This window comes from Thalassophryne amazonica, chromosome 21 (assembly GCF_902500255.1).
Source record: "Thalassophryne amazonica chromosome 21, fThaAma1.1, whole genome shotgun sequence".
Classification (NCBI taxonomy): Eukaryota; Metazoa; Chordata; class Actinopteri; order Batrachoidiformes; family Batrachoididae; genus Thalassophryne; species Thalassophryne amazonica.
Window position 1 is genome coordinate 12,610,443 of NC_047123.1, and position 144,179 is coordinate 12,754,621.

Genomic DNA, 144,179 nt, shown 5'->3' on the forward strand with positions numbered 1-144,179 from the left:
TCCCACTTTCTCAATTAAGGCACTCTGAAAACCTCTACCCCAAAAGGAACTTGTGTTACTGCCACATAAAACACACAGGGTCCTTGTTCAAAGGATGAATAACTGCACTTAAATAAGCCTTTGTTTAAAATAATCTGTCTCAGTGCTTCAGAGGCCCAATGTGATTTACTTGTGTTGACACAGTAGCAAAGTGTGTTGATCCCAGAGTTAATCTACATGGGATTTTCATTGGTATTCGGAAGTCTTTTTGTCTTGCTTGATAAAACAGACTATAAAGATATTTCTGAAAATTTACTCTGCGTTCTTAAGAGATCCAAAACAAATTTTAGTCAAGCTTCATTGTAAACTGATTCTTTGATTGAGAATCTGCATTGGAAACAGCCTCAGGTTTGGGCAGCAAAAATGTAGAAGTGTTGGTGGACAGGTTCATCCATCCCAGGCATCTTGTGTAGACGTTAATCGCTAAAACAATAAATCATCTTGGAAGTCACCAAATTAAAATGAATCAATATTCAGAATGAACTGATACATGGTAAAATTTAATGCTTCAGATCAATCCCAAAAGCAACTTTAATTTGCCAACACAATATTCCAGAGGAGATAAGAAAGCAACTGCAGGGAGAACTTTGGTGCCCAGTACACAAAATACAATCTATCCAACACAATGGGAACCTAAATATGGAATTAAACAATAAATAGAATTTGTGGCTGAGGATGGCCCAAAAAAATTTTGTTGTTACTGCAAATTTCTGTCAAATAACTTGAAACTCTGCTTCAATGCATTTTGAAACCTTTGAAACACCCATTTTGAACAATGTTCTGGAGTCTGCATGAAAATAAAGATATCCCAGTAAAAGCTGAAATACACAATAGATGTGTAAATGTGCCTGAAGCCCGCCATTCAGGCAGGACGCCCTCTGGTGGTGGGCCAGCAGTACCTCCTCTTCAGCGGCCCACACAACAGGACCCCCCCCCCCCCCCAACGGGCGCCAGGAGGCGCCCGACCAGGCTTGTCGGGATGACGGTTGTAGAAGTTGGCCAGGAGGGCCGAGTCCAGGATGAAGCTCCTTTTCACCCAGGAGCGCTCTTCGGGTCCATAACCCTCCCAGTCCACCAGATACTGGAACCCCTGGCCCCGTCGACGGATGTCCAGGAGCCTGCTCACGGTCCAGGCAGGCTCTCCGTCGATGATCCGGGCAGGAGGCGGTGCCAGTCCGGGGGTGCAGAGTGGTGAGGAGTGGCAGGGTTTGATGTGTGACACGTGGAATACTGGATGAATCCGCAGTGAAGCTGAAGCTACCAGCTTCACTGCGGCCGGACTGAGGACTTTCAGGATGGAATATGGTCCAATGAAGCGGTCTTTCAGTTTCTCAGATTCAACGTTGAGTGGGATGTCCTTGGTGGATAGCCAAACCTCCTGCCCAGGGTGGTATGCAGGGGCCGGGGAACGCCAGCAGTCTGCATGGACCTTGGCCCTCGTCCGGGCTTTAAGCAGGGCAGAGCGGGCAGTACGCCACACCCGATGGCACCTTCTTAGGTGGGCCTGGACCGAGGGCACGCCGACCTCTCCCTCTGTGAGTGGGAACAATGGGGGCTGGTACCCCAAACATACCTCGAATGGGGAGAGGCCGGTGGCAGATGAGATTTGGCTGTTGTGAGTGTACTTGATCCAGGCCAGATGGTTGCTCCAGGCCGTCGGGTGCGCGGAGGTCACGCAGCGGATGGCTTGCTACAGTTCCTGGTTAGCGCGCTCTGCCTGTCCGTTCGTCTGGGGGTGGTACCCGGACGAGAGGCTTACGGTGGCCCCCAGTTCCCTACAGAAACTCCTCCAGACGAGGAGAAGTGGGGACCACGGTCGGAGACAATGTCAGATGGAATCCCATGCAGACGTACAACATGGTGGACCAGGAGGTCTGCTGTCTCCTGGGCTGTTGGGAGCTTCGGGAGGGCCACGAAGTGGGCCGCCTTGGTGAACTGGTCCACTATCGTGAGAATGGTGGTCATACCCTGGGACGGCGGGAGGCCCGTGACAAAGTCCAGGTCGATGTGGGACCAGGGGCGACGAGGCACGGGTAACGGCTGGAGGAGTCCCTGTGTTCTCTTGTGGTCTGCCTTGCCCCTGGTGCAGGTGGTACAGGCCTGGACATATTCCCGGATGTCAGCTTCCATAGATGCCCACCAGAAGCGCTGCTGGACCACTGCCACGGTTCTTCGCACCCAGGAGAGTTTAGAACCGTGACAGAAGCCCAGGGCAGCAGCTCTGGCCTCTGGTGGGACGTACAGTCTGTCTTTTGGGCCAGTCCCCGGGTCCGGGTTCCGTGCCAGGGCCTCCCGGACGGTCTTCTCCACGGGTTCATTGAACGACCACTGGAACGTTTGTATTCGGCACCAGGTCAGCAGGAGAAGGTGCTGCAGCCGTGCCCTGTGTGGGCGCTTCCATCTGCGCGGTGAGAGCCTCCATCCTACGATTGAGTATTACGCTCTGCTCGGTCACTAAGTCCAACCGAGCAGTGAAGGAGGTTAGGATGTGCTGCAACTCACCTAACACGCCTCCTGCTGGTGCCTGTGCACCTTGCTCTTCCATTGGCTGTTCACGCGATGGTTGACGCCCCTTGGAATCCATGATGCTGGCCGAGATATCCTGCTGGGAAAGTGTAGTGACACGGACCCACAACAGGGGGCATAAATGAACGGACAATGGATAAGCCAAAAATACAACAATTTAATGTTGTGGAATGGGCACAACGGAATATAGACAAATGCAGATTTGGAATAAAGTCAATAATACAAAGATGACGTGTGGGCAGGCTCAAGGATAGAAGACGTCTGTCCAGAGAAGAGCCGGGTCCCACATGATTTCCACTACCAACGGATCTGGAACAAACCGGAGCCGCTAAGTCCTGAGTCCCCAGGTGGCCACTGTCTCCAGCTGTCAGATCTGGTACTGCTGGCAGGAAGCAGAAACAGGTTACGGAAGGGTGTGTGCACATCCAGCAAACAGTCAGCAACTCACAGTTCCTTCTGGAGTGACACGTCCTCCACTCTCAGGTAGCAGGAAAACCAAGTTTGTGCAGTGCCTACTGAAACACTAAGAAATTTAGGAGCGCAATTGCCGACTCCTCCAAATCTCTAACACACCAGCTCCAAGCTGTCAGTTACAGCAGGTTACAACTGCAAACAATTTAGCATCCAATACGTGCGTACGGCACAGAGATAGGCTGAGAAAGTTACCTGGTTAGTAGACTGATATCTCTGCAGGGAGGTGGAGTTGCTGCCCGGCTTTTATGGATGGTGTTGATGAGGTGTTGATGAGTGACAGCTGTCACTCCCAGCTGCTTCTGTGAGGCAGTGGCGCCCTCTCATGCCTGAAGCCTGCCATTCATGCAGGACGCCCTCTGATGGTGGGCCAGCAGTACCTCCTCTTCAGCGGCCCACACAACAATCAGAGCTAAATTTATCGGAAGCTAATTGGTCCGCTGATGGTTTTTAAGGTTATCTGAAAAGCTAATCTGCTAATGAAAACATTAGCTTTGATAATTAGTGGTTAGCAGAACTGTGCCCACCACTGCCTTCAGATGCCTTTTGGCAAACTCCAAGCAGGCTGCCATGTGCCTTTTACTATGGAGTGGCTTCCTTCTGGCCACTCTACCATAGACCTGATTGGTGGATTGCTACAGAGATGATTGTCCTTCTGGAAGGTTCTCCTCTCTCCACAGAGGAATGCTGCAGCTGTGACAGAGTGAACATCAGGTTCTTAGTCACCTCCCTGAACTTCTGCCCTGATCGCTCAGTTCAGATAGGCTAGGAAGAGTCCTGGTGGATCTGAACCTCATCCATATACAGATGATGGAGGCCACTGTGCTCAACTTGACCTTCAAAGCAGCAGAAATGTTTCTGTATCCTTCCCCAGATTTGTGCCTTGAGACAATCTGCACCTGAGCTCAACTTTGAGCTTCATGGCAAAGACTGTGAATATTGATGTACATGTGATTTCTTAGTTTTAAATTTTTTTTTATTTTAATAAATTTGTAAAAATAAAAAAAAAGTAAAAAAGCTTTTTCACATTGTCATCATGGGGTGTTGTGTGTAGAATTTTTAGGGGGAAAAAAAAATTTACTCCATTTTGGAGAAAGGCTGTAACAACAAAATGTGAAAAAAAGTGAAGCGCTAAGAAAACTGTCTGGATGCACTGTATACGCTACTAAATATTAGACATTTGGAGTTCTTTTTTAAACACTTTTAACTTAAAATATGATAAAAACAAAACTGTGATATTTTGCCGACATGCTCACTGAACACTAGGGGTCACTCGTGGGGCTACCGGCAGTCCGTGGACCACTCTTTCAGAAAGGCTGCTCTAAGCAGTGAAGGTCAGGCTGTTGCATCGTGGTTCATTCCTTCAGTTATGTTATTGACTTTTTGCTAATCTTCACTATACCGATATTTTCAAACTCATACTGGCTGATACCAACGGTAACACGTGAGTCACAGTACTTCTGGTGTTAGTAATACTTCTCATTGTTCACTTAAAACTACAAAGATACCAAAAACTGATTTCTGTAGGACCCACAATCTGATTATTGGTGCATTTTTGTTGATCCACAAAAGGCACTGCAAGGCATTGTCAGGATTCCACTGTGCATACACTTTAATCAATCAATCAATTTTTTTTATATAGCGCCAAATCACAACAAACAGTTGCCCCAAGGCGCTTTATATTGTAAGGCAAGGCCATACAATAATTATGTAAAACCCCAACGGTCAAAACGACCCCCTGTGAGCAAGCACTTGGCTACAGTGGGAAGGAAAAACTCCCTTTTAACAGGAAGAAACCTCCAGCAGAACCAGGCTCAGGGAGGGGCAGTCTTCTGCTGGGACTGGTTGGGGCTGAGGGAGAGAACCAGGAAAAAGACATGCTGTGGAGGGGAGCAGAGATCGATCACTAATGATTAAATGCAGAGTGGTGCATACAGAGCAAAAAGAGAAAGAAACAGTGCATCATGGGAACCCCCAGCAGTCTACGTCTATAGCAGCATAACTAAGGGATGGTTCAGGGTCACCTGATCCAGCCCTAACTATAAGCTTTAGCAAAAAGGAAAGTTTTAAGCCTAATCTTAAAAGTAGAGAGGGTGTCTGTCTCCCTGATCTGAATTGGGAGCTGGTTCCACAGGAGAGGAGCCTGAAAGCTGAAGGCTCTGCCTCCCATTCTACTCTTACAAACCCTAGGAACTACAAGTAAGCCTGCAGTCTGAGAGCGAAGCGCTCTATTGGGGTGATATGGTACTACGAGGTCCCTAAGATAAGATGGGACCTGATTATTCAAAACCTTATAAGTAAGAAGAAGAATTTTAAATTCTATTCTAGAATTAACAGGAAGCCAGTGAAGAGAGGCCAATATGGGTGAGATATGCTCTCTCCTTCTAGACCCCGTCAGTACTCTAGCTGCAGCATTTTGAATTAACTGAAGGCTTTTTAGGGAACTTTTAGGACAACCTGATAATAATGAATTACAATAGTCCAGCCTAGAGGAAATAAATGCATGAATTAGTTTTTCAGCATCACTCTGAGACAAGACCTTTCTGATTTTAGAGATATTGCGTAAATGCAAAAAAGCAGTCCTACATATTTGTTTAATATGCGCTTTGAATGACATATCCTGATCAAAAATGACTCCAAGATTTCTCACAGTATTACTAGAGGTCAGGGTAATGCCATCCAGAGTAAGGATCTGGTTAGACACCATGTTTCTAAGATTTGTGGGGCCAAGTACAATAACTTCAGTTTTATCTGAGTTTAAAAGCAGGAAATTAGAGGTCATCCATGTCTTTATGTCTGTAAGACAATCCTGCAGTTTAGCTAATTGGTGTGTGTCCTCTGGCTTAATGGATAGATAAAGCTGGGTATCATCTGCGTAACAATGAAAATTTAAGCAATACCGTCTAATAATACTGCCTAAGGGAAGCATGTATAAAGTGAATAAAATTGGTCCTAGCACAGAACCTTGTGGAACTCCATAATTAACTTTAGTCTGTGAAGAAGATTCCCCATTTACATGAACAATTGTAATCTATTAGACAAATATGATTCAAACCACCGCAGCGCAGTGCCTTTAATACCTATGGCATGCTCTAATCTCTGTAATAAAATTTTATGGTCAACAGTATCAAAAGCAGCACTGAGGTCTAACAGAACAAGCACAGAGATGAGTCCACTGTCCGAGGCCATAAGAAGATCATTTGTAACCTTCACTAATGCTGTTTCTGTACTATGATGAATTCTAAAACCTGACTGAAACTCTTCAAATAGACCATTCCTCTGCAGATGATCAGTTAGCTGTTTTACAACTACCCTTTCAAGAATTTTTGAGAGAAAAGGAAGGTTGGAGATTGGCCTATAATTAGCTAAGATAGCTGGGTCAAGTGATGGCTTTTTAAGTAATGGTTTAATTACTGCCACCTTAAAAGCCTGTGGTACATAGCCAACTAACAAAGATAGATTGATCATATTTAAGATCGAAGCATTAAATAATGGTAGGGCTTCCTTGAGCAGCCTGGTAGGAATGGGGTCTAACAAACATGTTGATGGTTTGGATGAAGTAACTAATGAAAATAACTCAGACAGAACAATCGGAGAGAAAGAGTCTAACCAAATACCGGCATCACTGAAAGCAGCCAAAGATAACGATACGTCTTTGGGATGGTTATGAGTAATTTTTTCTCTAATAGTTAAAATTTTGTTAGCAAAGAAAGTCATGAAGTCATTACTAGTTAAAGTTAATGGAATACTCAGCTCAATAGAGCTCTGACTCTTTGTCAGCCTGGCTACAGTGCTGAAAAGAAACCTGGGGTTGTTCTTATTTTCTTCAATTAGTGATGAGTAGAAAGATGTCCTAGCTTTACGGAGGGCTTTTTTATAGAGCAACAGACTCTTTTTCCAGGCTAAGTGAAGATCTTCTAAATTAGTGAGACGCCATTTCCTCTCCAACTTACGGGTTATCTGCTTTAAGCTACGAGTTTGTGAGTTATACCACGGAGTCAGGCACTTCTGATTTAAAGCTCTCTTTTTCAGAGGAGCTACAGCATCCAAAGTTGTCTTCAATAAGGATGTAAAACTATTGACGAGATACTCTATCTCCCTTACAGAGTTTAGGTAGCTACTCTGCACTGTGTTGGTATATGGCATTAGAGAACATAAAGAAGGAATCATATCCTTAAACCTAGTTACAGCGCTTTCTGAAAGACTTCTAGTGTAATGAAACTTATTCCCCACTGCTGGGTAGTCCATCAGAGTAAATGTAAATGTTATTAAGAAATGATCAGACAGAAGGGAGTTTTCAGGGAATACTGTTAAGTCTTCTATTTCCATACCATAAGTCAGAACAAGATCTAAGATATGATTAAAGTGGTGGGTGGACTCATTTACTTTTTGAGCAAAGCCAATAGAGTCTAATAATAGATTAAATGCAGTGTTGAGGCTGTCATTCTCAGCATCTGTGTGGATGTTAAAATCGCCCACTATAATTATCTTATCTGAGCTAAGCACTAAGTCAGACAAAAGGTCTGAAAATTCACAGAGAAACTCACTGTAACGACCAGGTGGACGATAGATAATAACAAATAAAACTGGTTTTTGGGACTTCCAATTTGGATGGACAAGACTAAGAGACAAGCTTTCAAATGAATTAAAGCTCTGTCTGGGTTTTTGATTAATTAATAAGCTGGAATGGAAGATTGCTGCTAATCCTCCGCCCCGGCCCGTGCTATGAGCATTCTGACAGTTAGTGTGACTCGGGGGTGTTGACTCATTTAAACTAACATATTCATCCTGCTGTAACCAGGTTTCTGTAAGGCAGAATAAATCAATATGTTGATCAATTATTATATCATTTACTAACAGGGACTTAGAAGAGAGAGACCTAATGTTTAACAGACCACATTTAACTGTTTTAGTCTGTGGTGCAGTTGAAGGTGCTATATTATTTTTTCTTTTTGAATTTTTATGCTTAAATAGATTTTTGCTGGTTATCGGTAGTCTGGGAGCAGGCACCGTCTCTACGGGGATGGGGTAATGAGGGGATGGCAGGGGGAGAGAAGCTGCAGAGAGGTGTGTAAGACTACAACTCTGCTTCCTGGTCCCAACCCTGGATAGTCACGGTTTGGAGGATTTAAGAAAATTGGCCAGATTTCTAGAAATGAGAGCTGCTCCATCCAAAGTGGGATGGATGCCGTCTCTCCTAACAAGACCAGGTTTTCCCCAGAAGCTTTGCCAATTATCTATGAAGCCCACCTCATTTTTTGGACACCACTCAGACAGCCAGCAATTCAAGGAGAACATGCGGCTAAACATGTCACTCCCGGTCCGATTGGGGGGGGGCCCAGAGAAAACTACAGAGTCCGACATTGTTTTTGCAAAGTTACACACCGATTTAATGGTAATTTTAGTGACCTCCGATTGGCGTAACCGGGTGTCATTACTGCCGACGTGAATTACAATCTTACCAAATTTACGCTTAGCCTTAGCCAGCAGTTTCAAATTTCCTTCAATGTCGCCTGCTCTGGCCCCCGGAAGACAATTGACTATGGTTGCTGGTGTCGCTAACTTCACATTTCTCAAAACAGAGTCGCCAATAACCAGAGTTTGATCCTCGGCGGGTGTGTCGTCGAGTGGGGAAAAACGGTTAGAGATGTGAACGGGTTGGCGGTGTACACGGGGCTTCTGTTTAGGGCTACGCTTCCTCCTCACAGTCACCCAGTCGGCCTGCTTTCCCGGCTGCTCGGGATCTGCCAGGGGGGAACTAACGGCGGCTAAGCTACCTTGGTCCGCACCAACTACAGGGGCCTGGCTAGCTGTAGAATTTTCCACGGTGCGGAGCCGAGTCTCCAATTCGCCCAGCCTGGCCTCCAAAGCTACGAATAAGCTACACTTATTACAAGTACCATTACTGCTAAAGGAGGCCGAGGAATAACTAAACATTTCACACCCAGAGCAGAAAAGTGCGGGAGAGACAGGAGAAGCCGCCATGCTAAATCGGCTAAGAGCTAGTAGCTACGCTAAGCTAGCGGATTCCTAAAAACACGCAAAGTGAATAATGTGTAAATAATTTAGAGGTGATTCAGCAGAAGGAGTGCTTTAGTTAAGGCACGTAAAGATTACACTGGGAAACAAATCGTAATCTAGTTAACTAGATCAATCTAACTGCGCAGATTAAACAGCTAACAGATACAGAAAAACACCGCTGTGCTCCGGAACAGGAAGTGATACAATACCGCAGTGAGAGCCAACCACCAGTAGAGGCAAGCAAGAGGATAGTATCCACTCGGATATTCCTCACAGGTCCAGAAAAAATTTTGATAAAGCAACGCGCGCCGTCTGGAGCAGCGTGTGAAACAAAGGAATTCAGCCGAGAGGGCGGGACCACCTTGACCACCTTGTTTACATTTCCCATAATGCACATCTGCTTCCCAGCGAATCATATCACACTTTGTGGATCACCAGTTTTGAAAACGATGACAAGTTGCTGACGTTGCATCCACGGTTAGAGAGAATCATGTTGTGTGGGCCGCCAGAAGAGGAGGTACTGCTGGCCCACCACCAGAGGGCGCCCTGCCTGAAGTGCGGGCTTCAGGCACGAGAGGGCGCTGCCACCACGGACACAGCCGGGAGTGACAGCTGTCACTCATTATTTCCTGACAGCTGTCACTCATTCTTCATCATCTCACTCCATAAAACCCAGACGTCATCTCCACCTCATCACCGAGATATCGTACTTCTATGGAGGTAACTTTCTCTGCCAGCATTAAGTGATTCCAAGTGCTATTGTGTTGCAGCTGTCAACCAGAGGACCGGCGTGGGTCGCGACTGTTTCGTCCTACGTCCCGTCAGATAAGTGGTTAAACAGACGCTGCACGAGTGTGTGTTAAAGGTGGAGGTGGCATTCCCACCGTTGTTGTTACGGGGTGTACACACACCCACACTTGACTGTCTTTGCTCTTCGCCAGCAGTACCAGATCCGACAGTCGGGGACGGTGATCACCTGGGAATTCGGGACTTGGCGGCTCCAGTATTCACCAGGTTCGGTGGCGGCGGAAATCGTGTGGTTCTGGCTCTTCTTAGGACAGACGTCTTCTATCCTCGAGCCTGCCCACACGTCACCTTTGTGGATTGACTGTTATCAGATTTTGAGATTGTTTGTATATTCGTTGTGCACCTTCACAACATTAAATTGTTACTTTTTGGCTCATCTATTGACCGTTCATTTGCGCCCCCTGTTGTGGGTCCGTGTCACTACACTTTCACAACAAATCACACATGCTACATTCTATATGTGCATTCACACACAGAATACGTTTTGTAAGAATTTTATTTAATTCCAGTACTTTTACAAGGTGTCTCCAGAACGTTAGACAGATTTATGTTTTGATCACACTTCATATGCAGATGTTCACGTACATCATATGAAATACTTTTCACATGCTGTACTGAACAAAAACTTGGAGAACAGTACAAAAATATAACTGTGAAAAGTGTAAAAAAAAAAAAATTGTGTAATAGATATTTTTTATATTCACCTTTAATGTCAAGCTAAAGGTTCCCAAGTACTTCTAATGGACTTTTTTAAAGCCTCTTCTCACTTTCACCTGCCTCCCAGACCGACATGGTCTATAACCATGTGCGTGACTGGGAAGGTAAGGACAAGGTCTCAAATCATGAGTCTCTGATGCACATCTGTTAAGGTGAGAACAAGGCTGAAGTTATACAGTCTTTGCGATTTCAATATCTAAAATTGTCTATTTTTTTTATGGAAGAATGCGTTGCGTTTTTGGCTCATCTTCTTTCTATACTTTAATTCTCCATATCATGTATTGACCTGGCAACTAAGCTTTATTTTTATGCTTCTACAAAAAAGCCACTCAAAATGGATCAATGTGACCATGAAGACTCAGAGAGGAAGCGGTGGCCTGTGACTGCAGTGGACAGCCCTGGTGGAAATGTCAGTATGTTAGCGATGTCTATATTGACCTGTTTGACTATGAATGGACAAATGAAAGAATCAAAATGTGATGATGGCCGTCAGATATTTACTGACCATCATGCAAAACTCATAGAACTTGGGAGTATCAAAGCACAAGCACAATATTCTACATTGTTGCTGTGCGCCACTTCAGGAGCAGTGAAACCAGCAGGATGCACCTGTGTTGCAGAGGATGTCTTCAGTACTTAGTTGGCCCAAATTCTGTCAGCTGAATTGCAAAAATGAATGAACACTGTGTGTGTAAATGTGCTAACGGTCACTTTCTGATCACTGCGCTGAGATACAGCTGCAAATCTCTGCAAAATAAGGCAACAAAAACGCCCTAAGCCCCCTATGATGGCTGGTAGGTCACATAGCTAAGTCTGAATATTTGTCTGTGTAGACGTGATCTATTTTGTAACAACACATCTCAAGTGAAAATACAACGCGTGCAATAAATATTAAACTTTTAATACTTTAGTTTTCAATGAAAGCAGGAGTTAACTGAGCAATGACCTGAGTAATTATTTATGCTCCCCTACAAATAGGTGACCACATACATCATGGCTTCAGCGGGGGCCTGCATATGGTGTTTTCATACTTTACACATGCCTCTGTGGGTTCCATGTGGTTTCCTTCCATCGTTCAAAGATGTTTAGGTTAGACCTAAAAGGCTGCACTTCAGGCTCATATGTGGATTTTTTGTTTGCTTTTTCAGATTCATTCTGGTGTGGCGCCCATTTAAAATAACAAAAGGTATGGCTCTATCACTATTCAGAGACTGCATCCTTCAAAGGCTGTGTCCTACAAATGTCTACAAATCCTTCCAAGGCCGTGGAGGCAGAACCAGCAGTTCTGAAATTTGATGGTCTTGCACATGAACCATTTTGCTATTGGATCATTAGCTTTTCCAGCCACTACCACTTGCCGCCTTGCAACCTTGACAAGCTAGTGTCGTGGCTGTAGTTTAGTAATAGTAGTTAGTTCTCACTACTTTACTTATCAACATTTCTTAATTACAATTGTATAAGTGGAGCCAGAAACTGTCCTTTTCTGTTGTTGGTTTTTGTTTTTTTAAATTTACCAGCATTTAACCAACCAAAAAACCAAACGACATGGTTGTTCGGGCCATGAAGGATACACCTGTTGTATAGTTTGTTTTCCAAGGAGATGAGACAGCCTAGTTATGTCACTATTTTACACACACACACACACACATATATATATATATATATATATATATATATATATATATATATATATATATATATATATATATATATATATATATATAGTGAGTGACTCATCTTTGTTGATGATCTTTGCTGAAGCTGGCGTGTGAGAACGCTCCGCCTTCAAAATAAAGGTTTGAAATTTAATCCCCAAAGTTTTCATAATAAACGATACACATCATCGTGCCAGCAAGCCAGATCTGACAAACAGTCAGAGAGATATGCGAACCACATACATACAGAAGCATCTTGCTTTATAGGTAGATAATATGGTGTATGCATTTGAACAATGCAGCCTTAGAAGAAGAATGCGGCCCCTGAATTGGGACACAGACAGTGTTGAAATATTCTTGGACCTTGTTGTACATGCACAGTCATGTTCAGAATAATAGTAGTGCTATGTGAATAAAAGATTAATCCCGGATTTGAGTATATTTCTTATTGTTACATGGGAAACAAGGTACCAGTAGATTCAGTAGATTCTCACAAATCCAACAAGACCAAGCATTCATGATATGCACACTCTTAAGGCTATGAAATTGGGCTATTAGTAAAAAAAAAAGTAGAAAAGGGGGTGTTCACAATAACAGTAGTGTGGCATTCAGTCAGTGAGTTCGTCAATTTTGTGGAACAAACAGGTATGAATCAGGTGTCCCCTATTTAAGGATGAAGCCAGCACCTGTTGAACATGCTTTTCTCTTTGAAAGCCTGAGGAAAATGGGACGTTCAAGACATTGTTCAGAACAGTGTAGTTTGATTAAAAAGTTGATTGGAGAGGGGAAAACTTATACGCAGGTGCAAAAAATTATAGGCTGTTCATCTACAGTGATCTCCAATGCTTTAAAATGGACAAAAAAAAAGACATGAAATAAAACAGAAAACAACCATCAAAATGGATAGAAGAATAACCAGAATGGCAAAGGCTCACCCATTGATCAGCTCCAGGATGATCAAAGACAGTCTGGAGTTACCTGTAAGTGCTGTGACAGTTAGAAGACGCCTGTGAAGCTAATTTATTTGCAAGAATCCCCCGCAAAGTCCCTCTGTTAAATAAAAGACATGTTCTTTTGCCAAAGAACACATCAACTGACCTAAAGAGAAATGGAGGAATATTTTCTGGACTGATGAGAGTAAAATTGTTCTTTTTGTGTCCAAGGGCCACAGACAGTTTGTGAGACGACCCCCAAACTCTGAATTCAAGCCACAGTTCACAGTGAAGACAGTGAAGCATAGTGGTGCAAGCATCATGATATGAGCATGTTTCTCCTACTATGGTGTTGGGCCTATATATCACATACCAGGTATCATGGATCAGTTTGAATATGTCAAAATACTTGCAGAGGTCATGTTGCCTTATGCTGAAGAGGACATGCCCTTGAAATGGGTGTTTCAACAAGACAATGACCCCAAGCACACTAGTAAACCAGCAAAATCTTGGTTCCAAACCAACAAAATTAATGCCTCGCAGATGTGAAGAAATCATGAAAAACTGTAGTTATACAACTAAATACTAGTTTAGTGATTCACAGGATTGCTAAAAAAGCAGTTTGAGCATAATAGATGTGAGTTTGTAGCGTCAACAGCAGATGCTACCATTATTGTGAACACCCCCTTTTCTACTTTTTTTTTTACTAATAGCCCAATTTCATAGCCTTAAGAGTGTGCATATCATGAATGCTTGGTCTTGTTGAATTTGTGAGATTCTACTGAATCTACTGGTACCTTGTTTCCCATGTAACAATAAGAAATATACTCAAAACCTGGATTAATCTTTTTAGTCACATAGCACTACTATTATTCTGAACACTACTGTACCAAAAATCACATCATGTTCCTTTGACTAACTTAGTGACACCTGTTTTCTCGAGTCCCAAGACCTTGAAAAAAATATTCTTTATTAATGTAGCTGTGTTCATCCTTTAAGGCTGTGTGACTCAGAACTTATATTCTGGCAGATCGAGGAACAAAAAAGCATATTTCATGAGATGTTTCTTTGAGACAACCATCCAGAAAGTCGAGTTGAAAGGCACACAGCATGAAGGACAGAGAGAGAGTCTACAGATACCTGTGGGGAGCTGTTCCTGCACAAACATGAATGAGGTCTTTAAGAGCACAAGAAAGCAAGGAAAGCTGGGAATGCACAGAGATGTGTCTGTACGGGCAAATCTAACAGCATGTTTACTTTTTCCCCAGCGCTCCTTGGCCTCACGGATCCCGAGTGTGAAGGAGCTGTCTGATCCCCGACTGGCACTCGGCTGGTTGGCGCACTGCCTGAACCAGGGTGGTTACGCTGGGGTTGACCACATGCCCGTCACACCCGTCTGAGTGTGCGTTAAGAAAGAGCTGTGCAGATAACTTGATCCCTGGACTTTGAAAAAGTGAATATATGTTTAGAGTTCATTCAAAAAGGTGCGTTTGGAAGACAGGCTTTGCACAGTTGGATTTATGTATCTGTTAAAAGAGAGGAACAAAAGAGAAAACAGAATTAGTTTTTTGTGAAAAATATCTAAATGGATTAGTACACTTTCACAGGTGAATCTCACAATATAACATATGTTTGTCATCAAACTCATCTTTTTACATAAAATCCATGGTGATCTACAAGCACTATCATTTAATACATTAATCAACAGTTTTCTGATTTCAAAGAAACTTTTAACAAACTCGCCACAACAGCACATTGAGAATTGACTTTGCAGATTTAGGGGCCTATTTTACACGAGGCACATTCCAGGGCATTTTCATGCCAGACACTCATCTTGCTGAAATACCAAATGTACTTTAGTTTATCTAGTGCATGAAACTGCAGAAAGCAACTACACCATAGACCATCAACCACTTTCTTCTGCAGTTCTTCTGCTATTATGCGGAACAATATTCAAACAAGTAACATGATCTTAGTGACCACCAAAAGCCTGCAATTAGCAAAAAGTGATTCATAAGAAATTTGACAGGCCTGTCTTTATTTTATATTACAGTCATTATGCATGTAAAAGATGCCAAGTCCCAACCCCCGCCCTCGCCTGAAGATAGATCGGTCCACTGACATTCCAACCCAGTCTCACGAGATGTTGTGATTCAGCAGCACAAAACATAAATGAATCTATTCGTTTGTGATATTTTCATGAAAAGTACAAAATGTTCACAACGGGACCACAAATTTATTATAATACATTCTGTGATGGCTGCACGAAATTAAAAGTGAAGTGAGAGGTTATGATTAGGGTTAGGGGAAGGAGTAGGGTTGGGTTAGGGTTAAGGTTAGGGATGGGGGTAGGGTTAGTAATACCGTAACTTCTGGACTATAGTGCGCACCTGAATATTAGCCGCACCCATCAATTTTGAAAAGAAAAAAGAAATTGTACATAAATAAGCCGCACTTGTCTTTAAGCAGCGGGTCGTCCACGTTGTAACATGATACATTTACACAGAAAGATGTTAGAAAGATTTTTTAACTTTTAATTAAATGTGTACCGTCAATGCTTTTTTCCCTGAAGTGTTACAATGAAAAAGATTGATATTTACTTGAAAAAACCTAGGCAAGTTTTTCCACTCAGATATTCCAATTAAATTGAACAAGGAGAATTCTTAAGTAAATTTTACTTGCATATATATTAGTTTATCTAAAAGTGTAGAATTTGTGCCAATTTACTAGCAATTATCAACTGAATATTTTCATTGAATTTTACTCTGTCTTTATTCATATAAAGTAAAACTTTTCAGCTGTTCCCCTTGTTTTCACAGCAGATCCAGTTTGCATCTGCATGTTGATTTGGCACAAATTCTACGCTGGATGTCCTTCCTGATGGACCTCAACATTACATGGAGAAATGTGGCAGGGGTGGGGTTTGAACCGGGAACCTTTTGCACTGAAACCAAGTGCACTAACCACATGGCCACACCTCTGCCTGCTATGGAATATTAAAAATACCGTGGTCCCTCACTATAACGCGGTTCACCTTTCGTGGCCTCGCAGTTTCGCTGATTTTTTTTAGTGCAATTTTGCATGCTTTTTTTTCTTTTTTAAACAGCGCATTGTGTTCTGCGTCCTTATGAGGCGGGCCAGTCGCGGCACCGGTCGGCATCACCGCGATTGCTCTCACTGCCTCCTATGCGCGCAGCAGCGGGCCACTCACACCGCCCTCCTGTCTGCTGTGCGGAGCTGCGCAAAATCTGGCAACAGGTCCACAGACTACGCTCGCTGTTTTGATGCGGATGTTGACCGCAGCTGCAGAGCTCCGTGGCCACCGAGAGTGGACTTGGATATCCGTACCTCCGGAGGCAGTGAGCGAAGGGAGAGTTCTGCGCGTGTCTGTTTATAATCTTCTCACCCAGAAGAAAAAAGAGTGTGTTTACACAGGAGAGAAAAGTGAGAAAATGTTAATGCCTGTTTGAGAAAAGTGTATAAAGTATGCAGTGAGGGGTTTTACAGCCTTAAAACATCTATAATAATTGCAAAAAATAGCGCTGACTACTTCACGGATTTCGCTTATCGCGGGTTATTTTTAGAACATAACTCCCGCGATAAACGAGGGACCATTGTACTTAAATTTGTCAGACAATGAGACAAAAGAAATTCTGATTAGAAAAAAAGATGCATCAAGGCGCATCGATGGTTGTTTTATAATGAACACATTCATGAACTAATGATCCAAGATCTGCTGTGGCGACTCCAAGTGAAAACAAGTGCACTTGGTTTCAGTGCAAAACCCGGTTCAAACCCCACCCCTGCCACTTTTCTCCATGTAATGTGGAGGTGCATCAGGAAGGACATCCAGCGTAGAATTTGTGCCAAATCAACATGTAGATCCAAATTGGATCTGTAGTAGTGAGTTAAAAAAAAAAACCCATCATGAAAATTTGAATCATTTTGTAACCGGAGCACAAAAAAAGTGTGAGACTGGGTTGGACATTTACACCAGTTAATTTGGAGTCAGTAGTTCACCTAACCTCCATGTCTTTGGAGATGGATGTGGAAGGAAGCCAGAACATCTACAGGGAAGCCAAGCAAACATGAGAACATACAGTCTCTACACAGAAAGGACCACATCGGAAGCAAACTTTGTGGTCGGAACCTCTCTCTGTGAGGCAGGACGGTTAATCATGAAGCCACCACGCTGCCCTGAGTTATGCGCCATGTAAATAGCAAAAGTGGAGGTGCTCACGCCTTAAATCTTCTTGTCCTAAGGTGCATCTTAGACCATGCAAACAGTCAAAATATGGTCCTAAGAGCAGAACATCAACAGTTTGTTCATGGGAGGAGATATTTTACTTTCTGCTATGCAATTTCATTTAAATCCTTACCTCTGCATTCATACTTGAGGTCTGAGAAGTACACCATCTCTTGTGAAAAGACAAAAAGACCTAATCTGCCGCCTGCATACGTCTTGTCATAAATACTGCCTGAATCTGCCATAATCTTCTTGCCTTCATACATTACAACTCTGAAACAACAAAATATTTAAGTTGATTTGATGTTTCAACATTAAAAGCTTGTATAATGTAACCTAAAATTAAACATCTTCACTCACCTAATGTGTCCTGTTCTTGGTCTGTGGATCAGATGCCATCTGTAAGCAGTGAAATCCTTCCAGCCAACATTCAGTGGGTCGTGCCACAGAGTATGGACCTGCAACCAATACAATTACACAGCAGGAACATTCTTTGATTATACTGTACCCACTCACTGGAACGCCCCCTTTGAGCAGCTGCACTCCCCATTTTTTAATCAAAGTTGCTGAAACATCCACCCTAAATTTAATTAATTCTGTGACCCAAACACATCATAAAATGCAAAAAAAATAATGATTTTTCATGTAGTTTTTCTCCTTACTTCCGTGTCTTTGATGATATTGTCTTTCTGTTGAATACTAACACTTTCTATAATTGTATATTTAACTAACCATTTTTTTTTTACTGTTTCTGTACTCTGGCAAAATAATTTCCTTCTGGATAAATAAAGTTGATCTTTATCTTACCCAAATTCAATAATTATACCAGGTGAACGACAATAAGTTTTATTTGCATGGGGAATTATAAAAACCCCCCAAATTATTTTACACATGCATGCAGTGATTTCAATTTCAATTTATTTTCATTTATATAGCACCAAATCACAACCAGGTTGCCTCAAGGTGCTTCACACAAGTAAGGTCTAACTTTTCCAACCCCCAGAGCAAGCATACAGATGACAGTAGTAAGGAAAAACTCCCTCTGATGATTTCAGGAAGAAACCTCAAGCAGACCAGACTCAAAGGGGTGACCCTTTGCTTGGACCATGATACTGACACAATTAACAAAATGAGTAAACAGGAAATTTTGCCGGGCACAGGACATAAGGGTTGCAGAAACAGGCACCACATCCATCTTTGGATGGAGCCGCACCACAAACAGAGAGAGAGAAAAAAAAAACATAATTAGGCATCGGAAAGATAACAAGTACAGTATAATTAGTCACCATTAAGGACACCCTAGGGACACAAAGTAGTCCTGCATCTTGAGATTGCAAAGCACATAGGTAGGTACATAGGGTTTAATTAGATCGGCTAGATAGGGAGGTGCCAGTCCTTGAAGGTTAGTAGCAGAACCTTAAAATCTGATCTCACTGGGACAGGAAGCCAGTGAAGAGATGCCAAAATGACACTGCATGCATGAGAACCTGAAAACTTGCTGTAACAAATCTTCCAAATATTCCGTGTCTGCTACCTTCAATTTTATAAATGCAAACTGAATTTCAGACATATTACTCTGAAGACTTTCAAGTCCAGACTTAAGAAACAATTTCCCTTTCGTATGGCTAGCATACTGGCATAGCATGTTACTATGCTTTTTAATCTTTTAATTCATTTTATTCTGTTTTCTGAATTGTTTTGAGTGAAGCACCTTGAGGAGACTCTGTTGTGATTTGGCGCTATATAAAATTAATAAATTGAATTGAATTGTGTCATAAATGTTATGAAAGCCATAAAATGTACATTTTAGTTGAATAATTTTCATTTGCAATTGTTGTCATGTGGTTTCTCCATGTTGTTTTGATTGCAGCACCGCTCTGGTGCACAAGGGATTATGGGATATCTCACTTGGGTGACTTGGCTTAGTGTTCAAAGTCAGTAACGGACAGATTAAAACCTTTTTCTCCAGAGTGAAAAGTTGAACCACAAAACATCATAAAACAAGGTTCAGTTTGAAAAATTCTGGAGCGCCCCTTAAAATATCTGGGGTGAAACAATCATCTTGGAGCTTAGTACCTTACTACTGTTTTATGAAATGAGTATCATGATACCATAAAAAAGTCAACTATTGTACTGCATCGAAAAAATAATGATCTCTTGAAGAAGAATCAGAAATGATTTACAAAATATACAAATAGGAAATTATATAAATATACTGTAATATAACTTAAATTCCTCAAAATATTTAAAATGTTTATTTTCATCAATTTATTCAATTAAATTAATGAAGTATATAACATCTCCAAAATAATAGTTTTTATGAAATGTGAGTTGATGACTAAAATATACTTTATTATTATCAGCGTCAATACATTTGGCTATAGTCTGTTGGAACATTAGTCTTTCTAGCAATAATTTGGAAAATACTGAGAAATGTTAATCAGTTGCAGTTTCTTATTGGTAAATACTGTCAATGTAGTGCAGCACAGCACTACGTATTTCCTTACTTTAGTAAAGCTACAGTCTTTATTTAATATGTTGTATAATTGATTTGGTGCTTGTTTGGGGTTCGGTGTGATGTGAAGGTGCTGACATCACACCGAACATTAGCATTAGCTGAACACCTCCAATGTGTGCAACATGATTTATACTGTGCTTTAAAAATACAGACTTGAGGTGGCTGAGGACCTGAGTGAGGGGAGCACCTTAAACCAGTGATTCACGATGGATATACAACCCCAATTCCAATGAAGTTGGGATGTTGTGTAAAATGTAAATAAAAACAGAATCCAATGATTTGCAAATCCTCTTCAACCTATGTTCAATTGAATACACCACAAAGACAAGATATTTAATGTTCAAACTGATAAACTTTATTGTTTTTGTGCAAATATTTGCTCATTTTTGAAATTGATGACTGCAACACATTTCAAAAAAGCTGGGACAGTGGCAACAAAAGACTGGGAAAGTTGATGAATGTTCAAAGAACACCTGTTTGGAACATTCCACAGGTGAACAGGTTAATTGGAAACAGGTGAGTGTTATGATTGAGTATGAAAGGAACATCCCCAAAAGGCTCAGCTGTTCACAAGCAAAAATGGGGTGAGGATCACCACTTTGTGAACTGTGTGAAAAAATAGTTGAACAGTTTAAGAACAATCATTCATTTGCAAGGAATTTAGGGATTCCATCATCTACAGTCCATAATATAATCAGAAGATTCAGAGAATCTGGAGAATTTTCTACACGTAAGCGGCAAGGCCAAAAACCAACAGTGAATGCCCGTGACCTTTGATCCCTCAGGTGGGACTGCATTAAAAACCGACATCATTATGTAAAAGATCTTACCGTGTGGGCTCAGGAACAATTCAAAAAACCATTGTCAGTTAACACAGTTCATGCAAAACTCTACCATGCAAAGCAAAAGCCATACATCAACAACATCCAGAAACGCCGCCTTCTCTGGGCCCGAGCTCATTTGAAATGGACAGACGCAAAGTGGAAAAGTGTGCTGTGGTCTGACGAGTCCACAATTCAAATTGTTTTTGGAAATCACGGACGTCGTGTCCTCCAGACAAAAGAGGAAAAAGACCATCCAGATTGTTACCAGCGCAAAGTTCAAAAACCAGCGTCTGTGATGGTATGGGAGTGTGTTAGTGACATGGGCAACTTACACATCTGTGGTGGCACCATCAATGCTGAAAGGTACATCCAGGTTTTGGAGCAACACATGCTGCCATCTAAGCAATGTCTTTTTCAGGGACGTCCTTGCTTATTTCAGCAAGACAATGCCAAGCCACATTCTGCACATGTTACAACAGTGTGGCTTCATAGTAAAAGAGTGTGGGTTCTAGACTGGCCTGCAATCCAGACCTGTCGCCCACTGAAAATGTGTGGCGCATTATGAAGCGCAAAATACGACAACGGAGACCCTGGACTGTTGAACAACTGAAGTCATACATCAAGCAAGAATGGTAAAGAATTCCACCTACAAAGCCTCAACAATTAGTGTCCTCAGTTCCCAAACGCTTATTGAGTGTTGTTAGAAAAAAGGTGACACAGTGGTAAACATACCACTGTGTCACCTTTTTTGAAACATGTTGCAGGCATCCATTTTGAAATTAGCAAATATTTGCACAAAAATAAAAAATTCTAGCAGTTTGAACATTAAATATCTTGTCTTTGTGGTGTATTCAATTGAATATAGGTTGAAGAGGATTTGCAAATCATTGTACTCTGTTTTTATTTACATTTTACACAACATCCCAACTTCATTGGAATTGGGGTTGTCCTTGGTAGTGTGTTATAATGCTAATGTACCAATGTTAGCATGAGTGCCTCCACTATAAGCAACAGGATTTGAAATGCACTTACATAAACTTACAAAAGCTTCAATAAATCATACATCTTCAGGTAATTTTACATGTTGCCTGAAAAAAAAAATTACAATCTACCTGTGTGGTGTTTGAGTTTTTCACCAAACAGATTAACACATTACAGATCTCTTGCAGAAAAAAAAAATGATCTGGGGTGGTGATTAGTGTGCTTGTTTCCAGTGAGGAAGGTTTGCAGTTCAAGGCCATCCCCACCCAGTCTTCATATAATGTGGAGGTATGTCTGGAAGGGCATCTGGTGTAAAACTTGTGCCATATCAACATGCAGATCCACCTTGGATCTGCTGTGGTGAGACAAGGTTGAAAAAGGACAACATCAAAGATTACTCTTTTGTTTCCTTAAAATTAAACATTCACCACAGATTCCTTTTGACATAATTAATGTGGACAGTGATGTAATTACTATGTATTGTGATACGTATCAAATCGTGATAGGTGAATCGTGATATGTATCGTAACGTGGACTTTGTGTATCAATCCACTCTTACTGAAGACCGTCTCCGTCTCACCTGTCCTGGGGTGTTCCCTGTGTGCCAGAGAGCATTCCTGAGATGCTCTCCTGGGCCAGTGGTGGAATTCACAACTTTGATGGACAGGCCGGAGTAGCCTTGAGCCTTGGTTGGTTTTTTTGACCAGTAGGTCTGTGTGATCTGCTTCCACATGACCACGTAGAACCTGGAGCTGGACTGGTAGCCAAACACAAAGCCGGCATAATCATCGTCCCTGTCTGTGTTGATGAAGAACGTTCCACTGAAGTCCACTGCATTGAACTCATGGTAACCTGATGAAGGACAAACTCATTATCAGAGACATAGCTATGAAATTACAAGTGGCTTTGCCATTTAGCAAATTTTCAATCTGGAAACAGTCGAGACAGTGAGAACAAATTGTTTCCTTACCAACAGCAATGCCGGGGTCACAGTTCACAGTCTGAACGAGCTCCTTGCCTTGATGACGGACCACCCAGTTGGGATCAATCTGAGAGGTGCCTTTGGGGTCCAGAGGAACCATTTGGAACTTGCGGAAGTCTGTTTCACTGATGTCAAAATTCTCCGGACAAACATCATAGATGTCAGGCACATTGTCTTGGTCAAAATCATCTTTACAAGCATCTCCACGACCGTCTCCTGAAAAAATATTGTAAAGGCACCCCTGAATAGTAAGTACAGAATTTAAAACTTGAATGTAGAGCCAATTTTCAATAGTTATTGAATAAGAAAAACAAACAAAAAAAATGCTTCCACAAAAAAGAGAAAACAAAAACAAAAATAGAAAATGTACACGAGACTGGTATTTGCAGCTGGTCTGCTCTGTGTGAGCCTGATCACATCAGATCTCAGAAGCTAAGCAGGATCTGGTTAGTACTTGGATGGGAGACCTCTTTGGAACACTGTGTGTGTTCCTCCAGGTAAAACTGCAGTTGCGTCAGGAAGGGCATCCGGCAAAGAACTTGTGCCAAATACCAATGTGGATCTGACTGTATCCACCGTGGTGACAAAAACGGGAGCAACCGAATGAACAACAACAACATGAGACTGGTATTTTTAGACTTTGATGAGTTGACAGAAATCATCAGTTTCACAGCCACTTTTCATTAGACAAGTCAGGGAAAAGATACATAAACAAGTCTGCGTCACGAAATATGTCTTGATCTTCGTTTACATCAGTCGTTAGGAAAAACAAGCAGTATGGTAAATGTGAACCAGAAAATTTGGGACAATATGGGAAAATGAAATATGGGAAAAAAAATAATAACAAACAAAAAACAAAATGCACAGAAGTGATTATATTTATGTTGACTTCTATTTCATTGCAGTGTGAACACAAGATATTTCATGTTTTTCTGCTTAACTTCATTTGGTAATATACATGCAATCCTGAGGATAAACATTCCAAAAAACACACAAACAAAAAAGAAGTTGGGTCAAGGCAATTTATTCCAAATATGAACATTTCCAAGTCACTGAATAAGTCTTGGACTTCATTTACATCAATCATGAATAAATACAAACAGTAGGCAAGTATTTGCATTTTTTAGAGTATCCCAGAATCCTTTGCGTGCTGGGGGAGGGAGGCTTGATAATGGCTCAGCTTAATGCTAACTTTAACATTGAAAATGTCATAGACATGGTAATGCATTAGCATTGGTTCCATTTTTAAGTTATAAAATGCATCTATCAAATGTTTCAGAAGACCATAACAGGTCGGTTTAACATAAAAAAGGTAAATATTACTCACAGACATACGCTCTTTGGGGTTTTAGCAGGGAAAAATTAAGAAAAAGCAAAATAAAACAAAGAACCAACGAAGCAGCAGATCAAAGATCGAAGCACTGCTTCACTGGTTCAAGGTTCAAAGCAAAGCTGCGCTGCTGAAATGGTTGATTTTACAGACCCACTGCAGGGTCTGTCATCAATGTAGAGAAATTATCATTTTCCTGACCATACCCCCAAAACAACGGCCCCTCTTAAGGACCGATAAGGGAATTATCAAGCAGTAAGGCTATTGATGTCGAAGGATTGAATCATTTCTTAAGGATATCTGAAAAGGACCGGTTCCCAACATGCAACCCTAACAATTTTTTATAAAACTCACATTAAAGACAGGATAATCCTAGTTAAACACCTAAATACTTATTTTGGTTGAACTCACCTCCATAATGGCGCAATGTTGCAAACAAGTAGCTGCAAACACTTGTTTACACTGACAACAAAATCTTGGCCTCCCCAGCGAGAATGTGATTACGAGCGAGATTTGACACCATAAAGGCGTCTATACAGTTGTAAAAATTGAGTGACTGTGTTGGAAGTGAGGGTAGCCACCAAGACACCCAGCGTTAATAATTTTCCCACATTTATCATCATCCATTAACATTATAGCATGTGTCAGACACATCTTTCATGTATATTATGTATTATATTTTACATTACATAGGCAAACCAAAGTTGCTCATATGAGTAATCTGGTGACTCAAAGCTCTTTTATATGTTCTTTTAAGTTGGTGAGTTACAAAATCGTTATTGTCTACACAGTAAATTTTGCTGAGTAAAATTTACTCTGCTGGGATAGCATTTGGTGCCAGTCTAAATAGAGTGAAATATACTCTACCACAGGGTTAAATCAAGTCAACATAGTGTAAAATTAACTCTTATTGGAGTAGAACCACTTGCATTGACGAGACAGTGTCGCCGACCAAACAGTCTGTCTAAAACTCTGTCCGCCCTGTCTTCACTGTGCATGCGTCATCAGCCGCGGTTCACCGATTATCACCATGGGCGCAATTTGGTGGGGGATAGGGGGGACATGTCCCCCCCCACCTTTTCAACCAGGAGGGACAGAATATGGTATGTCCCCCCCACCTTCTGACATATATGTGTGTACTTGAAACATGCAATGCCAGTCTTATGTGCAAACCATGTCAGAATAGTATCTTTGTTTCTGCAAGTTTGTATTTTTAGCAGCATTGACTTGTTTACACCTGTTTCTTGTTTGTCACATTCAGAATTTTCTGGGACTGGACTGGACCCAGATTTGAAACCAAAAATAGTTGCCTCTAGGGACTAGTGTCTACACATAAGTATCAATGGACCATATGCTAATTTACTAAATTCTGAAAGTTAGAAAAGGAAATCAGAAAAGCTATCTGGGACCTCAGAAAGCCCATCTGCAATTATTGCTTGATCTCCAAAATCAGTCTATGCAAGCGAAATTATGTTCACTATGAGTGTTGTCATTAGTGCCACTTTGAAAATTAAATTCATGGTAAGTAATTTATCCTAAACTTGTGATCTGTTGTTTTTTCAAACGTATGCAAAAACAAATCTTGAGAAAAAAAAATACAGTATGCGATAGTTAATAATTATTAAGAGCCTGTTCTTTCATATTTATGAACAAATTTTACCACATTGCAGTTGTTTTTTAATGAGAACCCATCATTCTTTTTGAGTTCTACACATGTGGTGATACCTTATTTACACCAGGATGTTAATAAAATCAATGCTGGCTATTCTCAGAATAAAGTACTTTTATCCACAGTTTCAAATTGTATAAGTCAAATGGTGTCCACTTTATGGTCTTCTAAAAACATTAAAATTACTGTTCTGGATGCTCAGAATGCATCTGAGTTTATCTAGAAACTGTTGGCTTCTGGGGGCCTAAAGCGACCCCCAGACCCCCGGCCTATGGGCTTCGGCCCTGCAGGCCTCACACTTTGCCCCCCCCAATTTCTAGTTCTAAATTGAGCCCTTGATTATCACCTCGTTTCTGCTTCAAACTGCACTACAGTCATCATCTATCTCAGCGACAGATATCTGAAGCTTTTGTACAACAATCATTTCCACATAAAATTCAGCCTTATTTCATAATAAAAGGCAGAGGAAGTGATCAGAGCACCGCAGCTGGAGCGTCCGTCATTTCAAAGCATCACAAATCTTGCCTCATTTCTGCTTAAAACTGACTTTAGAATGATTTAATAAGTTTTACCTTGTCATCTGATGGTTAATAATCCCATTAATCCATTTGATCGCTTTGGGTGAAGAGAGTCCGTCCACAGGAGTTGCTGAGCTCGGAAATGACGCATGCGCAGTGGAGGCAAGGTGGACTAATTTTTAGTGGTGGACAACAGTAGAGCTGTTTTCACTCTACCATAGAGTGTTTTTTATTCTATTTAGACTGGGATCAAATGTTATCCCAACACAGTAAATTTTACTGTGTAGATGAGCTGGTGATGATGGACTAAGTCACTCACCCACTGGTCAACATTTTTGTTGTTGAAATCCTTTACAAGTGCAGCAAATTCAGAGTTGCCAGTAACTTTGATCAGGACAGTAAATATTCATTAATAGTATATTAGCCGTTAGGGAGACCTGCAGTCATGCAGTGATCTATGTCAGTGTGTTTCCTTATCAGAACCGTCAAGACTAAACTTTAGTGTTCTGAAGCACATGCTCACCATCAAAGTCCAGCTGGTCTGGATTGAAGGCCAGTCTGCAGTTGTCCTTGTCATCAGGGATGCTGTCATTATCATCGTCATAGTCGCAGGCGTCTCCCTTGCCGTCCTTGTCATGGTCAGCTTGGTTGGCGTTGGGGATATATGGACAGTTGTCTAAATTGTTCTGGTGTCCATCTTCATCAATGTCCTGATTGCTGTCACACTTGTCTCCAACACGGTCATTGTCTGAATCCACCTGTGATGATTCAATGTTATACATTTAACATGGCACATACTGTATGACTTCTGGTATGCTGTGAGTGGAAGTACATCTGAAATACATCTAAAAAAAAAATGGTCAGGTTGAGTCCAGGATCATGTGTTTGTGTTCCACATGGCTGGATTCACCAGGCTGAATGGCAAACAACAAGTCAATCCACACCTGTTTAATGTAAACATCCACCTTCTGCAGCAAGAAGAAATGTAGATCTTCTCCAGCTGTTGAGGGCCTCAACACTAGCCTGCACAGTGGATCATTCCCACAGAAATGTGCAACATGGCCAAAATATTGCAATGCAAGTGATACTCCTCATCACTGTCCCCTAACTTACCATTTCTTTGGCAAAAAGGCCTTCCAGTGGTACCCAAGGATGACAAAGACAAAATACCAAAAACATTGAGGTATCACCATCCAAGTCTCACAACCATACTGTAGGAAATGAAGCATGAGGACCTTTAAGACGTTTGCTTTTCAGCAATGTCAATATCACCTTTAGCTATAAGCTGATAAAACAAAGTGCTTTACAGTAAAAGAGGCACAACAATAAAAATAATAAAAAGCAATAAAAACAACAATAGTACAGTGTAACGGTTCTGCATCAGCACTGCCAAACTGAGTGTGACGAGGCCAGAACGAGTCACTGCGTAATACTAGTCAGTAAACCTCACTCCACAACAGGTAATAGGACTCTCTGGCCAGAGGGCCAGAGCTCGAGTTTCGGGCTTCTGATCAGAGAGTCCGCCTCCCATGCCAGAGATCGTGAGTTTGTGTCCATAGATTGGAGCAACAAGAAGTGAGCGTATATACACAACACAGAGGTTAAACCAAGATAAGCAGATAAGATAACAGTTTCATTGTGTACAGATACACTTCTGATAGCAGAGTGCAGGGTGTCTGTGAAAGCCTGGATCTTTGTCTTGATCCAGGGCAATCATAAACCCAGACACACAGGTGCTGCAATCATGGTATCCATTGATTCCACAAAGATTATACGAGGCATTAAGGGGAGTAAACCCTTCCTCACCAACAAAGACACACACACACACACACACACACACACACACACACACACACACACACACACACACACACACACACACACACACACACACACACACACACACACACACACACACACACACACACAAAATCAGTGACTCCGCAACCCTACCCAACACCCAGTCACTGCAGGAGCCAGAACACTTCCCTGACAAACACCACTATTTACTGGTAAAAATAAGAGATGCTGCCCTCTGCACAGCACTCAAAGTACCCGTATAAAGGCTTGTGATGATATTCAGCAGCTTCTTGGGGAGTCCATGTTTTCTCACGGTGTCCCAGAGAACTACTCACTAAACCAAATTAAAGTCTTTGTGAAAATCAAAAGCTCTGCTGATATTCATGCTTGCATCAAATGAGGAAAAACATAGGGTCACCTTATATTTAGGCTCTAGAACTGTGATGTCATAAACATCTGTAACTGTAGATGACATGTGAAAGAGTGTACCTTCCTGGAATGAGGTCAACTGAAAATTTGAGAAAATTAACCAGCAATCGAGGAGAAGCTATGATGCAAAATTTAACCTCTTGGTGATATTTGTAGCAGAGGCATCAAGCAACTCTGAAGCAGCCGAGCAATACAGTGTTAGAAGACAACAAGCCCCAAAAGACCAGCTTAAACATGGTAACAATCAAAACTAGAAGCACTCAGAGAGTGCAAACCTCTGCCAAGACCATGGGGTCACTGACGTCATAACGTCTACACGCCGTGGAATCACTGAACCTAAAAAAGTCTAACAATGATGTTTGCTCAGTAGTAAAAAAAAGTTTCATCTGCTGTGACTGGATAGCATGTATCCTTAGCGCTTGGCATCACAGTTTATTGCAACTTGCACCTTTCCCAGAAACTACTGTCATCTGAGCACTGATATTGATATTCCATGTGCTTATAGACAAAAACAAATAAGAGACAAAATTCAATTTATTATTCAACTAAACTGCAAATATATGAATTTTTTAACATTTATGAAACACTTCTCTAAATAAATAACAGTAAATTCTGAAATATATTTTTTAAGTGTTGCATGTGCTGCACAAGGCCATAGGGTCACTGATCCTAAAGAGATTCCCTCCTTGGCACAGTGATCTATTCAACAATTCAGTGTTACAACCAAAACTATGATACATACACTTTTCTTTCCTTTATATTTGACATCCTTGACCATGAAAACATACCACTAGAACTTGGAATCACTTTTATGTCTTTATTAGTTCAAAAGTTATTGTATAAAAACGATTTTTCGGTAATGGCGGTTTTCTTCTGGATCTAGCTCCATAACATTTGAAGCTACATCAAATCTGATGACACCTTACTGAATCAGTACAGATTCAGCTACAATTTGGTGTTAGTTGTGCATCTCTAGTTTCATTTGTCACCTCACACTGACACATTTTCTGTTTTCCCTATATTTTTGCATATTCTGGATCACCAGATCCGGAATCCAGATCCGATCATCACCAAACTTTGTTGTTTGATAGAACATTTGACTATGTTACACCCTAATTTTTTTCAAGCCTTTCTGCCTTGTTTTTGTGGAGTTAGAAACTAGAATGTCAAAATGCCCCCTATCTCGCAATGGTGAAGAATCCTTTAAAAAGTTCCTGGATCCGGATCATGATCCGGCTCACCACTAAAATTTAATCACTTGTTCCTCTTGTCATTTCCAACCACTCCACAAAATTTCATCAAAATCCATTCAAAACTTTTTGAGTTATCCTGCTGACAAACAGACAGACAAACAAACAAACGTGAGCGAAAACATAACAAGGTAAAATGGCAGAGGTAAAAATTGTCAGTGTCAGTACATGGTTAAATAAAGAAATGATACAATAAAGACACACACATCCAAAACACATAAAAAGGCATGCAGGACAAAATAATATACCAAAAATAAAAACCAAATGATCTGCACAGCCACAGCGCTCCAACACAAAAAAGGCTCCATTTAACAAAAAACAAATGTGATGTTTCGGGCACCAACCCTTCATCAGACAACCTGCTCTATTTGGCACACCTGTTGGGGGAGTAATCCTCCTCTGTCAGCTCAATATAGGCAGGAGTCAAAAAATGGAGTGCGGCATCAAAAAAATACAAATGATACAATAAAGCCACGCACATCCAAAACACACAAAAAGCTTTTTTGGTCCTGCATACCAGGTGTGCCACATTGAGCAGGTTGTCTGATGAAGGGCTGGTGCCCAAAACATCACATTTGTTTTTTGTTAAATGGAGCCTTTTTTGTGTTGGAGTGCTGTGGCTGTGCAGATCATTTGGTTTTTATTTTAAATAAAGAAATGAGTCACTGCACATACAATATGTTTTTGTTATTATTTTAAAATCAAAGCATTTTCATTGTATAAAAGAAGATTTGGTCTTCAGGATATCTTTTTCTACAAACACGTCAGTTTATAATCACGGTTCTCTTATAGTCAGAACAACACAGCACTGGACTAAAAAAAGACACTTTAATGAGGATTGTGATCAGTAATAAAGGTATTTTTCCTGTTGCTTGTTCTGAAAATTTACTGTTTTGTTTGTTTTGCTTTTCTGACTGATCTCAATGATGTCAAATCTATCATTTCGTTCTAAAATTCTGGATAAAGTAGTTTCACCTGCAGCTCGTGTACCACCTTGTTGGGAATGAGCTTTTAAGCCATCGCAGTCTGCTTTTAGAAAATATCACTCCTCACTATCTCACTACTTTAGTGAGACAGCGCTCAGTAAAGATGGACTCGGACACCACTACAGTTTTGGTACTGTTAGATCTTAGTGCTGCGTTTGATACTGTGGATCATCATATTTTGCTTGATAGGTTGGAGAATTTTTTGGGATTACTGCAAGTGCCCTTGCATGGTTGATGTCATATCTGTCCAGTCGTTCTCAATGTGTTTTGTATAATAACACTACCTCTAACCTTAGTGACATGAAATTCGGGGTTCCACAGGGATCCGTTTTAGGACCCCTGCTGTTCTCCCTTTATGTGTACCCCTTGTGCTTATACTGCAGCGTTTCGGAATTGCCTTTCATTGTTATGCTTATGATACTCAGTTGTACATGCTGATAACTGAGGGAAATCTCATTCCCATAAAATCTCTGGAAGACTGTCTTGTATCAGCGAGAAGATGGATGTCTAGTAACTTCCTACTTTGATAAGACTACTCTGATAAGACTGAAATGATGGTTCTTGGTCCATTGAGACATCGGCACCAATTTGACCATCTGGCGCTCAGGCTCAACCTGGGTTCGTATGTCATACATTATAAGGACAGAACGAGGAACCTTGGGGTAATTTTAGGGATCTTACCAGGACTGCTTTTTTTTCATCTGTGAAATACAGCGATGATTTTCCCCATCTTGTCTATGGCTGACGCTAAGACACTAAGATTCATGCTTTTGTTTCTTCCAGATTGGATTATTGTAATGTCCTATATTCAGGGTTACTGCAGTCCACCATTAGGGGGTCTCCAGCTGGTTCAGAATGCTGCTGCTAGACTTTTGACACGAAGCAGAAGGTTTGAACATATTACACCCATTCTGGCATCTTTGCACTGGGTTCTTGTCTCTGTAAGAGCAGATTTTAAGGTCTTGCTGCTAACCTATAAAATTGTTCACGGACTGGCACCTCATTACCTAGTGAAACCCTACGTACCGGCCCGGGTTCTGCAGCCGCAGGATGTGGGACTACTGTGTATTCCTATGGTGAGAAGAAGTCAGCGGGTCAAAGAGCCTTCTCTTATCATGCACCGATTCAGATTCTGTGGACATTTTTAAGTCAAGAATAAAAACATATTTTTACTCCCTTTCTTATGAATTGTTTTTATTTTATCTGTTTTATTTTTTTACTTGTGCCTTTTAATTGTGTATTTGATTTTTTTTTTTTTATTCACTCATTTCTTTTTAAATTTGATTTTGAAATGTTTTGTGTGAGGCACCTTGAGGCAGCTTTTGCTGTGATTTGGTGCATTATAAATTGATTAATTGATCTACCCATATAATGAAATTAGTTTTCTCAAGGTTTCAAAACTTGTCTCATTCATGGTTTCCACATTATGTGTGATCTTGCCATATTTGCATTAGTTAAAGATGCTACTTGTTAATGGAATTAAAGATTTTCCATGGCAAATTAAATAATCATCCTTTTACATAATGGTTAATTAATTTCACAATAAAGGTGCCTCCTTCCTCCACAGCATTTTTACCTCAAATTGCTATTGTAAAGACTCCTAAACGCCACCACACATTAATGAGCTGATGTGCCCTTGAGCTGCACAGGGTTATGATTGCACTGATGCCACATGACAAGGCTTAAACAACAACACGGGATCATCACTGTGGCTCTCTGACTGAATGACAGCTGAGCTGAAGAAGCAGAGAGACGGATGAAGATTATTGTTGGTGGGTGAAGTGGAAATGTGTGTGTATGTGTGTGCGCGCGTACGTGTGCACGTGTCTACATACTTGCTTAGGATTATGTTCAAGAGGGCAGTTATCGCACATGTCTCCCACCCCATCCAGGTCTGTGTCTCTCTGGTCTACGTTGTAGACATGGGGACAGTTGTCCTTTTCATTAGGGATACCTGCAGCAATGATTTCAAACTTTTAAATTTCAGTTTAGAACTTCAAAATGTGCTCCTCTTTATCATCTTCAGCACAAGGTGGGTAGGCCCTGTGTCCATATGGTTTTTCTTTTTTTTTTTCTCAACTCAAAGCACATTTAAAACAACAGTTGACCAAAGTGCTGTACACATTAAAACAAGATAATTAATAAAACACAGCAATACAATAAATATTAATACTAAAACACATAATGCAGTGCTGTCAAACAAATAAAATTAATTAAGATTAAATTTTAAAAAAATTGCCAAAAGTCCACTTAAGTTTTGTTAAAAACCAGAGAGAAGAGGTGAGTCTTTAAAGAAGATTTAAAAACCTCAGTAGATCCCGCAGAACATATATGCCAGGGCAGGTTGTTCCAGAGCCTAGGGGCCGCTGCCACAAAGACTGTGTCACCCTTAGTTTTAGGAAGAAAAACACTGTGAGGGAGCCCAAAAATGCCTTCAATGCATACTACTAGTTTAGAATGTATTGTGACAAAAGTTCTCAGTCTCAACAGGAGCATAGCATCTGTCCAATCTGTTATCACAGATGACTTTTATGTTTCTGTTGTGACAGATTTTGAGTGACGAATTAGCTGACTGTAGATAGAAACAGCGAAAACAATCTTCTCCTCCCGGTTGCATATAAAGGTGCTGCAGTGACGTTGCAGCATCTTTGGGAAAAGTTGAGGGATTTCCGATTTAAAAGCTCTTGAAATGGCCACATAAAAAAAGGAACGCTCTGGGGAAAAAAAAAATTACACTGGCTCCCAGAAAAAGCAAAAATGTCGTACAGACATGAGGTTTCTTTGTTTATTTGGATCCCCATTAGCATCTGCAGTGTAAATGCATCAGCTACTCTTCCTGGGGTTCATAAAGGTCTACAAAAGGGGTCTGGGCATCTGGGTCTGGTCTGAGGTCTGGACATGGGGCTTAACAGCACACATTAGATGTTTGAAGCATTAAGTGTCTTTAGTCCTCACCATCTCCATCAACATCCACAGCACATGCATCTCCCTCTCCATTGTTGTCCGTGTCGATCTGGTCTGGGTTACTGTTGTAAGGGCAGTTGTCACATCGGTCACCCACATCATCACGGTCATAGTCGTATTGCCTCGGGTTGAAGACAAATGGACAGTTGTCCTGTTTGTAAAAGAAGATGGGGGAAAGACCTCAGGGGAATGGATGGAATTTCAGGTGCAGTACTTGCTATTTATCATACTCTGAGTGGATCTATTTACAGGCAGTGAGTGATGCTGGAGGAAACACTTGTTTATTTTAAAGCCTTGTCCAAACTGTAATGTTGGGATTAGCAGCATACAGTGTGGCTCCTTCAGAGTCCTACCCTCAGTGATGGAATTTAAAGCTTTTCAATTAGGTCTGGGAAAATATTTTTCTTCCTGCTGTGCCCCTCCATCCACTTATCCCTCTCCACCTGGCTTCTCATGAATGATGAATGCAATCATCAAAATCAAGGATACCTCGCAAACCAGACTGAACACACATTCCCTTGTCTATAGTTCAGAGAAGAAGCTAAAAAGATTCCCTTCTTACTTACCGTGTCATCGGGGATACCATCATTATCATCATCATTGTCACAAGCATCTCCAATTCCATCTTTATCGTAATCTTCCTGTCCAGAGTTAGGGAGGTTGGGGCAGTTGTCCTGAATAACAGATGACACAGTTGGATAATAAGAATCCCATGTAGTGCTGGACACCAAGGTTTTGAAAACGTTCAAGGAACAAAACACACAACCAATTGCTATAATGCTGGGAATAAATACAATACTCTCAAGCATGTGTTGTGTGTTGGGGGGGGCGTGGCTGGATGTTTTGGTGTTCTTTTCTTTTCTTTGCTCTCCAGGTGGCATGAGCGCTGATTTGTCTGTGAAGAAGGTGCTGGCTGAAGAGTCTTCACCCTCATCAACATCATGGAAAGCACCTGTGCTTGGTGCTCACGTGCAACCTGGATGACTTGCAGCTGAAGCAGATAATTGGATGGCGTTCTGCATTTAAGTCATGTGTGATTCAAGCAGAACTGCCGGGAACTCGACCTTGTGACGTTCGTTTGAGAGACGCTGAGGACCGCGCCTGGGTTTTGACACATCGAGCCCGTGAAGCAGGGAGGGGTGAGGACACATGCTGTCAGCACACACGAAAGGTAATTAAGTGTTTAAGTACTTGTTGATAGTAACTTGGTGTTTTGTTACACAGTGTACTGGAATTGTAAAGAGAATTGCGTAGTTTGCTTCTCACTGCTGTGGCGTGAAGGATAAGTGATCCTCCACTTGTTGTGAGAGGCTGCTCATTTGCATAAAGTAAAAGAAAGGACCCTGACCTGAGTGTGTTGCTGGCAGCGTGTGTTTATTGGAAGATATAGTTGTATCTGTTGATTTACCTCACCGTCTCTTTGCTTCACAGAGAATCAGTTTGTCGTGTCCACCTGGGGGGTGTTTGGCGGTGGTAGGAAGTCCAGGAGCGCCGGCTTTAATCCTTGCGGGCGCTGGAGAGCGAGCCACGAATCACTCCACCAGAGGGACGTTGTTTTTTTATGTTTTTACACTTTTAAACACAGGTGTATAATAAATAGTTTTTGTTTGGAACCGTTTTCTGGTTATTTTTAGCGCTGGGTCCTGTCTGACGCAGGTTCGCTCCTCAATCCGCGTCGACACATAACAGCATGGTTGGGACCCCATCAACCCATGGTCACATTCGGTACAAGAGACAGAGGCACAGCGACTAGAATCAGTTCTACGGGAACACGATCACTGTGCCACCACTTAGCTGGGGCCTAAACAGAGAAGTCTATTTTATGCAAATACTGAGTTATGAGATGTTATTGACTGCCAATCCGTGCATTGAGGATGTGCAAAATCTTGCACGTGATCAAACATATGCAGATCCAAACCACACAAACACTAGGTGCTGGAAGGACTAACAAAATGATCTAAAGTGTCCGCACACCAGTAACACTCTATACTGACCAATAAAACAAGGTGGCTTAAAGTGCAATTAATTTAAAAATCTTCTGTCCCTTATCAACCACCACTATGTCTGGCTGGTTGGCCAACAGCTGCTTGTGTGTCTGGAATTTGAAGTCCCACAGCACCTGAGCCATGCTGTACTCAACCACCTTCGACAATGTCTCTCTCTTGGGGACTTCACATCCGCATGTGGTGCAGATGTTCCTGTACATGATTCCCGACACTCAGCTATGGTAGGCCTCTAGGGATCTGGTGTTTAGGGTTGTTCTTGTGCTGCCATTGATCAGAGCCTCTGTGCTGTCCTTTAGGTCAGCTTTTTCTAGCCACTGATTGGACTTTGGACTGGAATTTCAGCTGGTCCTCTGTGTGTTGATGGTACATCCCATGGGGGAGCTTGGTCTTTCTATCAGGAGGTACTCCTTAACACCATCTGTCTATAGCTGGGGCGGGGGGTGTATTTTTGTTGACTTAATGGATGCTGTTCATCTCATCCTGGATTGAGCTCTAAGGCACCCACTAACTATTGCTCTCCTTCTTTCCATTGCTCATGGAGCCTCAGGTTGCTGGATTTTGGGTGGAAACCTCTATGCATTGTGAGAACGTTTTCTGTCTTGACATCATTGGCACCTATCTCCTTGTGCGGCCAACATATTATTCCAGTTGTGTATCTGATGACTGGTAAGGCCTGTGTATTGATGGTTCGGATCTTTATTTCTATGATTGCCGCCTTCTCAGCACCTGTCTTACATTCTGGAGGTATTTAGCTATGGCCGACCTACTTGCATCTTCATCATGGTTCCCATTGACTTGTAGAATTTCCAGGTACTTGTAGCTATCCTGCCTTTTGGCCACTCCATCCACCTCAGCCTTCCCTCACTTTGCCACCATTGAGCTACACTTATCCAATCTTAATGAATCCCAATATGCTCACTGTAGATTCTGGTGAGATGGACCAGTGAGTCAATGTCTCACTCACTCTTGGCATACAGTTTTATGTCATCCATCCATAGGAGGTGGCTGAAGGATACTCCACTCCTGAATTAATATCCATATCCACTCTTTGTGATGAGTTGACTGAGGGAGTTGAGGCCTATGCAGAACAGCAGCTGGGACAGTGCATCACCTTGGTATATGCCGCACTTGATGGTGACTTGTGCGATTACCTTGGCATTGGCCTCCAGTGTTGTCTTCCACAGTTCCACTGAGTTCCTGATGAGAGTTATCAGTGCACGATTAGCCTTGTATAGTGCCAAGCACTCCAGTATCCATGTGTGGGGCATTGAGTTGTAGACTTTGTTGTAGTCAGTCCAGGCTGCACTCAGGTTGGTCTGCCTGGTCTTAGAATCCTGGAGCCTCATGTACAAAGTGTGCATATGCACAAAAATGTGATGTATGTCCATCTCCATGCCAGCGTTCAGATGTATCAAAAGTGAAATGACTGTGGAAAAACATCCTGGCTGACATATGCACGTTTCTACAGCTATTGTTCCACTGCTGACATGTACAGGTGATGCTGGGAGATTGTTAATAGTGTGAAAACAAGACATCATCAGAGTGATGTGCACATCAGTGACACGCTGAAGAACAATTAACACACCCATGTGTTTGCAAATATATGGGTGGATATAAAAGCAGTGTGAGAGGCATTAAATGGCATTAACAATGGCTGCATTAGTGCCATTAGAAGACCTTGCAAATGGTGCAATCTGACGTAAGCGTGTACTGGACGTAAATAAAAAATAAACAAAATCTGTAGTTTTTGTCAAAAGCATTTCCTTTCAGATATTAATGGCACAAATGCAACTCCATACATAGCCTCTGATCTGAGCTCAGCTGGCTCAATGTAATTCATAAAGAATGGATGACGTCTCATTTTGGGAAGAAAAAAGTTTTGGTCGGTTGTAGTTTGTTGTCTGTATTACAGTGTTTGGAAAAAGGTGTCATTTGATTTAAAATGGCAATTCGCTTTGAAGTTATTAATTTTGACCTGACTCTAACGTGACTCGGCAGAGAGCAGCGCAGCATTTGGAGCTGTGCGAACGGAACGGAGGTTGATTCTTGTTTCTTGCCTTCAACTAGACAAGAGTCCCTGTTAGTGACTTCAATCTGCACGAAAGTGACTCACGATTGAGATCTTTAAATGGCTTTGAGAGGGGTTAAGTGTTGTGTGGGCCGCCAGAAGAGGAGGTACTGCTGGCCCACCACCAGAGGGCGCCCTGTCTGGAGTGCGGGCTCCAGGCACCAGAGGGCGCAGCCGCCTCACAGGAGCAGCCAGGGCAACAGCTGTCACACATCACCGGCAACAGCTGTTACCAATCATCTGATCGGCAGGGGTATATCAGCAGGACGACGTCTCCACCTCTTTGCCGAGATATCGTTCTACCTGGAAGGTAACAATCTCAGCTGACTGCTTGACAGTAACTTTTGTGATTTTTGTGAGTGATTGCAGTGGCAGTGAGTGGCAGTGGCCACCTGGGCGTTCGGAACTTGGCGGCTCCAGTATTCCCGGGGTCCTGTGGCGGAGGAAACCGTATGGTTCCGGTTCTACTTTGGAGAGGCGTCTCCTATCTTCGAGCCTGCCCACACGACACCATTGTGAATTGAATTTTGTCCATTGTTGTAATTTGTTGTCTTTGTTGTGCACGTTCGCAACAGTAAAGTGTTGTTATTTGACCTATTCCATTGTCCGTTCATTTGCGCCCCCTGTTGTGGGTCCGTGTACTTACACTTTCCCAACATTAAGAAGCGGACTTGCTGCTTCTGAAAAGCAGCAAAGCAGAGAACCAACGAAGCAGCGGGTCGGAGCATTGCTTCGTTGCTTCAAGCTTCAGGGTCTGCAATCAAATGTAGACAAATGATCATTTACCTGATAAACACCCTCAGAAGCAACAGCCGCTCTGAGGATCCGATAAGGGAATCGTTAAGCAAAGAGATTGTTGACGTCGGTGGATCGAATCACTTCTTAACAATTCTCAAAAAGAACTGGTTTTTGATACCCAACCCTAGACAGGTGTGTGCCATTCAACCTTGAGCCGAGCCACGCCAGCTGTGTGGAATGCAATCATCCGAATGTTATCCAGGTACATCACATTCCACAACTTGCAGTGAGAGCCGGTTTCTCAGATGTATTCAGAGCAATTGACTACACACAGAAAGGCGACGTCACATGATGAATTTGTTTTTGTTAATATGAAACAACTTCATTCCATCAATGGGGTGGCACAGTGGCTTAGTGGTTAGCACTGGTGCCTCACACATTCGCGGCCTTTCTGTATGGAGTTCACATGTTCTCCCCGTGTCTGTGTGGGTTTCCTCCGGGCACTCTGATTTCCTCGCACAATCAAAACATGCTCATTTAGGGTCTGCTCCTTTCTCTGCCTCTGACCAAGGCAGCGGCTACATCTGGAGTTGGTCCCTGGGCGCTGGACTGTAACTGCCCACTGCTCCTAGTGGTTGGATTGTGTCTAACTGTAATTAGGATGGATTGAATGCAGAGGACAAGTTTCGTTGTATGTATGTATATTAGTATGTGCAATGACAATAAAGACTCTACTCTGTTCTATTCTATTGTTCACATCATATGTGATGTGCAGATGCACATCAGGCTGCAGACTGGGATGGTGGGTGGCTGCTTGATGTGCAAATGATTTATTTGTGTAATTGTTCTGAACGAAAACCAACACCTGCACATTTGGGCATGTGTGCATTCAAATATGTTGTTTGTTATTGTCAATGTGTTTTCTTTCTCTTGATGGTGAGACTGGAGCAGCAGAGCTTCTTAACCGATTATCTCTGTGTTCAGTATTTTTCAGTAAACACGTGTGAAGTTGTGAATGTCACACACTGTCAGTGGCGGCACACTTCACATTTTTTTACTTCAGTGTGTGTGTGTCCTATTCTGAGCTGACAGTGTTTGCGGCCTTGCACACACATACATGCTCCCACGAACATTTTTCCAGTTTCATGATTGTTCCATTTAACAGGGTACCAAATAAACTATCCCTGTGTGTCTCCACATAATCTCCAGTCATCTGTAGCACACACTCAGTGAAAATTCTTTTCTGTGGCCCCTGATGTACTGTTCTGTCAACAAGCAGGTAGTGCTTTGATCCTCTAGTGTTGTTTCTAATGGTCTTCTGAGTTATGCTCATGTGTTGACTAATGTGCCTACAATGCCTGAGAGGAGTTTCCATGTTGATGAGTGGTAGGTAATTGGCCACTAGTTGGAAGGCATCGATCAGGATTGTTCTGGTCTCTGTTAGCCAGTCTTGGTGAGTACCTGCTGATAGTATCCCACATATTTGCGCTGCCAGGTGCTCATGGAGTGCTGTTAGCTTCTTCAGACAGTAAGTGCGGATCATATCCTGAGACTCATTGTTGGATGTCTGTCTTCATGATGTTAAATGGTTCTTGTTCTGGGAGGTCACTGTGGTTGTGCCACTTGGCATTGGTGCTGTGTGACGCTTCTTTTCCCCAGATGTTCTTCCAGTATTGCTCAGTCTCAGCTCTGGACGGGTCTGTCCTTATGCTCCAGTTTTCCCCTTTGCCTTTGTTTGGCAGTTTCAAGGGCCTCAGTTCAGGACATCTTGTTGTGCATCTTATCTATCCATGTTTTGAATTACTGTGGCAGTTGCGTATAAGAGCTCTGTGGTTTCTGTAATGCTGGTACAATGCTGGCAGCTTCTTCCACACCTTTGCAAGCATTTCTTCTGAAGGGACTTTGTCAATGATCTGGGGGAGTCATATCCTTGGCACCGGGGAAAACCCAGGACATACTGGAGGAATTATAATTCCCCTCTGGTTTGAAAATTCATCAGGATCCCCCAGGAAGAGTTAGAGAACTTGGCCTAGAATGTGGAAGTGTAACATGTGAGGTCTGCTGCCACCGCAATCTGGATACGAGGCAGAAAAAATTAAATGAATGAACGAATGTATCCCCCCCCGGTATGAAACCCTGAAGGATACAGTTCATTTTTTGTAAAAATCAAAATCCATTTCCAAAGCAAACAGTATTTTTTTTAAATAATAAATCATTTCTCCCCTGGTTTTCTAGCCTTGCTGTTAGTGCATCACGACGTACCTTTTTACACTGATAGGTGGCGTTCTCCACACAAACCAAGTTGGTGTTGGGCCATCCATCAAGATCGGTGTCCTCTCCACAGATATGGCCATTCCCAGCATAGCCAGGCCTGCACTCACAACGGTACATGGGATCTGCAAACTGTCCAAGATAGCTACAGCGGGCGTTTTTGTTACAGTCATGACTTCCATCAAGACAGGGATTGCATGGATTACACACCTGGAGAGAGTGAGAATAAAGATGTAGAGCTCAGAAAGACCCTGAACAATTCAATTTCATTATTCATTGCTTTAAAAAGTTGATTATGCCCGACAGATGCTAGCCTTCCATCTATTGATCATCCATTAGTCAGACAGTAAAATCATTAATAAATCCAAGCCTTTACACTTCCTGCTCTGTAGGGTTCTGTCCTGTTCTGTAGTTTTGGGGCACTGGACTGGCAACGGCGAGTTGAACACTGTCCTCCATCCACTCTTCATCAGCCTGCATTACTTACATCAGAGGGAGACCTGTCCACAACTAGATAATGTCCTTCCAGCACTTCTTTTGTCTTCTTCATTGTCTCTCCTTCTAACAGGGCCTTGCAGGTTGGCTTTCACAAGAAGACATTAGTTCTTGAGATGACAGTCTACAACTCTGCCTGGATGAGGCGCTAATCTGATGCAGGCTACTTCCCCAGCCAAGACTAGTAACCATTTACAGCTGGGTGGAATGAGACAATGCAGATTAAAGTTTTGGTGTGGTTGGATGCATGTGAGACATGATGACTGTTCATGTCTCACATGCATCCAAGAAGACTGAAATGACTAAGGACTGAATGATCCTGATTTTTGAAACCCCAGTGAAATTCTTCAGCTTTGTCAGTATTATTCTTTGGAATATTTCTTGTTTGAAATGCCCCCAGATAAATGAAGCTGAAGAGAATTTAGAATTTATATTCATTTACTTTAATGAAAACTAGAGATGCACCAACACCACTTTTTTCCAGACTGAGTACAAGTACGAGTACATACCTTTTGGTACTCGTCAATACCGAGTACCAATACAAATACTTAATTACAGTTATGATGACTTTGAAAACATGTTTTATTTATCAGTTGTTCCTTACTTTTTGACTGTAACCACTACCAATATCATTAGCTTTGATTTTATTTACAAATATTTCACCCATTTATGAACATTAATACACATATATGGTGTATTAATGTTTGCATATGGCTACTGGTGGTTGGCTCTCACTGCGGTATTGTATCACTTCCTGTTCCGGAGCACAGCGGTGTTTTTCTGTATCTGTTAGCTGTTTAATCTGCGCAGTTAGATTGATCTAGTTATCTAGATTACGATTTGTTTCCCAGTGTAATCTTTACGTGCCTTAACTAAAGCACTCCTTCTGCTGAATCACGTCTAAATTATTTACACATTATTCACTTTGCGTGTTTTTAGGAATCCGCTAGCTTAGCGTAGCTACTAGCTCTTAGCCGATTTAGCATGGCGGCTTCTCCTGTCTCTCCTGCACTTTTCTGCTCTGGGTGTGAAATGTTTAGTTATTCCTCGGCCTCCTTTAGCAGTAATGGTACTTGTAATAAGTGTAGCTTATTCGTAGCTTTGGAGGCCAGGCTGGGCGAATTGGAGACTCGGCTCCGCACCGTGGAAAATTGTACAGCTAGCCAGGCCCCTGTAGTCGGTGCGGACCAAAGTATCTTAGCCGCCGTTAGTTACCCCCTGGCAGATCCCGAGCAGCCGGGAAAGCAGGCTGACTGGGTGACTGTGAGGAGGAAGCGTAGCCCTAAACAGAAGCCCTGTGTACACCGCCAACCCGTTCACATCTCTAACCGTTTTTCCCCACTCGACGACACACCCGCCGAGGATCAAACTCTGGTTATTGGCGACTCTGTTTTGCGAAATGTGAAGTTAGCGACACCAGCAACCATAGTCAATTGTCTTCCGGGGGCCAGAGCAGGCGACATTGAAGGAAATTTGAAACTGCTGGCTAAGGCTAAGCGTAAATTTGGTAAGATTGTAATTCACGTCGGCAGTAATGACACCCGGTTACGCCAATCGGAGGTCACTAAAATTAACATTAAATCGGTGTGTAACTTTGCAAAAACAATGTCGGACTCTGTAGTTTTCTCTGGGCCCCTCCCCAATCAGACCGGGAGTGACATGTTTAGCCGCATGTTCTCCTTGAATTGCTGGCTGTCTGAGTGGTGTCCAAAAAATGAGGTGGGCTTCATAGATAATTGGCAAAGCTTCTGGGGAAAACCTGGTCTTGTTAGGAGAGACGGCATCCATCCCACTTTGGATGGAGCAGCTCTCATTTCTAGAAATCTGGCCAATTTTCTTAAATCCTCCAAACCGTGACTATCCAGGGTTGGGACCAGGAAGCAGAGTTGTAGTCTTACACACCTCTCTGCAGCTTCTCTCCCCCTGCCATCCCCTCATTACCCCATCCCCGTAGAGACGGTGCCTGCTCCCAGACTACCAATAACCAGCAAAAATCTATTTAAGCATAAAAATTCAAAAAGAAAAAATAATATAGCACCTTCAACTGCACCACAGACTAAAACAGTTAAATGTGGTCTATTAAACATTAGGTCTCTCTCTTCTAAGTCCCCGTTGGTAAATTATATAATAATTGATCAACATATTGATTTATTCTGCCTTACAGAAACCTGGTTACAGCAGGATGAATATGTTAGTTTAAATGAGTCAACACCCCCGAGTCACACTAACTGTCAGAATGCTCGTAGCACGGGCCGGGGCGGAGGATTAGCAGCAATCTTCCATTCCAGCTTATTAATTAATCAAAAACCCAGACAGAGCTTTAATTCATTTGAAAGCTTGACTCTTAGTCTTGTCCATCCAAACTGGAAGTCCCAAAAACCAGTTTTATTTGTTATTATCTATCGTCCACCTGGTCGTTACTGTGAGTTTCTCTGTGAATTTTCAGACCTTTTGTCTGACTTAGTGCTTAGCTCAGATAAGATAATTATAGTGGGCGATTTTAACATCCACACAGATGCTGAGAATGACAGCCTCAACACTGCATTTAATCTATTATTAGACTATTGGCTTTGCTCAAAAAGTAAATGAGTCCACCCACCACTTTAATCATATCTTAGATCTTGTTCTGACTTATGGTATGGAAATAGAAGACTTAACAGTATTCCCTGAAAACTCCCTTCTGTCTGATCATTTCTTAATAACATTTACATTTACTCTGATGGACTACCCAGCAGTGGGGAATAAGTTTCATTACACTAGAAGTCTTTCAGAAAGCGCTGTAACTAGGTTTAAGGAAATGATTCCTTCTTTATGTTCTCTAATGCCATATACCAACACAGTGCAGAGTAGCTACCTAAACTCTGTAAGTGAGATAGAGTATCTCGTCAATAGTTTTACATCCTCATTGAAGACAACTTTGGATGCTGTAGCTCCTCTAAAAAAAGAGAGCTTTAAATCAGAAGTGCCTGACTCCGTGGTATAACTCACAAACTCGTAGCTTAAAGCAGATAACCCGTAAGTTGGAGAGGAAATGGCGTCTCACTAATTTAGAAGATCTTCACTTAGCCTGGAAAAAGAGTCTGTTGCTCTATAAAAAAGCCCTCCGTAAAGCTAGGACATCTTTCTACTCATCACTAATTGAAGAAAATAAGAACAACCCCAGGTTTCTTTTCAGCACTGTAGCCAGGCTGACAAAGAGTCAGAGCTCTATTGAGCTGAGTATTCCATTAACTTTAACTAGTAATGACTTCATGACTTTCTTTGCTAACAAAATTTTAACTATTAGAGAAAAAATTACTCATAACCATCCCAAAGACGTATCGTTATCTTTGGCTGCTTTCAGTGATGCCGGTATTTGGTTAGACTCTTTCTCTCCGATTGTTCTGTCTGAGTTATTTTCATTAGTTACTTCATCCAAACCATCAACATGTTTATTAGACCCCATTCCTACCAGGCTGCTCAAGGAAGCCCTACCATTATTTAATGCTTCGATCTTAAATATGATCAATCTATCTTTGTTAGTTGGCTATGTACCACAGGCTTTTAAGGTGGCAGTAATTAAACCATTACTTAAAAAGCCATCACTTGACCCAGCTATCTTAGCTAATTATAGGCCAATCTCCAACCTTCCTTTTCTCTCAAAAAATCTTGAAAGGGTAGTTGTAAAACAGCTAACTGATCATCTGCAGAGGAATGGTCTATTTGAAGAGTTTCAGTCAAGTTTTAGAATTCATCATAGTACAGAAACAGCATTAGTGAAGGTTACAAATGATCTTCTTATGGCCTCGGACAGTGGAGTCATCTCTGTGCTTGTTCTGTTAGACCTCAGTGCTGCTTTTGATACTGTTGACCATAAAATTTTATTACAGAGATTAGAGCATGCCATAGGTATTAAAGGCACTGCGCTGCGGTGGTTTGAATCATATTTGTCTAATAGATTACAATTTGTTCATGTAAATGGGGAATCTTCTTCACAGACTAAAGTTAATTATGGAGTTCCACAAGGTTCTGTGCTAGGACCAATTTTATTCACTTTATACATGCTTCCCTTAGGCAGTATTATTAGACGGTATTGCTTAAATTTTCATTGTTACGCAGATGATACCCAGCTTTATCTATCCATGAAGCCAGAGGACACACACCAATTAGCTAAACTGCAGGATTGTCTTACAGACATAAAGACATGGATGACCTCTAATTTCCTGCTTTTAAACTCAGATAAAACTGAAGTTATTGTACTTAGCCCCACAAATCTTAGAAACATGGTGTCTAACCAGATCCTTACTCTAGATGGCATTACCCTGACCTCTAGTAATACTGTGAGAAATCTTGGAGTCATTTTTGATCAGGATATGTCATTCAAAGCGCATATTAAACAAATATGTAGGACTGCTTTTTTGCATTTACGCAATATCTCTAAAATCAGAAAGGTCTTGTCTCAGAGTGATGCTGAAAAACTAATTCATGCATTTATTTCCTCTAGGCTGGACTATTGTAATTCATTATTATCAGGTTGTCCTAAAAGTTCCCTAAAAAGCCTTCAGTTAATTCAAAATGCTGCAGCTAGAGTACTGACGGGGACTAGGAGAGAGCATATCTCACCCATATTGGCCTCTCTTCATTGGCTTCCTGTTAATTCTAGGATAGAATTTAAAATTCTTCTTCTTACTTATAAGGTTTTGAATAATCAGGTCCCATCTTATCTTAGGGACCTCGTAGTACCATATCACCCCAATAGAGCGCTTCGCTCTCAGACTGCAGGCTTACTTGTAGTTCCTAGGGTTTGTAAGAGTAGAATGGGAGGCAGAGCCTTCAGCTTTCAGGCTCCTCTCCTGTGGAACCAGCTCCCAATTCAGATCAGGGAGACAGACACCCTCTCTACTTTTAAGATTAGGCTTAAAACTTTCCTTTTTGCTAAAGCTTATAGTTAGGGCTGGATCAGGTGACCCTGAACCATCCCTTAGTTATGCTGCTATAGACGTAGACTGCTGGGGGGTTCCCATGATGCACTGTTTCTTTCTCTTTTTGCTCTGTATGCACCACTCTGCATTTAATCATTAGTGATCGATCTCTGCTCCCCTCCACAGCATGTCTTTTTCCTGGTTCTCTCCCTCAGCCCCAACCAGTCCCAGCAGAAGACTGCCCCTCCCTGAGCCTGGTTCTGCTGGAGGTTTCTTCCTGTTAAAAGGGAGTTTTTCCTTCCCACTGTAGCCAAGTGCTTGCTCACAGGGGGTCGTTTTGACCGTTGGGGTTTTACATAATTATTGTATGGCCTTGCCTTACAATATAAAGTGCCTTGGGGCAACTGTTTGTTGTGATTTGGCGCTATATAAAAAAATTGATTGATTGATTGATTGATATATGCAATTTATTCTTGCAAGACAGAAGGTATGTGGTGCGTGAGTGAATGTGGTGTGTGTGTGTGACCCCCTTCCGCCATTCCCGATCAGCCTACAATATTCTACTCAAAGCCAACCGACAACTTCCATCAGGAAGGGCCGATGACCAAAACAACACAAAGACGGACAAGAATGAAAGACAAGTGGTGAAGACAATAACTGTGATGTGACGGAGCCCCAACCATACAACATACCATGACAAACAACCACACAAGAACAAATAGTGACAGCAACAGTCTGTTGTCTAATTAGTGAGCATTCATACCCTAATCTAGAACACCGTAGTGTTAATCCTCTTAAGAGCACTCTATATCCAGAGATTCTGTAAATGGATTACACCTGTAGCATGCCGAGCAGGTTTCTCATCAGCCAAGGGGTGAAACTCACCAACCTAATGGACAATCTCTGCCTCTGAAACCGTGATCTGAGTTCTGACAGAGAAACTGGTGCAAAGTGTGGTGTCACGGGGGAACTTTCTTCAGCCACACAAGGAATTAAAGTATTTTCAGATGTTGTTTTCCAAACTCAGGATGTCGATTATTTTTCTTCAAGATTGCATGATGATGAATTCCACTGAAATGAACAGGTAAGACTTTTTATTTACTATGTGTGTATGAATTTACTCCGCATGTGGACAGCATTGATGGACGTATTTTGACTTATGAGTAAATTACAGGAATGCCTGTAAAAATCCAGAAATTAGCCACATCATTGTTTAAGCCACAGTGTTCAAAATGTTAGAAAAAACTAGCGGTTTATAGTCTGGAAATTTCCGGAGCATGAGTGTGAAAATCCCACATTGAGTGGCTGACATCACACTGCTGTAAAGGGCTATTGGGTCTCAGAGTATCGGAGCCGTTTTATGATTACAAATACGAGTAAATGAATACAGGATCGGGCTGATACCTGATACTAGTATCTGGATCTGTGCATCCCTAATGAAAACAATGAACAAATTCTAAGGGCCCTGTCCCACTGGTGTTTAGGAGGATTTGCGCATGAAATGAGGAGACAAAAGCTGAGCATCCGCAACAAAGGTGGGCGGAAATGATAAATGTCCCGGGGTGGATCAGCGAATACATGAGTAAGAAAAGCGGATATAACAGGGAACAGAAGTGAAGGCGACCGCGGAGGCGCCCCCATGAGGGGCACAGCGGCCGTGATGCACTCGCTTCATCCGTGCCCACTCTGTCTGCATGTGCGACATACCATTTGCGACCGTGATGTGGCCGTGTTGGGCACGCGTCATATCTGTTTTGCACGCTGTCCCGGTCCGCCGCCAAGCCGCGCCAACCCGTCGGTTGCAGATATCAGCGGATGACAGGGGACATGCGGCGCGTTGTTTGTGTATGTCCTGCGTATGTCTTCAGTATGTGTTCAGGCAGTGATGCGGATCTCATCCGCAGCAGAATTTTTGAGCCGCTCTCAAATCCTGGCTGCGGACATGCGTGCCTCTGCGGATGATCACGGACGTGTTCGGATGGCGGGCGACTCATACAGGAATGTTACATGGTTATTGCGGTTGTTTGGCGGATGTGGGCCACTTTTGTGCGCATTCCATCCGCAAATCCTCCTAAACGCCAGTGGGACAGGGCCCTAAGTGAATGAGTGTCCTGTATAAAGTATAAAGTCAAGACTTTACTTGCCTGCTTGTTTGCAGCAGCTTCTTCCACACCTTTGCCAAATGGTTGGGAGCCTGTGTAGCGTGGTGGGCAGGGTAAGCAATTGTAACCAGGAGCTGTATTTTCACAGCGGTGAACGCCATTAAATTCAAAGCAAGCATCCTGGACTTCCTTGCACTGTTTAAAGAACAAACACAACAAACTTCAGTGTAGTTAGTCTGAAGTCTTGGTAGATACAGTGCAGGCCATAAGCTTTACATAGTGTACATCCAGAAAGTATCAACAGCGCTTCACTTTTTCCACATTTTGTTATGTTATACAGCCTTATACAGCCTTAGAGAAAATTTATTTTTTCCCTCTAAATTCTGTTTACAACTCCACATAATGGTAAATGGACTACAGTAATGCCTCATATTCACCCCGATGTCATGGTGCTGCCCTACAAGGTAATTACTACAAACTGGGAGCAACTAGGGGATTAAGGACCTTGCCCAAGGGCCCTTAGTGATTTTCTGGTCAGGCTGGGATTTGAACCAATGATCCTCTGGTCTCAAGACCATCACCTCCCCACTTATAATGAAAACATGAAAAAAGTTTTTTTAGAAAAAAAACTAAAGGTGTCTTCACACATAACACAAATGAGGGCGAATAAGGCCAATCCAGGCTGAAACAGGCCGAACGGGTGACACCCGAAAAAAAATCGAGCCGCATTTGGGAAGGATAGAAATTCGACCAGACACAACAGAATGGTGTCCGAATGACCACAATGTGGTTCGAAGCTGTCATGAATGGATCGCGCACAGTCGGCGCGCAGCAGCTCCAGAATCAAGGTAACGTGCGCTCGGAACATAGTATGAAACAGGGAAAAAAATTAAGAAGGAAAAAGAAGAACACAGCACGAATCCACACAATGCCATCAGAATACAACAAGAATATGCAGAGTGTACCCCCAATGCTGTATGTGCCACCCAATGTCTGGTTGGAAGAAAGGGGCTGCCAGGACGACCACTGTAGTCGAAAGACCTGTTGTGTCCCACATTACCTGTCAGGACATAGGTTGGCTGTCCAACCCCCCAAACACGCTCTCTCTCACCCTGTCTCTCCTTCTCCCTCTGGACATCAGCTTTTTACAGGTGCGTGGCACAGCATTGTTCACTCTCCCCCTGCAGGATCTCAAATGACATCCAAGCTATGACATGATCACATGTCAACCAGGGTCCCATGACAAACGCATAACTGCAATGGATGCAGCACATTACCAATGTACACAATCCACAGCCGTCATGAATGGTAATAGGCCTCTGGTGGTTCACATACATCTAGCCTATAAACAGGCTGCATTTATTTATACAGTGGATCAAAGACATAATCCAGAGGACAGGTAAAAGCAGATCCTGCCATCAAAACATCACACAGCCACCGCACCCCCTCCCCACGCACTCGCCCGCTCTCTGTGTTACTCCCACGCCCCCTCTTATCTTTGTTCTTCATCTTACCACATTTCTTCACTCCCTCTGTCATTCCCCTCTGTGTGCGGTGTGGGCACACTGCTGTCCGGTAATTCCACCTCCAGAGGGACATGCTGTATATGTCATGATAGGTGTTTCACAGCTGTCACATCCCGGTCAGCTGTGTTTGGTGGCAGCATGCTGAGCCTGTCACATGCATTGTCTCACCACGGGCAAGCAGCACACTGTGCACTCCTAAACGTCATATTACAGCTGTGATGATCATAATGTCTCATATACATTTAGTAAGACATGGGATTGAATGACAACGTATCTGTTAAATGACATGCATCATGTACATGACAGCGTGTCCAGATGTGCACACTGGACAGTGATTGCACTGCATTCTGGCCGCCCTGTGCGAATTGACATGCACATAAGTATTCACAACCTTTGCTCAATGTTTTATTGATGCACCTTTGGCAGTAATTACAGCCTCACATCTTCTTGAATATGATGCCACAAGCTTGGTGCACCTATGGACAGTTTGGACAGTTTTGCCCATATTTCTTTGCAGCACCTCTCAAGCTCCATCAGGTTGGATAGGGAGCGTGGGTGCACAGCCATTTTCAGAGATGGTCTGGGCTCTAGCTTGGACCACTCAAGGACATTCACAAAGTTTGTCCTGAAGGCACTCCTTTGATATCTTGGCTGTGTGCTTAGGGTAATTGTCCTGCTGAAAGATGAACTGTCACCCCAGTCTGAGATCAAAAGTGCTCTGGAGCAGGTTTTCATCCAGGATGTCTCTGTACATTGCTGCATTCATCTTTCCCTCAATCCTGACTAGTCTCCCAGTTCCTGCTGCTGAAAAACATCCCACAGCATGATGCCATCACCAGCATGCTTCACTGTAGGGATGGTGCCTGGTTTCCTCGAAACATGACACCTGGCATCCACACCGAAGAGTTCAATCTTGAAAATGAATGAATGAGTGCGTGAGTGTTTTGGAAAACAAATGTAGTTTTGCAAAAAATGAGTATCCCTTTTTTTTTTGGGTTTATGCCAAGCGATGGCCTCAACTGCAAATAGTATTCAATTAAATTCATAACTGACAGCACCACGATTAAAGCTCTAAGGATGTTTTGTACCTCATCAATATCTTTACATTTGATTCCATTGCCAGTGTAGCCAGCAGGGCACTGTCCACAGCTCCATGACCCACCAGTAAAACTGGTGCACTTCACGCCAGCAAAGCATGGACTCGAAAGGCAACCATCTGAAAAATAAAATAAAATAAGATGGTTCATTGAACACCATCTAAATGTGTCTTGTCTGGTTTTGAAACTGCAGTTCATCTGCTTTGCTTCTGGTTACATCACCAATGGGACAACTTTTCTTGTTGCATATGCGGTTGTCCTTTTCATCACCCACACATTCTTTGCCACCATATTTTGGTGTAGGGTCACTGCACAGGCGTTTACGAGTTTGGACACCACCTCCGCAGGTCGCACTGCAGGTATTCCATGGTGACCAGGGTCCCCAGTTGCCATTGACTGATGGTACAAGGAAGACATACATATTGCATAATTAATCTGGAGCTCTTCTATAGCAGGCAGTGAGCATCACATTTGGGCCTTACTGGGGCAGAGAGATTTTTGACATTTCTTGGTTTGCCGGCCTTTTCCTTCACAGTCCTTGCCTCCTAGCTGGGGGACAGGTGAGTTACACAAACGAATACGAGTGATGACACCAGCACCGCAGGTGGTGGAGCAGGATGACCATGGTGACCAGTGGCTCCAGCTGCCATCTTGTTTAACTTGAAGGCCAAGAAAACAATAAGTAAAAAGCAAACACATACTCCCTGGTATTTTATCATCAAATGAAGCAAACTGGCAGTATTCCAACTCAGAAAAACAACTGCAACAACACGAATCAGTCCGTCACGTTATCATGCTCAAGTTGCTCAATTGAGTGAGGTAGAAGAATGTGTAAATATGGTTGCAACTGACATCGCTTGTCACACTCCTGGAGGTAGCAGTCACGGGTCTGCACGGAGGTGCCCTCGCAGTTGTTGTTGATACGGTCACAGGAGCGGCCTCTCTGCTGTATGCCACGCCCACATGACACAGAACAATGGGTCCATTCAGACCACGGTGACCAGCCGTCCTCAGCGTAGTCACTTGCTGAGGAAGAGTGATAAAAAGAAAGTGACAGAAGGAAACAAGGAAACAACACAAGAGCAACTCCAGCTACGCAGTACCCTTCATGGAAACACAACCAGCACTAACTGCGGAAGGATCTCTCTTAAAGCAGTGCGATAAGTCAGGTAGTGTCACAGAGGGCTACTATTGTCACTATCACACCTGTTTGAGGCTGAAAATAGAGAAGGTGCATCTGATCTAATTTCTAATTGAACACCAACACTTCAACAGCTGGTGTCAACACGAAGCTCGTGCTGAAGGAAAATTCTCATTGGCTAACTGACTGTCTTCAATTCAATTCAATTTTATTTATATAGCGCCAAATCACAACAAACAGTTGCCCCAAGGCGCTTTATATTGTAAGGCGAGGCCATACAATAATTACGTAAAAACCCCAAAGGTCAAAACGACCCCCTGTGAGCAAGCACTTGGCGACAGTGGGAAGGAAAAACTCCCTTTTTAACAGGAAGAAACCTCCAGCAGAACCAGGCTCAGGGAGGGGCAGTCTTCTGCTGGGACTGGTTGGGGCTGAGGGAGAGAACCAGGAAAAAGACATGCTGTGGAGGGGAGCAGAGATCAATCACTAATCAATCAATCAATCAATTTTTTTTATATAGCGCCAAATCACAACAAACAGTTGCCCCAAGGCGCTTTATATTGTAAGGCAAGGCCATACAATAATTATGTAAAACCCCAACGGTCAAAACGACCCCCTGTGAGCAAGCACTTGGCTACAGTGGGAAGGAAAAACTCCCTTTTAACAGGAAGAAACCTCCAGCAGAACCAGGCTCAGGGAGGGGCAGTCTTCTGCTGGGACTGGTTGGGGCTGAGGGAGAGAACCAGGAAAAAAACATGCAGTGGAGGGGAGCAGAGATCGATCACTAATGATTAAATGCAGAGTGGTGCATACAGAGCAAAAAGAGAAAGAAACAGTGCATCATGGGAACCCCCCAGCAGTCTACGTCTATAGCAGCATAACTAAGGGATGGTTCAGGGTCACCTGATCCAGCCCTAACTATAAGCTTTAGCAAAAAGGAAAGTTTTAAGCCTAATCTTAAAAGTAGAGAGGGTGTCTGTCTCCCTGATCTGAATTGGGAGCTGGTTCCACAGGAGAGGAGCCTGAAAGCTGAAGGCTCTGCCTCCCATTCTAGTCTTACAAACCCTAGGAACTACAAGTAAGCCTGCAGTCTGAGAGCGAAGCGCTCTATTGGGGTGATATGGTACTACGAGGTCCCTAAGATAAGATGGGACCTGATTATTCAAAACCTTATAAGTAAGAAGAAGAATTTTAAATTCTATTCTAGAATTAACAGGAAGCCAATGAAGAGAGGCCAATATGGGTGAGATATGCTCTCTCCTTCTAGTCCCCGTCAGTACTCTAGCTGCAGCATTTTGAATTAACTGAAGGCTTTTTAGGGAACTTTTAGGACAACCTGATAATAATGAATTACAGTAGTCCAGCCTAGAGGAAATAAATGCATGAATTAGTTTTTCAGCATCACTCTGAGACAAGACCTTTCTGATTTTAGAGATATTGCATAAATGCAAAAAAGCAGTCCTACATATTTGTTTAATATGCGCTTTGAATGACATATCCTGATCAAAAATGACTCCAAGATTTCTCACAGTATTACTAGAGGTCAGGGTAATGCCATCCAGAGTAAGGATCTGGTTAGACACCATGTTTCTAAGATTTGTGGGGCCAAGTACAATAAGTTCAGTTTTATCTGAGTTTAAAAGCAGGAAATTAGAGGTCATCCATGTCTTTATGTCTGTAAGACAATCCTGCAGTTTAGCTAATTGGTGTGTGTTCTCTGGCTTCATGGATAGATAAAGCTGGGTATCATCTGCGTAACAATGAAAATTTAATCAATACCGTCTAATAATACTGCCTAAGGGAAGCATGTATAAAGTGAATAAAATTGGTCCTAGCACAGAACCTTGTGGAACTCCATAATTAACTTTAGTCTGTGAAGAAGATTCCCCATTTACATGAACAAATTGTAATCTATTAGACAAATATGATTCAAACCACCGCAGCGCAGTGCCTTTAATACCTATGGCATGCTCTAATCTCTGTAATAAAATTTCATGGTCAACAGTATCAAAAGCAGCACTGAGGTCTAACAGAACAGATGAGTCCACTGTCCGAGGCCATAAGAAGATCATTTGTAACCTTCACTAATGCTGTTTCTGTACTATGATGAATTCTAAAACCTGACTGAAACTCTTCAAATAGACCATTCCTCTGCAGATGATCAGTTAGCTGTTTTACAACTACCCTTTCAAGAATTTTTGAGAGAAAAGGAAGGTTGGAGATTGGCCTATAATTAGCTAAGATAGCTGGGTCAAGTGATGGCTTTTTAAGTAATGGTTTAATTACTGCCACCTTAAAAGCCTGTGGTACATAGCCAACTAACAAAGATAGATTGATCATATTTAAGATCGAAGCATTAAATAATGGTAGGGCTTCCTTGAGCAGCCTGGTAGGAATGGGGTCTAATAAACATGTTGATGGTTTGGATGAAGTAACTAATGAAAATAACTCAGACAGAACAATCGGAGAGAAAGAGTCTAACCAAATACCGGCATCACTGAAAGCAGCCAAAGATAACGATACGTCTTTGGGATGGTTATGAGTAATTTTCCTCTAATAGTTAAAATTTTGTTAGCAAAGAAAGTCATGAAGTCATTACTAGTTAAAGTTAATGGAATACTCAGCTCAATAGAGCTCTGACTCTTTGTCAGCCTGGCTACAGTGCTGAAAAGAAACCTGGGGTTGTTCTTATTTTCTTCAATTAGTGATGAGTAGAAAGATGTCCTAGCTTTACGGAGGGCTTTTTTATAGAGCAACAGACTCTTTTTCCAGGCTAAGTGAAGATCTTCTAAATTAGTGAGACGCCATTTCCTCTCCAACTTACGGGTTATCTGCTTTAAGCTACGAGTTTGTGAGTTATACCACGGAGTCAGGCACTTCTGATTTAAAGCTGTCTTTTTTAGAGGAGCTACAGCATCCAAAGTTGTCTTCAATGAAGATGTAAAACTATTGACGAGATACTCTATCTCACTTACAGAGTTTAGGTAGCTACTCTGCACTGTGTTGGTATATGGCATTAGAGAACATAAAGAAGGAATCATATCCTTAAACCTAGTTACAGCACTTTCTGAAAGACCTCTAGTGTAATGAAACTTATTCCCCACTGCTGGGTAGTCCATCAGAGTAAATGTAAATGTTATTAAGAAATGATCAGACAGAAGGGAGTTTTCAGGGAATACTGTTAAGTCTTCTATTTCCATACCATAAGTCAGAACAAGATCTAAGATATGATTAAAGTGGTGGGTGGACTCATTTACTTTTTGAGCAAAGCCAATAGAGTCTAATAATAGATTAAATGCAGTGTTGAGGCTGTCATTCTCAGCATCTGTGTGGATGTTAAAATCGCCCACTATAATTATCTTATCTGAGCTAAGCACTAAGTCAGACAAAAGGTCTGAAAATTCACAGAGAAACTCACAGTAACGACCAGGTGGACAATAGATAATAACAAATAAAACTGGTTTTTGGGACTTCCAATTTGGATGGACAAGACTAAGAGTCAAGCTTTCAAATGAATTAAAGCTCTGTCTGGGTTTTTGATTAATTAATAAGCTGGAATGGAAGATTGCTGCTAATCCTCCGCCCCGGCCCGTGCTACGAGCATTCTGACAGTTAGTGTGACTCGGGGGTGTTGACTCATTTAAACTAACATATTCATCCTGCTGTAACCAGGTTTCTGTAAGGCAGAATAAATCAATATGTTGATCAATTATTATATCATTTACCAACAGGGACTTAGAAGAGAGAGACCTAATGTTTAATAGACCACATTTAACTGTTTTAGACTGTGGTGCAGTTGAAGGTGCTATATTATTTTTTCTTTTTGAATTTTTATGCTTAAATAGATTTTTGCTGGTTATTGGTAGTCTGGGAGCAGGCACCGTCTCTACGGGGATGGGGTAATGAGGGGATGGCAGGGGGAGAGAAGCTGCAGAGAGGTGTGTAAGACTACAACTCTGCTTCCTGGTCCCAACCCTGGATAGTCACGGTTTGGAGGATTCAAGAAAATTGGCCAGATTTCTAGAAATGAGAGCTGCTCCATCCAAAGTGGGATGGATGCCGTCTCTCCTAACAAGACCAGGTTTTCCCCAGAAGCTTTGCCAATTATCTATGAAGCCCACCTCATTTTTTGGACACCACTCAGACAGCCAGCAATTCAAGGAGAACATGCGACTAAACATGTCACTCCCGGTCCGATTGGGGAGGGGCCCAGAGAAAACTACAGAGTCCGACATTGTTTTTGCAAAGTTACACACCGATTTAATGTTAATTTTAGTGACCTCCGATTGGCGTAACCGGGTGTCATTACTGCCGATGTGAATTACAATCTTACCAAATTTACGCTTAGCCTTAGCCAGCAGTTTCAAATTTCCTTCAATGTCGCCTGCTCTGGCCCCCGGAAGACAATTGACTATGGTTGCTGGTGTCGCTAACTTCACATTTCGCAAAACAGAGTCGCCAATAACCAGAGTTTGATCCTTGGCGGGTGTGTCGTCGAGTGGGGAAAAATGGTTAGAGATGTGAACGGGTTGGCGGTGTACACGGGGCTTCTGTTTAGGACTACGCTTCCTCCTCACAGTCACCCAGTCAGCCTGCTTTCCCGGCTGCTCGGGATTTGCCAGAGGGTAACTAACGGCGGCTAAGCTACCTTGGTCCGCACCGACTACAGGGGCCTGGCTAGCTGTAGAATTTTCCACGGTGCGGAGCCGAGTCTCCAATTCGCCCAGCCTGGCCTCCAAAGCTACGAATAAGCTACACTTATTACAAGTACCATTACTGCTAAAGGAGGCCGAGGAATAACTAAACATTTCACACCCAGAGCAGAAAAGTGCAGGAGAGACAGGAGAAGCCGCCATGCTAAACCGGCTAAGAGCTAGTAGCTACGCTAAGCTAGCGAATTCCTAAAAACACGCAAAGTGAATAATGTGTAAATAATTTAGAGGTGATTCAGCAGAAGGAGTGCTTTAGTTAAGGCACGTAAAGATTACACTGGAAAACAAATCGTAATCTAGATAACTAGATCAATCTAACTGCGCAGATTAAACAGCTAACAGATACAGAAAAACACCGCTGTGCTCAGGAACAGGAAGTGATACAATACCGCAGTGAGAGCCAACCACCACTAATGATTAAATGCAGAGTGGTGCATACAGAGCAAAAAGAGAAAGAAACACTCGGTGCATTATGGGAACCCCCCAGCAGTCTAAGTCTATAGCAGCATAACTAAGGGATGGTTCAGGGTCACCTGATCCAGCCCTAACTATAAGCTTTAGCAAAAAGGAAAGTTTTAAGCCTAATCTTAAAAGTAGAGAGGGTGTCTGTCTCCCTGATCCGAATTGGGAGCTGGTTCCACAGGAGAGGAGCCTGAAAGCTGAAGGCTCTGCCTCCCATTCTACTCTTACAAACCCTAGGAACTACAAGTAAGCCTGCAGTCTGAGAGCGAAGCGCTCTATTGGGGTGATATGGTACTATGAGGTCCCTAAGATAAGAAGGGACCTGATTATTCAAAACCTTATAAGTAAGAAGAAGAATTTTAAATTCTACTCTAGAATTAACAGGAAGCCAATGAAGAGAGGCCAATATGGGTGAGATATGCTCTCTCCTTCTAGTCCCCGTCAGTACTCTAGCTGCAGCATTTTGAATTAACTGAAGGCTTTTCAGGGAACTTTTAGGACAACCTGATAATAATGAATTACAATAGTCCAGCCTAGAGGAAATAAATGCATGAATTAGTTTTTCAGCATCACTCTGAGACAAGACCTTTCTAATTTTAGAGATATTGCGTAAATGCAAAAAAGCAGTCTTACATATTTGTTTAATATGCGCTATGAATGACATATCCTGATCAAAAATGACTCCAAGATTTCTCACAGTATTACTAGAGGTCAGGGTAATGCCATCCAGAGTAAGGATCTGGTTAGACACCATGTTTCTAAGATTTGTGGGGCCAAGTACAATAACTTCAGTTTTATCTGAGTTTAAAAGCAGGAAATTAGAGGTCATCCATGTCCTTATGTCTGTAAGACAATCCTGCAGTTTAGCTAATTGGTGTGTGTCCTCTGGCTTCATGGATAGATAAAGCTGGGTATCATCTGCGTAACAATGAAAATTTAAGCAATGCCGTCTAATAATACTGCCTAAGGGAAGCATGTATAAAGTGAATAAAATTGGTCCTAGCACAGAACCTTGTGGAACTCCATAATTAACTTTAGTCTGTGAAGAAGATTCCCCATTTACATGAACAAATTGTAATCTATTAGATAAATATGATTCAAACCACCGCAGCGCAGTGCCTTTAATACCTATGGCATGCTCTAATCTCTGTAATAAAATTTTATGGTCAACAGTATCAAAAGCAGCACTGGGGTCTAACAGAACAAGCACAGAGATGAGTCCACTGTCCGAGGCCATAAGAAGACCATTTGTAACCTTCATTAATGCTGTTTCTGTACTATGATGAATTCTAAAACCTGACTGAAACTCTTCAAATAGACCATTCCTCTGCAGATGATCAGTTAGCTGTTTTACAACTACCCTTTCAAGAATTTTTGAGAGAAAAGGAAGGTTGGAGATTGGCCTATAATTAACTAAGATAGCTGGATCAAGTGATGGCTTTTTAAGTAATGGTTTAATTACTGCCACCTTAAAAGCCTGTGGTACATAGCCAACTAATAAAGATAGATTGATCATATTTAAGATCGAAGCATTAAATAATGGTAGGGCTTCCTTGAGCAGCCTGCTAGGAATGGGTTCCAATAGACATGTTGATGGTTTGGATGAAGTAACTAATGAAAATAACTCAGACAGAACAATCTGAGAGAAAGAGTCTAACCAAATACCGGCATCACTGAAAGCAGCCAAAGATAACGATACGTCTTTGGGATGGTTATGAGTAATTTTTCTCTAATAGTTAAAATTTTATTAGCAAAGAAAGTCATGAAGTCATTACTAGTTAAAGTTAAAGGAATACTCGGCTCAATAGAGCTCTGACTCTGTCAGCCTGGCTACAGTGCTGAAAAGAAACCTGGGGTTGTTCTTATTTTCTTCAATTAGTGATGAGTAGAAAGATGTCCTAGCTTTACGGAGGGCTTTTTTATAGAGCAACAGACTCTTTTTCCAGGCTAAGTGAAGATCTTCTAAATTAGTGAGACGCCATTTCCTCTCCAACTTACGGGTTATCTGCTTTAAGCTGCGAGTTTGTGAGTTATACCACGGAGTCAGGCACTTCTGATTTAAAGCTCTCTTTTTCAGAGGAGCTACAGCATCCAAAGTTGTCTTCAATGAGGATGTAAAACTATTGACGAGATACTCTATCTCACTTACAGAGTTTAGGTAGCTACTCTGCACTGTGTTGGTATATGGCATTAGGGAACATAAAGAAAGAAACATATCCTTAAACCTAGTTACAGCGCTTTCTGAAAGACTTCTAGTGTAATGAAACTTATTCCCCACTGCTGGGTAGTCCATCAGAGTAAATGTAAATGTTATTAAGAAATGATCAGACAGAAGGGAGTTTTCGGGGAATACTGTTAAGTCTTCAATTTCCATACCATAAGTCAGAACAAGATCTAAGATATGATTAAAGTGGTGGGTGGACTCATTTACATTTTGAGCAAAGCCAATTGAGTCTAATAATAGATTAAATGCAGTGTTCAGGCTGTCATTCTCAGCATCTGTGTGGATGTTAAAATCACCCACTATAATTATCTTATCTGAGCTAAGCACTAAGTCAGACAAAAGTTCTGAAAATTCACAGAGAAACTCACAGTAACAACCAGGTGGACGATAGATAACAACAAATAAAACTGTTTTTTGGGACTTCCAATTTGGATGGACAAGACTAAGAGCCAAGCTTTCAAATGAATTAAAGCTCTGTCTGGGTTTTTGATTAATTAATAAGCTGGAATGGAAGATTGCTGCTAATCCTCCGCCTCGGCCCGTGCTACGAGCGTTCTGGCAGTTAGTGTGACTCGGGGGTGTTGACATTTAAACTAACATATTCATCCTGCTGTAACCAGGTTTCTGTAAGGCAGAATAAATCAATATGTTGATCAATTATTATATCATTTACTAACAGGGACTTAGAAGAGAAGAGACCTAATGTTTAATAGACCACATTTAACTGTTTTAGTCTGTGGTGCAGTTGAAGGTGCTATATTATTTTTTCTTTTTGAATTTTTATGCTTAAATAGATTTTTGCTGGTTATTGGTGGTCTGGGAGCAGGCACCGTCTCTACGGGGATGGGGTAATGAGGGGATGGCAGGGGGAGAGAAGCTGCAGAGAGGTGTGTAAGACTACAACTCTGCTTCCTGGTCCCAACCCTGGATAGTCACGGTTTGGAGGATTTAAGAAAATTGGCCAGATTTCTAGAAATGAGAGCTGCTCCATCCAAAGTGGGATGGATGCCGTCTCTCCTAACAAGACCAGGTTTTCCCCAGAAGCTTTGCCAATTATCTATGAAGCCCACCTCATTTTTTGGACACCACTCAGACAGCCAGCAATTCAAGGAGAACATGTGGCTAAACATGTCACTCCCGGTCTGATTGGGGAGGGGCCCAGAGAAAACTACAGAGTCCGACATTGTTTTTGCAAAGTTACACACCGATTCAATGTTAATTTTAGTCACCTCCGATTGGTGTAACCGGGTGTCATTACTGCCGACGTGAATTACAATCTTACCAAATTTACGCTTAGTCTTAGCCAGCAGTTTCAAATTTCCTTCAATGTCGCCTGCTCTGGCCCCCGGAAGACAATTGACTATGGTTGCTGGTGTCGCTAACTTCACATTTCTCAAAACAGAGTCGCCAATAACCAGAGTTTGATCCTCGGCGGGTGTGTCGTCGAGTGGGGAAAAACGGTTAGAAATGTGAACAGGTTGGTGGTGTACACGGGGCTTCCGTTTAGAACTACGCTTCCTCCTCACAGTCACCCAGTCGGCCTGCTTTCCCGGCTGCTCGGGATCTGCCAGAGGGGAACTAACGGCGGCTAAGCTACCTTGGTCCGCACCGACTACAGGGGCCTGGCTAGCTGTAGAATTTTCCATGGTGCGGAGCCGAGTCTCCAATTCGCCCAGCCTGGCCTCCAAAGCTACGAATAAGCTGCACTTATTACAAGTACCATTACTGCTAAAGGAGGCCGAGGAATAACTAAACATTTCACACCCAGAGCAGAAAAGTGCGGGAGAGACAGGAGAAGCCGCCATGCTAAACCGGCTAAGAGCTAGTAGCTGCACTAAGCTAGCGGATTCCTAAAAACACGCAAAGTGAATAACGTGTAAATAATTTAGAGGTGATTCAGCAGAGGGAGTGCTTTAGTTAAGGCACGTGAAGATTACACTGGGAAACAAATCGTTATCTAGATAACTAGATCAATCTAACTGCGCAGATTTAACAGATACAGAAAAACACCGCTGTGCTCCGGAACAGGAAGTGATACAATACCGCAGTGAGAGCCAACCACCCTCTTCACGCTCTGTGATTGGCCAGTCACACACAGCACCCGCCCCTCCCTACACAGACACATCTCCCTGCAGCTTCTCACTCACACACACACACACACACACACACACACACACACACACACACACACACACACACACACACACACACACACACACACACACACACACACACACACACACACACACACACAGACAGGATCTGATCTCTCTCTGTGCTTGGCTGCCTCACATTTCTCTCTCAGTATTCCTTAAGTTTTCTTCAGCTCGCCTCTTTTAAGTTACTTGGTGAACTTGTTTCGTATCGTACGCCGTGCTTTTGACATGACAGAGCTGAAAACGGCTTGTGTCGAGTCGTGCCTCCACTCCAGTAGGGTTTTATTTATTTATTTATTAACCGTTTGTTTGCTCTTTGGTTTGTTGGTGATATAAAGTCAGTTGCAAAACTTTGCTCGTACTGAATGCGGTGCTTTTGAGAAGAATACAGTGAACAAGGCTGACATATTTCCCTGTTTACCATCACTGGATGTTTGCATGAATCAACAAGTTCACACAGATCATTAAAAAAAAAGTCTTACAGATCACTTACACACGTACACACATATAGCTGAACACACATAGTAGCCTATATTAATATTTTTACTGAATATGGCTGCATGCAGTATCTGACACTTACTCACTGCAGTTCATAAAAATAAACTGGTCAGTCAAACAACCTCTCTCTCTCCCTCTCACACAGTCACTCAAGTCACACACACAGTCATGCACACACAGACACACACACACCTTAATCAATACTGTTTAACTTTGTGTGGAAATAATGCCAAGAACGTTAGGTAGTAAAAATAAATAAATAATAATAAAAAAAAAACCACAGTTTGGTCATAAAATTAAAAAAAAGAAAGTTGTGTTGAGTATGACAACTCTTGTTCATGCATACTTAGTAGTTCATATACTCAACAAAAATATAAACGCAACACTTTTGGTTTTGCTCCCATTTTGTATGAGATTAACTCAACGATCTAAAACTTTTTCCACATACACAATATCACCATTTCCCTCAAATACTGTGCACAAACCAGTCTAAATCTGTGATATTGAGCACTTCTCCTTTGCTGAGATAATCCATCCCACCTCACAGGTGTGCCATACCAAGATGCTGATTAGACACCATGATTAGTGCACAGGTGTGCCTTAGACTGCCCACAATAAAAGGCCACTCTGAAAGGTGCAGTTTTGTTTTATTGGGGGGGGGATACCAGTCAGTATCTGGTGTGACCACCATTTGCCTCATGCAGTGCAACACATCTCCTTCGCATCATCCGTGAAGAGAACACCTCTCCAACATGCCAAATGGCAGCAAATGTGAGCATTTGCCCACTCAAATCGGTTACAACGACGAACTGGAGTCAGGTCAAGACCCCGATGAGGACGACGAGCATGCAGATGAGCTTCCCTGAGACAGTTTCTGACAGTTTGTGCAGAAATTCTTTGGTTATGCAAACCGATTGTTCCAGCAGCTGTCCGAGTGGCTGGTCTCAGACGATCTTGGAGGTGAACATGCTGGATGTGGAGGTCCTGGGCTGGTGTGATTACACGTGGTCTGCGGTTGTGAGGCTGGTTGGATGTACTGCCAAATTCTCTGAAACGCCTTTGGAGACGGCTTATGGTAGAGAAATGAACATTCAATACACGAGCAACAGTTCTGGTTGACATTCCTGCTGTCAGCATGCCAATTGCACGCTCCCTCAAATCTTGCGACATCTGTGGCATTGTGCTGTGTGATAAAACTGCACCTTTCAGAGTGGCCTTTTATTGTGGGCAGTCTAAGGCACACCTGTGCACTAATCATGGTGTCTAATCAGCATCTTGATATGGCACACCTGTGAGGTGGGATGGATTATCTCAACAAAGGAGAAGTGCTCACTATCACAGATTCAGACTGGTTTGTGAACAATATTTGAGAGAAATGGTGATATTGTATATGTGGAAAAAGTTTTAGATCTTTGAGTTCATCTCATACAAAATGGGAGCAAAACCAAAAGTGTTGCGTTTATATTTTTGTTGAGTGTAGTTCTCTTACTTTTGTGATCTGTAAATAATTTCAAACAAACAATAAATATAGCAACTTCTGAACAATCCATATCAATTTCAGACTTAATAATGCACTGATTTAAGCCCCATCCATTTCGGGTTAATCCACGCCCACTTCCGGTTTAGGCCCCGCCCACTACAAGTACAGATATGGATACAGAAAATTTAGATGGTTGAACGGATACAGATACCGATAGTGGTGTACTCGCTCATCCCTAGTTCAAACTGATAAACTTTATTGTTTTTGTGCAAATATTTGCTCATTTGCTCAACACGTTTCAAAATGCTGGGACAGTGGTATGTTTACCACTGTGTTACATCACCTTTCCTTCTAACAGCATGAATAAGCATTTGGGAACTGAGGACACTAATTGTGAGTGTCATGATTGCCGATTGTGAACAGCTTTGTGAAAAACCAGTCCAACAGTTTAAGAACAATGTTTCTCAATGTTCAATTGCAAGGAATTTAGGGATTCCATCATCTACAGTCCATAATATAATGAGAAGATTCAGAGCATCTGGAAAACTTTCTACACGTAAGCGGCAAGGCCGAAAACGAACATTGACTTCGATCCCTCAGGCGGCACTGCATTAAAAACCAGCATCATTGTGTAAAGGATCTTACGCGTGGGCTCAGGAACACTTCAGAAAACCACTGTCAGTTAACACAGTTCGTCACTACATCTACAAGTGCAAGTTAAAACTCTACCATGCAAAGTGAAAGCCACACATTAGTAACATTCAGAAACACCACCACCTTCTCTGGGCCTGGGCTCATTCGAAATGGACAGACGCAAAGTGGAAAAGTGTCCTGTGGTCTGATGAGTCCACATTTCAAATTGTTTTTGGAAATCATGGACATTGTGTCCTCCGGACAAAAGAGGAAAATGACTATCCAGATTGTTACCAGTGCAAAGTTCAAAAACCAGCATCTGTGATGGTCTTGGAGGTGTGTTAGTGACTATGGCATGGACAACTTACACATCTGTGATGGCACCATGAATGCTGAAAGGTACATCCAGGCTCTGGAGCAACACATGCTGCCATCCAAGCAATGTCTTTTTCAGGGACATCCCTGCTTATTTCAGCAAGACAATGCCAAGCCACATTCTGCACGTGTTACAACAGCGTGGCTTCATAGTAAAAGAGTGTGAGTACTAGACTGGCCCGCCTGCAGTCCAGACCTGTCGCCCATTGAAAATGTGTGGCGCATTATGAAGCACAAAATACGACAACGGAGACCCCGTGTTATGTGTCGGACGCAGCCCGGAGAACCGACCAGCGTTTGAAGGACCCAGTATAAAATAAGCAGAGCTCGGTACAAAAGATAACAGGGTTTAATAAACATAACAGTGATGTGAAAAAATACAAACAAATAAGTGCGCGGTCTGGCGTGGCGGATTTGCGGTGTGCTCCCAGCAGCACAAAACGGTCCGGAGCCAGAACCAGTTCGGACCCAAGGACCCCGCCGACACCCCCCAGGTGGCTGCGACAAACCGAGTCTGTGAAAGAAGAAATCATCATGTGAGTCCACACTCTACACACAGAGGGACCGCTCAAAGGTGTACAAACAGCAAACACTTCCTGGCTTAATTACTAATCAGCTTCCCACCCTGCAGGCATAGAACACCCTGTTCACAAAACTCCACTGCAGTGGAAGCTGATTAAACGACTACATACAGCTCAATATAATAAGGTGTGAGGGACACCACATTTACTGACTGTATAAATGTTAGTCACAAAATCTAACGTACCTCAGGAAGTGTGCTGACCAGCGTGAGACCTCACCCCCTCCTCTTTCACAGACCATGCATCAAACCTGGACGTTCTCTGCATCCACTGATGATGAGATGGCTCTCGAGACGACCATCTCACCCATCTGGTCACAAGGTCGAGTCTCTGGCAAATACACACTGTGTACTCCAGTCTTAAATGCCAGCATGTTCCAATCCATGTAGATGCACCACAGCTGTGAGTCCTGACGAGCCGCAGGTGATCAGCCTCAGGTGATCAGGGTGAGGTCCTGATAAACTCAGCTACACAGCCACTCAGTCCCAAATGCGCACCACCTGGAAGGAAAAACAAAAGACAGGACAGAAAACAGAAACAAAAAGGCAGCCAGGCCCCCCAGCCACACAACAGCACCCCACCCTCACGGGAAGCCTCCCGGCGACCACACAAACCCGGCCCAGGAGAAACACCCCCCTCCAGGGGCCATGGCTGGAAACCGTATCTGCATTCGTCTTCCAACAGAATGGTTGATGTCTTCTCCTCTGGCTGCATCTTTGCCTTTGTTTCTGTCAGTCAATTAGCACAGGTGTGGCCAGGAGTTCTTAAACCTGTGCGGTCAGCCTTTGTCCAACCATGTTCACAGTCTGGTTAGTCATAAAACAAAAAAGACAAACACAAACAACCAAACCACCCCCCCCCCTCCTCAGGGGACCGTCCTATCAAACCCCGGGAGGAGGAGAACGGAAAAACAACCCGAACTTAAACTTGCAAATAAAAACGCTAACACCCCCCCCCCCCCCCAACGACATGTAGGGACCAACACCCCCCAGAGGACATTCCGCCAGCTCCAGGAGTAATAACCACAGCCGAGGTCCCTCTGGGATCCAACGTCACCCACGGGGACTCCCAGCGCCTCCCAGAGGACCATTCCATTAACCCCAGGAGACGCCTCCCCTCATGACCAACGGACCCAGCCCCGGCCGTCTATGGCTAGATGGACCCACAGCCCTTTCCCCCCCAGAGGACACCACAGTCACACCCTGAGGGTGGAAACTGGGGGGAAAAACAAAAGGAAAGAAAAAAAAACATACAAACAAAACAACCCCAACCCCACCCCCTTGGCGCAGTGGAAACTGGAAGCACGTCCAGCGTCACCAACCGTGACTATACCCCAGAAGCCAACCGGGAGGAGTGGAACAGCGGTTATGGCAGACGGCACAAAACGGCGCCACTCCTCCGACTCCCAAACCAGCCACCAGCTGCGGGTATATTCCACTGCCCCAAACCTCAGCCACGCCGATGGCAGACGGTGCAAAGGCGCGCTGAAGCCGGAGGTGGAACAGGGAATCAACAAACAAAAAAAAAAAACAACACCACCCCGAACCCCCCCCCCCCCAGGTGCAGAGGTTACCTGGGAAACGCCCAGCACAACCAAACTGCACCACTCCAGCAACGCCGACACTACGGCTCACACGGCTGGAGCCAGAGGAGAAGAGAGGGAACAATAAGAAAATACCCCAACCCCCCCCCGGGTGCAGAGGTTACCTGGGAAACGCCCAGCATAACCAAACTACACCACTCCAGCGACGCCGACACGTACGGCTCACCCGGCTGGAGTCAGAGGAGAAGAGAGGGCATAACAAAAAACAAACAAAAAAAAGAAAAAAGAAAAAACAACCCAATTACCACCCCATCACCCCCAGGGGACCGTCCCATCAAACCCTGGGGAGGTGAAACTAAAAGAAATAAAAAGAAAGACTAACAGACTAACATAAAGTTGCTTGGGTCCTTCTTTTTTTGTTTTGCTCCAAACAGACTGCAGGGACACGACCCCAGACACTAATAGTGTAAAAAAAAAATCCCACACAAAAACCAACTCAAAAAACACCCACACAAAATGAACTAACACAAAACAAATAAGTGACGTATACCGTTAAGCTCAAACAAATGGAACACACCTGTTCCAACTTAAGAGCTTAATGGTAATGTGACTCAGTCACCAACAGAGGGAGCCAGAGTGCTAAAAATGAAAAACCCCCTTTGGTGACAGAGAAAACAAACGAGCTGCTTTTCTGTGCGCAGCTGTGTGCAACACACAACCAAAAATGTGATTCAACTAAATAACACCGGAGCTGACACAACAGACGCAGTAGCTATCATTACCTGGGGAAACGGGGCTACGACTGTAACACAGGAAGCACCGCGACCCGTGCCACAGAGCTCCGCCGTGCGCGTTCACCCATTTCAGACCCACTCCTGCAGCTCCCGTTTAAACCTCTTATCCGGTCGAAGTGTGACGCGAAGCCGTCGCCAGTCACACTCCACCACGACCCACGGATAAGGCACAAACACAGGAAACACGGCTGCATGAGCGCTCAAATCAGTATTCAGTAATGGGTTCTCCAACGCGCACCATCCGGGCGGAGAGCACCCGCAACTGATCCGGATAACTTCTGAACGTCTGCTGCCGCCTTCCCGGCGCGTTACCGTCTCTGCTACCGCTGGGTCCGTGATGTTTGGCCAGAGACTACTGTTATGTGTCGGATGCAGCCCGGAGAACCAACCAGCGTTTGAAGGACCCAGTATAAAATAAGCAGAGCACGGTACAAAGGATAACAGGGTTTAATAAACATAACAGTGATGTGAAAAAATACAAACAAATAAGTGCGCGGTCTGGTGTTGCAGATTTGCGGTGTGCTCCCAGCAGCACAAAACGGTCCGGAGCCAGAACCAGTTTGGACCCAAGGACCCCGCCGACACCCCCCATGTGGCCGCGACAAACCGAGTCTGTGAAAGAAGAAATCATCATGTGAGTGCACACTCTACACACAGAGGGACCGCTCAAAGGTGTACAAACAGCAAACACTTCCTGGCTTAATTACTAATCAGCTTCCCACCCTGCAGGCATAGAACACCCTGTTCACAAAACTCCACTGCAGTGGAAGCTGATTAAACGACTACATACAGCTCAATATAATAAGGTGTGAGGGACACCACATTTACTGACTGTATAAATGTTAGTCACAAAATCTAATGTACCTCAGGAAGTGTGCTGACGAGCATGAGACCTCACCCCCTCCTCTTTCACAGACCATGCATCAAACCTGGACGTTCTCTGCATCCACTGATGATGAGATGGCTCTCGAGACGACCATCTCACCCGTCTGGTCACAAGGTCGAGTCTCTGGCAAATACACACTGTGTACTCCAGTCTTAAATGCCACCATGTTCCAATCCATGTAGATGCACCACAGCTGTGAGTCCTGACGAGCCGCAGGTGATCAGCCTCAGGTGATCAGGGTGAGGTCCTGATAAACTCAGCTACACAGCCACTCAGTCCCAAATGCAAGCCACCTGGAAGGAAAAACAAAAGACAGGACAAAAGACAGAAACAAAAAGGCAGCCAGGTCCCCCCAGCCACACAACACCCCGGACTGTTGAACAACTGAAGTTGTACATCTTATTGAGTGTTGTTAGAAGGGAAGGTGATTAACACAGTGGTAAACATACCACTGTCCCAGCTTTTTGAAATGTGCTACAGGCATCCATTTTAAAAGTTTTTGAGCAAATATTTGCACAAAAGCAATAAAGTTTGTCAGTTTGAACATTAAATATCTTGTCTTTGCGGTGTATTCAATTGAATATAGGTTGAAGAGGATTTGCAAATCGTATTCTGTTTTTATTTACATTTTACACAACGTCCCAATTTCACTGGAATTGGGATTGTACTTCACTGTGTGTGCGCTACTCTGAGTCCACAGCATTTACGGTCTCACAAACACGCTCCCACTCACTTGTTTTTCATTTCATGCTTATTCCAATTGCCAGGGTACCAAATAAAGTATCCCTGCGAGTCTCCACTTCATTTCCACTCATCTGTAGGTCACACTTGGTATAATTTCTTTTTTCTTCATGTGGAATGATCAGACAGAGAAGGGAATCCCAAGTCTCAGGGCCTATTTAAAGGAAGTTGCATATTTAAATTGGGGCATGGACAGGGAGGAGTGGTATGTACAAAAAGAATCTGCTTAGATCCAGGCGTACACATATTTTGACACAGCTGACATTTTTGCACGTACGACAGTTTCTGGGTTTTAGTATGTGTCATGTTTCAGTAGGAAGTTGACGCAAGTCTTTGTACATGATAATTTGTATCCTCAAAGCTACAGGGTCTGTAAGTGTGAAAAGGAATGACATAATTACGAAGTGGTAAATGCTTCAGTGTCCCAACCTTTTTTAGATTGTGTTGAAAGGGTAGAATACAGGAATAGATGTATAGTAACAAGTGAAATGAAGCTGATCAGACAAAACATGAAATATCTTGGGATTGTAGTGCCGGCAATGTCAACGAAAATGAAAAAAATCACTACGTAATTATTATTAATATGCATATGTCGCGGACATGAACGACCAAAGCTTGTCAGCACCTCACCGTGTCATTTAGGGTCTTCAGACTTTATTTTGAGTAAATGCTTCAGGGGAGCATTAGCATGGCAAAATCCTTTCAGCTTCTGGGGGGTTCCGCATTTTTCTTTATTTGCCTCTCACATACTTGGTAAAGCTCCTCGCCATCTAACCATGTCCTTTAGATCCTTCATACCTTTTTCAGCAAAATGGTTCTTGGGAGCATGAGCATGACTAAAACCTTTTAGCTTCTGGGGGAGGGGGCTCCCTCCCCCAGACCCCCTGCCTTTTTAAGAATTTACCTTATTTTGCCTTTCAGCTTCTGGAGGGGCTCTGCCCCCCCATAATCTCCATCTTTTTAAGCTTTTTTAATTTTTTGCTTTTCAGCTGACCCCCCTAATTACAGCCCTCTTAACCCCCTGCCACTTTAAGCATTTTTTTATGTAGATGTAAATTAATATTCAAAGTTTTCAGCTAGTTGACAGTAGGGATGTACAATATGGCCAAATTATCATATCTCAATATTGTCATATAAATTGTCATGTAAATGTCACTTATACCTGCTGTCCACATTCTTGAGCCACTTAGGTGGGGAGGGAGAGTTCCCATGGGATAAAAAAGCTTTTCGACCGACCAGACACCCAAGTGGCTTCTCTCTCTCTCTCTAAGATTTTTCAGTGTACCTTAGTAAACACTAGTAGAGTTCCACCTCAGAGTTGGAATGTATAATAGAAGATATACCTTACTGAATTTTCATATAAATATATGATATGACTATGATTTGACACAAAGTGCAGCAACAGTGAAAATTAAACATTCTTATACAAAACAGTAATAATATCACACTCATTTTGCACTCATCATAAGGTTAGGATACTGTGTCCTCCAAAAGTATTGGAACACTTGGACTTTCACACATTTTAATTTGTTTATGCCATTTTAAATACAACAAATACAACAAAATAAAGAATAAAAATTTCTAAAATGATCTTCCTCAAACTCAAACTGAAAGCAAATCTCTAAAACTTGATAAAACCTGTAAATAAGAATTAGTTTTATTGCCAGATTTCTTCAGACAAGTCAGGGGATGGAAACATGAACATTTCCAAGTCACTGAATATGTCTTGGACTTTATTTACATCAATGCAAAAGTTTATTTCACCAAAACATCAAATCTAGGCTTCCATCTCAAATCTACTTTCTGTCAAATTGTAGCTGAACTTTCAGTTCTTCTTTTTAAGAAAATCCTCTACACCACTTCATCAGGAAGCTGGCTTTTACATTTTTAATTCATCTATATCAAGTTGTAGAGATTTGCTTTCAGTTTGAGTTAAGGAAGATAATTTTAGAAAAAAAAAGTATTTGAAATGGAATAAAGAAATTAAAATGTGTGAAATACCAAGTGTTCCAATCCTTTTGAGGGCAACTGAGAAACACTGAGGAGCAGCATCTTACATCTCATATATAGTGCAGCAGATAAGAGAATATTTAGAGTGGAATCCTGCAAATGGTGATACAAGCATCAAATCTGGCACAAATAATCCATAGACATGAACTCTTTAAAAAACTGATTGGCCACTTGAATTTTCAATAGGCAGTCAGGTAGGGGTCAATTGAAGAATTACACAAGGGTCAAAATTAAGAGATGCTCCAATCATATAGAAAAATACACCACATTATTTGCCTGATCATAAAGATTCCAAAAAGGTATAGTTTGGACAATCGGTGACTGAATGTTATGGAGTTATGAGGTAAAAGCAGCAAGAATGGTGACAAAGGTCAGTTTCAGTTAGTACAGGGGTCTAAAGTTAAAGTTGCTCCATTGGGCTTGGGTGCCCATGGGTGCATGTATGTGGGTTAAAATTGTTATATTATCAAATCTCATTGAATGTAGTGTGTGTATTGGTGTATGCAAGGGTATTTATGTATAGAAGTAATGTATTTATGTAAATATATGTTGATATGTATAATGCAAGGTGTGTGTTTATATAGGTATGTATGATCTCAAATCATTTTATTTATTCTTGTCTGCACAGCCGAAAATAATACATGTGAAAGGGGGTAGAAAATATAAGTTTTACTTCATCCTACTCCCTTTGAGTAATGTACGGACTCTAAAAGATGAATATGCGCAATAGATAAATGTTTTTAACTTGCTCAAATAAATAATAATAATAATAATAATAATAATAATAATAAAAATGTGACTCACTGATTTCAAAATGCAGCTCTTTCAACCAGATGTGTGGTGCCGTGACATGTCAATCATCTGTGTCCAATCAGATTTCAGTGATGCTTTGTTTTAATTAAACAGTCGGATTCCCCTGGTCCGCACCAGTTCTAAGTCAGCTGCTAGGTGCCAGCCGAGGCGAGTGAAACCCCGGCCTCCTCCACCGATGCCAGGAAGTGTTTGACATTTGAACATTTACTGTTTCACTGTGAACTGATAAATTGGCACTTCCTGTTTGAGTGTGAGCTTGCCACTGAGTTCCCGCGGGAATCCATGGGATCTCATCTGTCAATCCAGGAAGTGTTAAACATTTCCTGTTTTACTGTGGATTTGAAAATTGGCACTTCCTGTTTAGGACACCCTGTACCATTTCCAATGGGTGAGTGAGATAGTCCATCCAAGCCAACGTGTGTAACAATATACTAATATCTTTGAAAATATAAGTGATGCCTTCATGGTGAATGCTCCGAAATGATGCATGCACAGTGTAGGCAAGGGGGCTCATTTTTAGGGGGGCATTCGGTCGGTGACACCGGACTTCACCTGGATCCAGTTTCCACAATACAGTGCAATAATTGCATACTGATCCAGAATGGTCCGACTGATCAAGATGTTGTAAGTGTTGGGAAAGTGTAGTGACACGGACCCACAACAGGGGGCGTAAATGAACGGACAATGGAAGGAGTTAAATTAGAACACTTTACTGTTGTGAATGCCACAACCAAACACAGCAGATTACAGAATGTACACAAGTCAATCAATAAAGGTGTCGTGTGGGCAGGCTCGATGATAGGAGACGCCCGTCTGGAGACGAACCGGAACCACACGATTTCCACCGCCACCGAACCCGAGGGATACTGGAGCCACCAAGTCCCGAAGTCCCCAGGTGGCCACGTCTCGGCGTGTCGGATCTGGTACTGCTGGCGGAAAACAAAAAAACAGTCAAGTGTGGGTGTGTGTACACCCAGTAACAATTATGGTGGGAATTCCACCTCTCACTCAATACGTGTTAGCAGCAATCCCTCAGAGGAAAAGAGTGCCGTCCTGCACTCACACAGCCTCCACAAACTAAGGACCGGTACTCCTGCAAACACTCACAATAGATAGATTTAGTAAATTACCACAAAGGCTGAGGATATTACCTCTTGATGAAGATGATATCACGGCAATGTGGTGGAGGTGTCTTCCTGCTTTTATTCCAGATGTGAAGTAGATGATCAGTGACAGCTGTCATGGTTGATGGGTGACAGCTGTCACCTCGGCAGTTCCTGGAGGCAGCAGCGCCCTCTCGTGCCTGAAGCCCGCACTTCAGGCAGGGCGCCCTCTGGTGGTGGGCCAGCAGTACCTCCTCTTCTGGCGGCCCACACAACAGGACCCCCCCCTCAACGGGCGCCTCCTGGCGCCCGACCAGGCTTGTTCGGGTGGCGACGGTAGAAATCGGCCAGGAGGGCCGGGTCCAGGATGAAGCTCCTCTTCACCCAGGAGCGTTCTTCGGGTCCATACCCTTCCCAGTCCACCAAATACTGAAAGCCCCGGCCCATTCGACGGACACCCAAGAGCCGGCGTACTGTCCAAGCCGGCTCCCCGTCGATAATACGGGCAGGAGGCGGCGCCGGACTGGGTGCACAGAGGGGTGAGGTGTGATGTGGTTTAATCCTGGAGACATGGAAGACCGGATGGATCCGCAGTGAGGCCAGGAGTCGGAGCCTCACTGCGGTAGGACTGAGGACCTTAAGGATGGTGAATGGTCCAATGAAGCGGTCTTTTAACTTAGGCGACTCGACCTGGAGTGGAATGTCCTTGGTGGATAGCCATACGTCCTGCCCGGGCTGGTATGCGGGGGCCGGGGACCATCGACGGTCTGCATGGGCTTTTGCCCTCGTCCGGGCCCTCAACAAGGCCGAACGGGCGGTGCGCCACACCCGACGGCATCTCCGCAGGTGGGCCTGGACCGAGGGCACACCGACCTCTCCCTCCACCAAAGGAAACAAAGGGGGTTGGTACCCCAGACACACCTCAAACGAGGAGAGGCCGGTGGCAGAGGACACTTGGCTGTTATGAGCGTACTCGATCCAGGCAAGATGTTCACTCCAAGCCGTCGGGTGTGCAGAGGTAGTACACCGAAGGGCTTGCTCCAACTCTTGATTGGCCCGTTTGGCCTGTCCGTTAGTCTGAGGGTGATACCCAGACGAGAGGCTCATGGTGGCCCCCAGTTCCCGGCAGAAACTTCTCCATACCTGCGAGGAGAACTGGGGACCGCAATCTGAAACGATGTCTGTAGGTATCCCATGCAGCCGGACGACATGGTGGACCAGGAGATCCGCCGTCTCCTGGGCCGACGGGAGCTTCGGGAGGGCCACAAAGTGGGCCACCTTGGAGAATCGGTCCACTATCGTGAGAATGGTGGTGTGTCCCCGGGACGGCGGGAGGCCCGTGACAAAATCCAGACCGATGTGGGACCAGGGGCGATGAGGCACAGGAAGTGGCTGTAGGAGTCCCTGTGCCTTCTGGTGGTCCGCCTTGCCCCTGGCGCAGGTGGTGCAGGCCTGGATGTAAGCCCGGACGTCAGTCTCCAGGGACGCCCACCAGAAGCGCTGCCGGACCACTGCCACGGTCCTACGCACCCCTGGGTGGCAGGAGAGCTTGGACCCGTGACAGAAGTCCAGGACGGCAGCCCTGGCTTCTGGTGGGACGTATAGTTTGTTTTTCGGTCCAGTTCCGGGATCCGGGCTCCGTGCCAGGGCCTCCCGGACGGTCTTCTCCATGTCCCAGGTTAGGGTAGCCACGATAGTGGACTCCGGTAAGATGGGTTCCGGTGGATCCGACAGCTCGGTCTTGACTTCCCGTTCGTGCACCCGGGACAGGGCATCCGATCTCTGGTTTTTGGTCCCGGGGCGGTAGGTGATCCGGAAGTCAAAACGGCCGAAAAACAGTGACCAGCGGGCTTGCCTGGGGTTCAGTCGCTTGGCGGTCCTGATATACTCCAGGTTCCGGTGGTCAGTAAAAACCGTGAAAGGCACTGACGCTCCCTCCAGCAGGTGTCTCCACTCCTCAAGAGCCTCTTTCACCGCAAGGAGCTCTCGATTGCCCACGTCATAGTTCCGCTCTGCTGGGGTCAACCTGCGGGAAAATAGGCACACGGGTGAAGAACCTTATCGGTCTCTCCGCTCTGGGATAGCACGGCTCCTATCCCTGAGTCAGAGGCGTCCACTTCAACCACAAACTGGCAACTAGGATCGGGCTGCACCAAGACAGGTGCAGTCGAGAAGCGCTGTTTCAACTCCCTGAACGCGGCATCGCACCGATCCAACCAGGTGAAGGGAACTTTTGGTGAGGTCAGGGCTGTCAGGGGGCTAACTACCTGACTATACCCCGTAATGAACCTCCTGTAAAAATTTGCGAAGCCGAGGAACTGTTGCAGCTTCCTACGGCTCGTAGGTTGGGGCCAGTCTCTCATCGCTGTGACCTTGGCCGGATCCGGGGCGACGGAGTTGGAGGAGATGATAAACCCCAGGAAGGACAAAGAGGTGCGGTGAAACTCACACTTCTCGCCCTTCACAAACAGCCGGTTCTCCAACAACCGCTGCAGGACCTGACGTACATGCCGTACATGGGTCTCAGGATCCGGAGAAAAGATGAGTATATCGTCCAGATATACGAAGACGAATTGGTGCAGGAAGTCCCGCAAGACGTCATTAACCAAAGCTTGGAACGTTGCGGGGGCGTTAGTGAGGCCGAACGGCATGACCAGGTACTCAAAATGACCTAACGGGGTGTTGAATGCCGTCTTCCATTCGTCTCCCTTCTGGATCCGAACTAGGTGGTATGCGTTCCTAAGATCCAACTTTGTGAAGATTTTGGCTCCATGCAGGGGGGTGAACACCGAATCCAACAAAGGCAACGGGTATCGGTTGCGAACCATGATCTCGTTCAGCCCCCGGTAATCAATGCATGGACGAAGACCGCCATCTTTTTTGCCCACAAAAAAGAAACCTGCTCCCATCGGAGAGGTGGAGTTACGGATCAGCCCGGCAGCTAAGGAGTCCCGGATGTAGGTCTCCATCGATTCACGCTCAGGTCGGGAGAGGTTGTACAGCCTGCTGGACGGAAACTCCACGCCTGGCAACAAATCGATGGCACAATCGTACGGACGGTGCGGGGGAAGGATGAGTGCCCGATCCTTGCTAAAAACATCTGCGAGATCGTGGTACTCAACCGGCACTGCCGATAGATTGGGGGGAACTTTGACCTGCTCCTTAGCCTGGGAACCGGGAGGAACCGAGGATCCCAAACACACCCGATGGCAGGTCTCGCTCCACTGTACCACCACCCCGGATGGCCAATCAATCCGGGGATTGTGTTTTAGCATCCAGGGGAACCCCAGAATCACACGGGAGGTAGAAGGAGTCACAAAAAACTCAATCTCCTCCCTATGATTCCCTGACACTACCAGAGTTACTGGTAGTGTCCTGTGTGTGATTAAAGGGAGTAGGGTGTCATCTAGTGCTCGCACCTGCAATGGTGAAGGAAGTGCCACCAGAGGAAGCCCGACCTCCCTGGCCCATCTGCTGTCTAGCAGATTCCCTTCTGACCCTGTGTCTACCAGTGCTGGGGCCTGAAGGGTTAAATCCCCACTAAGGATTGTAACTGGGAGCCGTGTGGAAATGTGTGTGTGTCCCACGTGAATTTCTCGGCCCACCCTAAGCCCAGTTTCTAGGGGCGGGCGTTGGTGTTTAACCGTTCGGGGGAATTGCTCAATTGGTGCTCCATTGAGCCACAAACAAAACACGCCCCGTGGGGAAGCCTCCTCTGTCTATTCGGTGGTCTGAATGTGGCCCTGCTCGTGTCCATAGCTTCGTCAGCAGGGGGAGCTGTCACCCCACGGGACGTAGAGGCCAGGGAGCGTGGGAAGGGCGGACCTTTCTCGGACCCGGAAGGAAGAGGGACGGCGCGCGCCTGGCCACGCCCTTCATCTCGTTCCCGACGGCGTTCTTCCAACCGATTGTCTAACCGTATAACAAGATCGATAAGCCCATCTAATTCCCGCGGTTCATCCTTGGCCACCAGGTGCTCCTTCAGGACCGATGACAGTCCGTTTATGAAGGCGGCGCGGAGCGCAGCGTTATTCCAGCTGGACCTCGCAGCCGTGATGCGGAAGTCGACTGCATAAGCGGCTGCGCTCCGGCGTCCCTGTCTCATTGACAGCAGCACAGTTGAAGCGGTCTCTCCCCTGTTAGGGTGATCAAACACTGTTCTGAACTCCCTCACAAACCCAGTGTACGTGTGAAGGAGCCCTGAATTTTGCTCCCAAAGCGCCGTAGCCCAGGCGCGTGCCTCTCCCCGAAGCAGAGTAATCACATAAGCTATTTTGCTAGCGTCTGATGCGTACATGACGGGACGTTGTGCGAAGACGAGCGAACACTGCATGAGAAAGTCCGCGCACGTCTCCACACAACCTCCGTACGGCTCTGGAGGGCTTATGTATGCTTCAGGGGATGGTGGGAGGGCTTGTTGAACCACCACAGGAACATTCATATCCTGCACAGGGTCGGCAGGAGGAGGAGCTGCAGCAGCGCCCTGAGCGCTCGCCGCCACTTGCGCGGAGAGAGCCTCCACCCTGCAGTTCAGGAGGATGTTTTGCTCGGTCATTTGATCCAACCGAGCCGTAAAGGCGGTGAGAATGTGCTGTAGCTCACCAATCACGCCTCCTGCAGACGCCTGCGCTCCCTGCTCTCCCATTGGTCGTTCAACAGCCGGGTGACGCCCTTCGGAGTCCATGACGCTGGCCGAGATATCCTGTTGGGAAAGTGTAGTGACACGGACCCACAACAGGGGGCGTAAATGAACGGACAATGGAAGGAGTTAAATTAGAACACTTTACTGTTGTGAATGCCACAACCAAACACAGCAGATTACAGAATGTACACAAGTCAATCAATAAAGGTGTCGTGTGGGCAGGCTCGACGACAGGAGACGCCCGTCTGGAGACGAACCGGAACCACACGATTTCCACCGCCACCGAACCCGAGGGATACTGGAGCCGCCAAGTCCCGAAGTCCCCAGGTGGCCACCGTCTCGGCGTGTCGGATCTGGTACTGCTGGCGGAAAACAAAAAAACAGTCAAGTGTGGGTGTGTATACACCCAGTAACAATTATGGTGGGAATTCCACCTCCACCTCTCACTCAATACGTGTTAGCAGCGATCCCTCAGAGGAAAAGAGTGCCGTCCTGCACTCACACAGCCTCCACAAACTAAGGACCGGTACTCCTGCAAACACTCACAATAGATAGATTTAGTAAATTACCACAAAGGCTGAGGATATTACCTCTTGATGAAGATGATATCACGGCAATGTGGTGGAGGTGTCTTCCTGCTTTTATTCCAGATGTGAAGTAGATGATCAGTGACAGCTGTCATGGTTGATGGGTGATAGCTGTCACCTCGGCAGTTCCTGGAGGCGGCAGCGCCCTCTCGTGCCTGAAGCCCACACTTCAGGCAGGGCGCCCTCTGGTGGTGGGCCAGCAGTACCTCCTCTTCTGGCGGCCCACACAACAGTAAGCTGATATTTAATTCACAAGCTGAAACAAAATAGTGTCTTCCTGATCTTGGTTTTATATTGTGATGTTGTATCTTTCTGCTGCAGAACCTACATATTGATCCAGATCATTCCCAACAAATTCTGAGCCAGAATCCAGATCTGGATTCGGATCACTTCCAAAATTCAGTGGAGTCTTCCATGCCCTAATATGTATCTGTGGTGCAAATTTGGTGAGAATCTGTGAAGTAGTTTTTTTTAATGTAATCCTTCAAAGCCTACATAAAGCGAAATCTGACATAATCCTAACAGACAGACAGACAAATAAATAAATGCTGATGATTTTATGAAGTCCTTGGTGGTGTTGTCCTTCAACTAATTTTGCTAAGTTACAAGCATTTCAACCTCAATCTTCAAAGAGCCTGGACCACACAAAGGTGCCAGTATTCAGAATATGTAAGCAGTCTTTCATATGGTTTGATGTTACTGAAGTTTAATCATCTCTAAACAGAAACCTTTACAGTTTGGGAAATATTTGTGGCTTTCATTTGATACGGGAAATTACAGTGGAATGACTGAGTAAATGGACCTGAATGCTCACTCTGTTTAAATGGTTTTATTGCACTTACATGGAATATCTACAGATCTTATGGTGTTTGCATGAAAGACACAAGTGTATGTGCAATTTATTTTCCTACTAGTTTTATCCGTGTCACGCACGAGGCTTGTTGTGTCATGGATTACAAAAGCCATGGTTTGGATTGGATCCAGTTTTAAAGACACAGACTAGATCAACTTTTGGGAACAGAACTAAAGACAAATATTACTTTGCTTTCCAAGAATAACTTAATGAACAATGAAAACAAGGTGTCCAATTTTACAGAATATTTTAAAGTAAAATACTTAATTGTTTAATTGCAACTTGAATGATATTAGTGAATAAAATAAATAACCTTTGTCAAAATCAAGAAATGTAAAAAAAGAAAGAAAAGAAATGGAGCAAGATTGGTCTGAGATTATAACTTCAAATTATTTTTTTTGTTATTCTATTTATTTTTTTTATTTTACAAGAGATGAGGATGTCTACATTGTCTGGTGAGAAGGAAACAATAATTTTATTGTAACCTTTTTGAGATAATACATTCATCTTGCTTACTGCTCAGAATTCATCAGATCAGTGATAATGGTAAGCAGACATGCAGAAACAGTCGGGAATACTCGTTATTTCGGGAGCTGTGGACTTTCAGCCACCTTGGCTGTGCATGTACTTTGAGAGTGATGCTTGGTTCAGTGAGCTCAGGTCTGCACAAGGAAGTGAGGACAGACACTTCATGCTCAACTACTTCAACATTAATGCAGATTATTTTTGTGGTTGGATCCAGAAGTGTGCTGAGCCTGCTGTCTGTAGCGGAGCACAACGCTGGAACCGGCCGCTTGAATGCGCAGCCACAGGGGGAGCAACAGTCTCTCAGAGAGACTGGTTTTGTTTTTGTAACAGGCTGCAGGAGTGTTCAGCAGCTGCATTTCTTCCACTTAGACTGTGATTTTACAGCAACAGTTACCTTTCTGGTGGCATGGTGTATTTAGTGGTTAGCACTGTTACCTCACAGCAAGAAGGTCCCAGGTTTGCTTCCCACCTGGTCCTGTCTGTGTGGCGTTTTCCTGGTCTCCCTCTGTTTGTGTGGGTTCACGCCAGGTGCTCAGCCTTCCTCCCACTTCCAAAGATATGCAGGTTCGGCGACTTGTGACTCTAACATGAAAGTGAGTGTGAATGTGTTTGTTTGTCTATTTATGGCTCTCGCTCAATGACTGCTGGATTAGACTCCAGCATGTCATTGGAGTAAGTGGCTATAGAAAATGAATGAATGACTGAATGAAAGAAACCTTTGTTTGTCTCCTTCATATGGGTTAAAATTTAGATGGTTTTCATACCAGTCAAAATATTGCAAGAAATAGGCATAACTGCATACTTGATGGCTCATGAGAGGATAATTAAGAATTAATCTTGGTTCCTGCCTCTGTGTTTGTGGTCATCATTCCAACATGGCCTGGCAGCTACTGTCCATGTTTGATGGACAACAAAACATTACCTCAAGATGGCTCTTTAGAACATTTTCATGTTGAATTACATGTTGCCTGATAGACAGACATGTATACAACATTATGAAACCAAGGAGGTGAGTTGACCAGTTCTTACTGAACATGGAACAGAGCATTCCTGACCAAATAGCAATTTATGTTTTTCTAAGCAATGCAGATTATAAATGCCATGCTTGAGCATTTGTTGAGAAAAATGTATGGCCAAAAAGGGCACTTACGTGTTCCACACTGTGGGCAGCAAGTTCCATCTGGAACAGTAGCATTGGCACAGGGGATGAGGGGGCATGAGACCTTGTGGCATATCGTAGCAGAGTTCTGCACAAGTTTAAACACAATGTTATTTTATATATACAGATACGTATATACATACACAAATATATATATATATATATATATATATATATATACATACACACACACACACACACACACACACACACACCACACACACACACACACACACACACACACACACCACACACACACACACACACACACATATATATACATATACAGTGGTGGACACAGCTAACCAAAAAGGTAGCTTCGATAACTGGTATCAGCTAGCTGAAAAGCTATCTTTTTTAACGCTAAACCAATAAAGTGTCTAAAAACTTATCAGAAGCTACAGATAAACGATAACTTTCAATTTTGCCTCAAATACGCTCTCAGCTACGATGAAGCTGATTTTGAGTTTTAACATTGCCAAAGCTTCTAATAGAACCAATGGTGATCACAAACGCAAACAGCCCCTGAGCCAGTGCTTCTGTCTTTCTGCACTCTGCCCCCTGCTGTTGGAAAGCATAATTTACCCTGACAGAATACAGAGGTCCCACGATGAGGCAGAGGTCTTCAAATGGAAAGTAGGTTTGAATTATGGTTTTGCTTTATAAACAAAATTATTCTGGTGCCTGTCGTTGTGGCAATCCCCAAACCCGGTGGTGGATGCCGGAAGTAAGCGATGCCATCAAGCTGAAGAAGGAGTCCTACTTGTCTTTGTTGGTGTGACGGTCCCCGCCGTCTTGTAGCGGGGCGGGCCCATAATCAGGGGCACCTGGGCCCGGTGTCCCTGTCTCTTATTTAAGTGGGCCCAACTAATTCATTTTGTTCTCTCCCTCTCTCTTTCTAGGACGTCTCGCTGCGCCGACCGGTAACAGAGCGCCTTTTTGCACAGCTGCATATCTTTGCACCTTTTAATTTATTGACTTAAACTATTGTAAATAAATACTTCTATTTTTCTAATCCTCTCGTTTGTGTCTCCTCCTTGTCACTGTCCTCTGAGCCACGGGCACATGACAAGAGGTGAGAGCACTCCAATCAAACAGCGGTTCTATAGGTGTGCTCCTCAGAAACGCAAGGTAATGGAGGCTGAGGTCCAGTATATGCTGGATAACGGCATAGCTGTTCCCTCATCCTCCAGTTGGGCCTCTCCAAGCCTGTTGGTTGATAAGTCAGACAAATCGCCACGTTTTTGTACGGACTATCGAAAAGTAAATAAAGTGACAAAATCAGATTCGTATCCGTTACCACGAATGGAAGATTGCATTGACCAAATTGGGTCTGCTAAATTTGTGAGCAAATTTGATTTATTAAAGGGATATTGGCAAGTTGGGTTGTCTGCCCGTGCAAGAGAGATTTCCGCTTTTGTTACTCCATTTGGTTTATTTGAATACACTGTGATGAGTTTTGGCCTGCGAAATGCACCAGCAACGTTTCAAAGGTTAATGAACATGGTGACTTCTGGTCTGGAAGGTTGTGCGGTCTATCTATCTTGACGATGTAGTAGTGTTTAGTGACACTTGGAATGACCATGTCCAGTGTATTCGTGCCTTATTTGATCGCCTTTCCTCTGTGCGCCTGACAGTCAATCTGGCGAAGTGTGAGTTCGCTCGTGCAACTGTTACTTATTTGGGGCGTGTAGTGGGGCAGGGGGAAGTGCGGCCAGTTGATGCAAAGGTACAAGCAATTTTGGATTATCCGCCTCCGACTACTAAGAAGGAGTTGATGCGTTTCTTAGGGTTGGCTATTATAGAAGTTTTTGTGCAAATTTTTCAACAGTTGTTGCTCCGCTTACAAATTTGTTGAAAAGTACTGTTGGTTTTCAGTGGTCTACCGCTTGTCAGACCGCTTTCAAGAATGTCAAGTTGCTGTTATGTGTTGAGCCAGTTCTTGTTGCTCCCATAATGGATCGGCCGTTCAAAATTCAGGTAGATGCTAGTCAAGTTGGAGCTGGTGCTGTTTTGCTCCAAGAGCACGATGGAATTGACAAACCACTTTGTTACTTTTCTAAAAAGTTTAATTCGTATCAATTAAATTATTCGACAATTGAGAAGGAAACTCTCACACTTATTTTGGCTCTTCAACATTTTGAGATTTATGTGACTTGCGGTGATGGTCCTTTAATCATCTATACTGACCATAATCCACTCACGTTGTTTAGTACTCTGAAAAGTCCAAATCAACGTCTAATTCGATGGGTGCTGTTTCTACAGGCATTCAGTTTAGACATTAGTCATATTAAAGGTTCTGATAACTTGTTGGCTGATGCTTTGTCATGTGCGCCAGTTTGAAAAAGGGAAAAGCAAAGTTGCCTTAATTTTTGTGCCTGTCTCTCTTCTGCCTCTCCCCAGTTTCAGGCGCCGGAACTCTGGAGGTGCAGCAGAGGACATGTGTGCTAAGCTTGTGACTTTACTAATTGGTGTCATCTTTAGCCTTGTATAGCTAAGTCTAATTTAATTCCTTGCAAATGGTAGAATTTCTCTTGTTTGTTAATGGAAAATAGAAGAAAAAACTTAGTCCTATCAGATTTTAAAGTAGTTTGTAAAGGGAAAAAATGTATAGCTGAATATAGGTAAGCTGTAAATGTAATTTTGGTGCAACAAAAAATATAATGTAGTACTACTAAAAACAAAAGAAAAAACTGCTGTCTGCAATTGGTTTGGAAAGTCCTTAGGTGGACTTCCCTTTTGAAGGGGGAGGGTGTGACGGTCCCCGCCGTCTTGTAGCGGGGCGGGCCCATAATCAGGGGCACCTGGGCCCGGTATCCCTGTCTCTTATTTAAGTGGGCCCAACTAATTCATTTTGTTCTCTCCCTCTCTCTTTCTAGGACGTCTTGCTGCGCCGACCGGTAACAGAGCACCTTTTTGCACAGCTGCATATCTTTGCACCTTTTAATTTATTGACTTAAACTATTGTAAATAAATACTTCTCTTTTTCTAATCCTCTCATTTGTGTCTCCTCCTTGTCATTGTCCTCTGAGCCACGGGCATGTGACAGTTGGTAAGTGGGACTCTGGAGGCAGCTGACAGGTACCGGCAGGCCAAGCGTGCTGCAGCCTGTGCGGCCACAGAGGCACAAACTCGGGTGTGGGAGGAGTTCGGGAAGGCCATGGAGGAGGACTATTGGTCGGCCTCGAAGAAATTCTGGCAAACCGTCCGACGCCTGCGGTGGCGGAAGCAGAGCTCCACCAACACTATCTACAGTGCGGGTGGGGAGCTGTTGACCCTGACTGGGCGGTCGGAGACAGTGCCTCTGGATTGGCAGACCAGGGTGGTGGTCCCTCTGTTTAAGAAGGGGGACCGGAGGGTGTGTTCCAACTACAGGGGGCTCACACTCCTCAGCCTCCATGGTAAGGTCTATTCAAGAGTACTGGAGATGAGAATTCAACTGATAATCGAACCTCGGATTCAGGAGGAGCAGTGTGGTTTTCGTCCTGTTCGTGGCACACTGGACCAGCTCTATACCCTCCATTGGGTGCTCGAGGGTTCATGGGAGTTCATCCAACCAGTCCACATGTGTTTTGTGGATGTGGAGAAGGCGTTTGACCGTGTCCCTCGAGGGGACACGGGAGGGTGGGGGGTGGGTGGTTGCTCCGGGAGTACGGGGTCCGGGGTCCTTTGTTCAGGGCTATCTGGTCCCTGTATGACTGCAGCAGGAGCTTGGTTCGCATTGCTGGTAGTAAGTCAAGCCTGTTTCCAGTGCACGTCGGCCTCCGCCAGGGCTGCCCTTTGTCACTGGTTCTGTTCATTGCCTTTATGGACAGAATTTCTAGGCGCAGTCAGGGTGCAGAGGGGGTCCAGTTTGGGAACCACAGAATCTCATCTCTGCTGTTTGCGGACGATGTGGTTCTGTTGGATTTGTCAAATCAGGACCTTCAGTGTGCACTGGAGTGGTTTGCAGCCAAGTGTGAAGCGTCTGGGATGAAAATCAGCACCTCCAAATCTGAGGCCATGGTTGTCAACCGGAAAAAGGTGTGTTGCCCTCTTCAGGTCGGTGGAGTATCCTTGCCTCAAGTGGAGGAGTTTAAGTATCTCAGGGTCTTGTTCACGAGAGAGGGACGGATGGAGCGTGAGATCGACAGACGGATCGGTGCAGCATCTGCAGTGATGCGGTCGCTGTATCAGACCGTCATGGTGAAGAGAGAGCTGAGCAGTGGGGCAAAGCTCTCGATTTACCGATGGATCTACGTTCCTACCCTCACCTATGGTCATGAGATTTGGCTCATGACCGAAAGAACAAGATCGCGAGTACAAGTGGCCAAGATGAGTTTCCTCCGCAGGGTGGCTAGGCGCTCCCTTAGAGATAGGGTGAGGAGCTCGGTCACTCGGGAGGAGCTCGGAGTCGAACCGCTGCTCCTCCACGTCGAAAGGAGCCAGCTGAGGTGGCTCGGGCATCTTTTTCAGATGCCCCCTGGTTGACTCGCCGGAGAGGTGTTCCGGGCACATCCCATCGGGAGGAAGCCCCAGGGAAGACCCAGGACACGCTGGAGGGACTACGTCTCGCAGCTGGCTTGGGAACACCTCGGGGTTCCCCCGGAGGAGCTGAGAGAGGTGTGTGTGGATCAGGAGGTCTGGGCGACTTTGCTTGAGGTGCTGCCCCCGCAACCCGACCTCGGATGAAGCGGAAGAAACTCTTTGTTCTCCCTTTTTTAAATATGGGGACCACCACCCCAGGTTGCCACTCCTTAGGCACTGTCCCAGACCTCAACGCAGTCTTGAAGAGACGTCTCATCCAAGACAATCCCTCCACACCCAGATCCTTCAGCATTTCTGGATGGATCTCATCAACCCCCAGGGCAAATTGACTGAGGACTGTGAATAAAAATGGCTGTACTTCACATATTGTTAATGCAACACTGAAACACAGAGGTAAAAGTCTTCAAATAGATTCCCATCTGTACCTGACTACATATGATGAGATTGAGAGACGGCTGCAGATTTTAAACCTTTATTAAACCGTATTTATATAAATTTTAAGTTAAACAGCAGATAAGCTGCTCTGTAGTGGATCTTAAGACACTTCAGCTCTTACTTGACAACTGCACTCGCTGCAGTCATCGACAGTCCAATGGTCTCTGTTCTTGTGTACAATTCCGTTATGGATGCAGACGCCGCTGTGAATACCAATACGGTTCTTCAGCAGCTTGTTCTCATCTGTCTGTGAAGGAGGTGTTGGAGAAACACAAAAAGCACAAATAAGAGCATGAATGTTGTTTAAATATCAATCAATCAATCAACTTTTTTCTTATATAGCGCCAAATCACAACAAACAGTTGCCCCAAGGCGCTCCATATTGTAAGGCAAGGCCATACAATAATTATAAAAAACCCCAACGGTCAAAACGACCTCCTATGAGCAAGCACTTGGCAACAGTGGGAAGGAAAAACTCCCTTTTAACAGGAAGAAACCTCCAGCAGAACCAGGCTCAGGGAGGGGCAGTCTTCTGCTGAGACTGGTTGGGGCTGAGGGAAAAAAACAGGAAAAAGATACAGAAACATTTCACAGCAAAGATGTGCAGGAGACACCTGGAAACTGCAACTGACCTTTGTCACCATTTTTGCTGTTTTTACTCTGTAAATCCTGAACATTCAGTCACAGATAGTCCAAACGATACCTTTTTGGAATCGTTATGATCAGACAAATAATGTAGTGTAGTTTTCAATTTTATTGGAGCATTTTTTATTTTGACCCCTGTGTAATTTTTCAATTGACCCCTACCTGGCCGCCTATTGAAAATTCAAGTGGCAAGTCGATTTTTTTTCAAAAGAGTAATGTCTAAGGAGCATTTGTGCCGACCTTGGTGTTTGTATCACCATTTACAGGATTGTTTCAGTTATCTGCTGCTCTCGAGTGCTTTTACAAAGTCCACTCACATCCTTGAGAACTGTAGCTTCTCATAGGATTTGAGAACTGCAGGTTCTCTATTACAGCTCCAAGTGTGTGCATGTAAGGTTCATACATCACGCGGTACCTGGGGGAGGGAATCATAGACTGTGTGTATACTGGACAAATGTACACCTATGGGTGTGTGACATCACCCACAGGTTTTCCACAGAGACACAGAATAATCCTTATGAAGGATTACCATGTCTGGGTGTTGCCATGTTCGCATGGGTGGCAGCTTTCTCTGCCTACGTCATGAAGAACCCATCAATAGATAAAGAGGTGGTGTTGGGTGGCTCAGCCTGTGATGAAAGAAGCATGAACTCGGGTTTGAAGATAGGGCCGTATCTTTGAGTGTTTATTAAATTATATTTTAAATGTTTCTTCTTCCAAGCCTTATCTGAGACTCATCTGAAGGTTTTAACACTGAAAAAAAATTGTGGCAACAAAGTGACACATAATATAATTGAACAGATTTTAAGTTCTACAATTTTGATTAAAAAAGTATTGAATACATTCACAAAACATAAAAAAAAATTAAGTACATGTTAATAAAAGCAACAGTTGAAATGTGTTGGATTTAGTAATGGCACACCCAGTGATGAGTTATATCGCTAAAAAATATTTTGCAGAAATGTGGCAGCGGTGGGGTTTGAACCTTCTGCACTGAAACCAAGTTCACTAACCACTTGTCCACTACTGCCCAACCAATATTCTAGCACATTGTTACTTAATTCAGCACATTTACACTGTTGTTCTTCTTTATCTGTACCTACAATAATTGTTTTTAATTTGACTTTAAATCTATTCAATAATATTGAATGTGACTTTGTTGCCATAATTGTTCTGTGTCTAATTTACCCAATATCCTGTGCAAACGTAAGTATAGGAAGATGTCACAAGATGTTGCAGGGGTGGTGGTCAAGTGGTTAGTGTGCTGTAGTCCACCGGGGCATGAAATATGTGTGCTGGCGAACCGCGGAAAATTCAGGCAAAGATGAATAGTGCACCCCCTACGGCGGTACATAAGTACCAGCGTGAAGGTAAGTACCTATATGAGGTAGTTACAAATAAAAAAAAAAAAACGTAGTGAGAATCAGTCAAATCTACCACAACACACTCCAGTGAGTGTCCTTACCAGTTGGCGGAGTTCATTGGACAGCTCCTTAACCACCACCCCAAGGTGCCTCATCTCCTTGAACAAACCAAGGAGGTCCTCACAGGAGAATCCACAGACTATCTGTAGATCTGAAAGGAAACTGTTTGTTTATTGGCAATGCAAAGACAATATTTTATTCTATTCTGCTGTAGGAACACATGTTGGAGTGAGAGTTTACCTTTAGTTTTATGTCCAGTGTACTCTGTTCTGATGGCAGATGTGCTTTTGAGATTCTTCAGGATGTTGGCACCAGTTGACATGGCTGATGGAGGAGAAGAACCATCAGTCAGATCACTAATGACAGCTTCTGTCAGGCTGTTACATATTTTATGCTATCATGAACAAGAAAACCTGCCATGGGTTAAAAAATGAAGTAATCATTCAAAGTAAAGCATGCGACGCGACATTTTAAATTTCATTCAGCAGATTATTGCTGGTGTCCACAATAACAATGGATGAAGTACTTCAAGAGTAATCTGATCAAATGGTAACACTTCACTTGAAGGTATTGTCATAATAGTGACATGACATTGTCATAGCTGTTTCATGACACAGTCATGAATTATGTCAATGTCATAATTGTGTATGACTGCTGTCATTATCTGTCATTCGGTTTTTGTCTTGACAACTTGACAAGTTGGCATACAACCAAAGACCTAAAAGGCCAAAGACAACTTCTGGTTATTTCTCTTTGATTAACATCAAGCTGTCATATTCAAGACAACCCAAAAAATGTCAACTTGTCAGCACAATTTAACAATGTCAAAAGGAAATGTTTAAGTTACCTAGTGAATAATTATGCTGTGATCTGTCGGTAGAACACAGAGAACTGTGTGCACAGCTTTCTGTTATTCACCAGTTTGTTTGAATACTATGTGTGGAACAGTAAGTAAATGTCTGAAATAAGAGATTATTATTATTATTATTATTATTATTATTATAATTTGCAAGCATATATAGAAGCTCATTTATGTGGCAGAGTTTGTGCATAATGAAGCACAAGGTGCAGCAAGCAGCTGAACGAATTTCATTTTGTGGTTATGGCCACATCATGCTACAACCCCTGGCAAAATTTATGGAATCACCGGCCTCGGAGGATGTTCATTCAGTGTTTAATTTTGTCGAAAAAAAGCAGATCACAGACATGACACAAAACTAAAGTCATTTCAAATGGCAACTTTCTGGCTTTAAGAAACACTATAAGAAATCAGGAAAAAAAATTGTGGCAGTCAGTAACGGTTACTTTTTTAGACCAAGCAGAGGGAAAAAAATATGGAATCACTCAATTCTGAGGAAAAAATTATGGAATCATGAAAAACAAAAGAACGCTCCAACACATCACTAGTATTTTGTTGCACCACCTCTGGCTTTTATAACAGCTTGCAGTCTCTGAGGCATGGACTTAATGAGTGACAAACAGTACTCTTCATCAATCTGGCTCCATCTTTCTCTGATTGCTGTTGCCAGATCAGCTTTGCAGGTTGGAGCCTTGTCATGGACCATTTTCTTCAACTTCCACCAAAGATTATCAATTGGATTAAGATCCGGACTATTTGCAGGCCATGACATTGACCCTATGTGTCTTTTTGCAAGGAATGTTGTCACAGTTTTTGCTCTATGGCAAGATGCATTATCATCTTGAAAAATGATTTCATCATCCCCAAACATCCTTTCAATTGATGGGATAAGAAAAGTGTCCAAAATATCAACATAAACTTGTGCATTTATTGATGATGTAATGACAGCCATCTCCCCAGTGCCTTTACCTGACACGCAGCCCCATATCATCAATGACTGTGGAAATTTACATGTTCTCTTCAGGCAGTCATCTTTATAAATCTCATTGGAACGGCACCAAACAAAAGTTCCAGCATCATCACCTTGCCCAATGCAGATTCGAGATTCATCACTGAATATGACTTTCATCCAGTCATCCACAGTCCACGATTGCTTTTCCTTAGCCCATTGTAACCTTGTTTTTTTTCTGTTTAGGTGTTAATGATGGCTTTCGTTTAGCTTTTCTGTATGTAAATCCCATTTCCTTTAGGTGGTTTCTTACAGTTCAGTCACAGACGTTGACTCCAGTTTCCTCCCATTCGTTCCTCATTTGTTTTGTTGTGCATTTTCGATTTTTGAGACATATTGCTTTAAGTTTTCTGTCTTGACGCTTTGATGTCTTCCTTGGTCTACCAGTATGTTTGCCTTTAACAACCTTCCCATGTTGTTTGTATTTGGTCCAGAGTTTAGACACAGCTGACTGTGAACAACCAACATCTTTTGCAACATTACGTGATGATTTACTCTCTTTTAAGAGTTTGATAATCCTCTCCTTTGTTTCATTTGACATCTCTCGTGTTGGAGCCATGATTCATTTCAGTGCACTTGGTGCAACAGTTCTCCAAGGTGTAATCACTCCTTTTTAGGGTTAGGGTTAGTCTGTCATGTCTGTGATCTGCTTTTTTTCTACAAAATTAAACATCTGAATGAACATCCTCCGAGGCCGGTGATTCCATAATTATTGCCAGGGGTTGTACCACCTACTATCAACTGCATATTTACTTTTAATAAATCACCTGCAAATCTTTCTCCTCCCCAGCATGCAAAGGTTTGCATTGCCCACACAATTCAGAACTCCCTTGTCATGCTCAGCCCCGGCTCATGGTTTAGGTCCTAGTCCTTGCATAATTTCCTCTGATTTTCTGGTTTTGCTTTTCATATGTTTATACTTTATCATGTTAGTCTCAGTTTGGTTCTTTTTATTGCTTTGCTTTGTTTACTATTTAGTCACTGGTTTCATTCTTTATCTTATCATTTTGTTTTGCATTCATTTATTCTATAGTTGGTTATTGTATTTATTCACTCATGGTCCTTTAAGTTACATTAGTCTTAGTTTTGTTCTGTTAATCACATTTGTTGTATTATGCTTAGTCACAGGTTTTGTTATTATTAATCTTCAGTGTTGCTCATCAGATTATGTTCCATTTATTGTTTATTGCATTATTCAGTAGTCACCGGTTTTGTTTTCTGTTCATCACTTCTCTGTTTGACCAGTAGTTTGTTTTGCCATTTTAATTGTATTCACTTTTCTGCACCGGCCAGTAACAGTTCCATTCTAGTTTTAGTTATAATCATTAGTTTTCTTGTTTTCCCCTTTTGACTTGTCACGTTAGTTCGTAGGTTTGCTCCTTTTGTTTTGCTCACGTTAATTATTTGTCTGTCTTGAACACGTCATGTTTCTCACAGTTAGTTTTTCTGTCACTCACTTCTCTTGCTTTGCACCATTTTGTTTTGCCCTCCCGCACTCTCTTGACTTTCTTCCCTCTTCTTTGTTCACTAAACCACACCTCTTTTGAGAACCTTCCACACACCTGCTTCACATCACCCTGATTAGTTTGCTCCTTATTTAAACCCTCACAGTTCCACAGCTCACTGCCCGATTGTTGACTTTGTTCACTTTCTCACCTTTAGTTCATGTCCTGTTTGATTCTCAGTGTTTTGACCTTGCTTGTTTGCTCCGACCTCCGCCTTGCCTTAATCCTGAACTCAGCTTGCATTTTGACTCTGCCTCGGTTTTTGCCTGAAATGCTGTTGTGAAAGTGTAGGAACACGGACCCACAACAGGGGGCGTAAATGAACGGGCAATGGATAAGCCAAACAGTAACAATTTAATGTTGTAAATTCTGCACAACGGAATACAGACAACAACAAGTTTGGAACTACAGTCAATTACACATTGGGTGACGTGTGGGCAGGCTTGAGGATAGGAGACGCCCATCCAGAACCGAGCCGGATCCCACACGGCCCTCACCGCCAACGGATCTGAAGAACACCGGAGCCGCCAAGTCCTGAGTCCCCAGATAGCCACCGTCTCCAGCTGTCAGACCTGGCACTGCTGGCAGAGAACAGAAACAGCACAGGTGAGTGTGAGTACGCACACTCAGTAATCCCACAGTCTGTGTTCTTTTGGGAGGGAGCACCTCCACCTCCAATCACACACTCGTGCAGCTCCTGTTTAACCACTTATCTGGTTGGGATGTGAGGCGAAGCCATCGCTGATCACACCAAACGCCAATCCCACAGATAAGGCAACACCACAGGAAAACGGCTGCAAAGAAGTTCAGACTATAAGTCAGCGTTAAATACAGCAGAGAAATTACCTCCAAGGTAGCTGATTTCTCAGTGGGGAGGTGTAGTTGCAGTCCGGCCTTTAATGTGGTGGTGATGTGGATGAGTGACAGCTAGTGCTGATGACGAGTGACAGCTGTCACTCCCGGTTGCTATGACGCCCTCTCGTGCTTGAAGCCCGCACTTCAAGCAGGGCCCCATCTGGTGGTGGTGGGCCAGCAGTACCTCCTCTTCAGCGGCCCACACAACAAATGCTCCTCGATGATGTTGATATGACCGCAGCTCGTATTATTGACCACGTCCCAGCCTGTACCCTGTCTGATACCTCTGCCTCGTTACTGAATCTCCTGCCTGGTCAGAAGATAAGGCCTTTTGTTCATCACAACCAGCCATGTCTGTGAGTCTGCTTTGGTCTCTTACTGCTTCCAGTGTCAAGTCCTGACATCACTATCTGGGATTTCAGTAAATCAGGCCCTTGATATCTCTAAATAACCTTCTGAAAAAGAAAAAAAAAGCCTGGTAATGTTTAAGTCTTAACTTAAAAATTAGCTCAACAGAAAAAAGACCAGGTTGGAGTCATACCTGGGACTTTATCCCTGTAGGCAGCAGTGCTAATCACTAAGCCACTGTGCTGTCTTTGTCATTTTATTTGCTCTGCTGCTCAGGAAACTATGAGTTATTAGCAGTTGCCCACAAAGTGTTCCAGTTGCGTTACCAAACCTGTAGAAGGGGACAGACCTGTCATAATGCAGGAAAAATGAATGCACAAAACCTTCCTCTTCAACCACTTGAGATTACAATTAGGGGAGGTGATGGTCAAGTGTTAAAGCATTGAGCTAGTGACCAGATGATCATTGGTTCAAATCCCATCCTGACTGGAAAATGAGGGCCCTTGGGCAAGGTCTTTAATCTCCTAGTTGCTCCTGGTGTGTAGTGAGCAGAGCACCTTGTATGGCAGCACCCTGACATTTGTAATTTCTCCTGGTTCTTTATGTAATATACTGCCCCCAATAAAGAACAAAATCAATATATTCCTCAGTTTGAATTTATTGAAAGTCACGCTGAAAACCAGACGGACTCCATCTTGTGAAAGACCTTGAACATAGCTGGCACAATACTTTTATACAAGTCAGTGTGGGTGGGTTTTACTCTCACAGTCTATTTGAAGACTTTCAGTCAGGTTTTAGAATTCATCATAGTACAGAAACAGCATTAGTGAAGGTTACAAATGATCTTCTTATGGCCTCGGACAGTGGACTCATCTCTGTGCTTGTTCTGTTAGACCTCAGTGCTGCTTTTGATACTGTTGACCATAAAATTTTATTACAGAGATTAGAGCATGCCATAGGTATTAAAGGCACTGCGCTGCGGTGGTTTGAATCATATTTGTCTAATAGATTACAATTTGTTCATGTAAATGGGGAATCTTCTTCACAGACTAAAGTTAATTATGGAGTTCCACAAGGTTCTGTGCTAGGACCAATTTTATTCACTTTATACATGCTTCCCTTAGGCAGTATTATTAGACGGTATTGATTAAATTTTCATTGTTACACAGATGATACCCAGCTTTATCTATCCATGAAGCCAGAGGACACACACCAATTAGCTAAACTGCAGGATTGTCTTACAGACATAAAGACATGGATGACCTCTAATTTCCTGCTTTTAAACTCAGATAAAACTGAAGTTATTGTACTTGGCCCCACAAATCTTAGAAACATGGTGTCTAACCAGATCCTTACTCTGGATGGCATTACCCTGAGCTCTAGTAATATTGTGAGAAATCTTGGAGTCATTTTTGATCAGGATATGTCATTCAAAGCGCATATTAAACAAATATGTAGGACTGCTTTTTTGCATTTACGCAATATCTCTAAAATCAGAATGGTCTTGTCTCAGAGTGATGCTGAAAAACTAATTCATGCATTTATTTCCTCTAGGCTGGACTATTGTAATTCATTATTATCAGGTTGTCCTAAAAGTTCCCTAAAAAGCCTTCAGTTAATTCAAAATGCTGCAGCTAGAGTACTGACGGGGACTAGAAGGAGAGAGCATATCTCACCCATATTGGCCTCTCTTCATTGGCTTCCTGTTAATTCTAGAATAGAATTTAAAATTCTTCTTCTTACTTATAAGGTTTTGAATAATCAGGTCCCATCTTATCTTAGGGACCTCGTAGTACCATATCACCCCAATAGAGCGCTTCGCTCTCAGACTGCAGGCTTACTTGTAGTTCCTAGGGTTTGTAAGAGTAGAATGGGAGGCAGAGCCTTCAGCTTTCAGGCTCCTCTCCTGTGGAACCAGCTCCCAATTCAGATCAGGGAGACAGACACCCTCTCTACTTTTAAGATTAGGCTTAAAACTTTCCTTTTTGCTAAAGCTTATAGTTAGGGCTGGATCAGGTGACCCTGAACCATCCCTTAGTTATGCTGCTATAGACGTAGACTGCTGGGGGGTTCCCATGATACATTGTTTCTTTCTCTTTTTGCTCTGTATGCACCACTCTGCATTTAATCATTAGTGATCGATCTCTGCTCCCCTCCACAGCATGTCTTTTTCCTGGTTCTCTCCCTCAGCCCCAAACAGTCCCAGCAGAAGACTGCCCCTCCCTGAGCCTGGTTCTGCTGGAGGTTTCTTCCTGTTAAAAGGGAGTTTTTCCTTCCCACTGTAGCCAAGTGCTTGCTCACAGGGGGTCGTTTTGACCGTTGGGGTTTTACATAATTATTGTATGGCCTTGCCTTACAATATAAAGCGCCTTGGGGCAACTGTTTGTTGTGATTTGGCGCTATATAAAAAAATTGATTGATTGACAGTCTGAATCTTACTGGTTCCCCACAGCCTGGGGGGAGCCCTCCCTTTATCTGAAACTTGCGCATACATGATGGAAGTGTAACTTAACTCTTATATGTTGAACCATTGAACCAGTTACAGCCAGGTTCCAGACACTCAAACAGATAACAACAGCAAATACTTGATAACTAACAATAAGGAATTAGCACAGATATTATCAAACAACTTTGAGCATCTGATGCAGATGGAAAAGCGCTATATAAATGCAGTCCATTTACCATTTTACAGTACAAGTGAGAAACTTAGCAAATTGAATCTAATTCTCCTGTGAACCTGATCAAACATCTGAGCCATGTAGATGCACTAAATAGTAATAATAATAATAATAATAAAATACTTGTAAATGAAGACGCCTCACATTTACGTCCCCGGGGACAGCCAGTACCCATTCTGCTTTAGAGCTGGGTGTGACTGCTGGGTTCTGTCATTCCAGCGAGGCTGTAAATCCAATAGTCATGGCAAAGAAACAGTAAGTTCCTCCAGATCAGTGGTCTCAGACTGATTCTAGAAAGGGCCACGAGTGTGCACCATCCTGTCCACCAGGTGATTTCACTGATTAACTGATTCCACCTGCTCAAAGTGATGTTAATCAGTGAGATCACCTGGTGGAGTTGGTGGTTGGAAAGACAATCTACACCCTCTTGTCCCTTTCTGGAATCAGTTTGAGACCTCTGCTCTAAATATTTACCATTTCATTGTCTTTTAATTCAATAATGCCACCACGTCATCTCTTATTTTTAATAAGAGTGCCATCTCTTCTTCTGTCCATATGTACTCTCTGGTATATATTTTAGATTCTAATCCAATTACTTTTTTTCTGCAAATCTGATTGGGTAATTGTGTGAAATTTCAGACCATATAATGTCGTGGTAACGGTGGCAAAATATTTGACTGTTTCACATTTGGATGTATTACTCCGTGCACTGTTCTGATGAGATGTCATTTCTGTCAAATATCTTTCCTGTCCACACATGCGCAGTATTGTCGGGACACGAAACTGGCGATTTATGTGACGAGATGCACAATTTGACAGAACACCGGCCATGCACGCTGCTAGCTGTTAGTACTGTTAGCTGAGAGCGAGAGAAAGTCGCATACCACTGCTGAAATGGGCGAATTTAAGCTACCATATGAAAGTATCGATGTGGATTCTGATACAGAATTACCGTTTCACATTTGATGGATTTAACGTATTTTCAAATTTGATGGATTACTCTGTGCCCTGACCGATCTTGGAGCGACGCTGCCTCACGGTAAGCCTCGCCGACCGAATTACCTACAGAAAAATAAACCATGCAAACGATGGAATTAGATTAGATCGGGAATAACCCTGTTGTGTCTGATGATTTGCAGATGTTCATGCTGTTATATGGTCACAAACATCTGTTTTACCGACTCCGCTAACGTGTCACCGTAAAACTCCTTTTTATCATAAAGCTCAATTTGCGACCGTATAACCAGCATGAACATCCACAAATCATCAGACACAACAGTGTTATTCTCTAATTCATGTGACTCTTTATGTACATCATGTGACCTGTAATAAGAGAAAAAGTGTTTCCACTGCAATTATGTGAAATAAAGCTTTTTGAATAACCTGAAAAAGCAACTTGTGAGTGTAAAAACTTTTTTGGGATGTTTTAAGGTTAAAAATAAATATTTCCATGATGTGTATTTTTCATTTCCTATTATAGTTTGGAGGGTCATGGAAACCTGTGTGGAGACTATGCAGATTAAACGTCTTCTCCAAGGACACAGACAGGAAGAACGAGCAAGATTTGGACCCAGATCTGCAACTGGCAAAATTAAGACACATTTACAATAATCAGGGCAGCTCAGTGGTTGGCACTGTTGCCTCACAGCAACTCTGAGCTGATCTTTCTGTGTGGAGTTTGAATGTTCTCCCTGTGTGTGTGTGTGTGGGTTTCCTCCTGGTGCTCCAGCTTCCTCTCACATGTAGGTCAGGTGGACTGGATACTTTAAATTGCCCGTAGGTGTGAGTGAGAGTATGAATGAGTTTGTTTGTCTCCATGTTTTGGCCCTGCGATCGACTGGCGGCGTGCCCGAGGCGTGCCCCGCCTCTAACCCAACAACCACAGGGATAGACTCCAGCGCTTCCCATCCCCCGGCCACTGCCGGAATAAGTGTGTTCAGAAAGTGAATGAATGAATAAAATGCTTACTCACACGTCTGGCAGCCTCTGTTGCGGAGAATGGCATCCAAAGTTGTTCCAAACACAAACCTCACATTTTGCAGGACTCCCTGCAAAAACCATGGGTCATGTTCTTTTACAACATCACTACCACAGTGAATAAACTGTTACTCATCGCCTCATGGAGATTTATCAACAACACATTCAGTCTTTAATGTGTGAGATTTTAGCAGTTTTGCATTTTCACGACTGTCTCACCTTAAACTTGTCTTTCACAGCCCCCTTTCCAATCCTGAGCCGTGCACTGGCAGGAGTTTTTGGAGTCAGGATGCTTTGGATGGGTGCGTCTAATTCAGCAGTGTTCACCTCTTCACACCCCATGTACAGCACCGCCTGGTCCTCCTCCACCAACAGCGAGATGTTCTTCCAGTGGCCTGAAGCCAAATGAGCATCTTCAAAGGAGACCACCTGCTGCTTATTGGCCGTGGAAAAAACTATGTCCAAAGTGTTGGCTTTGCCGTTGGAAACAATCTCAAATATGGTTCCGGAGCCGTCGAGTTTCTCCACCGTCAGCAAGCTCCCGCGGCTCTGCTTGAGCTGCTTGAAGTTGAGGAGGAGGAGGAATCCCCTCTCGGAATGGATAGAGCTGATCAGGTCCTTGAAGACGTTCTTTGGGACTGGGGGGATGAGGTCTGGGTTGAGGATCTTGTAGGCTGGGCTGTACGGGTCGTCTCCTTTCACCAGCGCAACACCATGGTTGTTCTTGGGAACTTGGATGAGCTCAAACAAATCAAACACGCTGTTGTCATCTTGGCTTTCTGTGGGTGAAGAATAAGTAATCAGCCGCTGCTAATTTAGAGTATTTCGAACTTTATCATGAATAATATGACTTTTACGCATTATCCCACGCATGAACGAAGCACTGTCTGTGAACATAACTCAAAAATAGTTCAACAGATTTCCTCCACACTTGGTGGGAATATTACTTGGATATCTAGGAACTATTCAATGCTGAAGCAGAGTGATCAAAGGTCAAAGGTTAAAAAAAGGCCACAAACAAACAAAAACATTTTTTATATATCTTAACAAGCAAGAAACTGAGATGGATCACAATCAGTGGGAGTTTTACCTGAATAGATATCTAAAGGTAAAAGGAACTTGAAGAAATTTGGTCAAAGGTCAAGGAAAATATGGACTGAACAAAAAATACTAATTTGGTAGAATCGGAGATTCTACTATCAATCAATCAATCAATTTTTTTTATATAGCGCCAAATCACAACAAACAGTTGCCCCAAGGCGCTTTATATTGTAAGGCAAGGCCATACAATAATTATGTAAAAACCCCAACGGTCAAAACGACCCCCTGTGAGCAAGCACTTGGCTACAGTGGGAAGGAAAAACTCCCTTTTAACAGGAAGAAACCTCCAGCAGAACCAGGCTCAGGGAGGGGCAGTCTTCTGCTGGGACTGGTTGGGGCTGAGGGAGAGAACCAGGAAAAAGACATGCTGTGGAGGGGAGCAGAGATCGATCACTAATGATTAAATGCAGAGTGGTGCATACAGAGCAAAAAGAGAAAGAAACAGTGCATCATGGGAACCCCCCAGCAGTCTACGTCTATAGCAGCATAACTAAGGGATGGTTCAGGGTCACCTGATCCAGCCCTAACTATAAGCTTTAGCAAAAAGGAAAGTTTTAAGCCTAATCTTAAAAGTAGAGAGGGTGTCTGTCTCCCTGATCTGAATTGGGAGCTGGTTCCACAGGAGAGGAGCCTGAAAGCTGAAGGCTCTGCCTCCCATTCTACTCTTACAAACCCTAGGAACTACAAGTAAGCCTGCAGTCTGAGAGCGAAGCGCTCTATTGGGGTGATATGGTACTACGAGGTCCCTAAGATAAGATGGGACCTGATTATTCAAAACCTTATAAGTAAGAAGAAGAATTTTAAATTCTATTCTAGAATTAACAGGAAGCCAATGAAGAGAGGCCAATATGGGTGAGATATGCTCTCTCCTTCTAGTCCCCGTCAGTACTCTAGCTGCAGCATTTTGAATTAACTGAAGGCTTTTTAGGGAACTTTTAGGACAACCTGATAATAATGAATTACAATAGTCCAGCCTAGAGGAAATAAATGCATGAATTAGTTTTTCAGCATCACTCTGAGACTAGACCTTTCTGATTTTAGAGATATTGCGTAAATGCAAAAAAGCAGTCCTACATATTTGTTTAATATGCGCTTTGAATGACATATCCTGATCAAAAATGACTCCAAGATTTCTCACAGTATTACTAGAGGTCAGGGTAATGCCATCCAGAGTAAGGATCTGGTTAGACACCATGTTTCTAAGATTTGTGGGGCCAAGTACAATAACTTCAGTTTTATCTGAGTTTAAAAGCAGGAAATTAGAGGTCATCCATGTCTTTATGTCTGTAAGACAATCCTGCAGTTTAGCTAATTGGTGTGTGTCCTCTGGCTTCATGGATAGATAAAGCTGGGTATCATCTGCGTAACAATGAAAATTTAAGCAATACCGTCTAATAATACTGCCTAAGGGAAGCATATATAAAGTGAATAAAATTGGTCCTAGCACAGAACCTTGTGGAACTCCATAATTAACTTTAGTCTGTGAAGAAGATTCCCCATTTACATGAACAAATTGTAATCTATTAGACAAATATGATTCAAACCACCGCAGCGCAGTGCCTTTAATACCTATGGCATGCTCTAATCTCTGTAATAAAATTTTATGGTCAACAGTATCAAAAGCAGCACTGAGGTCTGACAGAACAAGCACAGAGATGAGTCCACTGTCCGAGGCCATAAGAAGATCATTTGTAACCTTCGCTAATGCTGTTTCTGTACTATGATGAATTCTAAAACCTGACTGAAACTCTTCAAATAGACCATTCCTCTGCAGATGATCAGTTAGCTGTTTTACAACTACCCTTTCAAGAATTTTTGAGAGAAAAGGAAGGTTGGAGATTGGCCTATAATTAGCTAAGATAGCTGGGTCAAGTGAGGGCTTTTTAAGTAATGGTTTAATTACTGCCACCTTAAAAGCCTGTGGTACATAGTCAACTAACAAAGATAGATTGATCATATTTAAGATCGAAGCATTAAATAATGGTAGGGCTTCCTTGAGCAGCCTGGTAGGAATGGGGTCTAATAAACATGATGGTTTGGATGAAGTAACTAATGAAAATAACTCAGACAGAACAATCGGAGAGAAAGAGTCTAACCAAATACCGGCACTCTACTAGTAGAGTCACTGATTCTACCAAACCATTCATTATCATGACAAGGTGATATCTGGACAGAATGACTGCAATACCTTACTATGGAAATTAGACAAAAATCTGTCACATCAACTTCACATTAGAGCCACACGATGCTGAAGTGATCACAGTAAGAACTTACAATCAACTTTACATCACAGACACCTTGCTCAGCACAAACACCAAAACAATATTTTCTAAACAACCAACATGTCCAGATGGATCAAACCTGGTGGGAATATTACTTGGATATCTAGGGGTGATAGATGTTTAAGCAATGTGATCAAACATCAAAGGTAAAACAAACAAACAAACAAAACCCATCTTTTTGTATATCTTAACAAGCAAGAAGCTGGTATGGATCAAATTAGAGGTGATGCGACCTCGGTGTAGTTTGGTCAAAGTTCAAGGAAAACATGGCCTGAAAAGCAAAATACTTTTTTTTTTGTTTGGTACATCTCAACAACCAAGAAATCCAGATGGATCAAACCTTGTTGCGATATTACTTGGGTAGATATTTAGAGGTGATTAGAATTTTGGAGTCATTGGTTGAAAGGTCAAGAAAACAGCTTTTTTTTTTCTATATCTCAACAACCAAGAAACTATGAGCTAAATGACCTGCTGCTCAGCAAAATATTCCCAATTAAGTGGTTTCACAGTGAAATCATACCGAAATCGTGTGGTGAAATACCCATTTAAAAACCCCACTGCAGACACACGCATATTTAGCTGTACATATTTATCCCAGATGCATCAGCCCTCTGATGCCGTTCCATACTTATTCCATTCATCTCACCTGTGAGTGTGGCGCTCTCACAGGCCCAAACCACCAACAGCAACAGGATCCCCGTCAGCTTCATGTTGACCTGCTGTCTTTAAAGCCACAAAAATGAGTCGCAACAAATTAATATACATAAAGGAGAAGCACTTATTGTGCAAAGGTTCAGTATTTTCTTTGACGTCCCAAAAATCAGTGATTAATATCACAGCAGCTGTTGAAATGAGTACATTCTACAAAAAATGACCTTACCTGCTGGAACAAAAGCAGTGGAAGAAAAGTAAGAAATATCCCAAAACATTCAAATTGTATTTGACCAATTTGATGTAGAAAATGTTCTATAATGAGAGCGAATGATATAACATTTTTCAGTCTAAAGCTGAGGTCTCACTGATGCATGGTGGTGAAAAGCTCTGGGAGAGTGGTGGTGAACAAACTTTGATGCCATTCAGATATTGTCCAATCAGAGAGAAAACAGGAGGAGCTTACAGAGAGACAGAGAGAGAGAGAGAGAGAGAGAGAGAGAGAGAGAGAGAGAGTCTCCCATCACTCCAACAGAATAAGGCCAGAGAGAAGCCATGTGCTCTCTGTCGCCTCCTTGTGGCAGGTTTCAGTACTCTGGTGTTGTGTCTTCTCCCCCTCATGTGAAACTATGAAACATGCAGTAAAATGGTTTCATTATGTACAGACACATTTGAGCTTACATATATGGTGAAATGGTAACTTCTTCTTTGTCTTTCGGCTGTTCTCGTTAGGGGTCACCACAGCAGATCAATCGTTTCCATCTCACCCTGTCCTCTATATCTTCCTCTGTCACACCAACCACCTGCATGTCCTCTCTCAGCACATCCATGAACCTCCTCTTTGGTCTCCCTCTTCTCCTCCTGCCTGGTGGCTCCATCCTCAGCATCCTTCTCCCTATATACCCTGGGTCCCTCCTCTGCACATGTCCAAAACATCTCAATCTCGCCTCTCTGACTTTGTCTCCAAACTGTCCCACCTGAGCTGTCCCTCTGATATGTTCATTCCTAATCTTGTCCATTCTTGTCACTCCCAAAGAGAATCTCACATCTTCAGCTCTGCCACCTCCAGCTCTGCCTCCTTTTTGTTAGTGCCACTGTCTCTAAACCATACAGCATAGCTGGTCTCACTACTGTTTTGTAAACTTTCCCCTTCACTCTTGCTGATATTCTTCAGTCACAAATCACTCCTGCCACCTTTCCTCACCCACTCCACCCTGCCTGCACTCTCTTCTTCACCTCTCTACCACACTCTCCATTACTTTGAACAGTTGACCCCAAATATTTAAACTCTACTTTCACCACTTCTACTCCTTGTAACTGCACTATTCCACTGGGCTCCCTCTCGTTCACACACATGTACTCAGTCTTGCTTCTACTGACTTTCATTCCCCTTCTCTCCAAAGCATATCTCCACTTCTCCAGACTAGACTCAACTTGCTCTCTACTCTCACTACAGATCACAATGTCATCTGCAAACATCATAGTCCATGGGGACTCCTGTCTGATCTCATCCGTCAACCTGTCCATCACCACTGCAAACAAGAAAGGACTCAGAGCTGATCCTTGGTGTAATCCCACCTCCACCTTGAATGAGTCTGTCATTCCGACTGTGCATCTCACCGCTGTCACACTATTCTTGTACATGTCCTGCACTACCCTAACGTACTTCTCTGCCACTCCAGGCTTCCTCATACAATGCCACAACTCTTCTCTTGGCATCCTATCATAAGCTTTTTCTAAGTCCACAAACACACAATGTAACTGTTTCTGTCCTTCTCTGTACTTTTCCAACAGTATTCTCAGAGCAAACATTGCATCTGTAGTGCTCTTTCTCGGCATGAAACCATATTGCTACTTACAGATCTTCACCTGTTTTCTAAGCCTAGCTTCTACTACTCTTTCCCATAACTTCATGCTGTGGCTGATCAGCTTTATGCCTCTGTAGTTACTGCAGCTCTGCACATCACCCTTGTTCTTGAAAATAGGAACCAGCACACTTCGTCTCCACTCCTCAGGCATCCTCTCACTTTCCAAGATTTTATTAAACAATCTGGTTAGAAACTCTACTGCCATCTCTCCTAGACATTTCCATGCCTCCATTGGAATGTCATCTGGACCAGCTGCCTTTCCACTCTTCATCCTCTTCATAGCAGCCCTCACTTCTTCCTTGCTAATCTCTTTTACATCCTGATTTACTCTCACCACATCATCCAGCCTTTTCTCTCGCTCATTTTCTTTATTCATCAACTCTTCAAAATATTCCCTCCACCTTCTCAGCACACACTCCTCACTTGTCAGCACATTACCATGTGCATCTTTTACCACTGCACATCCTTTCCAGCTCTGTCCCTTTGTCTGGCCAATCAGTACAAGTCCTTTTCTCCTTCCTTATTATTCAACTTCTTGTACAGCTCACAATATGACTTTTCCTTTGCTTTTGCCACTTCTCTTCTCGCCTTACGCCACATCTCCTTGTACTCCTGTCTACTTTCTTCATCTCTCCGACTATCCCAAAACGTTTTCACCAACCTCTTTCTCCTTATGCTTTCCTGGACCTCTTCATTCCACCACCAAGTCTCCTTGTCTTCCTTCCACTGTCCAGATGTCATACCCAGTACTGCCCTAGCTGTCTCCCTCACCACATCTGCAGTACTTTTCCAGTTGTCCAAAATTGTTTCCCCTCCAACTAGTGCTTCTCTCACCTGCTCGCTAAATTTCACACAACAGTCTTCCTCCTTCAGCTTCCACCATCTGATCCTTTGTTGAGCTCTCACTCTCTTCTTCTTCTTTACCTCTAAAGTCATCCTACAAACAGCCATCCTATGCTGTCTAGTGACACTCTCTCCTGCTACCACCTTACAGTCTGTGATTTCTTTTAGCTTGCATCTCCTATAAAGAATGTAGTCCACCTGTGTGCACCTTCCTCCACTCTTATATGTTACCCTGTGCTCCTCCCTTTTCTTAAAGTAGGTATTCACCACAGCCATTTCCATCCTTTTTGCAAAATCAACTACCATCTGTCCTTCCCCATTCCTATCCTTGATACCATATCAACCCATTACTTCCTCATCACCTCTGTTCCCTTCACCAACATGCCCATTGAAGTCCGCTCCTATCACTACTCTTTCATGCTGGGGCACACTCTCCACCACCTCATCTAACACACTCCAGAAATCTTCTTTCTCCTTCATCTCACAACCTACCTGTGGGGCATATGCACTGATGATATTCATCATCACCCCTTCAATTTCAAACTTCACACTCATCACCCTGTCAGACACTCGCTTAACCTCCAACACACTTTTAGCATACTTTAACTTTAAAATGACCCCAACACCATTTCTCTTCCTGTCCTCACCATGGTACAACAACTTGTACCCACCGCCAATGCTCCTGCTCTTACTTCCCTTCCACTTGGTCTCTTGCACACACAATATGTCTACCTTTCTCCTCTCCATCATATCAGTCAGCTCTCTCCCTTTACCAGTCATACTACCAACATTCAAAGTCCCCACTCTCATTTCCACCCTTCTAGTTTTCTTCTTCTCCCGCTGTTCGTGGCAACGTTTTCCTCCTCTTCTTCGTCGTCTTCGCCCAGCAGTAGCCCGATTTCCACCAGCACCCTGTTGGGCAATAAACCATGTGGTAAAATGTATTAATGTTACGTAAATCTTACCATATACGTAACATTTATAAAAGTACAAGAAATCCAGTGGCAGTGCCAGGAAAGTTTTGTTGGGGGGCAAAAGTTGGAGGAGCTCCACAAAACGTCATCGAAATGAACAATATTGTTGGGGAAAGTGAGGAACACGGACCCACAACAGGGGGCGCAAATGAACGGACAATGAAGAAGTCAAATAACAAGGTTTTACTGTTGTGAATTCGCACAACAAACACAACAGATCACAATTGTAAGAATAAACCAATTCTACTGGTGACGTGTGGGCAGGCTCGACGATAGGAGACGTCCGTCCGAGTCGAACCGGAACCACCCGATTTCCTCTGCCACCGAACCCCGGGAATACTGGAGCCGCCAAGTCCCGAACTCCCAGGTGGCCACTGCCTCCGCTCGTCGGATCCAGTACTGCTGGCGAGGAACAGAAACAGTCAGATGTGGGTGCGGCTGCACCCAGCAACACGTAGGGTGGAAACACCACCTCCACCTCTAGTCACAAACAATATTGCAGTGAAGGGTACTTATCCGATATGGATCAAGTTCAGTCTTCAGCTGTCTTAAGCACAAGCAAAAACAGGTTAGTCCTCAGAAATATGACTGGCTGAGTGCGTTACCTTCCTGGTAGAACGATATCTCGGCAATGAGATGGAGATGCCGTCCAGCTGATATACCCCTCAGCTGATGGATGTCAGCTGTTTCAGGTGATGGGTGACGGCTGTCACCTGGGCTGCTCCTCTTCAGCGGCAGCGCCCTCCAGTGCCTGGAGCCCGCACTCCAGGCGGGGCGCCCTCTGGTGGTGGTGGGCCAGCAGTACCTCCTCTTCAGCGGCCCACACAACAAATATATAGTAAACTGCTTTATAAATACCAAGGTACATCACTTAGAATGATTGCAAGTTCAGTAAACTTGCACAATAAAGATAGGTTTTAAGAGTGGTCGTAATAAATATTTAGGAAACCTAAATTTTTGGAGTATGGAGTTAAATTTGTCTCATTAATACTTGCAAATGCACGGAGGGTGATTTACAAATATCCTTTAATTTGTACACGTGCTTTGTGATCCACAAACACAAATTTCTGATTTGTAACTTGTGTGTGGGTTTTTACAAATAAATGTTTATTTGCAAAACTGAAAATTGTGTTTGTGAAGGGTGATTCAGCATTGGTGGATCACCGAACACACACATTCATCACTTTGCTCAGTTATGCAATAATGAGACATTCTCAGCGCAAAACTACAGTTGAGATCCACAAATATGTCAGTCACTATTCACATTATTGACAGAAATATTGGTGGGGCTGAGGAGGGGCTTGGCTCATTATTGGGTGGGCTTAAGATCCCCTAAGCCCCTCCCCCTTGGCGCCGCCACTGAAGAAATGTTATATTTCTTGCACTTTTTTGAATGATGGGTTTGCACAAGTTTGCCACGTCAAATTCAGCAAACACTTGCAACTTCAAATAACCACAAGAATGGCCTATGCAAACGTGATGAATGGCACCTGTGTGTAAGCCAGCATACGTGCATGAGAACTGGGATTATGTTAAATAACATCCCAAAAATTATACAGTAACATGACATTGGAAGTCGCTATGGTTGATCACTGGAACTCAATTTATGGTTGGCAATGTGCCGGTGTGATGCATCATTATCTTCAAAGAAAGTGGCTCATTGTACAGTAAAATTGCTTTATGTGAATATTTGTTCAATTATCAACTGTCCTTAGAGAACTAGCTTCATGTGACATGCTGCTGTTACTGTACTTTTTAGCCAAAATCATTTCCAGATGCACAGTGATTATTTTGTTGCATCTGTTGCCAACAGGAAGTGATGTTGCATCCATATTCAAGGCAAGTCCACCACAGCACAGACATGCCCGGGTCCTGGATTAGTCACCACCCACACAGAGATGTGGGTGATTGTAAATGAGCCATTAGTGAACCTCAGATTCAGGGGAGCAATGCTGGTTTTCAGCTGGTTGTGGAATAGTGGACCAGATTTTACCCTGGCAAGGACATTAGAAGGGTCTTGGGAGTATGACCAACAGTCTACTGTGTCTTGCGGACTTGGAAAAAGCGTACACACTGAGGTACCCCAAGGTGTCCTGGCAGTATGGGTTACCAGAACTGCTGCAACATGCAGTCTGGTCTCTATATCAAATTTCAAATCAAATTGATTAATTTATATAGCACCAAATCACGACTAGTCGCCTCAAGGTGCTTCACAAACATCATTTAAAAGCTAGAATAAAATGAATTAAGATTAAAATGCAATAAAAAATGTAAAACATAAATAAGTAAAATGAATAATATAAAAAGGAATAAAAGAAGACCCACAACCGTATAGAATACTAATGATAAAACAGGGGGAAAAAAGTGTGTCTTCAATCTGGCCTTAAAAGTCTTGACAGAGTCCGACTGTCAGATCTGCACAGGAAGATCATTCCACAGAGCTGGGGCGGGGTGAGAAAAGGCTCTGAAACCCGCAGACTTTTTATTCATCCTAGGGACACACAATAGGCCTGCACCCTGTGAATGCAGGGCCCGAGCTGGTACGTAGGGCTCAACCAGGCCAGCCAGGTAGGGGGTGCCAGTCTGTGAACAATTTTATAGGCCAATAATAACACTTTAAAATCCAATCTGAGAGAGACTAGAAGCCAGTGAAGGGATGCAAGAACTGGCGTAATGTGGTCAAAACCTTCTGCTTCATGTCAGAAGTCTGGCAGCAGCATTTTTAACCAATTGAAGACCCCTGATGCTAGACTGCAATAAACCAGAAATCAAAGCATTACAATAGTCCCATCTGGAAGAAATAAAAGCATGAATCAGAGTCTCAGCATCAGCCATAGACAGGATGGGACAAATCTTCACTATATTTCTTAGATCAGGGGTGGGCAATCATGTGCCATAAAGGGCCGAGACACTGCAGGTTTTCCGTGCAACCAGTCACCTCAGCAGGTAATTTCATTAATGATCAGGTGTCTCAGCAGGTGATTTCATTGACAACCAGTGTTTATGTTCAGAGGAGAAGCTCATCACCAACCCACCTGCTGAGGTGATTGGTTGCACGGAAAACCTGCAGTGGTCTCAGCCCTCGATGCCCACCCCTGTCTTAGATGGAAGAAAAAGCAGTCCTCGTAATGTCCCTAATGTCCAACTCAATCAACCTTCAATCAACTTTTTTCTTGTATAGCGCCAAATCACAACAAACAGTTGCCCCAAGGCGCTCCACATTGCAAGGCAAGGCCATACAATAATTATGAAACACAGTCTACGTCTAAAGCAACATAACCAAGGGATGGTCCAGGTCACCCGATCCAGCCCTAACTATAAGCCTTAGTGAAAAGGAAAGTTTTAAGCCTAATCTTAAAAGTAGAGAGGGTATCTGTCTCCCTGATCTGAATTGGGAGCTGGTTCCACAGGACAGGAGCCTGAAAGCTGAAGGCTCTGCCTCCCATTCTACTCTTACAACCCTAGGAACTACAAGTAAGCCTGCAGTCTGAGAGCGAAGCGCTCTAATGGGGTAATATGGTACTATGAGGTCCCTAAGATAAGATGGACCTGATTATTCAAAACCTTATAAGTAAGAAGAAGAATTTTAAATTCTATTCTAGCATTAACAGGAAGCCAATGAAGGGAGGCCAACACGGGTGAGATATGCTCTCTCCTGCTAGTCCCCGTCAGTACTCTAGCTGCAGCATTCTGAACCACTGAAGGCTTTTTAGGGAACTTTTAGGACAACCTGATAATAATGAATTACAATAGTCCAGCCTAGAGGAAACAAATGCATGAATTAGTTTTTCAGCATCACTCTGAGACAAGACCTTTCTGATTTTAGAGATATTGCGTAAATGCAAAAAGGCAGTCCTACATATTTGTTTAATATGCGCTTTGAATGACATATCCTGATCAAAAATAACTCCAAGATTTCTCACAGTATTACTAGAGATCAGGGAAATGCCATCCAGAGTAACGATCTGGTTAGACACCATGCTTCTAAGATTTGTGGGGCCAAGTACAATAACTTCAGTTTTATCTGAGTTTAAAAGCAGGAAATTAGAGGTCATCCATGTCTTTATGTCTGTAAGACAATCCTGCAGTTTAGCTAATTGGTGCGTATCCTCTGGCTTCATGGATAGATAAAGCTGGGTATCATCTGCGTAACAATGAAAATTTAAGCAATACCGTCTAATAATGCTGCCCAAGGGAAGCATGTATAAAGTGAATAAAATTGGTCCTAGCACAGAACCTTGTGGAACTCCATAATTAACTTTAGTCTGTGAAGAAGATTCCCCATTTACATGAACAAACTGTAATCTATTAGACAAATATGATTCAAACCACCGCAGCGCAATGCCTTTAATACCTATGACATGCTCTAATCTCTGTAATAAAATTTTATGGTCAACAGTATCAAAAGCAGCACTGAGGTCCAACAGAACAAGCACAGAGATAAGTCCACTGTCCGAAGCCATAAGAAGATCATTTGTAACCTTCACTAATGCTGTTTCTGTACTATGATGAATTCTAAAACCTGACTGAAACTCTTCAAATAGACCATTCCTCTGCAGGTGATCAGTTAGCTGTTTTACAACTACCCTCTCAAGAATCTTTGAGAGAAAAGGAAGGTTGGAGATTGGCCTATAATTAGCTAAGATAGCTGGGTCAAGTGATGGCTTTTTAAGTAATGGTTTAATTACTGCCACCTTAAAGGCCTGTGGTACATAACCAACTAACAAAGATAGATTGATCATATTTAAGATTGAAGCATTAAATAATGGTAGGACTTCCTTGAGCAGCCTGGCAGGAATGGGGTCTAATAAGCATGTTGATGGTTTGGATGAAGTAACTAATGAAAATAACTCAGACAGAACAATCGGAGAGAAAGAGTCTAACCAAATACCGGCATCACTGAAAGCAGCCAAAGATAACGATACATCTTTGGGATGGTTATGAGTAATTTTTTCTCTAATAGTCAAAATTTTGTTAGCAAAGAAAGTCATGAAGTCATTACTAGTTAAAGTTAATGGAATACTCAGCTCAATAGAGCTCTGACTCTTTGTCAGCCTGGCTACAGTGCTGAAAAGAAACCTGGGGTTGTTCTTATTTTCTTCAATTAGTGATGAGTAGAAAGATGTCCTAGCTTCACGAAGGGCTTTCTTATAGAGCAACAAACTCTTTTTCCAGGCTAAGTGAAGATCTTCTAAATTAGTGAGACGCCATTTCCTCTCCAACTTACGGGTTATCTGCTTTAAGCTACGAGTTTGTGAGTTATACCACGGAGTCAGACACTTCTGATTTAAAGATCTCTTTTTCAGAGGAGCTACAGCATCCAAAGTTGTCTTCAATGAGGATGTAAAACTATTGACAAGATACTCTAACTCCCTTACAGAGTTTAGGTAGCTACTCTGCTCTGTGTTGGTATATGACATTAGAGAACATAAAGAAGGAATCATATCCTTAAACCTAGTTACAGCGCTTTCTGAAAGACTTCTAGTGTAATGAAACTTATTCCCCACTGCAGGGTAGTCCATCAGGGTAATGTAAATGTTATTAAAAAATGATCAGACAAAAGGGAGTTTTCAGGGAATACTGTTAAGTCTTCTATTTCCATACCATAAGTCAGAACAAGATCTAAAATATGATTAAAGTGGTGGGTGGACTCATTTACTTTTTGAGCAAAGCCGATAGAGTCTAATAATAGATTAAATGCAGTGTTGAGGCTGTCATTCTCAGCATCTGTGTGGATGTTAAAATCGCCCACTATAATTATCTTATCTGAGCTAAGCACTAAGTCAGACAAAAGGTCTGAAAATTCACAGAGAAACTCACAGTAACGACCAGGTGGACGATAGATAATAACAAATAAACTGGTTTTTGGGACTTCCAATTTGGATGGACAAGACTAAGATACAAGCTTTCAAATGAATTAAAGCTCTGTCTAGGTTTTTGATTAATTAATAAGCTGGAATGGAAGATTGCTGCTAATCCTCCGCCCCGGCCCGTGCTACGAGCATTCTGACAGTTAGTGTGACTCGGGGGTGTTGACTCATTTAAACTAACATATTCATCCTGCTGTAACCAAGTTTCTGTTAGGCAGAATAAATCAATACGTTGATCAATTATTATATCATTTACCAACAGGGACTTAGAAGAAAGAGACCTAATGTTTAATAGACCACATTTAACTGTTTTAGTCTGTGGTGCAATTGAAGGTGCTATATTATTTTTTCTTTTTGAATTTTTATGCTTAAATAGATTTTTGCTAGTTATTGGTGGTCTGGGAGCAGGCACCGTCTCTACGGGGATGGGGTAATAGGGGGATGGCAGGGGGAGAGAAGCTGCAGAGAGGTGTATAAGACCACAGCTCTGCCTCCTGGTCCCAACGCTAGACAGTCAGTTTGGAGGATCCCAAAAAATTGGCCAGATTTCTAGAAATGAGAGCTGCTCCCTCTAAAGTGGGATGGATGCCGTCTCTCCTAACAAGACCAGGTTTTCCCCAGAAGCTTTGCCAATTATCAATGAAGCCCACCTCATTTTTTGGACACCACTCAGACAGCCAGCAATTCAAGGAGAACATGCGGCTAAACATGTCACTCCCGGTCTGATTGGGGAGGGGCCCAGAGAAAACAACAGAGTCCGACATTGTTTTTGCAAAGTTACACACCGATTTAATGTTAATTTTAGTGACCTCCGATTGGCGTAACCGAGTGTCATTACTGCCGACGTGAATTACAATCTTACCAAATTTACGCTTAGCCTTAGCCAGCAATTTCAAATGTCCTTCGATGTCGCCTGCTCTGGCCCCCGGAAGACAATTGACAATGGTTGCTGGTGTCGCTAACTTCACATTTCTCAAAACAGAGTCGCCAATAACCAGAGTTTGATCCTCGGCGAGTGTATCGTCGAGTGGGGAAAAACAGTTAGAGATGTGAACGGGTTGACGGTGTACACGGGGCTTCTGTTTAGGGCTACGCTTCCTCCTCACAGTCACCCAGTCAGCCTGCCTTCCCGACTGCACGGGGTCTGCCAGGGGGGAACTAACGGCGGCTAAGCTACCTTGGTCCGCACCGACTACAGGGGCCTGGCTAGCTGTAGAATTTTCCACGGTGCGGAGCCGAGCCTCCAATTCGCCCAGCCTGGCCTCCAAAGCTACGAATAAGCTGCACTTATTACATGTACCGTTACTGCTAAAAGAGGCCGAGGAATAACTAAACATTTCACACCCAGAGCAGAAAAGTACGGGAGAGACAGGAGAAGCCGCCATGCTAAAACGGCTAAGAGCTAGTAGCTACGCTAAGCTAGCGGATTCCCAAACAGGGAATCCGACACTAGACAGGCTGTGGAGCAGCACAGGTAACGCACGACAACAGTGCTAAAATAAAATAAAAATCCACTAGACAGGCTGTGGAGCAGCACAGGTAACGCACGACAACAGCGCTAAATAAAAATCCACTGGACAGGCTGTGGAGCAGCACAGGCAACGCACGACAACAGTGCTAAAACAAAATAAAAATCCACTAGACAGGCTGTGGAGCAGCACAGGTAACGCACGACAACAGCGCTAAATAAAAATCCACTGGACAGGCTGTGGAGCAGCACAGGTAACGCACGACAACAGCGCCCAAAAAAATAAAATAAAAATCAAAATCCACTGGACAGGCTGTGGAGCAGCACAGGTAACGCACGACAACAGTGCTAAAAATAAAATAAAAATCCACTGGACAGGCTGTGGAGCAGCACAGGTAACGCACGACAACAGTGCTAAAAAAAAATAAATAAATAAATAAATAAAATAAAATAATAAAATAAAAATCCACTGGACAGGCTGCGGAGCAGCACAGGTAACACACGACAACAGTGGTAAAAAATAAAATAAAAATCCACTAGACAGGCTGTGGAGCAGCACAGGTAACACACGACAACAGTGCCAAAAAAAATAAAATCAAAATCAAAATCCACTGGACAGGCTGTGGAGCAGCACAGGCAACGCACGACAACAGTGCTAAAACAAAATAAAAATCCACTAGACAGGCTGTGGAGCAGCACAGGTAACGCACGACAACAGTGCTAAAACAAAATAAAAATCCACTAGACAGGCTGTGGAGCAGCACAGGTAACGCACGACAACAGTGCTAAAACAAAATAAAAATCCACTAGACAGGCTGTGGAGCAGCACAGGTAACGCACAACAACAGTGCTAAAACAAAATAAAAATCCACTGGACAGGCTGTGGAGCAGCACAGGCAACGCACGACAACAGTGCTAAAACAAAATAAAAATCCACTAGACAGGCTGTGGAGCAGCACAGGTAACGCACGACAACAGCGCTAAATAAAAATCCACTGGACAGGCTGTGGAGCAGCACAGGTAACACACGACAACAGTGGTAAAAAATAAAATAAAAATCCACTGGACAGGCTGTGGAGCAGCACAGGCAACGCACGACAACAGTGCTAAAAATAAAATAAAAATCCACTGGACAGGCTGTGGAGCAGCACAGGTAACACACGACAACAGTGGTAAAAAATAAAATAAAAATCCACTGGACAGGCTGTGGAGCAGCACAGGCAACGCACGACAACAGCGCCAAAAAATAAAATAAAAATCCACTGAACAGGCTGTGGAGCAGCACAGGTAACGCACGACAACAGTGCTAAAAAATAAAATAAAAATCCACTGGACAGGCTGTGGAGCAGCACAGGTAACGCACGATAACAGTGCTAAAATAAAATAAAAATCCACTAGGCAGGCTGTGGAGCAGCACGACAACAGTGCTAAAAAATAAAATAAAAATAAAAACGAAAGCGTTAGCAAGCTAGTTAGCTTGCCAACGCTGATGAAGGTTAGCTGATAAAAGAGCTCCGTCGCGATGCTTCGACCGTTAGAGGTCTTCTTTAGGCGTTGGAGCACGGTGAAAAAGTAAAAAAAAGTAAAAAAGTCTTGAAAAAGACTGTTAATTCAAAGAACTCAAACAGCTCAGTTCAAACAGCTAACAGATACAGCAGGAGCTGGAGGTCAAAGGACAACGTAGGATCAAAAATTACCCCAAGGTTCCTCACTTTGTCAGTATGATGTATAACACATGAACCTAGGCTAAGCGCTAGCTGATCAAATTGATGCCGATGTCTTGCTGTACCAAGAACCATCATTTCAGTCTTATCAGACTTCAAAAGTAAGTTACTAGACATCCAACGTCTCACTGCTACAAGGCAGTCTTCTAGAGATTTTATGTTGACAAGTTTTCCAGCAGTTATCAGCATATATAATTGAGTGTCATCAGCATAGCAATAAAAGCAACCCCAAAAAAGCCGCAATATGTTCCCAAGGGGTGCTATATACAGGGAAAAAAGCAGGGGGCCCAGAACGGATCCCTGTGGAAACCCAAACTTCATGCCCCTAAAATCAAAGGGGCATGACTAGACAGATGAGGTGTTAACCACGCAAGGGCAGTTCCAGTTATCCCGAAACAATTTTACAGCCTATCAAGTAGAATATGATGAGTATTTTTGTGTTTCTTCATGCCTTAGAGCTAAAATACAATTCTAATTTCAACAGTATTACCTGTAGTCGTAGGTGTGAGAGGGAGACAGCAGGGGGAGTGGAATGCTGTGAGCTACCTTACGGTGCACTTGATGTGCTCCTCTGTCATTATTACATCGACGGCCTGAGGAAAGTTTGTGTCTGTGCATCACTCATCCAATAATCCCCTTTTCAGGTATGTATCCCTCATAATAAGAGTTGTTATTTGCTTGAGTGTTAGTTAAACCTGTAGACAGACTAAGGAGAGTATCTATGTCACAGTATGTCCGCGCATTGTGAAGTAATTAAGCTAATTACCTGATGACGATCAAAGGATCAGCCACGTGAGCTAACCCATGGCGATGCTAGCTCGGTGCTAGCTGCAGTCTGCTGCTGTCTATACGGTGGTTCATAGCCACGGGAAAAGTTACCGTTGTGTGTAATGTTTGCTTATTGTGTAGGTTCTTAAATGCTGGACTACTGAATGTGCTGTTAGAGCACATATTTAATAACATATATAGTTAATTTAAAGTTAGAGTATACAATTGAATAAGCCGAGTATACTGTGTGGTTGTGTATTATGTTTAACTCCAATTGTTACTGAGGGTTATAATGATTTATTTACCTTGCATTGTCTGTGATAACATTTCATCTATGCTATTAATGTTTTCAGTTGTATTGTTACTATTCTGAAGTCATTATTACATCGATGGCCTGAGGAAAGTTTGTGTCTGTGTATCACTCACCCAATAATCCTCTTTTCAGGCCGAGTACACTAACACACACGAACATCTAACACCGCTTGTTTTTGGCACTTAGGAAATGTGTTGCCATTTGCGCTGTTAGTACGAAAACAGCAGACGATCACTTTCGAGCTGGATGTGAAATTTGCCAAAGTGCCCTCACAAGTGTGGTGTTGCAAAATGCAACACATAAGTGGTGCATGTGTCTCATGCACGTGTCGCGCTCCCCGCTCCCTGTTACACGCATGGGGGGGGTGCATGAACACGTGGATCCGGACAGCCAGGTCAGAGTGCACACAGCATGGGGAGGCCCCTCCCAGCTGCTGACCAGAGACACAAATGACAGCTCAGTGCACAGGATATGTCACAGTACAAACACAGAGACCACAGCCAGGACAGGTATATTAATAAGTACTACATGACAATTACATAACAAATAACTAAAAAATAATGAGCACATAACAGAGTGACACGTTAGTGTGTGTGTTGAACTGACAGAGGGTGTGTCCACCGACAGCAGCTGCTGTTGTGATCTCTAGTTCTGGACATTCCAGCTGGGGGACACGTACTGTGTTTGGACAGATATGACCTAACAACTGTCCACTGTGATGTGTGTGTGTCTGCTTGCTGTCCTCACTGGACATACATAAAAACATATATCGCTGTTGCGACGACCTGCAGCAGCACGCACATTGACAGGCTGCCTCAGATGAAACGGACCATCAGATGTTAACACGCAGCGGGCAATCTGAATGTCACATCACCCACGTGAGCTCTGTTCTACGTGACGTGGTGTCTGTCCTGTGGCACGCAGTCCACAGGAAATGCGTGTCAGGCCGGACATGATCCGGCTGGACACACTGGCAGTTGAGAGTTACTACACCAAAGTGGAGGAGTTCATGTATCTCGTATCATCTACTGTTGTCAGTGTGAAAGCTGTACATTCATGACACACACTGTTGATGATCTTTCTGAATAAAAGAGACGGTGCGTTGAACTGGCAGAGGGTGTGTCCGCCGACAGCAGTTGCTGTTTAAAGACAAGGAAGTAATGTCCTTTTCAAATTTGCAGTGTGTGTGTGTGCTGGCCATTTTTCCTGCATCGGTACCATGCTGTGAATCAGAACAAGTGCACTGAGGCACACTGCTAATCTGTATGAATAAAACAGACGTTTTGAATTTGAAGGGAATTAATGAATTAATTACCTCACAGCAAGAAGGCCCTGGGATCGCTCCCCACTGGACTTTTGCATGTTCTCCCTCCCTGTGTCTGTGTTTCCTCTGGTTTATAGTCAATCAAAAATGTACTCTAAATAAATAAATAAAATTAAAAATAAAGTGAATTGGTGAATTCATGTAATTTTAAAACATGCATACATGATTTGTGTTCAACTCAGGAGCAGGGCTGGCTGACTGCATTTATCGGGCTGAGTCCTCATGATCTAGACTTTTCGTATCATGTTTTTTCTGTTTTGTTCTGTGTAGCTTCGGATTCCGATAACAGTGTTGCTGCACTTTTCTGCATTGACTGTCACAGAATTTTTGTGGCGCTCACACAGTTTGTCATTGCTTAACCCTTTATCTACGGCGATGGCGCCCACACCATATTTTCCATATGCGTATTTTTTCTTTACCGTAACTCCGCCATAGTTTGTCCAATCTGAATGATTCAAAGTGCATTGTTAAGCTAACACCAAGGGCTTTCCAATGATATATGGTGTATTATGGTAAACGTAAGCCTGTGACATCATCACGCAGAGGAAAAACACAAGTTTCACACTAGTGCGCCGCTGATTCTAATTACCGTAACTTCTCATGTAAGCCCTCAATCTGAAAACTTTCAACGCTGACAGCAAGCCAAGAACCCGTGCTTTCCAACAGTATGCTATATGTTGTATATATTACGGTAAAGTGCGTTTGGTGACTTTTGAAACGAGGGAAAAGTATGAAAAAGAGCGCAAAAGTCACAGAAAGTACAGAGACAGACAACATAAATGTAGTAATTTTTGATTTGTGAAGGTATGGGTGCGGGTTTGTGTGGGTGTGATGGCTCCATCAGCCACAAGCCACTGCCCGGTGCCAACAAGCAGTGGAAACCCAACTTGCCAGTGATCCACAAAGGGGCAGCGTTCTTGCAAGGTTTGCAAGAGGTCAACCTGCTGGATGTGCAAACTTTGTAAAATTGGCCTCTGTCTTCAGCCAGACAGAAACTGTTACAAACAGTACCACACTGACAATGGACTGATGTAGTTTAGATCTAATTTTGATTCTTGGTTATTTGCATATAGATTGACACTTTATTGTTTTATTCATATTGTATAATTTTGCACAAAATGAGTGATTTATTGCACATTTTAATAATACAGATAGTAATTGATATATTTATATAACGTTTTGCACTTTGTTTGTTGTTATTCATATTGTTTGGTTCTGCACTTTAAAATTGGTTACTTTTTGCATATTTTCACCTTGCAAAATGTTTACTTTTGCACTGTTTCTGCACTGTTTCTGAGTTCTAGACACACAAAATTAATTATTTTGATTGTAAACACTTACAGCTTCCTATTAAAAATGTGAAATCCAAACTTCCTTTACATCATTTTTCACTAAAAAACTGAAAAAAATTTCAAGTTCATTTTTGTGTTTTTTCTCATTTTAAATGCTAAAACTTACAAATAATGTGTATAAATAGTTAATCAGGTGTAATATAATTGAAATTCAGGTACTCTTGGAAAAGGGTACCAAAGCACACAAACACAGAACATTATTTCTTAATTTTATTGCTATAATAAAAAATTATAACCAATCGTCCATTTATAGCCCCAGTAGGTAAAGGGTTAAAATTCATGAGTAGTTGTTGTCTGGAGGCCCCAGTCCCGGTTGCCTGCCTTCTTGCAACAGGCCTGCTGATACTTAACATAAAAACTTGCTAACAGGCTAAAAATAGAATGAAAACTTGCTAACAGACTAAAAGTAACATGAAAACTTGCTATCATCACTTCACACAAAGGTAACACTCTAGTATGAGCTGCCTTCAGCATGAGCATTGGTTCTTACAGTGTGCTTCAAACAATCTTTTGAGCAAAATACTTTGATTTATTTTGTTGTATCTATGGCCACTTCAACACTTTATGGACACCGTGTACACTTTGGAAGCCTTTCAAAGGCAGACAGCTTTATTTTATAGAATTCTGGTGGACTTTGGCCACAGACGAGTGTGTCATTATTTTTTCCTTTTGCATGTTCCTGTATTTTTCAGGTGCAAGTGTGTGTGTGTGTGTGTGTGTGTGTGTGTGCGTGCGCGCGCGCGCGCCCTCGGTCATAGCTATATAATGCCCCAGTTTGTGTGTAATAATGAAATATGGAAAATACAGCATTGGCCACATGTAGAAATTCGGAACACTCTTGATGCGCTGAATTGTGGATAAATTCTCACCAAGACACACGATCATAACACAGGTGTGCATACGCTGCAGTATGACTTGCATTTCCATACATTTGTGGCAGACCCCATATTCATATGATGGTATTGTGCAGTGAGTGACTGGTGTGTCTGGTGTGTGCATGCAGTAGCCTAAAAAGAACCAGAAAATGCAGGCCATAATGAATTTTCAAAATAATGACTCTGATATCTCTCCAACCCGTTTTCACATTAAGTAATTGTAGAAAGCTCTTTTAGGCCAATAGGTCTGATGAATTAATCTTAGAGCTACGTAAGACTTTCTCATTTACTCCCACTGGATGGCGATAAAGATTTAAGCTGCAGTGGTTGATTTCATTCATTTCATTTCATTTATTAATTCATTTCGAGCAGTGTAACAGAATACATGAACCTAGTACATATTAAACAATCAGATACATTTCATTTTTGCTCGAAAAGGAGTGGGAAGAAGAAAACTTATTGAATCCCACCCGTCTTACATTAATACTTAACTTAAACTATATTTGACTTACAATTGTGTGTTGGGGGGTTTGGCTGGACATTTTTGTGTTGTTTTCTTTTCTTTGCTCTCCAGGTGGTATGCAAACTGGTTTTTGTCTGTGGAGAAGGTGCTGGCAGAAGAGTCCTTCACCCTCATCAGCATTATTAGCTGCACATGTGGAGGATGTTCACGTGCAAACTTAAAGACTTTCAGCTGAAGCAGATAATGAGATGGCGTTCTGCATTTAAGCCATGAGTAATTCGAGCAGAATTGCCGGGAACTCGACCTTGTGACGTTCGTTTGTGAGATGCTGAGGCCCGCGCCAGGGTTTGACACATCGTGCCTGTGAAGGAGGACAGGTGAGGGACACATGCTGTCAGCACACATCAGAGGTGATGATTGTCTGAATAAGTGTTAACAGTAATTTGGTATTTTGTTACGCAGTACATTTGAACAGTGATGAGAATTGTGCAGTTTGCTTCTCACTGCCATGGCGTATGGACTGATGATCCTCCACCTGTTGTGAGAAGCTGCTCATTTACATAAAGCTTAAATTCAGACCTGAATGTGTTGCTGATAGTGTGTGCCTCTGAAGGATATTTGTTGTAGCTGTTGACTTACCTCACCTTTTCCATCCTTCACAGAGTCAGTTTGTCGTATCCACCTGGGGGGTGTTCGGCGGTGAGTCTGGGTCCAGAAGTGCCGAGCTTTGAGCCATTTGGGCGCTGGAGAGCGCGCCGTCCTTCACCTCGCCAGACAACCGCACATTTATGTTGTACACAAAGTATTGCACAAGAGGGAAATAAATGTGTTTTGTTTTTGGAACCGCTTTCTGGTTATTTAGCGCTGGGTTCAGTCAGACGTTGGTCTGGACTCAACCTGCGTCTGCACATAACAATTTCCATATCAGTTGAGAAAAACAAAAAACACAAAAAACCCAAAACAAAATAAATAACACACCAAAATAAGAAACAAGTCATTCACATCGAAAATATTGATAACTAAATGAAGAGTAGATTAGTAAATACAATAAATGTTCATATAAGAAACGACAAGCTACATACCAACAATGGTAAGAACAATGTTACCAACAATGGTAATACAATAGAAAGAACTCACATACCAACGATGGTAAGGAAACTTCAGGTATCAAACACAACACTGATACAGACAAGTGCACAACAAGACATTTAAACTCTACTATGACTGTATTCTGACCAAACTGCATTTTTATACAAGGACTTAAATTTGTGAATATTTGGGCAAAGCTTTCGCTGTAGATCCAGAGCATTCCACATTTTGACCCCACATACTGTCACACAAAAACTTTTAGGAGTGGTTTGTACCTTAGGTAAAATAAAATTTCCATTACCTCTCAGATTATAAATCTTCTCTTTGTGAGAAAAGAATTTTTGCACATTTTTTGGAAGTTGATTATTGAATGCTTTAAATAACATAATTACAGTACAGTATTTTACAAGGTCATGAAATTTTAATAATTTGGACTGGATAAAAAGAACATGGGTGTGCTCAAAGAAACCAACCTTATGAATAATCCGCATGGCTCTTTTTTGCAATAAGAATAGCGGATTTGTTGACCATTTATAGTTATTGCCCCATATTTCAACACAGTATGTGAAATAGGGGAGAACCAGAGAACAATATAAAATACGGAGTGCTATTTGGTCAAGGAACTGCTTAGCTTTGTTTATAATAGAAATATTGTTAGATATTATGTAGGACTGCTTTTTTGCATTTGCGCAATATCTCTAAAATTAGAAAGGTCTTGTCTCAGAGTGATGCTGAAAAACTAATTCATGCATTTATTTCCTCTAGGCTGGACTATTGTAATTCATTATTATCAGGTTGTCCTAAAAGTTCCCTGAAAAGCCTTCAGTTAATTCAAAAGGCTGCAGCTAGAGTACTAACGGGGACTAGAAGGAGAGAGCATATCTCACCCATATTGGCCTCTCTTCATTGGCTTCCTGTTAATTCTAGAATAGAATTTAAAATTCTTCTTCTTACTTATAAGGTTTTGAATAATCAGGTCCCATCTTATCTTAGGGACCTCATAGTACCATATCACCCCCCCTTAAGAGTAGAATGGGAGGCAGAGCCTTCAGCTTTCAGGCTCCTCTCCTCTGGAACCAGATCAGGGAGACAGACACCCTCCCTACTTTTAAGATTAGGCTTAAAACTTTCCTTTTTGCTAAAGCTTATAGTTAGGGCTGGATCGGGTGACCCTGAACCATCCCTTAGTTATGCTGCTATAGACTTAGACTGCTGGGGGGTTCCCATGATGCACTGAGTGTTTCTTTCTCTTTTTGCTCTGTATGCACCACTCTGCATTTAATCATTAGTGATTGATCTCTGCTCTCTTCCACAGCATGTCTTTTTCCTGGTTCTCTCCCTCAGCCCCAACCAGTCCCAGCAGAAGACTGCCCCTCCCTGAGCCTGGTTCTGCTGGAGGTTTCTTCCTGTTAAAAGGGAGTTTTTCCTTCCCACTGTCGCCAAGTGCTTGCTCACAGGTGGTCGTTTTGACCGTTGGGTTTTTTCCGTAATTATTGTATGGCCTTGCCTTACAATATAAAGCACCTTGGGGAAGCTGTTTGTTGTGATTTGGCGCTATATAAATAAAATTGATTTGATATTTTAGTTTTTATGTGCCTGATATGGGCTTTCCATGATAATTTGCTATCCATAATTACACCAAGAAATTTGTTTTCCGATACGTTTTCAATTTGTACACCATCAATAATAATTTGAAATTCATTTCTATGTTTATAATTACCAAAAATCATAGCTTTTGTTTTACTTAGATTTAACAGTAATTTATTGGTGTCCATCCATTTATTTAATTTATTCATTTCCATATTCTGGAATACCAAGATGTTCAGATGCGTAATCTCCCATTTTCACATACTGTACGTAGCCTTCCGGTCAGATAATTTCCTATCTGTTGTGAAAGTGTAGGAACTCGGACCCACAACAGGGGGCGCTAAATGAACGGACAATGGATAAGCCAAACAGTAACAATTTAATGTTGTGAAGTGCACAACGGAATACAGACAAACACAGTTTTGGTACCACAGACAATTAAATGTTGAGTGACGTGTGGGCAGGCTTGAGGATAGGAGACATCTGTCTAGAACCGAGCCGGATCCCACACGTCCCTCACCGCCAACGGATCTGAAGAATACCGGAGCCGCCAAGTCCTGGAGCCCCAGGTGACCACCGTCTCCAGTTGTCAGACCGGGTACTGCTGGCAGAGAACAGAAACAGTTTTGATGAGTATGAGTTCGCACACATCAAAACTGTATCCTTCATATTCTTTCAATGTTTCTTACTGGCTTATACACATTTGTTATATCCTTGCACATTTTTTAAAAATCATAAATTAAGATGGTCCAGCCAATTCAGACTTCAAACATTTCACAGATTTATTGCAAGTTTTTTTTTCTTTTCTTGTTTTTCCATTAGATTGATTTCATGATAACCAAAAAGAGGTAAAATTAAAATCCCATTTCTTATAGAAAACATAAAACACAGACTGCAACAAAATGCCAAGAAAAAATTAGCACATTTAAGAATGAAAATATTCTGTGAAATTAGAATTGTGCCTTAAATACAAGGAAGTGAAGACTTGGATTTGTGCTTGTAAATCAAGAACTGTAAAAAGGAAATACTAATCGTAACTGCAATTCATTACATTTTGGACTTTCAATTGTAAATTCCTGCCTGAACTCTAAAAACAAATTGCAACAATACTTTCATATTTTCAGAACTACAGGATTTGCATTTGGATCTTCAAATGGAGTGTGCCAAAAATGAAAGACACGTGACACCACTGGGCACACACAAGTTGTTTTCAAGAAACCAGTTGGCTGTTCTGGTCTTAACACAACCATCCAGTAGGTGGCAGTGAGTCACTGACCAGGATGCTTGCAGGCATCACGTGTCAAACCTGATCAGTAGGATTTTATCTGATTTCAATTATTTTTTTGTTTCTGACCTTAATTTGCCTAAAAACCTGTTAAAAGATGAATGTGTCCAGTGTTAACTGCACAGGCTGAGCAAAATTGAAACAGGCCTCGACAAATGTAACAAGAGCACTGCACTTGCAGAGCGCATACCTCCACCAATACCAGTTTCCAATTCCACAAAAATTTACCTTGGGAAAAAATTTTCAAGGTCAACGTCCTGTTAGAAGTGGCTTTTCATAATGTAAGGACTATGTATTTAGTTCCTGCACTTAAATCATTTTTTTTTTTTCTGGGATTTGTCAGGGTTTTTTTTTATTTTTTGTTTTTTTTTATCTTTTTCAGTTTCTGAACTCCCAAGGGCCCTTAGTGTTTTTCCTGTGCTGTAATTTTAGTGCTTTATTTTTTTTAAAAAAAGTGCCCGTTATTAACCACATCAGCTGATTTGCTTAGATTTAATTAAATGCATAACATTAAATGGTTACACAATTTTAATTTTTTGAAATTTGCTTCTTACAACTCCAAATAAGAAAAAAGTTGGAAGATATGGACAATACAGAGCAAATTAGGTGTTTGTTTATCATTGGTTAAATCTCAAAATATTTATATTTGTTTCATCTGACAGAGTAGAACTGATTTTGTTTTTTGATCAATTTTCTTTTCCAAAACTTTTAATTTGTAGTTTTCTTGAAACAAGCTACAATTTTAGCTAGACAAAACCAAAGGTTATTATTTAATAGCTTAAATTCCTTCCAGTACTTTTTCGTAGTGCTTTATAGGAAAATTACGTTAAAGTTAAATTGAGGCTGACCTTGTTTCCACTCTGCCTCCACCTAATCAAGCTCACCTGCTCTTCGTCTACATTGATCGGCTCCACCTGCAGCATTTAAACTGAGTCTCACTGTCCATTCACTGGCAGTTTGTTGTTGTTGTTGTGTAGAACTGTGTGGAACCCTTTTACTTTTTATAATACACTCCTTGTTGAACTTTTATCTGTTTGGAGTCTTGTGTGGGTTCTCGTTCTGTTTGAAGCTTGTGTTTAACAGTATCCTTTACTTGCTGAGCTCAGCAGTCCAACTACATCAGAGCCTGTCAGCAGTTTAGAGCTGCAGCATAAACCTGCATGCAAAGTGCAATGATGCAGTGCTATTCAGATGATTAATGTAGTGTTTATTGCTGAGGAAACACACTGTGAAATTTGCAGTCAGAAGAGACAAAACACTGGATGTTATAGTGACTGGTAAAATAAAGGCAAAGGCACTGATATACGAGGTCTGCAAGAAAAATAACGTACCTTTTTATTTTTTTTCAAAAACTATATGGATTTGAATCACGTGTGATTACATCAGCCAACCTTGAACCCTCGTGCGCATGCGTGAGTTTTGTCACGCCTGTCGGTTACGTCATTCGCCTGTGGGCAGGCTTTGAGTGAGGAGTGGTCCAGCCCTCTGGTCAAAATTCCTTTTTCTAACAACACTCCATAATCTCTCATCAGCCGTTAAAATTTTCACCGAAAACCAGCTGAATTTCTCGAATGGTGTCCACTTCGATCTGCCTCACAGGTTCTGAAAAAATTTTGATAAAGCAAAGCGCCAGTCTCAGCAAGTTGTTAGACAAAGGAATTCCGACCAGAGGGCTGGACCACTCCTCACTCAAAGCCTGCCCACAGGCGAATGACGTAACCGACAGGCGTGAAAAAACTCTTGCATGCCCACAAGGGTTCAAGCTTGTCTGATGTAATCACACGTGATTCAAATCCATATAGTTTTTGAAAAAATAAAAAGGTCCGATACTTTTCTCACAGACCTCGTACACTGATCAGCCATAAACGGCCCTTCACACACAGTGTGAAGTTTGGTCGAATACAGCAAAACAGTTCAAATTAGCGGACCACAAAACATTGCGCTGATGGGCAGGCGTGCACAATCCAGGTGTGAGGGTTCGTGCATGCGATGGTTTCTTTCGAGCAGGAACACAGTGCGAGGTGCACCATATCGCGCCGCTGTTGTGGAATAAATAAAACATAAAAACCAGCTGTTACCTGTGGAACCACATCATGCCACTTATGTGGATTAAATAAAACATAAAAACCAGCTGGTACCCATGGAACCACATTGTGCCGCTGATGTGGAATAAATAAAAAACAACGACAAAAACATACCACCCACAGGATTCATACCTGCACTTTACTGATTGCCAGCCCGAAACTTTACCACTGTCACTGGCCTGTAAACAGTGTGGGGGAAATGCCTGAAATCAACAAAGAAATAAAAAAAATAAAATAAAAACATAACCAAACACTATAAAAAACACAGCATTTTATATTGAATCCCTCTTGTCAAGTGGGTAATACAAATATGATCTGTCTGTTCCTCTGTAGCTGACCCATGGTCACAGACATACAGTCATGAAATGACATGAATGAGAAGCAGGTCGCTCAGGCGTTCTCATGTCCACATCTGGTGGCGTGTGATCAGCCAGCCCGCGTGTGCATCCTGCCCGACACGCATGTCTTGTGGACGGCGCTCCAGAACTGACACCGCGTCAGAGCTCACGTGGTTGACGTGAAAGTCAAATCGCCTGCTGTGTGTGCTGATCTGACGGTCTGTTTCAGTCTGGGGGCAGCCTGTCAATGGGCTGCAGCGAGGGAGCGCACACACACTTGCTGCAGCCCACAGCATATATCGCCACAGCGATATATGTTTGTATTTATGTCCACGTGATGACAGCAAACACACACACGTGTCACAGTGGCCAGTTGTTAGTCCATGTCTGTCCAAACACAGCATGCGTTGTCCAGCTGGGATGCCCAGAATGACAGATCTCCACAGATGCTTCTGTCAGTGCTACACCTCCTGTCAGTTCAGCGCACAGACTAAAGCCACACTCGTGGGGCACTTATACAAATTTCACTGCCAGCACAACAGTGATTGTCTGCAGACTGTTGTCATGCCAAGAATGCGAGTGGCCAAACATTTTTCTAAGTGCCAATTGAGTGGTGTTAGATGTTAATGTGTGTCAGCTGGAATTTGGCCGACACCTGCCGTGAGAGGGATCCATGGGTTCTCACAGCCACACTCTGTCTTTTAGCCGCTGGTGTGTGCAAATAGTTGTAGCAACAGGTGTACAAGGTGTTCCAGGCAGGGACAATTTTACACGTTTTACACACGATTCCTGCTTCATGCACACTTCGACCAAACCTCGCACTATGTGTGAAGGGGCCCTAACACTGTGAACACCCACCAAATACTGTGGAGGTTCTCCTTTTGGCAACAAACCATGTGGACTCCACTTGACCTAATGAAACCAACACTGTCCACTGAGTCATTCCAAGTGGATTGCACATGAGGGCCTGTTTCTTGTTGGAAAAAAATGACAAAAAAGAAGCACAGGACCTCAGCAATTAAAATAATCATGACAATTTTTGAAGGATCTATAACAAAGGTCACTAACTCTGCTCCTGGAGATAACTTCCCTGAGGTTTTCCAATTCTCCCTTCTCCATCCACAGCTACTTAATTAAGAGGGGTGGGGGGGGGTGATAGTCTAGTTGTTAAATCATTGGGCTTGAGACCAGAGGATCCTTGGTTCAAATCCCAGCCTGACCAGAAAATCACTAAGGGCGCTTGGGCAAGATCCTTAATCCCCTAGTTGCTCCCGCTGTGTAGTGAGTACCTTGCATGGCAGCAGCCTCACAACGGGGTGAATGTGAGGCATCGACGTAGCACAATAGGCATTGATGTAGCACAATACACACATTGTGAGTGGGAGTACAAATCCCACTTACTATGTAGTAATTTACATACAAATGTTGTAAATTAGGCTACGTTTCTTTTTTCTTGTGTTGAGTCCTTCTTTGCTCCATTGCACAGCCACATGTTTCAGTAGTTGGCAGAGAGTGGCAGGATTGTTAATTTGGAAGCCCTTATGCCCCGGTCACACGGCATACGACAATTTCTGATTGAAGGGAAAAAAGCCACAAAGTCACAAATTCTCAAAAAAGTGGACGAATGAGCTTTCACTTTTCTCATCACTGAATAGCCTGCGAATCAAGAGCGCAAAAGGAACTAAAGAGGAACAAAACGAAACCGAAACTAACGTTGACCTCGCAGCTTTAAACGAAATGTTCACGATCACATGAACAACAGCTCTGTCCGTGTCAGACAAAGGCCACACCCACACGCTGGCAAGCCACAAATGTTTGAAACACCGGTACATAGTTGATAAAATGTTCTTAACGCTATTGTTACTGTATGAAAACATTCAGCTGGTCGAGACTTTAGTTATTGATTCATTCAGATGTCATAGAGTTTGTTCAATAGATGGGAATTGTGAGGTTGAATGAAATGTAAATGATGTCGAATGAAATGCTAACGTTACAAAAACTAAGCAAACGATGAGAAACCAAGAATGACAGCAAAACGAAATAGGGACGAATTGAGGTTTTTTGCCGCATTCGTTCAAATTTTTCAACATTTTAAAAATTTTGATGAAGCGCCAGCTGCAGGAACAAAGCTGAGCGATGGTTAAACAATGCCAACGAAAGTCCAGATTTTTTGTTTTATTTGGGCTTTGTTGGCCTTTATTAAGTGCCTAGTTCTGACTTGGCACAGAAGTGGCAGTGATTGATTTGTCAGACCCTGGGAAGAAGCAGGAGATTTGCATCTACCCTATTTAGGGTCCACTCTGCTCACCCTGAAGAGGGAAGGGACAAGAAAAGGTGTTCTAAACAAAGTCAGTTTCACCGTAACCTGTCTAGATTATCACATCCAGAGAGTCACCAGTTCTGCGGTAGAAAAACAAAAATACATGGAACTTACGAAACTCAATGGACAACACAAATCCACACTGACCAGAAAGGTGAACAGCTGTCATCCCAGAAACTCCAGAAACCTAACCTCGACATTGTTGTCTTGCGTGAAACAAGAGCAGAAGAGGGACACATATGGAATGAGCAAGGGGGCTACACTTTCTTCTGGAAAGGGCTTCCTGAAGACAGGACAAATCCATGGCAGTGGTTTTGCCATAAAGAACTCTCTTCTTCAAAATCGACTGAAATCCTGGCGGGTGTCAATGATTGACTGATGATACTCCATCTCCAACTTTCTAGTAAACACCATGCCACCATCATCAGTATGCCTCAGCACTTGATGCCGAACATGATGAGAAGGAAGCCTTCCACAACAAGCAGGACACCATTCTATCTACAATCCCAGCATCTGACAAAATTATTCTAATCTGCAACTTCAATGTTAATGTCAGAAAGAACCACCAGCTCTAGAACAGAACCAGTGGGAGAAATGGAGTGGGCAAATGCAATGTCATTGTGACTCTGCTTCTCACGAGTGTGGTGAACACAGTCTTGTCATCACCAATACCATCTTCAGGAAAAAGCAAAAAAAAGTTCAAAGTATCCTGGCAACACCCTTACTTGAAACGTTGGCATCTTATCAACTCTATCATTGTCTGAAAGAGCAACCAGAGAGATGTTCTGTCCACCAAGGCCGGTGCAGATGACTGATCTACTCCAGGATCCAGCTGATCATCCTCCCTAAGAGGAGGCCTGGAAACTGCACAACTGTCAAAAGGTTGAACACTGCCAAGCTCAAAGACTCAACAAAAGCAGAGTTTCAACACCACCTGACGAACCAGTTCCACACTAGATACCCCGTCCCAGCTCAAGACGGCCGTAACAACAGCCTGCCAAGAAACACTCATAACACCCTAACCTTTGCTGTGTGCAGGGCACTGCTGAAAACCTTTTATGACTCTGTAGTGGCATCAGCCATAGTTTATGCTGTGGTCTGCTGGGGCTGTGGAAGTTTTGAGAGGGACAGGAAGAAATTCAACAGATTAGTCAGAAGGGCTGGCTCTGTCATGGAATACACTCTGGACCCCATAGAGGTGATAAATGAGAGGAGGATGTTAGCGAAGCCGACATCAATTATGGACAACCCCTCTCACCCCTACATGAGACTGTGGGAGTCTTAAGCAGCTCCTTCAGTAATAGACTGCTGCACCCTCGGTGCAAAACAGAACACCTCTGCAGGTTATTTATTCCAATTGCAGTCAGACTGTATAATACCTCAAAATGTTTCTAGCACCATATAACCTACTGAACAACTACGTCTAGCATCACCTTTTGTGCTTTATTACATGCACAACTGTGCAATAATTTTACCATATATGTACATACTTATACTCACTATATTCCACGTTTTCATGTAATCTGTTCACATCAGTATTTATGCACCAACCAGCAAACATTGCAATATACTTCAGTCACCTTTCTTAAATGTCATTATTTTCTTTACAACTGTAAGACGGTTGCTGCTGCAACAAGTGATTTTCCCTGCTGTGGGATCAATAAAGCTTAGCTGATCTTATCTATCGAGAAGAGGAAGTGCCAGGACTTGTTCGATAAGAATGAGCAGGACCTCCAATGACTCAACGACCAAAAGCATAAAGCTTTCCTCAACTTGTAAAAAGATCTGACCTCACAAAAGAAAAAGTGCGGAATCTCCTCAGGTCCTTCCTGAAACCCAGAGTGGTTTCTGACCATCAAGAGTGAAAGCAGACATGATCTTGACTGTCTGCCAATTGCAAGAAAATCATTGGAAGCAGCATCATCATACCATTGACTTGATAAAGGCATTCAACTGCATGTCACGCCCACTTCTGTGGGAGAGCCTGAGCAAAATGGCCTGTCTGGAGAAATTCATCAATATCCTGACGCTTCTCGATGATGACCTGCCTGCCAAAGTTCTGGTAAATAGCTCAAAAATTCAAGCATTCAATGTTCAGTCAGGAGTAAAACAGGGCTACATAATCAACCCCACAGTCTTCATCACCTTCAGTGGCAACATTCCTTCAAGGACAAGGTGCCACCATTAATTGACACTGTGTACAGAAAGGATGGAAAGCTCTTCAACCTGAGCCCACTGAGAGCCAAGATGAAAATCACCACCACTTCGCTCCTGGACATCGAGTATGCCGACAAGAGCAGCATGCCATCCTTTTTGGAAGAAGGTCTTAAAAAAATCCTTGAAACCTTCAATGAAGCCTACACCAAGCTTGGTCTTCACATCAACCTGAAGAAGGCAAAGGTCCTCTATCAGCCTCCCCAAAATGGTCAATCTAAAGATGCCTGCTCTGAAACTGCATGGACAGGTCCTGGAGAATGTGACCCACTTTCCACACCTGGGTGGCCATGTGTCAAAACGCTGACATCGATATCGAAATCCAACACAGACTAAAGTGTGCAGAAACTGCCTTCAACTGGCTTCGCGCCTGTGTTTCCAACAACAGAGACCTTCGACACATGACAAAAATCCGCAGAATCAGGTGGGAAGACATCCATATCAACATCCGTGTCCTGTCTGAAGCCAAGCTATAGAGCAGAGAGTAATATGAGCAAAGCATATAGGGTATCCTAAACAGGAAGTGCCAAAATTCAAATCCACAGTAAAACAGGAAATGTTCAAATGTCAAACACTTCCTGGATTGACAGACGAGATCTCATGGAATCTCATGGGAACTCAGTGGCAAGCTCACACTCAAACAGGAAGTGCCAAATTCTAAGTCACAGTGAAACGGGAAATGCCCAATGTTGAACCCTTCCTGGCATGGGTGTAGCTAGAGAGGAGGCCGGGGTTTCACTGGACTCCTCTGAAATCTGATTGGACACAGATGATTGACATGTCACGGCACCACACGTCTGGTTGAAAGAGCTGCATTTTGAAATTAGTGAGTCACATTGACTGCTAGGTTCCTCCTGTCCAGTAGTTTGTGCTGTGTACCACAAAAAGTTCTAATCCACCTTAGTAGAAGAAGAAAAACGTTTGCTTCAGATTTGAACTGAACATGTTGTTTGACCTATGGACTTCTAATGACACCAAACTTATATTGGTGAGTAAACGACCGTATTTTATGCCAGAAATGAGTTCCAGGTTGTTAAAAGCAGCATTTCTCCTTTGTACATATGTTTAAGCTAACAGACAGCAGCTGGTTCATGCTCTGTTGGCTTATTAGTGCAGCAGATAACTGAAACAATCCTTCAAATGGTGATACAAGCATCAAATTCAGCACAAATACAGCTGGAGCAAAATTAATGGAGCAACTTTAACTTTAGACCCCTGTACTAACTGAAACTGACCTTTGTCACCATTCTTGCTGCTTTTACCTCATAACTCCATAATATTCAGTCACCGATTGTCCAAACTATACTTTTTTGGAATCTTTATGATCAGGCAAATAATATGGTGTATTTTTCTATATAATTGGAGCATCTTTTAATTTTGACCCTTGTGTAATTCTTCAATTGACCCCTACCTGGCTGCCTATTGAAAATTCAAGTGGCCAATCAGTTTTTTTTTTTAAAGAGTTAATGTCTATGGTTTATTGTGCCACATTTGATACTTGTATCACCATTTGCAGGATTCCACTCTAAATGTTCTCTTATCTTGTGCACTTTATATGAGATGTAAGATGCTGCTCCTCAGTGTTTCTCAGTTGCCCTCAAAAGTATTGGAACACTTGGTATTTCACACATTATAATTTGTTTATTCCATTTCAAATACATTTTTTTTCTAAAATTGTGTTCCTTAACTCAAACTGAAAGCAAATCTCTTCAACTTGATATAAATTAATCAAAAAATATGAAATCCAGTTTCCTGATCAAGTGATGTAGAGGCGGATTTTCTTAAAAAGAAGACCTGATAGTTCAGCTACAATTTGACAGAAAGTACATTTGAGATGAAAGCCTAGATTTGATGTTTTGGTGAAAGAAATAAATGTAAATAAAGCCCAAGACATAAGGGTGGGCCAATAAAATGTTACCACTTTTTGATCGTACACACGTTTTTGAAATGAGAACTTATTCGAAAATTTTATTTACAGACTTGTCAGAAGCATCAAATTAACATTTAATACCAGAGGTTTACCACTTTGTCTCTTGTTTTCTGCACATTTCAAGAATTGATGACATGTTCAATCCACGCTCCTGTTCTTTGGATTACAAAAGTGGTAATATTTTATTGACCCACCCTGTATTCAGTGACTTGGAAATGTTCATGTTTCCATCCCCTGACTTGTCTAAAGAAAACTGGCAATAAAACTGATTCTTATTTACAGGTTTTATCCAGGTTTAGAGATTTGCTTTCACAGTTTGAGTTTGAGGAAGATAATTTTAGAAATTTTTATTCTTTATTTTGTTGTATTTCTTGTATTTAAAATGGCATAAACAAATTAAAATGTGTGAAATTCCAAGTGTTCCAATACTTTTGGAGGACACAGTATCCTAACCTTATGATGAGTGCAAAATGAGTGTGGTATTATTACTGTTTTAAGAATGTTTAATTTTCACTGTTGCTGCACTTTGTGTCAAGTCATAGTCATATCATATATCATACTGATATGAAAATTCAGTAAGGTATATCTTCTATTATACATTCCAAATCTAAGGTAGAACTCTACTAGTGTTTACTAAGGTACACATAAATATCTTTAAAGGGAAAAAAAAGAGAGTATAGCCACTTAGGTGCCTGGTTTTGAGAATCAGGGATGGTAGGTTGAAAAGCTTTTTTATCCCATGGGAACTCTCCCTACCCACCTAAGCAGCTCAAGAATATGGACAGTATGTATATAAGTGACATTTACATGACAATTTATATGCCAATATTGAAATACAATAATTTGGCCATATTGTACAGCCCTACTGTCAACTAGCTGAAACTTTGAATATTAATTTACATCGACATTAAAAAATGCTTAAAGTGGCAGGGGGTTATGAGGGCTGTCACTGGGGGGGTCAGCTGAAGAGCAAAAAAGAAAACTGTTTAAAAAGGTGGAGCCCCTCCAGAAGCTGAAAGGCAAAATAAGGAAAATGCTTAAAAAGGCAGGAGGTCTGGAAGGTCCAGAAGCTGAAAGGTTTTTGCCATGCTAATGCTCCCCTGAAGCATTTACTCAAAATAAAGTCTGAAGGACCTAAATGACATGGTGAGATGCTGACAAGCTTCGCTTGTTCATGTCCGTGACATATGCATATTATGTCATCGTCCAGAACCAGCTTCGATGGGTGTGTCACGTTGTTTGGATCGATAACAGTCGACTTCCCAAGCAGATTGTCTACTCCCAGCTGAGTTTAGAGGAGGGCAGATAGAGCAAGGAGATCCTGAAGCACAACCTCAAGAGCTGTGCCCATCGATTGGAAGACCTGTGAAGAGCAAGCAAGGGAATGAGCCAGCTGGCAATCAATGAGTCACACAGGAGTCAATTTGGACAAACAACACAGAGGAGAAAAGGTAAAAGAGGAAGGAGAGAGAACAAGATTCTGACTGGCAGAAGCTTCCCGCAGCAACCACGTGTAGCATCTGTCAAAGATATCGGACTTCAAGACTGGGTTCAGTCATACCAGGGTCCACCAGTCCATCTAGGAATCAAACAAGAGACAATCTTCCTCACCACCAAAGGACTGCCACAACGTTAATGGGTAACATTAGTATTGCACTTGACCGAATGCCTCCTTTGTGAATATTTATTAGAAATATCTGTCAAAATCTGGCTTGTTGCGCAGTTAATTGAACCCAACGGTTCACCTAAGCAGCATGTGCTGCAGTTTGTCTGTGGAGTTGAGGCGGTGGCCTACGCACATGGCCACAAAGGAGAGAATATCGCCATCACTGTGGACACACAGACACGGAGTCAAACACACAAGATGCATTATACCCATAAAGTGTTATTTTTAAGTTGTATTGAAAAAATGTCATGTATTCATCAATATACCACTTTTTTCCAGGTAGATGCTGTTAATTACGTAAAGTCATGCTGCATCCTACACGTGGACTGACTCTTTATGCAGCGTGCACTCACCTAAAATGCATGTGCTTGATTTGGCTGCCCTCACAACCTTGTATCAAAGAGGGTTTTTATTGTCAGGTAATGGATGCTATTAAGTTATTCACATAGAAAAGCTGTTTTCTTGCTTATAGCACTGTTAAAGTGTTTTAAAGGTTTTGTTGAATGTCAGCTGCACTGAACTGTAAAGACATAAAGAGGAGAGTGAAGTGTGAATGCTAAAAGCAGAGAGAGACGAGCAAAAAAGAAAAGAATTGTGTAAAGAAATGAATATCTTCATCCACTGTGGCATGTCTCTCTATTACTGCTCACTGCTTTGATTAGTGGCAAGAGCAGTTAGGAGAGCAAGGACAGCCATGGTTTTGTTGTGTCAAAAGTATTTAAAGAAATTTCAACAATTTCATGCTATAACTGGTTTTCATTTATTTCTTCCATCACATTTTTACTGTTAATTTACAACATATTTCTCATTCAGTTTATCAACCAAAGAGATGGTTTTGGTCTCAGTTGGTTTGAATATTACAATATAACGCAATGCTAAACTATTCTCGGCTGTATGTGCATGGTTTTCTTTATAATTCAGAGCGCCTTGGGGCAACTGTTTGTTGTGATTTGGCGCTATATAAGAAAAAAGTTGATTGATTGATAATTTGCACTTTAAATACGGTAGTATCCCAGTATCTCTCTCTCTCTCTCAAAAACAATAATTTTTATTAGTTTGAACATTAAATATCTTGTCTTTGTGGTGTATTCAATTGAATATAGGTTGAAGAGGACTTGCAAATTATTGTATTCTGTTTTTATTTACATTTTACACGTCTTCTTTGGAATTGGGGTTGTACTTAATGTTGTGTGTTGGGGGGTTTGGCTGGACAAGGTTGGGTTGTTTTGTGTTTATTTTCCTTCCCAGGTGATTTGGGGCTGTTCTCTGAGGAAAATGTGCTGCAGAAGAGTCTCTCTCCTCTGTTACGATGATTGGCTGCACCTGTTGCATTCTCGTGCGGCTCTCTATCAGGACAATCCACGACATCTGTGATGTTCACATGCAGATCTGAGGACTTCCAGCTGGTACCAATGTAGTGATGAAGAACTACATTTAAACCAGCAGTGAGTTGGATAAGATTGCCGGAGAATATGACCTTGTGACGACCGTGTGGGGACGCTGAGGGCCGTTTCAGAGTCTGACATCGCGCCTGTGAAGGAGGACGAGGGTGAGAGGCAAACGTTGTCAGCACACGACAGAGGTGAATATTCTGAAAAATTTATCCGTGAATGTAAATTGGCGTTTATACGTAGCTATAAGTAATTATTGGTAGAAATTGTTTGGCGTGCTCCTCACGGCAGTGGCGTGCGGATTAATGATCCTCCACTAGCTGTGAGCAGCAGCCTCTTTGAACTAAGTTTGAAACCAGACCTAAACGTGTAGCTGATAAGTTTGCCTCTAAACAATATTTCGTAGTAATAAGTGTTGAATAATCTCATCTCTGTTCCTCCTTCGCAGAGTACAGTCTGGGAAAGTCACCTGGGGGGGTGTTGGCGGAACTCCTGAGTCCTGAACCTTCGGACTCCGACTGTTGAGACGCTGAGAGAGCGTGCCGCCTTTTCACCTCACCACAACTATAATTATTTAGTATTTCATGTATAGCACAAAGGGAGAAAATAAATGTGTTTTCTTTTTGGAACTGCTTCTGATTATTTCATGCTGGGTTCAGTCAGATACTGGACCGCCCCTCAATCCGCGTCTTATCCATAACACTTAATATACAATTAGTTCAACTCAATCAAAAATTCTGACTTTATTTTACTCAAAAACAAAGACCATGTTGCACAAACTTGAAATATTTAAGCAAGTCAAACATTTTCTTAAAACTTTGAGTTTCCATTACTTAATCCTTTTAATTAATTTGAACAGTCGGTGTTTAGAGTGTGATGAAGTGGTGTAGAGGAGGATTTTCTTAAAAAGAAGACCTAAAAGTTCAGCTACAATTTGCCAGAAAGCACATCTGAGATGCAAGCCAAGATTTGATGTTTTGGATAAAGAATGTTTTTTATATTTCTTTATAACTCATGTACATAAAGTCCAAGACATATTCAGTGATTTGGAAATGTTCATGTATTCATCCCCAGACTTGTCTGAAGAAAACTGGCAAAAAATATTATTTACAGGTATTATAACAAAGTGTAGCATTACTTATGAAACCCATCATCTTGGCTTTTATAGTTTTAATTAATTTCTATCACATTTTAAGGATTGGCTTTCAGTTTGACTGTAAGGAAGATAATTTTAGAAATTGTATTTTTTATATATTTTTTTGTATTTCTTGTATTTGAAATGGCATAAACAAATTACAAATTCAAATGTGTGAAATACCAAGTGTTGCATTACTTTTGGAGGGCACTGTATCCTAACCTTATGATGAGTGCAAAATGAGTGTGATATTATTGCTGTTTTGTTTAAGAATGCTTAATTTTCACTGTTGCTGCACATTGTGTAAAATCATAGTCATATCGTATATCATATTGATAGAGATATAATATTGAGCTTCAATACTGAGATACAATAATTCGGCCATATTGTGCAGCCCTATGATCAACTAGCTGAAAAGTTTTAATTTTAATGTACATCTACATAAAAAAAATCCCCCCAGAAGCTGAAGGCTTTTAGCCATGCTAATGCTCCCCAGAAGCATTTACTGAAAATAAAAAAGGACCTAAATGAGATGGTGAGGACTTTGAGGCATGTGAGACATAAATAAAGAAAATACATAAAATGGTGGGGGGTTAAGAGTGCCATTGTTGTGGGGTCTGAGGGGAGCAAAGCTCCCTGTGAAGCTGAAGATTTTAGCTATGTTAATGCTCCCCAGAAGCATTTACTGAAAAAAGTCTGAAGGACCTAAAGGACATGGTGAGATGCTGAAGAGCTTTGCTCGTTCATGTCTGAAACATATACATATTATTAGACAACCTACCTAATGTAGTCTCACTTAGTCCTCTGTGAAATTATTGTGCATTTCTTCAGTGCAGGTTGTAGTCTGGAAAAAAGAGCAAATCATGCAGAAATGAAGTGATGGCACTTAAAAATTGGAATGCCAAAAATTTACATGCAGTGGAATTATTGAAAAGAAAAAACAAAACAAGCCAAAGTGTGGAATGTCATCAGTAAACTCGTGCAAGAAATGCTATTAGAATGAAACATATTTGGTAATCAGTGTATGACTCATTTGTGTAGGAGTGTTAATATTATGGAGCATTAAATTTTGTCTTGTCCTCCTCTGATGGAACACTGAAAAAAATGAGAAATCAAAAATATCTGACGCAAATAAAACAGGTCAACAAAGACCGTCTATAGTGTTTCATGAGAAAAGTCACTTTATTTATGAAATATTTGATTGTGGACTTCACCCAGCAGTGAGATGTGACTGTGAGGATTTGCAGACGTACGTGCACAGCGGCAGGCTGCACACACACTCAGAAGGAAACATTTGTTTGTACTCATGCTGTGAAAACTACAGATATTTGCTACAGTATATGTCAACAGGGAGCCTGTGGCAGTGCACACGCACATGCACACAAACACGCAATGCCCTTGGATAGCCAATGGGAGTGCTGTATTCAGTGGAAGGTCATGATTGGGTCTTTTGCTTCCACAAAGAAGGAGAGTGAGCACTGGGTGATGAATGAGGCTAAATAGGATTCTGGCTGCACACCTGTTTCTCTCTCATACACGTCTCCCAGGACGTACCTAAAGACAAAATCTGAAGCTATAATAATCTTTTCACATTTTTTTTTCTAATCTGATAATGCTTTAGTCTTTTTTAATATACCGTTGAAGATCATTTAAATTGCTTTTCAAAATAATCTCAACTACCAAAATCTCGATGGGATTTATTAGACAAAGGATTTTTAAATGCTTTTAACTACACTGCTAATATATGCACTGTGTTTATGTCAGAAGAACAAAATCATTTTGAGCACGGTGACATTTAACCAGCTGAGCCATACACCTGCAGCTTATGAAATCTGAATAGTTTTAGCTATATAACACCTAAATGGATCCTTGTCATTTCATTGGTGGTTTGTATGTCACGTAATATTGATTATTTGCCGCATTTGCAATTTTGTTCCATTTAGTGTGCAGTTTTGTTCCATACATTTTTCACCATTGCATGCCGCGACCACCTTAATGTACAAACATAATGTATTGCATTTATGTGCATGCAAGAATCAAGCATTGACACTCGCACTCTGGCAACCTTTGACAAGGCGACGGCGCTTAGTTTAAAAACAAACATGGCGGGGTTTCTTTTAGTGACAGATGACAATTTGAACAAGTTTATTGACGGTGATCATTCTTCTAACAAAAAAAACAAAAAACAAATCCAGTAAGATACCTGGAGGCATTTACAGTATTTGTTGGGACGTCTCTAGCAGAAGTAGATGCGCTGTCAGATGAAGAGCTCAACAAATTTCTGTCGCGATTTTTCACTGGACTGAGGAAAGCAGATGGCAGAGTGCACACGAAGAAGGTAATGCACGGTATCAGATACGGACAACATTGTCATTTTATGACCGTGAGAGTTGTTAATATTACCACTGAGAACAATTTTGGATTGGATTGGATTGCTATTCAAAGTTCGTGTTGGAACCTCTTGACTTCAAAGGACCAGTAACGCACACAAAAATGTAAGTCCCTTTTTTGTTGTTTATAAATTAATAAAATATCAAATGACAAGGATCTATTTTAGGTGTTACATAAAACAAATAATGAATGCTTTTTTAATTTGTGCAATGGAAAGAATATTTAATGAGGTGAAAGGTGAAATGTTCCATTGAATTTTGAAATGTTCAAAACTTCTAGCACGCATTGCTTTTGTGGCACTTGTGTGAACTAGTCGTGAACATTGCACAGCCTATTCAAAACCATTGCGTGTCACTGCGTTTTATTATGTGCAGGGCATCTGAATGATTGTGATGAGATGTTACATCTATAATAAACATAACTTCACAGATACATTATCTAACTCATAAGAAGGAATGAAAATGCATCTGTTTTACCAATCCATCAATTGCTACAACGCTATAGTCTGGGATAAGATGATCAACCCGCATGGTGAGGACATAGACAGGCTGACACAATGTCTGATGGATTATCTTAACTTCTGCGCAGACATGGTCTGCCCAACCAAGACTGTCCACTGTTCCCCTAACAACAAAGTTTGGGTAATGCGGGAAGTCAAAGCTGTCCTCAACAGGAAGAAGGCCGCCTTCAGGAGCAGAGATATGAAGGCAGCATAGCAGGAGGTGTAGCAAAGGACAGCTACAGGAGAAAGATGAGTACAAGCTGAAGCAAACTAACATGAGGGAGGTCAGGAAAGATGTGAAAACCATCACAGGCCATAAAACAAAGTCCAGAGACACAGGGGGGACAGCAGAGAGGGTGAACAAACTTAACAACTTCTTCAACCAGTCCATGCCTTCCCCACCCTCTCCCTTATTGCTGCCATCTCTCCTCCTTTACTCAGCACACCTCCCCCCAGATATCAAAACAGCAGCCCCATCCTCCTCCTCTCCCACCTCAACACAAGTTCCTCCATCCATCACTGTGGACCAGGTCAGAGGATAGCTAAGGAAGCTTCCTCCCAGGAAAACAGCAGGCCCAGAAAAGGTGTGTCGCCATCTACTGAAGACCTGTGTGACTGGACTGGGAGAACCGCAACAACGTATATTCAACCTTAGTCTACAGCTAGGGAGAGTGCCCAGCCTCTGGAAGACTCCATGCATCGTTCCAGTGCCTAAGAAGAACCGGCCCAGTGAGCTGAATTATTTCCAACCAGTGGCACTCACTTCACACCCTAATGAAGATGTTGGAGCAGCTCTTCCTCAATTTCCTCAAACCCCAAGTGCAACACACCCAGGACTGTCTGCAGTTTGCATATGGGAAGGTAGTGGTGTGGAGGATGCCATCCTCTACCTGCTACACCGAGTCCACTCACATCTGGATAAGAGAAAGGGGACAGTGAAGATTGTCTTCCTGGACTTCTCGAGTGCCTTCAACATCATCCAGCCCTTTGTGTTCCAGGACAAACTGAAGTGGATGCGAGTGGACCCCTGCCTGGTCAATTGGATCTTCAGCTACCTCACCAACAGGCCGCAGTATGTCAGGTTGAGGGACACCATGTCTGACAATGTGATCAGCAGTACCAGAGCACCTCACGGCACGGTGCTGGCCCCTCTTCTCTTCACCCTGTACACCTTTGACTTCTGCTACAACTCTGAGCTGTGTCACATCCAGAAGTTTGCAAATGACACAGCCATTGTTAGATGCAGCAGGGATGACAGAGAGGAGGAGTACAGGAGCCTAGTGAAGAAAACCATTTACAGTTTAACACCTCAAAGACAAAGGAGCTGGTCGTTGACTTTGGGAAGTCCAGACCAAGTCCGCGACCAGTTATGACCCAGGGAGCTGAGGTGGATGCTGTGCATTCCTACCTCGGGCTGTGGTTGATTAGCAAACTGGACTAGAAAACTAGGAGGTTGCAGTCATTTAACATCTGCAGGAAACTCCTGTGGATGTTCCATCAGTCTGTAGTAGCCAGCGTCCTTCTACACCGTGGTGTGCTGGGGGGAGCACAATTTCCCTGAAGGAGTCTTCCCAAAAGGTTCAATATAGTTCTGTCTAATCTAATGAAATATGGAGTTCCATAGGGCCCACCACAGGGACTTAGGCCCCTTGATTTTCTCCGTTTATATAGCATCCCACATTTTTGGAGTACCTTTCATTGCTATGCTGACGACACTCAATTATATATGCCGATAACTGCAGTTAATCTTATCCACATAAAATCCATAGAGGATTGCCTTGCATCAGTGAAAAACTGGATGTCTAGAAACGTCCTACTTTTAAACTTGGAGAAGACTGAAATAATCGTTCTTTGTCCAGTGAGACATCAGCATCAATTTGACCAGCTAACGCTTAACCGAGGCTTGTGCGTCATACATCATACTGACAAAGTGAGGAACCTTGGGGAGATTTTTGATCCTACACTGACCTTTGACCTACACATTAGAGATATTGGACCTCATGTATCAATGTTGCGCACTTGTGGCGTAAACTTATGGCATAAACTTGAAATACACCAAAGTCGCCGTGACATGTATCAAGCAGTGCGCACCTGCCCATTTCTGGCGTACGCCTGACGTGATCTTGATAAATGCGGCGGGTGGAAACGATCGTAATTATAATAAACACACCTATAAATATTCAGACTCTGCTTCAGACACACCCTCATTTTACGACATGGAAGCCGGAAAGACGGCAATGAAAAAGAACTCCACCAATCACGACGCGTGCCAATAGAGCGTCAAAAGCGGACGTCCTATCAATTGTTTTGTAGTATATAATCAATAAAGTGTTACAGTGGTCCCTCATTAATCGCTGGAGTTACATTCTAAAAAATAGCCCGTAATACGCGAAACTGCGACGTTAGGCAGCGTTATTTTTTACAATTATTATAGACGTTTCAAAGCTGTAAAACCCCTCATTACACAGTTTATACACTTTCTCAATCAGGCATGAACATTTTCTCACTTTTCTCTCGTGTGTAAACACTCTCAAAGTTCAAACCTTAGTAGGAAAATAATACCAAACTGTTTTCAGGCCCAAACATTTGTTTGAGAAATAAAAATAGAAAGTTTTCCTATAAATAATTATGATGGCATTTAGAACTAACAAATTAATTTTAACGATCAACGAACGAGGTCGGACACATAAGAAATTATTAATAGTGACTCTCCAGTATGTCACAGATCGGGCCTCTGCGTCCTGATGCCGCACCTTTTCCACTCACATCTCGCTGCACCAGGTGTTTGTTTCCGTGTGACAAACACAGTTATGAGTAGTTGTTGGCGCTCTTTTCTCTTCTGGGCAACAAGATTCTTATAAACAGATACGCAGAACACAGAACACTGTAACATAGGCATGGAAAATTGGACTAAATACTCCGCGAGACTCCGAGGCCACGACAGGTGAACGGCGTTATAGCGAGGGACCACTGTATTCTCTTTTCACATGTCAATAATTCTTGACATGTGGATATTTGCTCGCTCAATTAATAAGACACGCCTAATCTGTCAGATTTCTTTATTTTTTAAATGTATTTCTGTATTTATTTTATTGTGACAACCGAATGGAGACGACAAAACCTGGTTGCAGCACGGGCGAATTAAGGGAATGACGAAACTACAGTTGTTATTATCAATTTCATAGTCTAAAACGATCACACCACATGAAGTTAAGCTCAGCGCTGCTCTGGCTCCAGGCTCGAAGTCTGGAGAAAAAGTTGAGCAGCGCTTTCTTTGCAGTAACGCTGTAGCCACGGATCGTGCTCCATAACAATCCCGCAAAGGCGGGATTTGTATTGATTATTATGTAGTATAATCAGGAAAGTGTTATTTATGTAACATACGCATTGATTTGTATAATGGCACTGTTTATCATGTTGATCAGCGTACGCCAACGACCACATTGATAAATGCCAAGTAGCGCAGCTGTTTTGGCGTACACCCCATATACGCTCAAATATCGCCATACGCAACGTTGATACATGAGGCCCATTGAGATGTTGGAGAGTTCATACTGGCAGTAACTGAGGCATCATTAAGAGTCTTCAAAGAGATCTGGTAGTTGTCACCACAGTCAGGTTGTTTTAGAGCAATGATGTTAAGACGGGGTTTAGTGCAGGTCATGTCTTTATGAGCTTTCTTGGGATAGAATAGGTTTTTGTCATGGACAAGCATGTGATCAGTGTCACAATCTGCACTGTGCATGCTATGAACATGATACAAGTACCTAAGGTCACATCTATGACACAGCACATGGTCTAACTGGTGCTAGTGTTTAGAGCGAGGATGTTGCCACGTGACCTTGCTGCGAGCATTACCCTTAATGAAGGAGCATGAGAAACTCAGTGTATTGTCACAGCAGAACTCTAACACCGTATGGCCCCAGGACATTCTTGCAGGATGAGTTGTCTGCACCAACATGAGCATTGAAGTCACCTAGGATAAACAGACTGTCTGTGCGAGGCAAAGATTTGATGATGATAATATTTGTTCATAGAAAGCATCCTTTGCTTTGTCCAATGATGGAATTGTTGGAGCATAGGCTGATATGAGATGGATTGTGTTGCCTGCACATGCAAAGCACAGTTACATGAGTCTTTCTGAGTGACTAACAGGTGAGGTAATACAAGAACTGAGGATCTTATTTCTGAAGGCAAAACCAACACTGTAGAGTCTGCGTTCGTCAGAAGGCTTCCCACTCTAGTAAAAGGTGTAACTGCCCTCTCGAATGGAACCTTGATCGGCAATCCATGTCTCTTAGAGGGCAGCAATGTCTATGTTTAACCTGTCCAATTTTTTTTGGACAGGTCTAGCAATGCATGCAAAGTCTAGCCACTGCCCTTATGTATTATGTGGGGAAGCAGGAACTAAGTCAATTTGAACCCCAAAAGCAGGCAGCCAGGACTCATCCCAGGTCCATCCTGGGTTAGGGTTAGGATCCGGGCCTGGGTCCACGGTAGCCATAGGAGGGCAGCTGGGGAGCCATTACTCATTGTGCATGAAGAAACAGAGGGGGTGTGTGTCTCTGCAACCACCCCTGATCTGGAGAAAAGCAACAACATTAATTCAGGGGCAGCTCTCACTGTCGACTCAATAGAAGGTACCACCCGGGGATTGGTCATCTGGCTAGGAACTGGTATGCTCGTCTTCCTGTTGACCTTCGGCCAGTGTCTCCTCTATTTCCGGCGAGCTCCACCTCGGACGAGGCAGGAGGGTCGGGCAGTAATGACTGCCCTACAGGTGGCGGGAATGGAGTACTGGTAACCGGCGACTACGGTGAGGCGTAACACATCGGCTGTGGATGGAAAACTGAGGGTGTGGTTGCAGCTAAGGTGAGTGGGAAGTGATGAATGAATGAATTTATTCAGCCCACAATTCAACAATAACAAAAAACTCATAAAAAACACTACAATGAACCCGTGTCACCGAAAGGGTGTAGGCAGCAGCAAAGCTTATAAATTCCCAGCCCTTATACTATAAAAATAAGAAATATATACATGCATGTACACATAAACACAATTTCATAAATACATATCTACACACACACACACATATATATATATATATACGAGGGTAGGCTGAAAGGTTCTAAGGCTCACTAGGCAGTTAATGCATTAACTGTATCATAGTGAGCCTTAGAACTTTTCAGCCTACCCTCATATATATATATATATATATACATATATACATACATACATACATACACACACTATACACGCACGCATATATATATATATATATATATATATATATATATATATATATATATATATATATAT

At 42.7% G+C, this 144,179-nt stretch overlaps 1 protein-coding gene across 1 annotated transcript; it reads right to left on the reverse strand.

Annotated features, from left to right (window-relative positions):
• Positions 1-13,990: 13,990 nt before the first annotated feature.
• On the reverse strand, positions 13,991-101,452 carry thbs1b (thrombospondin 1b). The gene is made up of 23 exons (XM_034162351.1): positions 101,316-101,452; positions 101,082-101,158; positions 97,272-97,831; positions 97,048-97,123; positions 88,062-88,145; positions 87,863-87,972; positions 85,874-85,999; positions 80,782-80,878; positions 51,722-51,895; positions 51,352-51,528; positions 51,092-51,265; positions 50,861-50,988; positions 48,289-48,441; positions 40,740-40,958; positions 34,232-34,339; positions 33,657-33,816; positions 32,537-32,655; positions 26,760-26,994; positions 22,708-22,935; positions 22,318-22,589; positions 17,775-17,872; positions 17,548-17,687; positions 13,991-14,694 (listed from the first exon to the last, which is right to left on the reverse strand). The coding sequence occupies exons 2-23, from the start codon at positions 101,143-101,145 to the stop codon at positions 14,687-14,689; spliced, it is 3,510 nt and encodes a 1,169-aa protein (XP_034018242.1). The 5' UTR covers positions 101,146-101,158; positions 101,316-101,452; the 3' UTR covers positions 13,991-14,686.
• Positions 101,453-144,179: the final 42,727 nt, after the last annotated feature.

Coding starts and splice junctions, on each gene's coding strand:
- thbs1b (XM_034162351.1), bottom strand. CDS start 101,145: ATGAAGCTGACGGGGATCCTGTTGCTGTTGGTGGTTTGGGCCTGTGAG. Junction 80,879..85,873: donor GCAGCGAGTGCAGTTGTCAA/GTAAGAGCTGAA, acceptor AAACTTGTGCAG/AACTCTGCTACGATATGCCA. Junction 22,590..22,707: donor TGACCCCGGCATTGCTGTTG/GTAAGGAAACAA, acceptor GTCCTTCATCAG/GTTACCATGAGTTCAATGCA.